The sequence below is a fragment of the Aulostomus chinensis genome, chromosome 8, assembly GCF_037954235.1.
Source record: "Aulostomus chinensis isolate RoL2024-O1b breed Wild chromosome 8, RoL_Achi_v1.0, whole genome shotgun sequence".
In the NCBI taxonomy this organism is placed as follows: domain Eukaryota; kingdom Metazoa; phylum Chordata; class Actinopteri; order Syngnathiformes; family Aulostomidae; genus Aulostomus; species Aulostomus chinensis.
The window spans coordinates 25116417-25256475 of record NC_141327.1 but is presented as its reverse complement, the minus strand read 5'-3'; the positions used below and the strand labels follow the sequence as shown (position 1 = coordinate 25256475).

The 140059-nt window shown below is 43.8% G+C and overlaps 9 protein-coding genes across 33 annotated transcripts in view; 3 read left to right on the top strand and 6 right to left on the bottom strand.

The window, feature by feature from the left end:
• mnd1 (meiotic nuclear divisions 1 homolog (S. cerevisiae)) overlaps positions 1-6291 on the bottom strand; it is a 15337-nt gene extending 9046 nt beyond the window's left edge. The window contains exons 1-6 of the mRNA XM_086210251.1: positions 6133-6291; positions 5220-5285; positions 4021-4078; positions 1851-1999; positions 1012-1086; positions 760-874 (exon numbers count right to left, since the gene is read on the bottom strand). Of these exons, the coding sequence (XP_086066377.1) occupies positions 760-874; positions 1012-1086; positions 1851-1999; positions 4021-4078; positions 5220-5285; positions 6133-6135 (466 nt within the window). The 5' untranslated portion in view covers positions 6136-6291. The remainder of the gene's footprint in view (positions 1-759; positions 875-1011; positions 1087-1850; positions 2000-4020; positions 4079-5219; positions 5286-6132) is intronic.
• A 744-nt stretch (positions 6292-7035) lies between these two features.
• Positions 7036-34765, bottom strand: LOC147257760 (tripartite motif-containing protein 2). Of its 5 annotated transcripts, none has more exons than XM_086211919.1 (12): positions 34563-34765; positions 17529-17707; positions 15956-16193; positions 14905-15056; positions 14183-14363; positions 11611-12334; positions 11209-11312; positions 10903-11070; positions 10348-10528; positions 9917-9987; positions 9348-9488; positions 7036-8552 (listed from the first exon to the last, which is right to left on the bottom strand). In XM_086211919.1, the coding sequence occupies exons 2-12, from the start codon at positions 17660-17662 to the stop codon at positions 8400-8402; spliced, it is 2247 nt and encodes a 748-aa protein (XP_086068045.1). In that variant the 5' UTR covers positions 17663-17707; positions 34563-34765; the 3' UTR covers positions 7036-8399. The 5 variants fall into 5 exon arrangements, with proteins under 5 accessions (XP_086068045.1, XP_086068043.1, XP_086068044.1 ...); XM_086211917.1 differs by lacking the exon at positions 34563-34765 and adding an exon at positions 24252-24406; XM_086211918.1 differs by lacking the exon at positions 34563-34765 and adding an exon at positions 20228-20663.
• Positions 27265-31162, top strand: LOC147257761 (uncharacterized). Of its 3 annotated transcripts, none has more exons than XM_086211922.1 (6): positions 27265-27425; positions 27552-27620; positions 27728-27886; positions 27965-28090; positions 28171-28279; positions 28536-31162. In XM_086211922.1, the coding sequence occupies exons 2-6, from the start codon at positions 27570-27572 to the stop codon at positions 29873-29875; spliced, it is 1785 nt and encodes a 594-aa protein (XP_086068048.1). In that variant the 5' UTR covers positions 27265-27425; positions 27552-27569; the 3' UTR covers positions 29876-31162. The 3 variants fall into 3 exon arrangements, with proteins under 3 accessions (XP_086068048.1, XP_086068046.1, XP_086068047.1); XM_086211920.1 differs by having other exon boundaries at positions 27962-28090; XM_086211921.1 differs by having other exon boundaries at positions 27265-27620; positions 27962-28090.
• On the top strand, positions 33394-44969 carry LOC147257759 (uncharacterized). Of its 7 annotated transcripts, none has more exons than XM_086211923.1 (6): positions 40909-41334; positions 41461-41529; positions 41637-41795; positions 41871-41999; positions 42080-42188; positions 42435-44967. In XM_086211923.1, exons 2-6 carry the CDS (start codon positions 41479-41481, stop codon positions 43748-43750), a joined length of 1764 nt encoding a protein of 587 aa, XP_086068049.1. In that variant the 5' UTR covers positions 40909-41334; positions 41461-41478; the 3' UTR covers positions 43751-44967. The 7 variants fall into 7 exon arrangements, with proteins under 7 accessions (XP_086068053.1, XP_086068052.1, XP_086068055.1 ...); XM_086211924.1 differs by having other exon boundaries at positions 40912-41334; positions 41874-41999; positions 42435-44966; XM_086211927.1 differs by lacking the exons at positions 40909-41334; positions 41461-41529; positions 41637-41795; positions 41871-41999; positions 42080-42188 and adding exons at positions 33394-34832; positions 35826-36445; positions 36531-36821 and having other exon boundaries at positions 42435-44969.
• A 7011-nt stretch (positions 44970-51980) lies between these two features.
• fhdc1 (FH2 domain containing 1) lies at positions 51981-79593 on the bottom strand. 6 transcript variants are annotated; one of them, XM_086211910.1, is made up of 13 exons: positions 79398-79593; positions 79168-79261; positions 63917-64751; positions 62581-62642; positions 60472-60574; positions 60306-60391; positions 59680-59780; positions 58269-58339; positions 58035-58142; positions 57321-57391; positions 55871-55988; positions 55539-55703; positions 51981-55090 (listed from the first exon to the last, which is right to left on the bottom strand). In XM_086211910.1, exons 3-13 carry the CDS (start codon positions 64418-64420, stop codon positions 52970-52972), a joined length of 3510 nt encoding a protein of 1169 aa, XP_086068036.1. In that variant the 5' UTR covers positions 64421-64751; positions 79168-79261; positions 79398-79593; the 3' UTR covers positions 51981-52969. The 6 variants fall into 6 exon arrangements, with proteins under 6 accessions (XP_086068036.1, XP_086068035.1, XP_086068038.1 ...); XM_086211909.1 differs by lacking the exon at positions 79168-79261; XM_086211912.1 differs by lacking the exons at positions 79168-79261; positions 79398-79593 and adding an exon at positions 71376-71536.
• A 1072-nt stretch (positions 79594-80665) lies between these two features.
• On the bottom strand, positions 80666-95259 carry arfip1 (ADP-ribosylation factor interacting protein 1 (arfaptin 1)). 3 transcript variants are annotated; one of them, XM_086211906.1, is made up of 10 exons: positions 94814-95259; positions 92392-92786; positions 87478-87579; positions 87017-87125; positions 86378-86479; positions 84528-84640; positions 83979-84200; positions 83162-83319; positions 82860-83034; positions 80666-82762 (listed from the first exon to the last, which is right to left on the bottom strand). In XM_086211906.1, the coding sequence occupies exons 2-10, from the start codon at positions 92782-92784 to the stop codon at positions 82607-82609; spliced, it is 1530 nt and encodes a 509-aa protein (XP_086068032.1). In that variant the 5' UTR covers positions 92785-92786; positions 94814-95259; the 3' UTR covers positions 80666-82606. The 3 variants fall into 3 exon arrangements, with proteins under 3 accessions (XP_086068032.1, XP_086068033.1, XP_086068034.1); XM_086211907.1 differs by lacking the exon at positions 86378-86479; XM_086211908.1 differs by lacking the exon at positions 92392-92786 and having other exon boundaries at positions 94814-95252.
• Positions 95260-95346: 87 nt separating this feature from the next.
• On the top strand, positions 95347-112904 carry fam193a (family with sequence similarity 193 member A). Of its 5 annotated transcripts, none has more exons than XM_086211901.1 (24): positions 95347-95791; positions 97087-97161; positions 98378-98620; positions 101331-101506; positions 101592-101759; positions 102280-102526; positions 102636-102760; positions 103185-103332; positions 103754-103828; positions 103917-103991; positions 104080-104192; positions 104580-104822; positions 105060-105216; positions 105382-105528; positions 105987-106256; positions 106536-106758; positions 106850-107194; positions 107689-107971; positions 108052-108238; positions 108472-108711; positions 108785-109670; positions 109769-109918; positions 111383-111464; positions 111893-112904. In XM_086211901.1, the coding sequence occupies exons 1-24, from the start codon at positions 95570-95572 to the stop codon at positions 111984-111986; spliced, it is 4974 nt and encodes a 1657-aa protein (XP_086068027.1). In that variant the 5' UTR covers positions 95347-95569; the 3' UTR covers positions 111987-112904. The 5 variants fall into 5 exon arrangements, with proteins under 5 accessions (XP_086068027.1, XP_086068029.1, XP_086068031.1 ...); XM_086211902.1 differs by having other exon boundaries at positions 95348-95791; positions 106850-107146; XM_086211903.1 differs by lacking the exon at positions 103754-103828.
• A 4948-nt stretch (positions 112905-117852) lies between these two features.
• On the bottom strand, positions 117853-126205 carry tnip2 (TNFAIP3 interacting protein 2). Of its 2 annotated transcripts, XM_086211898.1 has the most exons (7): positions 126125-126205; positions 121450-121766; positions 120577-120876; positions 120300-120389; positions 119941-120204; positions 119274-119390; positions 117853-118955 (listed from the first exon to the last, which is right to left on the bottom strand). In XM_086211898.1, the coding sequence occupies exons 2-7, from the start codon at positions 121762-121764 to the stop codon at positions 118659-118661; spliced, it is 1383 nt and encodes a 460-aa protein (XP_086068024.1). In that variant the 5' UTR covers positions 121765-121766; positions 126125-126205; the 3' UTR covers positions 117853-118658. The 2 variants fall into 2 exon arrangements, with proteins under 2 accessions (XP_086068024.1, XP_086068025.1); XM_086211899.1 differs by lacking the exon at positions 126125-126205 and having other exon boundaries at positions 117855-118952; positions 121450-122182.
• Positions 126206-127481: 1276 nt separating this feature from the next.
• On the bottom strand, positions 127482-128936 carry sfrp2 (secreted frizzled-related protein 2). The gene is made up of 3 exons (XM_086211900.1): positions 128331-128936; positions 128049-128129; positions 127482-127786 (listed from the first exon to the last, which is right to left on the bottom strand). The coding sequence occupies exons 1-3, from the start codon at positions 128854-128856 to the stop codon at positions 127482-127484; spliced, it is 912 nt and encodes a 303-aa protein (XP_086068026.1). The 5' UTR covers positions 128857-128936.
• Positions 128937-140059: the final 11123 nt, after the last annotated feature.

Genomic DNA, 140059 nt, shown 5'->3' with positions numbered 1-140059 from the left:
TCTGCAGAATATCCACTGTCGATGCAATTCACATGGCTTTTGCACCCACCTCTCCATTTATACCTTCAGTAAACCATGTTTACATACATGCCTTTCCCTCGACTTTGTAAGTCTGTGTATTGTAAACTGCTTGTTACATTGTTTTTATTTTTTTTTTCTCTCTGCACTGCAAAGCCTGCACCTAACTTTTCGTTGTACTTGTTACAATGACAATAAAGTGAACCTGAATCTGCTGAACTGACGTTAAAAATGACTTTAACTTTGACTTTGAAAAAGAATAAAAAGCAACTTGGAAAAAAAGTCCAAATAGGCTGCTGTAGCACATGGGGTTCTGGAAGGGTCCGCCGAATCAGTAACACACAGATGTCAGATGAACGCCCACCAAACGAGTCCATGTCAAACGTAGAGAACCCACATGGGTGAGAAGGAGGCTGCAGGTGTGTCAGGCAAGGTTCTTTCGTGTGCTCACTAAACCACAATGTGATTCCGACACTTGGCAGACGACAAGAAGCAAACTTTGATCTGAATCTTCTGGTGAGAAAACGCCTTCACTTAAGACACTGTCTTCCACTGCTGTTTGTGGTGGTATAAAAGTCCCCAGTCGACGAAGAAAGTAAGTTTACGGGGGTGAAATACAATTTGGATGTTTTGCTCCATGATTTAGTTGAATATTCACTGCGATATAGAATCACATTTGACCACTTCACCGATGGTGATACTCTTAAACCCGTCCTTTTCAGGATTTGTGTCTGTACTCACTCATCGCCTCCACAACCTCTGGGTCACACTCTCCGTACTTCTCCACCTCGGCCTGCAGCTGAGTTCGCTGCTCTCTCAGCGCCTGCAGCTCCTTCGTCATAGACCTCCTCTCTTTCTACAGACAAACAGTTCATTTGCCCATCATTGACTTGATGCGGCACGGCAACACTGGACATTTTATTGAAGTTTTATTTTGAAAAGAGACATGCTGGATTTCCCTATGATGAGACAGGCAGGAGAACATTTTCTCACCGTATCTTGACGTCCTACTTGCGCTTTCCCAATCGCCGTTTGCAGAGACACTTTCCGCTGTTTTGCTTCTGAAATCTTGGAAGTATAAAAACAGTATGGCGTTAGGCAGCTGAGACACCAAACTGGTCATAAGGTAAACGCAGAACATATCAATTTTCCTTTTTTGCATTTATGCATTTTGATGTCTCACCAGAGCGGAATCAGTTGCAGGTATTAATCATTAATTATAGTGTTGTTAATTGTGTCCAGTGAACATTTTGGAGCCCCTTTTTTTTTTTCTAGTTTCCAGCCCTGAAATGTAGATGCGCCGGTACTTTTGACAGGACTATAAATGGCCATTATTATGTGACAGATTGTTGATTTACAACATTTCCCTTGTGTCTCTGAAATCTGGTTCCCTTTAATAGTCGCCACCGACACCATCTGCATCATCTTCCCCATCTGTCCGTCTGTTTTTCAAGAAAAATCTCTGAACTAATCTGTTTATTTTGAATGATGACAAAATATGAAAATCCAGTCTTTCCACAAAAAAATAATAATAGTAATCCTGCAAGCTGCCGGCAATTAAACAGACATGTTTAAAACTTGAACTTGAAGCTTGTTTGTGTTTTATCTCTGTGTTTTAATTACTTTAAATCCACATTTTCTGAGCTGAGCTCTGCTTCGCTGCAAATTCCAGAAATACGTGAAGGCAGGAATTGTGGGGGGAGAACTGTTCCTCAACTGAAATACAGGATTTTTAGTTTCTTCTGTTGCAGTATATCATGCACTACTTAGTGTTTAGTAATATCTGCACATTTCTAAATGTGAGTTCATTGTGGTTAGCCCAGCGCCGTCACCTGTTTTTGTAGTTCCTCAAGTTTGTGGCTGCGAGCATGTAAGGCCTTGCTGGGGAAAGCCCAGTAGTAGTTGGATGTACCAACTCTTTCACAGTCCACCATGTTGTCATCCACAAGACTCTGCAGCACTTCTTTCACAGACATGGGAGCTTCAAGAGAGAGGAGAGCACACCTTCCACATCAGCCTTCCCTGCGGAGCTCGTGCTATTTATGGCTTCTTCATTTGATTTTGTGGTCAACACGGCACGGTGGTGGAGAGAGCGTACATGCTTCACATCAATTAAGCAGTATAACATATGTGTTCCATGCAAAAAATATAATACAGCATTCTTCTGCAGATTCAGAATCAGCTCTCCGCCTCATTTTGCAAAGAGTGCTTCTCAAATGTCCACAAAACCAAACCCACACATCTGCAGCCGTTTTATCTGAGAGAACATTGCATGAGAGGATGTAATAGAGCAAGAGTTACATCTTGAACAGTGTCAGCGGTGAAATGTGATACTCCCACACGCCGGACCGCTGTGAAAATGAAAGCGCTCATCTGCTGTGTAAGGGGCTGAGCTGAACTGAATCTGCCGAACAGCATCGAAAAATAAATACGGGGGTCACAAAAGAGCATTCTGTAAGGATTATTAACCAATCTCTCCTTCAGCTCGACATCACAGCAGTTCTCTTTCCTCTTCACATTGCTTCAAAACACTCCTCGACCCCCGTTCTCTCAATTTCTCTCCCTTTCTAGAGGAAAACATGTCCAGGGTCTGCTGTTTCACCCCTTCCCCCATCACTCAGTAACCACATCATGCCCAAGTAAAGGGTCAAAAACATGTGCTTTTAATCAGCTTGGAGCAACACGATCCAGGTCCTCTGGATTAATGTTATGTCCACTTTAAAAACAAGTCCCTCCTTAGTCCACCCAAACACACCACAGATCTGTTCCTGAGCTGGGTCGTGCACATTTAACGCCATACCCGCATGAACAATTATGTAGAGCTCCATGTTTACACTGAGGGAATGTTTCTTTTCTTATAAAAACCAAAACAAAACAAAAACTTGCAACCGTAATCTGCAGTGTGAGATTACCGTCCCTGACAGGAGTGGTGCTGCTCATACACGCCCAGCACTATTAAAATCTCTCCAGGTGGTTGCCATGGAAATTTTTCAAGTGTGCATGAGTGCGTGATGACCGACGGTGCATTTCCAAGCAATCAACATAATCTAATCACACAAAATAATTGCTATTTAGTCATTTAGCTACATTTCTACCAAACTGCTGCTATTAAGAGAGATGCTGCACGATTAACCAGATCAGCCGCTGCAATTGCATAATCACAACAAAACACAATTATTATTTTGAACAGCGCTGCATCACAAACGGTTTTAGTGATGTACCTTTTTTATTACTATGCATCTTAGAAAAACACTGCATAGCTAACAATGTTGCACAAGTTTGTTTTGGACACTTTTCAACGCCAGTTTGTGTTTATACGTCAGAGTTGAGAAGCACGTGCTTCAAAATGATCAGGAATTTGAGTGTATTTTTACTTGACAATCTAACCAGCTGTTTATTATATCACAAAATGAGTTCTCACCCTGTTGTGGAGTACTTATTTAGTTTATATGATCATACATTCATCTGGTAAAGGAAGAAAACCTAAATTCATGTCTGGTTTTACAAAGAACTGATGTTTTAAAGTAGTTAAAAAAAGAACAGTTATTCATCAAGAATCTTTTTCTTAAAAAGAGTCAAGTATTCTTTTGTTTTCTGAAGAGAGATGCATTATGGGGCAGTTGTCCATTGAGCTCATGACATTAACTTACATTCCTGTTCATCTAGTTCCTCACAACACACAAAATCCATTTACTACGCAGCTGGAACGCACCACATACTCAGTTTGATGCCAGGCATGTCACAGCTAATGGCTCTGGACTGAACATTTTATAACTGTTGCGCTGAGTAGTATTGACAAACACCTACTGCACCTAAATCCTACATAATTTCATTGGTGTTTTCTTCATATTAATCAATAATTATCAAGGGTGAACGCAGACTGAATCCAGTATTACATCTCTTATCCATACAGTCTCTGCTACTGAGAGACAGCAGTTTTCCCACAGGGATGAAAAGAGCAGGACCAACATTTCAAGCCGAAGCTGAAGTTTCTTTACTCACTTATTCCCTTCGACTTTGGGGCGATCCTCTCAATGTCCTTCAGCTGAAACACGTCTTTCTAGAAAATAAAAGAGCAGAGCAGCAGCTTAAAGGGAAAGCTATCACTGATCAGAGCACCACAATATGTTTGTGATTATTCAACTAAGCATGTAAACGTACAAGATTCACTTCACTCATGGATGAAAACAACCAGCATGACTGGACACTTGTTAGACATCTTTATTTAAAAAAAAAAAAAAAAAAAAAACACCCAACAATTCTGCCCTTTTTAAGAATTTCTATTCAATGTTCTCTTATTTTTACTAACTCAAAATTACTTTAGGGCTGCGCGGTGGTGCAGTGGTCAGCACTGTCGTCTCACAGCAAGAATGTTCCGGGTTTGAGCCCCAGCTCCAGCACAGGATCTTTCTGTGTGGAGTCTCCATGTTCTCCCTGTTCCTGTGTGGGTTCTCTCTGGTACTCCAGCTTCCTCCCACAGTCCAAAGACATCAAGAGAGGACGAGGCTGATTGATACTCTAAATTGACTGTAGGTGTGACTGTGAGTGTGAATGGTTGTTCGTCTCTCTGACTGGTGACCTGTCCAGGGTGAACCCTGCCTCTCGCCCGTTGACGCTGGGATAGGCTCCAGCCCCCCCCCCCCCCCCCCCGCGACCCTTAATAGGAATAAGTGGAAGATGACGATGGATGGAAAATTACTTTTGTCGCAACATTATCTCAAATTATAAAACATTCAGGCTGGGTATTTCAAAAATTTGGATTTCTTGTTTGTAGTAACTAATCGGTGTTTTGGTGGTTGATTCATTTTGTGCACACAATGTGTATGAGTAGGGAGAGAAAGAGAGTGAGGAAGTGACGCTTACTTGAGAGCAACTCTGGCAATTTTTTTTTTAAAAATAGTGCACCAACCCGTGTGATGAGTTGAGTATGTAGTCTTTAAATGTGCATCGTCATAAAAGGAAGGCAGCAATATCAATAATGAAAGCATTAACTCATTAATCTGTTTTAGATGGTGTTGAAATGATCCAAGTCAACAGTGTTGCACACTCGGTTTGATGATCGCCAATCTTGACTTGTTGATCCTAAAGAAAGGCCTGAGAGCAGAAACATCATCACAATAACAAGATGTGTACCGACGGAGCCAGAGGGCCCAAGTCTGTGTCCAGGGAATAGCACCATAGCGTGGCTAACTGCAACTTACTGTTTCAAAGAAAATCTCCATCATACGGCTTCTCTTCTCCTCCAAACTTAATCCTTTCTTCTTCGACTGCAACACAACGGTTGAAATGTGTCAGGCTTGGAAAAACAACATGACAAATGGGGCAGTCGCTCACATTCAGGAGAAAGATAAAAGCATAGAAAAAAAAATAGATATGTCATATATTTGCATCACTACACTTATCCTGAGGAAAACCGGTGTAAATAACCTGTAAGAGAAATTGGCCTCTTATAAATATGTATAAGTGTAAATTGTTGATATATAGTAAATACACAGTAAAAAAAAAAAAAAGTAAAAATAAAAAAATATACAAGTACGTTCAACAGTAAGCTCTTTAGTAGGTAATAAAATGGTAGGACAAATGTGTCATAACATTTCAGTCTCACAAACTTCAGCATCTTCACAGCCTCTTCCAGCGGAAGTGATGTTCTAAAATGTGACACTTTCACTTCCGGTGGAAAGAAAAGAGTAACATCTACCGGGTCTTGGACGGGAGCCAGGAGGCTGTTCTTGTTAAAACTTTGCTTTCATAACAAATGCACAAAATCTGATGACGTTCAACTTCTTAACAACCGGTTAGCATCTTCTTTGTCACGAATGGGTAACTTTGATAGCGACAACCGGAAGTGTTGCGGCAGAGAACTGATACCATTGGCTCAAGAGTGAAACATGTGAACAGAGAGTAAATACAGTTTCTGATTTAATTCCTCAAATTTACAGAGTCCAACCGAGCTAAATGTTTTTTTTTCACACTCAAAGCTCGCCATTTAGTGTCGATGAAAAAAAGACAGTGGTATGTTACGTTACCATTAAAAACTAGCTCAACATTTGAGATGAGAGGTATTCAAGTTACCTCAATCCTCGCAATAGCACTGTAACAAAAACTGCAGCTTACCATTTTGCTTGGTAGACAGCCTGACAACACCGGCTAACATTAAAGTTTTGTAAAATCTTGTAAATAAGGGCCGTTTTTCTGTTTGTAGCCGAAACACAAGTGCTGTCGTCGTTGACCACTGAATTTCCCGCGTATGTCCGTCGAGGGGTAACGATGCGTTCAAGACCCTCGTAAATCCAGTTATCACCGTATGAACGAACTGTACAATCACCAATAATTAATCAAATTGTTTCAATCAGCTCTAGTCTTTGACAGAAAAAATCGTGCTCGTATTTTTTTGTAACATAGACTGTTAGACGGTTTGTGTATATTATTAGAATGTCATAAAAACGCGCCCCAGAAATTCATTTCAGCGTATTTAGCGTGTATTGCTTCATCTTGTTAATTATTATATCTGTTATCAATTAATAGTATCACTTCTGTATTGAATAGTAGCCCTGAAATTTACAGAATACCGTCAAATGTGCCGCTGTTTTGGTACGCTTGACCAGTTTCCGACTGAACCAGAAGGCAGCATTGCGCTAAGTGGGAGGAGTTTGTCGTCAGACTTCCTGAAGATTTTCTGGCGCCCTCTGCTGTTTATCAAAGACAGGAAGACATTCCTCATAAAAGTATTGCGTGAACTGAGCAGAGCTGAACAAGAATGGTCTTGACAGACTTTAAAGTCTCTGTGGACAAAAATACTTCTTTAAAATACATAAATGGTTACACGCCGACTTGTTTTCTTCTATAATGACAGAGGAAATACTGTGAACATAAGTCCATACTTATGTTAAGGTCATACCAGGAATATGTTTTGGCAGGATTGTTCATAATAAAACATGGTATTTAGCAGTGTGTGTGTGTGTGTGTGTGTGGTTATGATATGCACTCAACAAAAGAAAACACCAACACATTATTTCCTATGGGCACTTTAATTCAATTTGGCATTACAGGTATAAAACAAGACAATGGAAAACAAATAATTTAACAAGACTGTGTAGAAAATGGATAGCCAAATTCCTCTTCATGAAAACTGAGTACTTAAATACAGTTTTTTTAACCATGGCTTTCTAATGGATATTTTAACAACACTGTGGAGCTATATCTTTTTGGTGATGATCGACAAACTATTGTACTAAATTATTACGTTAGTAGAAGTTCTATTGACTTTTAAAGGTGTAAGGGCACATAGACAGGAGTGACGGTGATCACGGATCTACAACCTGTGCTGCAGCAAGGTAAATGAAACTTTTAAACGAGGATTACTGCGATTTACTCTTTTTTTTGTTGTTGTTGTTACATTCAAATTCTTCAACCAATTTAAAAGGAAGGAAGAAAAAAAAAACAATGTTAACACATTAACACAGCAGATTTATGTCAAATGTCAGGTTGCTTCATACACACCCAAACACACAAGTGCGTCAACACACAGCAGATTTCTCGCGGCTGATGTCTGGCACCTTAATAGATCACACGCGTCATAAAAACCAATTCAGAGGACGTTATCGTTGTGGTGTAATAAGACTGTGTTCATTTTGACGTGATGACATACAACACTGACAACTGTCATTTTCACATATCGACAGGAACGAGACGGCGCCTCTCTTCTTTTAGTGACGTTGTTAGGTATCAGACTGCATCAGATTATTGAGTTTAGTTGTGCAGAGCTGGTCTGATGTTTATTAGTAAAAACACATGCACTAGGATGCCTAAGCATGCTCAGAAATACCTGCTACCTACATCGGTGCATTACTTTTCTTTTACATTAAACAGGCAAAACGTGAGGACTCTTAAGTGCATTTCAACAGATGCTTCAATTATGTTACCATAAAACGAATTCCCATTATTTCTGAGTCGCTTAAGTACATCTCTACTTTACCACCTGCATTTTCAGAAACAATTTCAACAGCTTTATTCTCCAGGTTTCATGTCCTTGCATCAAATGTCACACCGATCAAAAGTCTAACATATCTACAAAAAGTTATCTTGTTCTTAATTTAATCAGACTCGTCCAGATGGAACGTGAACAATTGTTTTTGAGTGAAATCAGCAGCGGCTGTCTGTGAGCGTCATGGCTCTTCTCGCTACAATCACAGCACAGATTCTCTCTGTTGGTTCATCAGGATCAAACAGGACACCAAAGACGTTTACAGCAGTCAAACACATGGCACGGTGACGGCATGAGTCAAGGATGAATGGGTGAGTGGATGAGTGCAAATCTGCCAGTCCTTCCATACTAGTTTAAATGCTAACATGTACAGTATATACACACTGTGGACTGAGGGCTACTGCAAGTAGCGGTAGACTTTGAAACAGTGATTTCCAGAGTCTGCAACCACAACGTGTCCATCAGAGGTGAGGGCCAGACCCTGGGGGCCGTACAGAGGGTCAGCTGATGTGTTGATGTAGGAGAGGAACGATCCGCTGCCATCAAACACCTGAGGAAGACAGAGAGAGGCACAAATACAAAAATAGATCCCAAAATGTGTAAAAAATGATCCAGAAAGACAACTATGATCCCAGCGGTGGAAGAAAAGTGTACTTGTGTTTTCTTTAGACTTTTTTTTTTAGGTTTCCATTCAGGCAAGTCTCACCACTTTGCAGTTATTTCAGGAAGTAAATGAATGGAAAGAGTTCTAACTGCACTTTCTGCGGTCACTGAGACATAAAAAGTTATGCAAAGGCGCACCAGTCAAATCTGATTAAAAAAAAAACAATACAAAAAAACAAAAACACCATCTAAAAGATTTGATGACTTTGCCCCAAAACTAGATTAAAACTTCCTCTACTACTACGGAGGTTTAACTTCTTCAACACATCTGCGAGGTTTCTGCGAGGACCTGAGTCTCACAACTGTAATGGAATTTTTCTAATTGATTCCCTCAAGTGGTTTTTCTCGGGCTATAATCAGAGATGCGCCAAATTATCTGCTCAACGTCAGCGGATATGGCAGCGGCCTGTCAGCACACGAGGTGGCATCGACCAGCGCCAGTGGGATGGTTGCACTGGGTACATGCACTCCCCTGCACCGTCCACCTGCGGCTGCAGCCATCTGAGACAAAGATCAGCGACTTGACCTCTTCACGCTACAGTTCCAGTGGTATTTGAAGTGCAAAAGTATTAAATATAAGTCTTGGCTATCAGCCTAATTGTATTTTAAATATCGATATCAGCCCACAATTCCCACATCGACGCAGCCCCAGCTATGACGTCTCCGGCGGCGCTGCACTGACCTGTATCCTGCTGTTTCCCCAGTCCGCCACAATGATGTTTCCATTGACGTCCACAGCCACTCCGGTGGGCGCGTTGAACTGGCCGTTGCCTTCGCCGTTTGACCCAAACTTCAACAAGAATTCCCCTTCAGTGTTGAACACCTACATTTAGGATGTCAAGGAGCCGATGTGATCAAAACAGATTCCCAACAACTATTGCTAAGCTGGCGCAGTAAACAAAAGCAGTTACCCAGGACACAAGGACTTCATTATCTGAGGCTTACGGGGCGAAGAGAAGAAAAATGTACAACAAAAAGAGAGATTCCATCATACAAGCCACCAGTTAAAGCCCTAAAATATGTGCTTGACATTTGATTAAAAACACAGATTATTTGAAAAACACTGCAAAAAATGTCTCTCTTCTGCAAAGAGTTACAATGCTTGAGGCGGTCAATGAAGCAGGAGATTAACAGCAGTGGATGGAATCAATTCATAAATTCAGTTTGGTTTGGTTTTGTTTTTTGTTTTGTTGTTGTTTGAAATAACGACAGCATCAGATGGAACCTTCGCAGCTCTGATATTTCACTCACCTTGACTGAGTGGTTGTGGAAATCAGTCACAATGATTTCATTGTTGTTGTTGACGGCGGCAAAGTGGGGCCCTGAATAAACAGACAGGAAGAAATTAGATAAAGCGTCAGACCTGCGGTTCGCGAGATTTATTTCAGTTGCGGTTTATGACGGATGATTTTGGGAGACATGCAAATTAGCAGGTGACCAAAAGCATTTATGTCAAAAGCAAACATAAAACATCCAGATGTGTATGAAACAAAACAGTAGAGCTGATATCATGGCCCGTGGTACAACATGCTGCTCTAGGGTGGCGTGTCTCAGTTTTGTGGCTAAATGATTAAAAAAAATTTTAAAAAAAGGTCATTATGGCTCCTTGTCCACTCGTCCTCATTCCACATGCAGGTGTGAGCCGGCTGGAGAAAGACTGTAGGGGGCAGTGCACGTATTACCATTGAGTGTACCTGCAAACTGCCTGTCACCGTTGCCACGGTTACCAAACTTGGTGACCAGCTTGCCGTTGAGCTGAAAAATGAAGACGCAGCAGGCCTTGTTGTCGACGACGATGACGTGGCCGTTCCTATCCACCGACACGCCTTTGGGCCCCATCAGCTTCCCTGAGCCGATCTTGTTCTAGAGCAGGAGACGTTTATCAGCTCAGTCACACAGCAGCTGTTCTACACGTTCTTCATCGTGTTCCACGTGCAGCCAGAGTACTTATTGCACAGACAGAGGGTTTTTGAAGTAGATACTGATATGACAGTTTAAACTGTTCAGTCAGTTGTGGTTTTGTTCTTTTTTAAACTAGGGATGTTACAGGAACCGTCACTCTGAGAACATGACGATGCCATGAGCGCTAAAGCATGAGTCTAAGCAGCAGCTGCTGCCACTTTCAGTCTTATTTATTCAAAAGGAAATGCAGGAAGTGTCAAAAGGTGTATTTTGTTTAAAAAAAATTAACATGGCGGTTAGATGTGCACTTTTGACACAAAACTCCTCTATCTCACCTTAAACTTGCCGTCACTGGAAAAGATGCTGACCCATTTGTTGTCATAGTCAGCGATGATGATGTCGCCGCTGGGGTGGACGGCCACACCCGTCGGCCTCTGCAGCTGACCTGGAGTCCGGCCCCGCACACCGAAACGACTTTTGAACTGGCCGTCATTGGAGAAAATCTGTAAAAGATGTTAAAAAAACCAAAACAAAACAAGACTTAAAATGTGACGTAAATATGTTACCATGGAGACTGAAGTGCAGAGGCTGTATTCTTCACGGTAACTCGATAATCTCACTGCACAGGAAGCTGTTTTTACCTGAACACACTGGTTGTTGCTGTCTGCTATCAGCACTTTTCCCTGAGAGGAGGCGGCGACTCCCTGTAGATTAGTGAACTCCCCTTTGTTTCTTCCTTTTGTCCCTGTAGAAGGTGAAATACGGCCATATTTATATCAACAAAAGACCTGTTCTGTGTTGTGGTTGGTTTAGATTAAGTTCTTACATTTTTCAGTTCAAGAAAAATTAAACCGAGTTTAACTTTGACTTCATGTTGCGGTGAAAAAAATTATGAGAACATAATGCAGACATTAAAAGTGTCTGAAAAATCCACTAAACGCTCTAAGAACCAGTTGCAAATGTTCTTTTTTGATGGGTGCACGTTTGACGTTAGGAACATCGGCAGAGATAAGCAGGAGCTAACAGAGCAGCAGATGTCTAACCAATTCTGAAGATAAGGTCGTCCTCGATGGGGTTCTCTTTCCTCCTTCCTGTGCTGTACATACTGGCCGGCCTCTTGATGGCCCTCTGCTTGACGTGTCCGCTGCCCGGTGACTTCAGCCTCTTCTTGATGCCGTCTGAGGTCGGCGATATATCTAAGGACTTGGTGGCCTTTGTCTTAAAGGGGCTTCCTTTAATATGTTGGTCATAGAGGCGCAGGGACAAATTAAAGGTCCCCTCCTTAGGAGCTGTGAACAGGTACTCGTAAGTGCCGTTCTTGTTGTCCAGTATCTCTCCGTCACCTTTGCTGCCATCAGTTGAGGTGAGTTCAGCAGTTATGACGGCGTTGCCCATTTTACAAAGCTCTCCGTCTTTGTCCTTAGTGGTTATGGTGATGGAGGTGGGCACGCCCACCACGCAGTGCCGCAGCCCTTCACCGGTCGCCACAGTCTCAGATGCCACAGCATTGGTCGTCACTATGGTGCCCAGGTTGTGGATGGACTTCTTTAAGCCCTCCGTCTCCACCAGGAAGTCCAGCTGATCGTTTTCTCCAGGCAGCAGAGGAAGCTCCTGGCCGGCCAGCTCCAGGAGACGCTCGCTCATCTGCTTCTTCACCAGCAGCACCTCGGCCTCGGTGCCGTGGCTCAGGGCCTGCTCGGTGAAGTTACAGCTGCTGTTGATGCCCTCCTGGCCCTGCAGCAGGGTATCCAGCTGGGCCTGGAGCACCTGCAGGGGGCAGCACTGCGGTTAGATGGACATCTCAGCCTGTGACTCCTCAAAAAGACCCCCTCATAGTATCTACAAGTTATCAGCATTTCACCCAAAGAATAATTTTTCAGTTTTTGTTACGATCATCTTTTGAAAACATTGTCGAGACTGGAGGAGGTGAAATTCTGTGAATGCTCGTACCTTGATCTCCTATCTCTCTGTGTGCGAGTTCAGGTGCATCTCTACTTGTGTTTTCATGCTCTTTTATGTCTTCCTTATTTTGCACCTTTCATACTGAATCACTGCCTATTCATAAACGCATTTATTCTTCTAGCATAAATTTACTGTTAATACCGTACACTCCTTAGCTCTGCATATCCTGCGCATATTTTATATACAATGTGCATCCATTACACTGCACTTCACTGCCTCTTTGCACTCTGGTCAGATGCTGAACTCCATTTTGTTTGTACTCTGTACCTGCAATCTCTGCTATGACAATAAAATGAGACTAAACTAATTTACAATTGTTATTCCGGCAACTTGCAGGAGAAGTCCAAACACTGGAGGAAAATGTGATGATATCATTGTTCAACAAAACATGATATGTTATTTTTGATCCATTTCACCATCCCAAAGCTTTATTTAGGGTTCCGATCCCCTGGTTGGAAAATGCTGACGGATCCAAATAAAACTCAACCACTGTTGAAATGTACTGAGAAATCAGTGTCTGTGTGAAAATGATGCATTAAAAAAAAAAAAAAATCAGCTGTTTCCACTGAGTACACGATGAGTAAAAACATTTTCTTCCAAACTAACAGAAGTTCGATCTTTTGGACAGAAGCAGCGACAAACTTACTCCGGTAACAAATCATGAAAATAACATAAAGGGCTACATCAGTTGTCCTACTGCATTCTGTTAGTCATGTGCGGCCTGTTACAGCCACCGCAGTGATCCATAAAACACATTCTCATGTGATCATGTTTTCATCTCAAATCTGACTTTGACTGTGAAACGTCTCAGTACGACAGAGGCCAAGTGTTGCTTTGAAACATTTAAAGAGTTCTTCATGTCCCATTTAACCGTTGTCTAAATCATCACCACACCCTTGAAGAGACCAAAACAGACTCACCCGGATCTGCCCATCACACTCCTCCTGTTCTCCAACAGACGCCATTGCAGCATCTATCTCAAACTAGAGTTCCACCTAAACGCCTCCTAGCCTCCAAAACACACTCTGAACCTCTAGTACTCCGTCCAGCCATGCCAGAGAAGCAGCAGCTGTGTGTGCAGCATGAAAGCTGTGCTGTACTGCCTCACTGCACATGACACACCCAAAGTAACCCAAGTGTACATCCAGTGCGCTGGCTCCATCTAGCTACGAGCACCAACACAGCTCCAGCTGTCACATCTGACTTCCCTCTGGGCTCCAGTGTTTTGACTGTGTCAGCGCAGCAGCCAGTCAATTGTGAATCATTAACAACGCATGTGATGAAGCTCCTGAGGGGGCAGCAGCAGGCTCTTAACCACACTGGCTGATTGGTTGTCTGGATTGGGATGGTGCACCAGCCCCCACTTTCTCCCTCTTAATCCTATCAGACAATCTGAGCTTCTGCATATCAGCAGAAACGGCCTAATGTGATAGGCTACCCTCCAAAAAAATTGTGTTAGGTGCATTGTAACATTATTTCCTTTTATTTAACAGACAATAGGAGTTTCATGAAAAACTCCCAAATCAAGAAAAGATCTGAGCCTTTCGTCAATGTCATAAAAGGTAGATAATAAACACAAAGGTAGATGATAAAGAAGAAGTCTGCCAGTTGAGACCAAAGCGGAGACAGAGCAAACATCTAGAATTGCTTCACCTTCTGCTTGAGACCGTAGTTGACCTCCAGCTCCATCAGCAAAACGCTTTTGCGGACATTGAGGGTTTTCTGAAGCTCATCAAAGGTCGTATGGATGTCGTCCTCAATGGAGCTCTTCTGATTGGTCAGTTGCTGCAGGATCTCTGACAGCGTCTGCAGGGCTGAGTCGATCTCTGGTAACCTGGGAGCACAGAGCGAATAATGTAATCACATTACAATCATCTGTGTTGTGTTCCTAAATTCAGGACTTACGTCTCATATATCACTCAATTATCTGCAGAATGGACAGACAGGAAAAAAAAATCCAATATGGGAGCTGAACTCATACATCTGAGCCTTTTTCGGCCACATTATTCGGCGAGTTTATGGCAGTAAAGCGCATAAAATAAAGGTTGTATGATTGTCATTATTAGGATATGAAGGAAATATGCAGCAGCAAAAGTCCTGCAATGAGTCGTGCAAAAATAGTGCTGCACAATGAACTGAATCAGTTATTCACCTCTACATAACTATTATGCAGGAGAATCTCAGTAGGGGGTTTTCACCAAATCATGAAGAACTTGTGTGTTATTACTTTCCACAGGGAGTAAATAATTAAACTAAAGTAGTTGGTAGGTATCAACACTGGCTATCATAGAAGACAGAGCTTGTATTTGATTCATATGCGTGGAGTCTGCAGAGCTACAGATGACGTAATGCTGCTGCTCCTCCTGCTGCCGTACCTCCTCTTGACAGCATCAAGCTGGTCCTGTAATGAGGCCTTGTGTTGTTCCACTACATCTTTAAGAGGCACAGTTGGATGCTCTCCGTGTTCTCCACTTGTGCACTCCTGACACATGGCTGTTTCACAGGGAGGACAGTAAAACTCCATGACCTGAAAAAAAAAAAAAGAGTGGAAGTAGAGAAAAAAATGTGTTGACTTTTGTTACCACACTGCTTTTTTCAGTGTTGTTCTAGGGATGATGATGTAAAATCCTCCAACTTGTGTAAAATATGTCAATATTTCGAATGGACTGCTGTAGATGTTAAGCTCTTCCCTGGTGTCATCATCTGATGAGCATGTGACACAAAGGAGGGGAACATGTCAACACTGACATGCAGATGTTAGCATGTAGCTCCAAGTATCACTGTGCCTTTGTGCAACCTTCCGGTGTTGCAAATGTAGTGGTAGCTAGCAGCACAAGGTAGCACGGCTGTGCTTGAATGATGAAAAAATCACTGCCAGACACCATAACAGACGAGCTGTGACAGATGCTACTGCCTGCGGGGTTAGCCTCCTAGCTAGCACAGTCCTTCACTGATCTTGATCTCACAGCATGGAGGGCAAGCGTGTTAACACAAAGGCTAAGAACTGCATTCATGGCCGGCCTGACTCTTCAGGTGTTTGGAAGTGTGGCTATAAATGTCAACATGACTGCAGACTTGTTTAAGTTCTCTGTGATAAGAAAAAAAATGTTATTTTTGGTTATTAAAATGTTTTTTTCAACAATGACTGGCTGTGAAACTTTTCCATGAATCATCAAAGTAAATGTGGTACCACTGTGCTTGACAGATTTGTTGGATAACGATTGCCCGTGATCAATGCTGCCCACGAGGAAATGCTGCGCCAGAGTGTTTAAACTGAATCAATGAGGAAGCAGAATAATTCATGTTCTCCTGGAAGCCTTTAAACTAGATGAACCAAGGAAAAATGGAGCAGTGCAATGTACTTGGGAAGACCTAATCTTTTTCTGTGTGAGACAGGGAGAGAGGAGGCGAGAGTTTGTCTCCTACGTTGCCTCCATGGTTGGGACAGGAGAGCAGCTGGCCAGCAGCCACTGTGGCGATGTTGTTGAGAGCGGCCGCCTCCTGGCTGCAGCTGCCCGGCGTACGTTGCAACACGTCCATTAAGTTGGTGATGAAGAAGTTATTCTGTAACGCCGCCACACCCTTCTCCGGCAGGATCGAGGTCTGGCGGCACACAGGGCACGACAGGGTGAGGCTGTGGGCTGGGATGTAGTTCTGCAGGCACCTGTGGCAGGAGAGCAAGGGGTTAACAAAGAGTGGCTTTAAAAAGCGTGAATTAAAGCGTCGGGCTGAATTGATTGAGAGTTCAGACTATTAATATAGTATTATTAATTTGAATTGATCCATCTCTTGTATGGACCGGGCTTAAAAGGCAGAACTGCTTAATAACGAGGTCCGTTTTTACACAAATGCTCTTTAAGCCTACAATGATTAAAAAGATTCACGATCTAATCTACTTTAATCATCCATATCATTAACGTTCACTTGACCCTCTTTGCTGCCATCTAGTGGCTGACATTTTAACATTCAGTGTAACATACAGATCAACTGAACCATTGCAGCAGCAGCACAACAACCAGCAGTGGATCACATGGTTGTTGTACTTTACCACAACTAAATAACACGACAGGTAGGCTACGCAAAATGTCTCATGATGTGTAATGTCCGCATTTCATTTTCACCAGAAAAATGCTCCTAGAATTTCCATTTTGCAATACTGGGATCTCTACATTAATAATAATTAATATTTCCTCAAAAAGAAAGCAAAGTACAAAAATGCTAAAATAAACGACATAAAGTTCCTCAGCTCTTGCTGGTGCTCGAGGTGTTTGACTGCGGCCGATTCTACAGACGCACGTGATAAAATAATGACACTCATCAAAGCAGACGTCTGACCTCAGCAGGCATCATGTGATCACACAACGAGTGGGTGGGGGGGGGGGGGTCACTGCATTGATGCCTTTTACCCTGCAAAGGGTTTAGGGGCTAATTACACTTTAAACATTTATTCAGTTCCTCCTTCACAAACTGTAAATTGCTGTTAATTTCACCTGACAAAAGGAAGACATGGAAACATAAAGCCCAGGTCAGAGGATGGAGGAATTTAAGTTCGCACATCAAAACTTACCAGATCAAATAAAACAAAAAACAAAAAACAGTATCACTACTATTTTCTTTTCATCAACAGTAAAATAGCATATCACATTTAACAATATTTCAAAGAAAAAAAAACAAAACAAAAAAATCCAATATTATAAAGCTGAATGATGTATTTAGATATATTTCCCAGCCCTCAAAGAGAAACCATGAGAGAAAATCACTACATTGTGAAATGTGACAGTGCAGTGACTCTCCAGAAGCAACCAGACTGAAGGGAGTCCACAGTCTCTCTTTTGTTTCAGAAACAAAAGCTGACAGAGGCGATGAGGCCATCGCGCTGACCGGTGGTGATGGCAGCACCGTCTCTTATGAGACAACGCTCATTTTTACAAAAATGTAACGCAGGCGAAGATGAATGTGAAGATGTCTCAGCAAACACACCCACAAACCTTGAACTCACCTCTCACAGAAGGTGTGCAAGCAGGGCAGAACCTTGGGGTTTTCGTAGCGGTCCAGACATATACTGCAGATCAAGAACTGCTTGTCAATCTGGCGGACCACAGGACTGGGAATATTGGAGCCTTCACTGGCCATCCTAAAACTCTGACATAGGAGTCCCTCTTCCTCTGACCCTGCACCCTGCAGAGGGACACAGACGGAGGATATAAGGAGGGATAAAACGACAAAACATGATCAAACACACAGTGACCACCCACAGGAAGTGAGCGGAGATGATAAACGCCCAGATAGAAAAACCAATCGGCTTCAGTGTCAGCATAAAGATTAAAAACCTGTAGCATAAACATCCTCCCAGACAGGAAATCCCTCCTTTTGCTCAGCGAGATAAAAGAATTAACATAGAATTGCTTTTTCTAATCATTAACGAACATCTCGGGAGCAGATACCGGATCTTTCAGGCTGTGAAGGAGGTGATGGCCTCAGCATCAAATGTTTGTTCTGGTGCTCACAAACCTTTTGTCTCCAGGGCTCAATCAATTATTCAATTAGTCAACTCAATGTTCAACACTTTATTTATTAATGACATTGCCTAGTCAAGGAAAATTGTCAAATATTGGCTGCTACTAACGAATGGGAGGATCTTTGAGTTTTGGACTTCTGAGGAAGTGATTTTAGACATGAAGAACCTTAGAATGACAGGTTTCTTTTACAAATACCTTTCATTTCTCAGAGTAAATCCAAGCAAAAGATGCATTTTAATCAACTGAATATGCTGCTTTTTGATCATTTCCATTTTTGATCATTGTAACTCGGCAGGTTTAAGGGTCATGATTTATGTATTTTTATGTGAGAGCCAGCGCTCAGTCAGCCTGTTCTTGACAAGTAAAGCGAGGAATCTCTGTCCGTATGTCTTTCACTGTTCATCTGTCAACATCAGACTTGGCACATGTGCTGCTGGTGCATAAACAAAGTACGGCGCTGATATCAAAGACTCCTTTCTGTCTGCAAAATGTTTGGGTTTTTTTTGTGTTCATTCACAACATGTTATCTTTAATATTTCAATATCTTTTACCACAATCATACATTCTACCTTTTTTGTATTTGCATTTAATAATGGATGACAGAGGATTGTGTTTGTTTGTGTTGCACAGCTCTCAAGACCACAAGCTCAGAGGACCTGAGGCCGATGGGGTCCATTCACAAAGGGTTTTATTGTAGTACTTTCCATTTATAATGACACTGCAATATAAATGACAGTATCAGGAGAGAGTATCAATCTCGACTACAAACCATAGAAATATTGACTGATTCATACGGCCACAAATATTACTGTTAAGCTTTAGTGACAGAAAATGCGGTGAAGTTTACAACAAAATCAATTCCTACTCTAGTGAAGAAACGGTCATGAATCAAGTTGCCTTTACATTCTGGGATGTCTGAAGAAATAAATCACCCAAAAGCCAGACACAATGAAAACTAGTCCTCCTCATATTTATCTCGCCTCCCCTCGAGTGGCCCCCGACCCCCAGGTTGGGAGCAGAAGCCTGTGAGAGGAGGCTGGAACGCACACTGCTGCTCTGCTGGATGTTCGTCATAAAAAGCACTTTCAGTGATAAATATTTGATTATAGACTGAAAGCCAGGCACTCTTGAGAGAGAGAGGGAAGGCTGAACCCACCGAAGTAGCTCATGAACGCCATAATAACCAATAGTGGTTCTATATAATCCAACACGCCGCTGATTAAATCTGAAGCAGGATTGTGCTGCGTCCTCCCTGGCTCTGCTCGAACGTTATCTGGCAGCTAACTTAGACAGGGAAAGTGTGTCAGTGCTTTTATTGTCTCTTCACATTCAAGACAGGCGCAGAAACAGGCCACCTCTGCTGCTGGGAGAGAGCCCTCAGGGATCATTCTTCATTTTATGGTGCTCGCTCTCTTTATCCACGTTGCCACCATTCTATTTTCAATGTGATCTCTCTCTTAAACTCATCTCCTCCTCTCCTTTCTTCTCTGAGGGCAGCCTGGACTACGCTGTGGTGATTTGTGAAGCCCGAGGAGAAGACAAAGATGCAATTATGCTATCACAATTTCCAACATGTTAGATGGCTGGTAATGTTTTCAGCACCATGTGTGGGACAGGTCAATCCAAATACCACAAGTTACAGCAGAATAATCTCCAACAAGCTGTGAACCATCTGATCCAACATCTGACAGCTCAAACCTGCTTCCTCCATCTGTGAAATATCCATCAACATGCAAACAAAATGTAAAAGAAGAGCAATCAGTGACATTTGAGCCAGCCAGCACAGTCGTGCACAAACACAGACCCTCTAATCATTAACAGTTTTCATCATTTACCTGCATCGCACAGCAGATATCAAGCAGATGAGCCCAGCATCAAATATGGCACTGATGACGAACCTTGAAATCCTGCAGACTGCCAAAAAAGCAGCACAACAGAAGCCCTGTGCTGACAGTGCACAAGGTCGCAGCAGCCACACAACTCTCCACACTCTTACATAATCATATCCGCAGCAGCTAAGCGGAATAATTCCTGCTGGATTGAACTGTCATCTCGCACACAGTGGAAGAAAGTACATGAGAAATGTAAGAGGAGTGCGTGCTTTACATAAGCGTGCTTGTGAGGACTCCACGAGACAACATGTCTAAGAAAACACACGTATGTCATCATGAGTACTTACAGCGCTACATCAACGGGCCAATCAACAGGCGTCATCCACTCCAGCCCAAAACACCAGCTTCCCGTGAGTCAAACAGGCAGCATCTTCATGCTAAAATCCCCCTAAATCACTGACACGAAATGATGCTTCCCTCCAGGTAGCGACAATACGTCAAAGGATGTGTGTGCGTGTGTGTGTGCGAGTGTGTGGGAGAGAGTGTGGGAGAGAGAGAGAGAGACAGAGAGAGAGAGTGTGTTTTTGTGTGCACACACGTGAGCAAAGTTGAGGAGGGGCAATTTCGCCAGCTTGTGTTCCAGTTTTTACATCATCGCTCCCTCCCTTCTCTCTCCCTCTCTTGACTTCCTCTCCTCGCATCACTTGCAGTCTTAGCTCAGTCAGTCTCATCCACTCATCTCCTTTGTCTCTCTCCCTCTCTCTCTCTCTCCCTCTTCCTCTCTCTCCCTCTCAAGTAAATGCTGGCTCACTGCGGTGCTGAGTACATGTGCAGCATCCAGAGAAAGTGAACAAGTATTGGCTGACAACTAGTGATCTAACGAGTGGGGGAAAACAGGGACAGCTGATACGAGTCGCCTCCGTGGCCACAATAGTCGAAGCCAAACAGGATCTGTGTGTGTGTGTGTGTGTGTGTGTGTGTGTGTGTGTGTGTGTGTGGGTGGGTGTGTGTGTGTGTGTGTGTGTGTGTGTGTGTGTGTGTGTGTGTGTGTGCTGCTGCTGCTGCTGACTCACTGTACATACAGGGGCGGATGAAAAACTAACAGAAGACAGAGTTCCTCATGTCTGCCAAAACCAGACAAGCTCGTACAGCCACATACTCTTTTTTTTAATAGAAAACGTTTGTAATAATTCAAACATGAAGGCCTTCAGGCGGGTAGACGGATCTCTAAAGCATCAGAATAGTGGAAGGAGAGGACGTGCTGGATGTTACATATTTGTTGGTGTGCTGGTTGAGTGAATGTTGAAACAACTCTTGATGAAGTAGGGTTTCCATGCATGTTTTGATAGAATGGTCCAAAAAAAAAACTCACAACAAATAAAACCACTGAATGACTGGCAGTCGTTTAGGAGGAAAGGTCCTTGTAGAGGTCAGAGGTCAGAGAGGAACCCAGCTAGCGGGCGATGTTCCTAGTACAAGTTTGAGAGTGTTCAATCTAATCTATAAGTTCCAATGAGGTCAAACATTTACGAAGATAAAACTTGAATGTTAATTCACCTTAAGGAGGAACATTCTGGGGAAAAATTTAAAACTTCCCAGATAATAACAAATAATAAATTCTATGAAGATTTTTAGACCTAAATTGTCCCGTCGGGGAATGACATGACCTGTAACAAAAGGCAACAGTCTCAAATATCTAATCGTTACAACCAAAGAATGCAGAAGAACACTGTGCAGGCACATCACACTAAACCCTGAAGCAGATGGGCTGCAGCAGCAGGAGACCGCGCGAATATTTCGGCTCCAAACAGGACACTGAGGCTCCTGTGGTCAGGCACTAAGCAAAATGAGAGAGCGGGAAAATTGTAAAAACACTGCTCGGTCTGATGAGTCTTGATTTCTGCTGTAACCGTTAGAACGAGGGGTCAGCAGTCACCAGTTCAGGCTGCTGGAGGTGTGACGTTGATATTTTTTCAGCACAACTGAGCGTCAGTGAAACTGCTAACCGTGACCCTCCCTTTGTGACCACAGTGTGTCCATCTTCTAGTGACACTTAACGTCAGGTGACTGGTTTCTTTTGCATGACAATGAGCTCAAATGGCCTCTAGAGTCATCGGGTCTCAATCAAATGCAGATTTTATCATGCCAATATAGAACAAACTCTCCGAGGCAGCAGCTTGTTAAATCTACACGTAAACAATACATCATCGAGTGACGCGACGCTACACTGAACTTAACGCAAAGGTGAAATCTGAAATCTGATCTGTGTTTCTCAGTGTCTGTTTGGGCCAATCAAAACACTGGAGTGGGAACTGATCAATAGTCCGTAGCTGATAATAGTGTGTGTCAGTCTGCAGAAGAGCAAACATAAAGAGGAGACATCAACAGCCCAGAGACACAACACACACACACACACACACACACACACACACACACACACATACAGTTAGTCACATCAATTCACCTGTTGTTGTTCACAACATCACCCATGATGCATTTAGACACTTCAATGACAACTCTAACAAAATAAACTGCATTTCTAGACCTTGCATGGCAGCTCTGGTGGTCTGACTTCCTCTAGACTTGCATTTCTAGTCTTCATTCATGAAATGTGATTGTTTTTTTTGTTTTTTTCTTACACTCGATAAAATGTATTAGCCCACGCTTTAGTCTTGCAGGCAAGAAGAAAACCCTGATGACTACATCTGACTCCTTGTCTTGTCTTGTGCGTAAGAACGTTTCATGAATGGGACGCAGCTTAAGCCAAACCACCTCCCGATGTGGTCAAGCAGATCCAATCATGGCGCTTACATTAATATGCCTTAACAGACAACAGATTGGGTTTTAATACCAGGTGTAAATGGGTCAGGGGATCCACATGCCTTCAATGGAAATGATGCTTAAGCCCCACCCCCTGAATTATGAGATCACTCTCATGCTAATCTAAAGCATCCACAGTGGGTTGGATAATGAGAGATTACAGCATCAGAACACGCCACCTCCCCCCCACCCCCACCCCCCCTTGAAGTCCACACCACCAAACCATAGATTAAAGTGTTCTGGTTGATTTTAAAGCTTAAAAGTGAAACAGCACCTTAAAAACAGAAATATTTGCATCACAAAAGGTGTGTTAATGACTCTGCCTGTCCTGATTCCTGAGGGACAATGATTTTTCTCCTGTTCTTGAGGGCTTCTCTGATCATACTTACATGCTTCGGAGAGGATGAAACAAAACCAAAAAAAAGAAAAGAGGCGCTATTCTTTGGTGAAAACAGAAATGTCATGTCAATGTGTCACAGCAGCTTTATATCTGCCAAGTATGCAGCCTGGGGAGGGCAGATAAGACGTCTCCGTCTGTCTGAGTGCAGAGCAGCGCATGTAGGACTGACCTTAAATTAAAGCCTGTGAACGTGCTAACGTGTTGGGCCTTTGGAAACTGCCCAAGCTGCACATCTGTCAACAGAATTAAATGGAAACATTGTGGCTCTGCCTGTGTAGTAAAACACTAACAACAGCATGTGTTAATCCTTAATCTTCCTGCATGGCATTTCACATCTGCGACATATTTTTACTATTAGATGTCGATGCACATGAATCGTCATCACTGTCAGTGTGTCAGCCAGAATGCTCAGACATTTTTATACAGTATGTTGCAATTCCTGGAATTTGAACATGCAGAAGAGGTTTAAATATTCTCATTTCCAGCTGGGAACTACGTCCTAGGCTGCTTGTAGTGTTTCCTGGCGGAGTGATACACCGGTGAAAAAGAAGGGATGTGTTTGTGGTCCAAGTTCTTTGGAGATGAATGAAGAAGTTGTAATGAAGCCACTTTTGTCCACTAAAAAGCTGTAATGCACAAACCAGTTTCCATTAAAGGGATGTGATAAGTGTAACAGAGGGATTACCCGGAAATTATGCTTGTAAAAGTCATACTTCACCTCCACACAACTAGACTTGCACTTTTAAGCTCTCACTCTTCAACAAGTGCTTTCAATCCAAATCGAGGCTCTAGAAAACAAACTCAAACACAAATGTTACTCAACAAAGACACTGAATGTGACTTGAAAACAGAGGATATTCAGACAAGGGAACAAAGTAAATGTTCTCGAGAGCATGAACCTGACCAGAAAAGCCCCCCACAGCACATCTACTGTGAGTAAACACCATGTAATTGACTGTTAAACCCTGAGAACCTGTCTTTCTAGTAGCGAGACTTCCAGGGTAATAACAGAGGCATGTTTTATTCTCTCCCCTCTGACACAAAGTTACACCTGCGAGTTACAGTGTCTCACTTCTACTGTTACAACCAGCCATCACACACTTTTTTTTTTTTTTTTTAAACTTCTTCTCCATCTTTACACCCCCACTTACCTCGACTCCATGGCTACTCCCGTCTCTCTCGCCTCTCTGTCTGGGGTGAAAATAACGCCGTCACCTAATCCTTCTCATCTCAGTGAGGAAAACAGGGGAGCGCATGTGAGCTGCTGTTACAATCCCCAAAACAGACTGACAGGGAGCCACTGGGTGAGCAGATGCAGGGGGAGGGACCGCAGCTGGGAGAGAAGGACGGCACGGACCAATGAGGCCACTGGTGGGTGGGGGGTTTAAAGCTTGTGTTGCTCTTTAACCTCAGACACACAAACAGTGAGATGCAAGTGATGGAGGATCTGATAGAGAAAGACAATAAAGGGGAACACGCTAACTGCAGCTGGATTATTCTAACACCTGATAGTAATGGTAGGAACACTCTGTACATTTGTAGCTTTTCTAGGTCCTCCCAGGTACATGACTGCAACAGGTAAATGTCTGTCTACCCCTGAATTCCATGCTGTTCTTCAGTGGGTAAAAATTTAACCACGCTCTGTGCAGAAATTAATCTCCATTTCCCAGAAAGGCCGTCCTCTCAGCGAGATGACGTAATTTGGGGAGGACATAAGTCCAAACTGTCTGGCCCCAAAGTCATAATGCCTCAGGCTTTACACATCTGCACGAAACAAAGGTTTTCAAACGAGCAGCCATTCCTAAAAATCCTCAACTTCATCTGTCAGATATAACAGAGACAACACCATAGCTATGACAACAGTAACCACATGCGAATCACTGATCACACTGCAGTCTTCTACCAGCTAACAGCACTGGCATGATCCTACCTGCCCTGGTTGCCCCCCCTGTCCTGGTCCCTGCCCCCCCCCCCCCCGGGGGGGGGGAACTGAAGCAGCGCTGGTAAACAAGGCAGAGATGATGCAAGAAAACAACCCAGGAGAGACAGGAGGAGAAGAGCTTCACCCATAAATACAAGGATGTTCAGGCTGGTTTGTGTTTGAATAAAAACCTGAGTTCAATCAAGACCACTTTTTGCGAATTACAGAAACTGAGGCAAAGATACTTGAACAATTGCCTTTAGCATAATGGCCCATATTTAACTCCCCAGCAGCAGACATAAAAAGAGTGAACAGATGTGAACAACCAACACATCCAAGAAAACCTAAAACAACCTAAAAACACTGACACTGTTCACAACAGAGGGGAACAATACAGATCTAAAATCGTATCTGGATTTTTTTTTTTTGGGGGTGCTTTCCAGATAATAATATGAATGGAGATATGACTGTGAAACACTTTAGAACAAGCCATCAGTCAAATAGCATATAGTCTTGAAAGCTGAGCAAAAAATAGCATTGCTCCGAAAAAGTAACATAAAAAAAAAAAGTGACTGTATGAAATCCCAAATAAAACAATTTAGGGTTGCAGCAGCTCAGCAAGTCCATGGTTGACAGCAACGCCTGTATTACAGAAGTGAAAATGTTCAAATTGTTTACAAAATGGATGCCTCTTAACCTTGGTACAAGTCTGCAAAAGCCATAAAAACCGATGGCCATCCTCCTCTGATTTAATCACAATCGATCCTCATTTCTTTCCACATTTCCTTGCTTCTTGTTAAATGTTCTTCTGTCTTGTTATTCCCTGTCCAGCTGCGAAACATGTTCTGACAGACACACAAACACACAACTCAGAGATGTGCGTCTCTGGAGAGTTTCCTCATCTCTTGAAATCTTTAATCTAATTGGTGGGCCTGTTTGTATTAATTGCCCAAATGCATGTGTTTCCCCCTCTGCACATCCATCCCCACTTAACTGGATTACTTACATCATGGAAAATGGCTCCATACGGAAACGGAGACACCATCTTCCTGTTATTTTCCTTCTTAGCTGTATTTAATGTGACGCTGCAGTGTGTAGAGCCAAGTAAAGGACAATCGGCCGGTTTGGGTACAATTTAAAAGACTTTATGGTCAAAAAAACAAAAATAACAAAAAAAAATGTGTACAATTGATGTGACTGACACTGATAGAGTTGACAACTCGCAAGAAAATCTGTGTATCTGTTGTGACACACAAACAACAGCAAGTAAGGAGGAGGAGCGAGGTGAAGGACATGTTGATGTGCTCTATTAGCACACACGTGCAACAGCTTTGCTTATACAGACAGTAATTACCAGTTTGGCTCTGTTCAAAAGTAATAAAAAAAAGGCAGAAAAGTCTTTAACTGTGGCAAACAAAGAAAGATGAGACACGTCCGTCTGACACAAGAATACCAAGTTCCAAGCAAATCGCAAAACAGAAGGGAGACGTAGATGTTTAACGTGAAATGCGAAAAGTCAACCTGAGGGTTAGTGACGTCACAAAGAGTGAGACGTGCAGTACAGTAGATGCAAGTTCTGGAGATATTTTGTGGCTGATAACAACCACAAAATGGCAAATACATCAAGATGCTGTCAAATTTGCCAAAAACAAACTAAAAATATTGGCGGCATGGTGGTGCAGTCACCTCACAGCAAGAAGGTTCCGGGTTTGCGTTTCAGCAGGTGTACCATGGTGTACACGAGCACCATATCTTTTGCAAGACACATCACGACTGCATCCGTGACAGCTGATCCACTCTATCACCGCGGTGCGAGGGTGAAGACGTCTCTGTCCTCACTGAGGAATCATGGAAGACCTAAGAAGTAAAGTGCATTCATGCCAAGAGTGAAAAAATGTTTGTTGTTGATGGAACTGAGAGTGTTGGGAGGTATGAAGACTTCTTCAATGACAAATTTTTCAAGGAGATTTTTGAGACCTTGAGCAACCGAGGTCTCTGCCACCGAACAGCACTGGGTGGGACGTGTCCATTAAAACAAGAAACACTGCAAAGGTAAAGAGGTGGGCTGTGGAGCAACAACCACAAACCAAAGTCAGGGATTAGAGTGCAAGACCCCAGGGTCAACATCAGATTTGAAAGATTAGAGTCACAGATCAGAGTCACAGATCAGAGTCACAGATCAGCAGCCAAAGGACTCAGTGATATCAGGGGTCTTCACAGCAACATCACTCAACCTCAGCATCAGTGTTCATACAGTCATGTCTGCTAAGATGACATGTTAGGTCCCGAGCGGTCGAGTAGTAAAAGAACACATTCAGCTTCATCAAGAGTAACGTTTCAAACTCATTCCTGAGACATCGCCAGGACAACCTTGAAACACTCACTGTTCTCGAGAGCTTGATTGGTAAGTTCCACCAAAATGGATCATGGACAATGGATTCCTTTTCTGTTCTGTATGTCAATGATTTGTGACAGCTCTGATTTGTATCCATTTTCCCAACTATTTTCCTCTTTCCTCTGAAACTTTTAGACCAACTTGAAGAGCAAAATGCCTGCCAGAAAGAAGCAGCAGGCGCTTGAACGTCAGGCTAGACACAAGGTAAGACTCTGAGCCTTAGTTGACATTGACATGAGGTGAGTATCTGGCTCGATCCATGTTTGAGCTCGATTATGCAGTGTTTAACAATGAAACTCTGTCATTTGTAGGAGAAGTTGAATCCAGGCTCCATCTCAGCTGTACAGCAGGTGGTGCAGCACGTGCAGGTGGAGCAGCAGGTGGAGCAGCACGTGCCATCCAAAAAGGCAGAGAGGCAGAGAAAGAAGATGAACAGAAAGGAAGAGCGACTGGCACGGAAGGCAAAGGAGGTAACAGATCGGTGCCTGGTTATCACCAACACGTCCGTCTGACATGATGAAACTGACACCAACTCTTCTTCTCAGCAGATTGAGGAGCCGAGGCAGCCTGAGCAGGCCACACGGGTGGAGCTGCAGGAGCCCCATGATGGAAAGAAGGAGGAGCCACAGATTAAATATCAAACTGTGGCAGAAGCATTGGCTCCTTATGAGAAGGTGAGATGAGAAAGTCCCTCCAGAGCCTCTGCTGACACGACTGCAGCCGTCTTTTCAAACACGCTTTTCTGTCCTTACAGGAGGAATTTAGGCGAATGATGAAGGAGAGAAAGAAGCAGCGCAAGGAGGAAAAGCGCAGCCAGAGGGAGGAGGAGGCTCATCGAGTCGCAGAGGAGCAGCTCAAGAAAGGTACGTGGTTTCTGCTCGACGGGAACAAAAACCAGTGGGAGCCAACCAGTCAAGATGGAGGGATTTTATGATGCCCATGTCTTTCCTTTTGGCCCGTGACCCTCCCTTTAGTTTTAGTTTTGGTTCTCAAGGGGGAAAAAAATTGGGCCTCCTGAACAAGAGACCAGAGGTGTACCAGTTCTTCTCTCACTCCTCTTTGTTTTATTTGAAACAAACACATTTCTTGATTCTTTTGTTTCTTTTGACTTTGCAACAGAGCGAGAGGAGGTTGAGAGGAAGCAGGAGATGGAGAGAAAGCAAGAGATGGAGAGGAAGCAAGAGATGGAGAGAAAGCAAGAGATGCAGAGGAAGCAGGAGAGGGAGAGGAAGCAGGAGATGGAGAAGAAGCGGGAGATGGAGAGGAAGCAGGAGATGGAGAGAAAGCAAGAGATGCAGAGGAAGCAAGAGATGCAGAGGAAGCAGGACAGGGAGAGGAAGCAGGAGATGGAGAGGAAGCAGGAGATGGAGAGGAAGCAAGAGATGGAGAGAAACCAAGAGATGCAGAGGAAGCAGGACAGGGAGAGGAAGCAGGAGAGGGAGAGGAAGCAGGAGATGGAGAGGAAGCAGGAGATGGAGAAGCAGCAAAGAGCCATGCATGCTCGCCAGCAAGAAACGGCACGACATGGCGAACGCCGTGAGGGCACGTGGGAGGGAGGCCCTCAGAAGAATGAGCACAACTGGTGTTGGCGAGCAGAAGAGGAACAAAACAGAGAGGACATGGGGGGCCGTGGCCCTCTTGGATATGACTGCCGTGGCCGACACCAAAATTGCCTGAGCTGGCGCGGGGGTCCTCCAGATCAGAGGAGGGCCTATGATGAAGGGCAACAAATTGTGAGGGACGAGAGCCCTCCCACAAATGGCCTTGCTTGGCGTCGGTGGCCTGAAGCCGAGGAGAGAACTTTCTCTCCAGAAATCATTAGAGAGGACATGGGGGGTCATAGGCCTCCCACCAATATTCAAAGCTGGCGCCGGAGGCCTCAAGCCGAGGAGAGGACTTTCCAGCCTGAAGTTTTTGGAGAGGACATGGGGGGGCGTAGACGTCCCACCAATATTCCAAGCTGGCGTCGGAGGCCTCAAGCTGAGGAAAGGACTTTCCAGCCTGAAGTTTTTGGAGAGGACATGGGGGGGCGTAGGCCTCCCACCAATATTCCGAGCTGGCGTCAGAGGCCTCAAGCCGAGGAGAGGACTTTCCGGCCTGAAATTTTCGGAGAGGACAGGGGGGGGCCTAGGCCTCCCACCAATATTCCAAGCTGGCATCGGAGGCCTCAAGCCGAGGAGAGGACTTTCCGGCCTGAAATTTTCGGAGAGGACAGGGGGGGGCCTAGGCCTCCCACCAATATTCCAAGCTGGCATCGGAGGCCTCAAGCCGAAGAGAGGACTTTCCGGCCTGAAATTTTCGGAGAGGACATGGGGGGGCGTAGACGTCCCACCAATATTCCAAGCTGGTGTCGGAGGCCTCAAGCTGATGAGAGGACTTTCCGGTCTGAAATTTTTGGAGAGGACATGGGGGGGCGTAGACGTCCCACCAATGTACTGACCTGGCGTCGGCGGCCTTGACGTGAGGGGAGAAGCTCAGGTGGAGCCAGCTTTAGAACCTCAAATGCAGCGCGTGTGGATGTCAGAGGACCGGCTTGGATTCATCCTACTGAATTCCAGAATTCCATGTTGCAGAAGGGAAGGGTCTGTCTCAGTCTCTCTGACCAAAACAGGGAGTACATAGGGAGCGTGAACGGACCCCACGAACCGTGACTCGTCAGGACGCCAGTGCTGATCCACACTTTCACCGCGGGGCGAGGGTGAAGACGTCTCTGTCCTCACTGAGGAATCATGTTGACAACTGCTCTGCAGGACGGAAGCTGACATGAGGGGAGGGTTGAGCCAGCAGGAGGACAGTTTCTGTCCGCTCTTGATTTTTTCATGGAAAACTGTTTTGATGTTAATGAAACGTATGTCCATGTGTTGCACTTCACAAGTAAAAACTAAAGACAAACGACAAACTGTTGTGATTTATGCTTGTGAGTTTGTTGTTGTGTGTCTGAGAAGCCCAACGAATTGTGTTGCACTTTAAAAGTAAAAACTAAAGATAAATGAAGACTCGTGGTTGTGATTGGTGCTAGCAGGTTTGTTGTGTGTTTTTTTAATGTGAGAAAAAAACAATTGAATAATTAGTTTTGCTCTCTGAGTCATTGTCTCATGATATCAAGGATATGTCCCATCCTCAAAATATGTTGGCATTAAAGACATTTAAAGCAAGAACGATCTTTCTCAGCTTCCATAACTTCAACCAATGAAGCACAGCAGAGACGTGTTTATTGTGCCCCTGGACAAGGAAGATTATACTGGACAATGAGCTTGAGTTGTAACTGGAAGTCTTAAATACGTGTGAGATTTTATATTCTTTTTTTATATTCTTCTTGAAATTATTCTTTCAAGCTCTGCCATCGCAAATGTTTTAATATTTTTGCTGTCATCACTCTTTACAATGAGGGAAAATCCTGACAATTTAACAACTGATTCTATTTCCTATCACTGGTAAGAAGGGCTTATTTAAATGTCCCGAAAATACTGCGTTCAATTGTCATGTAATATACAATGGAGATATACATTTGTTTATATTGTGGTTTGAATCACTGCCAAGAGAGGACCGATGCCACCATCTTGTAAGAAAGCGATGCAGTTACAACCAGCCGCTGATTCCAAGGTGATATTAGTGTACTAGCTTAGTTTAGCTTAGCTTAGCCTGGTTTACGTTAGCTTAGTTTAGCTTAATTTAGCATAAATTGAAAGCGAATTGCAAATGTAGAATAGCTGGAAATCTGCCCAACAGCACATCCAAACCTCTATCATAATGTCCATAATTTATTTAAGTCAATTTTCTGTAGATTTATAAGTACTAAATGTGAACTAAATAGACTTTGATGACTGTAACTTGACTACGGTTTAAAATAGTTTACGAGCCTACTTCTAGGCCAGTGTGAAATTTCTCAATCATCAATCAACTCCACACACACACACACACACACACACACACACACACACACACACACACACACACACACACACACACGTGCACGGGCACACACAAACGTTATATAGCACTTTGAGGCAAAATGAAGAGCATTCATGATAAATTAATTGTAAAATTTATGTTACAAAAAATGATGTTCAAATGAATCATGAATGAAAACAATGCCTGTTTTACAGGTGTAACAGCGCAGCTCAACTTCCTTCATTCAACTGATGATAAGCGTGGCTGCTTGTTTGAATCCCATATTTTAATGAGTGAAAAGTAGACTCTTTTTGTGGAAGGAAGGAAGACGTTGATTATACTTATAAGTTTTCTTTATAAGGTTTTACTGTTGTTTGACGTAATTTAAGAGGTTTGCTATTAGCTTCAAGCTGAATATATGAAGGAAAACAAACGGAAGGCAAAGAGAAGACGTTTAATGTGAAACGCAATCAGTCGACCTGAAGGTTAGTGAGGTCACAAAAAAACAAGACATGCAGTTCAGTACATTCAAGTTCTGGAGATATTTTGTGGCCCATAACAGCCACAGAATGAGACACATCAATATGCCATTAAATGTTCCAAAAATAAACCAGAATTACAAGTCAGTCCTGCTGTTTTGTTGTTTTTTAAAAGCGTTCAGCTCAACACCACTTGCTCTCTCACGAGTGGCCAGCAGGTGGCCAAGCTGGGAAGGACAAGTTCTCCACGTTTCCACATGTGAGAGCTGAACACTGGGCCGCGATTGGCTCCTGATCCGACTCGCTGTGATGTCACAAACGCTTCAAAGTCAAATTCAGCGAGAGCACAGCCACGCGTCAGCAGGTGAATGTGATAACAGGCTTCTGGCGTCAGACTCATCATCCTGCACAGCTCAAACATCCAGATGAGCTCATCATGAGAACGCTGGGACGGAGGAGGATTGATCTGTCGATGTCCCAACTTCACGCTGTCACCGGCACAGGAAGCAGGCTCTGTGACGGACGCCCCGTCCTCAGGTAACTCTTGTAAAACTTTACTTTAACAGTAAACTTCTTCAGGTCCTTTACACTCTGTGCTATTAGAGTTACTACTTGGCCAGAGTCCAGTAGGAATCAATTAGCTTTAACAGACAGACGTTGCTGTGTTGAAGCTCCGTGCAGAGGACCAGGCCCATTGATCCCGCCAGGTCAAAAGGTCACAGGGCGACTGTTCCAAATATTAAGCCTTCAGGGCCTCAGGTCCTAGTGTTGAAAAATCATTCCTGCTGTACCTCACACACCAACAACCGTCATGGAAAAAAGAAGTTTATCTGGGGCGTCAGTGGAATATTGAATATTGTCTGAATAGAAGCAGCTGCACAAGTACAATAAAATACCTTCTGAGAAGAGAAATGCCAGCAGTTAGCTGACGTCTCTCTCTGCCGCTAACAATTGGAGGGGATGCTGAGCCGAAACGTTTCCGAGAAGTTATATCAATAAACCAATAATACCCTGCATTGTTTACATTGACAAAACACACTGCAAACACAAAAATGATACAACTGACACTGAAAGTAAAGTACGATTGCAAAGAGATCTTCACTTTTAAAAGAGGACCATTTTTCTTCAAATCAGATTTTTGGAGACATCTGCAGTACGGATGTCGACTGAATTATTTTCTGGTGATCAACCTGTGTAACCTTGCGTGTGAGAGGAGGCAGACCTCCAAAATCCAGCAGCTCCCAACAAAACAATCCACAGGGATGAACGGCACCGTGGTCAAAAGGAATTTTTTTTAATTATTTTTTTAATTTGGGGTGAACTCTGCCTTTCATTTGCACAAGCGTAGCAGACAAACGGAGGATTCGGTGTATTTATATCGTCTCCCGCCAGTGACGGCAACCGCAGTTTTCACCTCGCTGAGTTGCCTTGATGAACGACGTGTTTCAGTGGGACAAACCAGCTTGTTTTTACTCCCATACGTTACCGCATCTTATCTAACCTGTGGAATTATTGTTTTTTGTTTCTGGCTGGAGCATAAAAATACTCCAGTGCACCGCTGCAGCTGCAGAGCACTGCAGAGCAGGGCAGCCTTCCCTGCATCACCCTGAAGCGGCTGTTCTTATAATCACTCCCTGCTCTCGAGCTCCTCTCTGGTGACGCTGGGAAAAAAAACAACTGCTGGAGAACAACGACACGTCAAATATAACATCAGATACCACGTAGCATACTACATCAGGTACCACATAGGATACTACGTCAGGTACCACGTAGGATACTACGTCAGGTACCACGTAGGATACTACGTCAGACACTACCTCAGATACTGCATCAGATGCCACGTCAGTTTCTGCATCAGACACCACGTCAGATACCTCAGACGCTCCTCAAAAAACACCAGAGACCACAGAGAGGGAAACAGTAAGTTCAGTTTTGAGTTGAGCAGTAAAAACACTGACGTGCAACTCCAGCGGGACCTCTGACATGACACATCTGCATCTGATACACTGGCAGCTGATCACATAAAACCTCCACTGTAACCATTTAAGCTCCATCTTTCTCCCACAGACGTCCATGCACCCACGGATTCTGGTGTCACTGCAGAGCTGCAGCGAGTTTCGGTTTGCTTCATTCTGTCTGCGTAGCCGTGCCGCTTCTAAATCTCAGTTCAAACAGAAATATCCTTGTTAGCGTGACAGCAACATCGTTCTGAAAATGGTTTCACGACACAAATGCTTCCTTGTCACAGGCGTGAAAGCACCAGTGGAGCTCAGTCTACAATCAGAGATGCTGCTCCGTTAAGCAGAACGTCAGTCAGACACTGAAAGGGTTTGTTTCATCCAGTTACTGAATTCACTCGCTCAGAAAATTGATTAAAATTGAAAAAAAACAAAACTCTCGGTTTATTAGAATGAAGTGAATTGAAGTGCAGCTGCAGCGTCTGACTGCATCAGACACTGCAACCCTGAATATTCATTCATCTGCTGTCCATCCATAAGAAAAGTTATCAGATCCATTTTTCAGTGGTTTGATTCATCATGCAACATTCAGAAGCTGAAGACATACTGCAGTGCTTCATACTCGTGAGTACCCACAGGCTCCAGATGCAGTATTTCTGCACGCACCTCAACTCCGATTATGCGTGTTGAGTTTCGTATCAGCGCAAATCAACATCGCATCAAAGCACCGATGCATCAAGCAAAACTCTCAAAATAAGCAAATGCAAAACAAGAAGAAGAAAGTGAGTAACTGACTCGCGGGTTTGAGGTTAACTCACCCTAAAGGTCGCGCCGGTGCACAAACTTAAATGTCGTCATAAAACCACAATCTGATCCCTGACGCTGACGTCATGTAATGAGAAACCGATCCTGACTGGACTTTTCCCTGTTAAACTGGCCTGGAAGTCGCTCTTGCATCCTTCCACCGTCCAGTCCGTCGCCTGCTGCTCAGCCCGGACCAGCTCCTGCTGAGCCGCTCAGTCCACTTCCACCTCACTGGCCACGACAGGGACCCGCGCCGACCAATTAAAACCAGGAAAGGGACATCGGTAGGAAGCAGTTTGGACCAATCAGCTCCCAAGAAATTGTTAATTTCATAAAAAGATGATCATTTTGAGATTTTCAGAGACTTTATCGACGACATTTGTCCCACACCGGTGCGTTAAAACTTCACCTTCTACCAAGTAGTTTTGCCCACAAAAAAAGGAAAATGTGGAAGTTACGAGCAAATTAACACAGTCCATTTCTAATTTTATCAATAGTTGTCATATATATATATATATAAATATTATATTATATATATATAAAAAACGGAGATGTGTCTATATTAAATTATGTCAAAACAGTCGCAACATCGCCACCTACTGACGGGCTGGCTCAACAGAGGAGAGAGGCTCTTGGTTTGACTCGGATTGTCCCGAGTCCAACCCATGCCATTGCTGTGTTGTAGAAGTTGTTTTTTTGTTTGTTTGTTTGCTGAGCCGAGCACAGAGGATGGAGGATTGAGAAGTGAACCCCTTGTAATCCACCTGACTGTCGTTTGTCATGAATGAAGCCACAGTCGTGTGGAGCTGCATTTTCAGAGAAGAGTGACCTGTCACATATTATATACATACATATATATATATATATATATATATATATATATATATATATATATATATATTTTTTTTTTTCCCCTCATTAAATTTTGTGGGCTTATAAATTACCTGTGAGACTTTAAATATTCAGCTTTGAATTCTTAAAAATTCTTCTTTCATATGCTGCCATGGTTAATATTTTTAATATTTCTGCAGTCGTTACTCTTTGCAACGAGGGAAAATCCTGAAAATTTAACAAGTGATTATATTTCCGAATTTATAGCTATTTGCATCATGACAATGAAATTACAGCCAGTAGCTGATTCAGAGCAAAGCTTATCTTAGCTTGGTTCACGTTAGCTTGGTTCACGTTAGCTTAGCTGAGCTCACATTAGCTTGGTTTGTTAGCTTGGCTTTGTTTAGTGTAGCATAAATATAAAGTAAATTAAAAATGTCCAATAGGCTGAAGTCTCCCAAGACTAAGCAGATGATTTGGAGAAGAGGCCAGAGAGGGAGAAGAAGCATCCAAGGGATTGTTAACAAAAACGTTGGGGACCGTGCCCCTCTTATTCATGGATATAGCTGCCATGGTTGACCGTCATACGGGCTCAGCTGGGGACCTCAAAAGGAGAGGAGGACCTCTAACGAGGGGAGACACAAAGACTCCCTGAGGGGTGATAGCCCTCACAAAAAAAGACCTGAGCTGCCCAAGAGGACCTCAGCACAGGAGGAGGACTTCTGGCAAAGGGAGAGAAAAACAAGACAAGTGTGTGAGGGACAATCACACTCCTACAAATGTCCTCTCTTGGCGTAGGTGACCTCAAGAATTCATTCAAAATTTGTTTTAGAGAGGACTTGGGGAGCTGTGCCCCCTTGCCATGGTTGCCCCACAAACGGCCTGAGCTGGCGCAGGAGACCTCCAGACAAGCAGAGGACCTCTGACAAAGAGAGGAAGACTGTAACAGTGCATGCAGGAGCAGAAGGTCCAGCAGGTGGTGCAGCACGTACCATCAACATAAGCAGAGAGACAGAGGAAGAAACATGATAGACACCAAGAGCCACTAGCAAGGGAGGCAAAGGAGGTAACAGATCGGTGCCTCGTTATCACCAACACGTCCGTCGCATGTCTGACATGATGAAACTGACGCCAACTCTTCTTCTCAGCAGATTGAGGAGCCGAGGCAGCCTGAGCAGGCCACACACATCGAACTGCAGGAGCTCCATGATGGAGAGAAGGAGGAGCCACAGATTAAATATCAAACTGTGGCAGAAGCAATGGCTCCTTATGAGAAGGTGAGATGAGAAAGTCCCTCCAGAGCTTTTTCAATCACGCTTTTCTGTCTTTAAAGGAGGAAGTCAGGAGACTGATGAAGGAGAGAAAGAAGCAGCGCAAGGAGGAAAAGCGCAGCCAGAGGGAGGAGGAGGCTCATCGAGTCGCAGAGGAGCAGCTCAAGAAAGGTACGTGGTTTCTGCTCTACGGGAACAAAAACCAGTGGGAGCCAACCAGTCAAGATGGAGGGATTTTATGATGCCCATGTCTTTCCTTTTGGCCCGTGACCCTCCCTTTAGTTTTAGTTCTCCAGGGGGAAAAAATTGGGCCTCTTGAGCAAGAGACTTGAGGTGTACCAGTTCTTCTCTCACTCCTCTTTGTTTTATTTGAAACAAACACATTTCTTGATTCTTTTGTTTCTTTTTATTTTGCAACAGAGCGAGAGGAGGTGGAGAGGAAGCAGGAGATGGAGAGGAAGCAGGAGAGGGAGAGGAAGCAGGAGAGGGAGCAGAAGCAGGAGATGAAGAGGAAGCAGGAGAGGGAGCGTGTGCTGAAAGTGGAAGAGCAGCAGAGAGTCATGCGCGCTCACCAGCAGAAGCCAGAAGTAAAACGAAGTGAAGACTCGCTCAGTACCCGTCAGTGAGAGAGAGGGCAAAACAGTTCAGTCGTTGTTTATTCTCTAAAGATAACTTTATTATTGGCTATCTTGGCATCCAAGGTCGTTATAGACTCCAAGTTAAACTATTTGATGGCTATTGTTGTAAATAAACTTCAGCTTATTGCTGCTTTGCATGCATTCGTTGTTGTGTTATCTGTTACCTTTGCATTTTGCACATGATGGTTGGTTTGTTTCAACGACCGCAAAAGTAGAATTCATATATATATCGAAGTGGTGAGTTGGGGTTGTTTAGCAACGACGGTCACGTGAAGCAGGTACTTTCTAAAAGTTTGTCACAAATTTAACAACAGTGACTTATCTGTGCGTGAACTGAATGGTTTCCTTTTCTGTTCACATAGTCGGGTTCGTGGTCTGTGGGAGTTTTGACATGGATATGCGTCCCGTCCACACAGCCTGTCACGCTTGGGAACCCAGCTATCCAAAAAAAAAAAAAAAAAAAACACTTGGCGAACGTCGTTTAGTTTTGGCTCTGAAGGGGCAACGTAGGTATCAAGATGCTGACACAGAGACACTGCCACAGCTCCAACCACTCTACACATGGCGGGCTTGTGAACATGCACGGAATCACCAACCAGAGCTTGAAATGATCCGGTGCATGGATGGAAGGACCTGGAGCACAGTTTCTCTCTGTGTTATGCTGCAGGTCGTTGGCAAGAAGATTGGTTCTTCTGTTGGCAAAACCAAAATCCACATCTTCGTCGTGATAAAACGGCACATGCCGCGTTCAAACTCCCCAAAAGAGCCTTTTTTTAAACGTATTTAACGGTCTGTTTAGGAGGTAACGGAACTCACACCAACTAGTAGGGATGTGTAAAATCTCAATTTAACTTTACGTTAAACTTATCTGCTTGGTGCAACTGTTGGAATATCAAACTGTGGCAGAAGCATTGGCTCCTTATGAGAAGGTGAGATGAGAAAGTCCCTCCAGAGCCTCTGCTGACACGACTGCAGCCGTCTTTTCAAACACGGTTTTCTGTCCTTAAATGAGGAATTTAGGCGAATGATGAAGGAGAGAAAGAAGCAGCGCAAGGAGGAAAAGCGCAGCCAGAGGGAGGAGGAGGCTCATCGAGTTGCAGAGGAGCAGCTTAAGAAAGGTACGTGGTTTCTGCTCTACGGGAACAAAAACCAGTGGGAGCCAACCAGTCAAGATGGAGGGATTTTATGATGCCCATGTCTTTCCTTTTGGCCCGTGACCCTCCCTTTAGTTTTAGTTTTGGTTCTCCAGGGGGAAAAAATTGGGCCTCCTGAACAAGAGACCAGAGGTGTACCAGTTCTTCTCTCACTCCTCTTTGTTTTATTTGAAACAAACACATTTCTTGATTCTTTTGTTTCTTTTTATTTTGCAACAGAGCGAGAGGAGGTGGAGAGGAAGCAGGAGATGGAGAGAAAGCAAGAGATGGAGAGGAAGCAAGAGATGGAGAGGAAGCAGGAGATGGAGAGGAAGCAGGAGATGGAGAGGAAGCAGGAGATGGAGAGGAAGCAGGAGATGGAGCATGTGCTAAAAGCGGAGGAGCAGGAGAGAGTCATGCGTGCTCACTAGCAGGAGATGGCATGACATGGCGAACGCCATGAGGGCACGTGGGAGGGAGGCCCTCAGAAGAAAGAGCACAACTGGTGTTGGCGAGGAGAAGAGGGACGAAACAGAGAGGACATGGGGGGCCGTAGCCGTCTTGTATATGACTGCCGTGGCCGAAACTGAAATTGCCTGAGCTGGCGCGGGGGTCCTCCAGATCAGAGGAGGGCCTATGATGAAGGGCGACGGTTTGTGAGGGACGAGAGCCCTCCCACAAATGGCCTTGCTTGGCGTCGGAGGCCTCAAGCCGAGGAGAGGACTTTCCTTCCGGAAATTTTTCGAGAGGCCATGGGGGGCCGTAGACGTCCCACCAATGCACTGACCTGGCGTCAGCGGCCTTGACGTGAGGGGAGAAGCTCAGGTGGAGCCAGCTTTAGCACGTCAAATGCAGCGCGTGTGGATGTCAGAGGACCGGCTTGGATTCATCCTACTGAATTCCAGAATTCCATGTTGCAGAAGGGTAGGGTCTGTCTCCGTCTCTCTGACCAAAACAGGGAGTACATAGGGAGCGTGAACGGACCCCACGAACCGTGACTCGTCAGGACGCCAGTGCTGATCCACACTATCACCGCGGGGCGAGGGTGAAGACGTCTCTGTCCTCACTGAGGAATCATGTTGACAACTGCTCTGCAGGACGGAAGCTGACATGAGGGGAGAGTGGAGCCAGCAGGAGGACAGTTTTTGTCCGTTCTTGATTCTTTTTTTAATGGAAAACTGTTGATGTTCATGAAATGTATGTCCATGTGTTGCACTTTACAAGTAAAAACTAAAGATAAACGAAGTCTTGTGGTTGTAATTGGTGCTGGCAGGTTTGTTGTGTGTGGGTTTTTTTTAACGTGAGAAAAAACAGCCTCAACTTGAGCGGTTTGCGATTAACTTTGAGCTGAATATATGAGTCAAAAGAGCAGAATGAAAGAGAAAATGTTTAATGTGAAACGTAAACCGTCAACCTGAAGATTTGTGAAGTTATAAAAAAACAAGACATGCAATTCAGTCGGTTCAAGTTCTGGAGATATTTTGTGGCCCATAACAGCCACTAAATGAGACACATCAATATGCCATTAAATGTTCCAAAAATAAACCAGAATTACAAGTCAGTCCTGCTGTTTTGTTGTTTCTTAAAAAGTGTCCTATGAGAGAAAGAAGAGATACGATACAGAGACCATCCTGCTCCTGACACCCTGTAGCTATGAAACATAACTATGGTACATCTCAGGGAAAATCTGCATCTCTCAACATAAAACAACCTCAAATGTGACAAACTGACATTTCGGCATCCACTTTTATGTGGCTTTCAACGGAATTTTCTCTATATACGCATTTCTACTGTCTACCAAGTATTTTTTGCTCAAAAATGTGGAACTAACTAGCCAACACACTCTTATTTAACTAACTGTTATTTCATAATTTAAAAAAATAATAATTTTCCATTCATTTTTGTAGGTTCCTTAAATACCTGTGAGATTTTATATGTCCAGCTTTGACTTCTTGAAATTGTTCTTACAAGCTCTGCCATAGCAAATGTTTTAATATTTTTGCTGTCATCACTCTTTACAATGAGGGAAAATCCTGAAAATTTAACAACTGATTCAATTTCCTATCACTGGTAAGAAGGGTTTATTTAAATGTCCTGAAAATATTGCATTCTATTGTCATGTAATATACAATGGAGATATACATTTGTTTATATTGTGGTTTGAATCACTGCCAAGAGAGGACCGATGCCACCATCTTGTAAGAAAGCGATGCAGTTACAACCAGCCGCTGATTCCAAGGTGATATTAGTGTACTAGCTTAGTTTAGCTTCGCTTAGCCTGGTTTACGTTAGCTTAGTTTAGCTTAATTTAGCATAAATTGAAAGCGACTTGCAAATGTAGAATAGCTGGAAATCTGCCCAACAGCACATCCAAACCTCGAACGTAATATTCATAATTTCTACAAATCACATTTCTACAGACTTTTAAGTGCTAAATGTGAACAAAATAGACTTCGAGGACTGTTACTTGACTATGGTTTGAAATAGTTTCCGAGGCTTCCTCTAGGCCAGTGTGAAATTTCTCAATCGTCAATCAACTCCACACACACGCGCGCGCGCGCGCACACACACACACACACACACACACACACAGACCGAAAAAAGTAAAAGAGGGATGAAGACCCCAAAGTCAACATCAGATTTGAAAGATTAGAGTCACAGATCAAAGTCGCAGATCAAAGTCACAGATCAGCAGCCAAAGGACTCAGTGATATCAGGGGTCTTCACAGCAACATCACTCAACCTCAGCATCAGTGTTCATACAGTCATGTCTGCTAAGATGACATGTTAGGTCCCGAGCGGTCGAGTAGTAAAAGAACACATTCAGCTTCATCAAGAGTAACGTTTCAAACTCATTCCTGAGACATCGCCAGGACAACCTTGAAACACTCACTGTTCTCGAGAGCTTGATTGGTAAGTTCCACCAAAATGGATCATGGACAATGGATTCCTTTTCCGCTCTGTATGTCAGTGATTTGTGACAGCTCTGATTTGTATCCATTTTCCCAACTATTTTCCTCTTTCCTCTGAAACTTTTAGACCAACTTGAAGAGCAAAATGCCTGCCAGAAAGAAGCAGCAGGCGCTTGAACGTCAGGCTAGACACAAGGTAAGACTCTGAGCCTTAGTTGACATTGACATGAGGTGAGTATCTGGCTCGATCCATGTTTGAGCTCGATTATGCAGTGTTTAACAGTGAAACTCTGTCATTTGTAGGAGAAGTTGAATCCAGGCTCCATCTCAGCTGTACAGAAGGTGGAGCAGCACGTGCAGGTGGAGCAGCAGGTGGAGCAGCACGTGCCATCCAAAAAGGCAGAGAGGCAGAGAAAGAAGATGAACAGAAAGGAAGAGCGACTGGCACGGAAGGCAAAGGAGGTAACAGATCGGTGCCTGGTTATCACCAACACGTCCGTCTGACATGATGAAACTGACACCAACTCTTCTTCTCAGCAGATTGAGGAGCCGAGGCAGCCTGAGCAGGCCACACAGGTGGAGCTGCAGGAGCCCCATGATGGAAAGAAGGAGGAGCCACAGATTAAATATCAAACTGTGGCAGAAGCATTGGCTCCTTATGAGAAGGTGAGATGAGAAAGTCCCTCCAGAGCCTCTGCTGACACGACTGCAGCCGTCTTTTCAAACACGCTTTTCTGTCCTTACAGGAGGAATTTAGGCGAATGATGAAGGAGAGAAAGAAGCAGCGCAAGGAGGAAAAGCGCAGCCAGAGGGAGGAGGAGGCTCATCGAGTTGCAGAGGAGCAGCTCAAGAAAGGTACGTGGTTTCTGCTCTACGGGAACAAAAACCAGTGGGAGCCAGATGGAGGGATTTTATGATGCCCATGTCTTTCCTTTTGGCCCGTGACCCTCCCTTTAGTTTTAGTTTTGGTTCTCCAGGGGGAAACAATGGGGCCTCCTGAACAAGAGACCAGAGGTGTACCAGTTCTTCTCTCACTCCTCTTTGTTTTATTTGAAACAGACACATTTCTTGATTCTTTTGTTTCTTTTGACTTTGCAACAGAGCGAGAGGAGGTTGAGAGGAAGCAGGAGATGGAGAGAAAGCAAGAGATGGAGAGAAAGCAGGAGATGGAGAAGAAGCAGGAGATGGAGAAGAAGCAGGAGATGGAGAGAAAGCAAGAGATGGAGAGAAAGCAGGAGATGGAGAAGAAGCAGGAGATGGAGAGGAAGCAGGAGATGGAGAGGCAGCAGGAGATGGAGAGGAAGCAGGAGATGGAGAGGAAGCAAGAGATGCAGAGGAAGCAAGAGATGCAGAGGAAGCAGGAGAGGGAGAGGAAGCAAGAGATGCAGAAGAAGCAGGAGATGGAGAGGAAGCAGGAGATGGAGAGGAAGCAAGAGATGGAGAGAAAGCAAGAGATGCAGAGGAAGCAAGAGATGGAGAGAAAGCAGGAGAGGGAGAGGAAGCAGGAGATGGAGAGGAAGCAGGAGATGGAGAGGCAGCAGAGAGCCATGCATGCTCGCCAGCAAGAAACGGCACGACATGGCGAACGCCGTGAGGGCACGTGGGAGGGAGGCCCTCAGAAGAATGAGCACAACTGGTGTTGGCGAGCAGAAGAGGAACAAAACAGAGAGGACATGGGGGGCCGTGGCCCTCTTGGATATGACTGCCGTGGCCGACACCAAAATTGCCTGAGCTGGCGCGGGGGTCCTCCAGATCAGAGGAGGGCCTATGATGAAGGGCAACAAATTGTGAGGGACGAGAGACCTCCCACAAATGGCCTTGCTTGGCGTCGGTGGCCTGAAGCCGAGGAGAGGACTTTCTCTCCAGAAATCATTGGAGAGGACATGGGGGGTCATAGACCTCCCACCAATATTCAAAGCTGGCGCCGGAGGCCTCAAGCCAAGGAGAGGACTTTCCCGCCTGAAATTTTTGGAGAGGACATGGGACGGCGTAGGCCTCCCACCAATATTCCGAGCTGGCGTCAGAGGCCTCAAACCGAGGAGAGGACTTTCCGGCCTGAAATTTTCGGAGAGGACAGGGGGGAGCCGAGGCCTCCCACCAATATTCCGAGCTGGCGTCAGAGGCCTCAAGCCGAGGAGAGGACTTTCCGGCCTGAAATTTTTGGAGAGGACAGGGGGGGGCCTAGGCCTCCCACCAATATTCCGAGCTGGCGTCGGAGGCCTCAAGCTCAGGAGAGGACTTTCCGGCCTGAAATTTTTGGAGAGGACATGGGGGGGCGTAGACCTCCCACCAATATTCCGAGCTGGCGTCGGAGGCCTCAAGCTGATGAGAGGACTTTCCAGCATGAAATTTTTGGAGAGGGCATGGGGGGGCGTAGACGTCCCACCAGTGCACTGACCTGGCGTCGGCGGCCTTGACGTGAGGGGAGAAGCTCAGGTGGAGCCAGCTTTAGAACCTCAAATGCAGCGCGTGTGGATGTCAGAGGACCCAGCTTGGATTCAACCTACTGAATTCCAGAATTCCATGTTGCAGAAGGGAAGGGTCTGTCTCAGTCTCTCTGACCAAAACAGGGAGTACATAGGGAGCGTGAACGGACCCCACGAACCGTGACTCGTCAGGACGCCAGTGCTGATCCACACTTTCACCGCGGGGCGAGGGTGAAGACGTCTCTGTCCTCACTGAGGAATCATGTTGACAACTGCTCTGCAGGATGGAAGCTGACATGAGGGGAGGGTGGAGCCAGCAGGAGGACAGTTTCTGTCCGCTCTTGATTTTTTCATGGAAAACTGTTTTGATGTTAATGAAACGTATGTCCATGTGTTGCACTTCACAAGTAAAAACTAAAGACAAACGACAAACTGTTGTGATTTATGCTTGTGAGTTTGTTGTTGTGTGTCTGAGAAGCCCAGGGAATTGTGTGTTACAGCACTTTGAGACAAAATGAAGAGCATTCATGATAAATTAATTGTACAATTTATGTTATTGTGACCAAATTAAAGACAGCAGTTGAACTTCCTGAACTCAGCTGATGATGAGAGCGGTTGCTGGTTTGAATCCCACATTTTGATGAATGAACGGCTGGATAGGGAAGATGTGGATAGCACTGGGAGAGGACCACGAGTGGCAAACACAGGTTCTTCTACAGTTCTACTGTTGTTGGATCTAAGTTGAGAGGTTCACTATCCGCTTCATTTATGTGTCTGGAACTTTTTGACCTCTGGAGACACGTAGGGAAAAAAAATGCTGCAAAAGGGAGAAGAAAAAAAACGTCTTCATGACTTTTTGATACTAATTCAAGTGAGGGTTGGCAAAAAAAGACAGATGATTTCCCAAAAACCTTGGAACATCCAGTTAAGATGAGAGGATGAGACGTGGATTTCAAGTGGACACAGCCAGCCGTGTTTAAGTGTCCAGGAACTCCAAGAACAGATAAATTGCGTGTCACCATCAAAAAAGTTAACCGCCCCACGCTGAGAGCTTCAAACAGGATTCTTTTTTTTCTTTTTTTTAATTATTTTTAGGATTTTTCAGGAAAACCAGGCCTACTTCTGGTGGGACATCCCAGCAGCAGTTGTAACTGAGGCTTCCAGGCTAACCCCTCCCATCTTATGAGGGAAGCTGTCACCATGGCAACCCTACATTATGCAGCAGCCCATGAAAGAGTCTTTTCAGAATTAAAAAAAAAGAAAGAAAGAATGAAAGACAGAAACAAGTTATTTGCATTCCGTTTCCATTAATGATTTTGTGTGATAGAGTGAAAGGCGGTATGAGGTTTATTGTTGGTGTGTGTGTGTGTGTGTGTGTGTGTGTGTGTGTGTGTGTGTTTGTGTGTGTGTGTGTGTGTGTGTGTGTGTGTGTGTCTCGGAGCTGGGGGAAGGGAATGATCTTGATGAAGGGCTTGCAACTATTTTAGAAAACTAATGCAGTGTGTGTGTGTGTGTGTGAGTGTGTGTGTGTGTGTCACTGTTGAAAGGGTACCTGCTTAGCATGCAGTCCATACACACACGCCCACCGCAGTGATTTGTGTTCATTATTACATCTGAATTTTGTTTCTCGATAACGAAAAAAAAAAAAAATCCAGTAATCACAAAAAAAAAATCCACAACAGAGTTGGACTTTTGATAAATCAACACAACAGAATAATTAAAACCCACTCAGCCACTGCTAAACTTTAAATATCAAGCGCCAACCCCCCCCCCCCCCCAGAAAAAAAGAAAGGAAATAAAAAGAAAGCTGCGTCTCTTTACAAAACCCCATTTTATGGTCAGAAACAGAACATGCAGAGCAGAATTATGCCATCTTTCATCTGCCTGCACCTGCTGCAGTCGTTAGTTCAGTCGAGCATGGCGGGATCAGCACAGAGGACCCCTGAATGGCCGCTGAATAATTGACCGGCCTCTTTTGTCTCTTTCATTTGGTTTAGCATATGCTGACGACGGACACGCCATGAAAATTTGATGTGAAAATGTACATCATGAAGTTGTTTTTTTTTTGTTTGTTTGTTTGTTTGTTTTTCTGTTGCTGACTCTGACGCGTGATCTACGTCAGAGCACCGTGGCGGGATGTGATATTCACTGGTGCTGATGGAGAGTTCGTCTTTTGCTAAACTGTTTTAAACAAAAGCAAAACTTCTCAGCTGTCAAATTGATATTTGTAGTTTTTGGACTGTTGATCGGTCAAAATTAGGCATTCAAAGATGCTCCCCTGAGCTCTGAAGTCTTGATTGAGTTTTGTCGAGATTCATCCGCACACAACACAAGATGAGCGGACGTTGTTTATCTGACACGGGTATGTTGAAAAATATTCATTTAATAGATGAGGAGCCTAAAAGAGGCCTTTCGCTTGAATGCAGGGTGTCAAAAACAAGCCTCACCCCATGGCTGCTCCTGCTGTCTTCTCTCTCTCCAGGGTCCGCAGCGTCTCTGGTGTTTGACCCTCACAGCGTCTTCATCGAAACCTAGAAACAGAAGGAGGAAGGGGAGGTCAGAGTTACTCCCGACAGCCGCACGTCTAACAGCTCCTGAGCGGTTCCGTTCATTTAGCCTCACAGATAACGTGGACTCTTGCCTGTAGGCTGTGTTTACATGCTAATCCCAGTGTGTTCCTCCATTGATCTCTCACCCATAATCCCTGTCAGTGTAGTAGGGGGAGTGCCTGCATGTTCTAAACGTGGTTGTACGCGGTTTCAAAAATTCACCTGCTTGTTAAAGGTCAAAGTAGAGCGGGGAAAAGAATCAGGAGTGACACTGCGTCCTTTGACAGGAGGAAGGTCATCGCGGGGACAAGAACGCTACAGGTGTTCCAAAGCTGGGGTGAATCTACAAGGTGAAAGTTTTATATATGAGGATTATCCTGTACATCGATACTGAGAGGGTGAGGATATGAAAATCCCAGAGTTCCCACAAACCAACAAGAAAACAGAACTCACTCTTTCTAGGGATGATGGCTACAGCCTTCTTCCCCCTGAAGAAACAGTCGCCATCTGCCTGAAACCGGTGAAAAAACACTGCATTTATCCACCAGAAGTCACAGAAGAAGAAGTAGTAGCCGCAGAGGAGTACTACAACCCGCAGCAGTACCCGAGTGAAAGTAAAGGATCCTACTCTTGAGGTTGAGCTGCAGGATAAGGAGGATTGAGAGGAGCATAATCCCTCGCACATGGCTACAGCAACTTTGATCTACAGATAAACGTGTCGGGTCACCAGCCATTTGACATCTCATGTGTACTACCGCTCATAAACAGTAGTACACATACTACTGCAGTAGTCCATACTCACACCAGTCCGTGCCAGCATCAACAGTGGAATATAACGGAGTGTATTTCGGGTTCTGTTTTGTTTGTTTTTCCAGACATTTGTCCTCAGCTACATCTCAGAGGGGCGTGTACTTTTACTTCACGACTTCATTCTGACAGCCAAAGTTAGTAGCTACTTTACACACGAGTCTTTTTTTAAACCAAGTATTACAGTTACTGGGCTGCACGGTGGTGCAGTGGTCAGCACTGTGGCCTCACAGCAAGAAGGTTCCGGGTTCGAGTCCCGGCTTGGGCACGGGACAGTGACAGTAAAGCGGTGTCTCAGAGCTTTGTACAAATTAGAAAAAGGCCACTCTGAGTTCTGATACCACAAGACAGCGGAGGTATCAGAACTCAGAGTGGCCTTTTTCTAATTTGTACAAAGCTCTGAGACACCGCTTTACTGTCACTGTTACTGTAGACAAACAAAATGTTATCCTGACACCGCAAAGAGAAATAAAGTGAAAGTATTGACTTAAGCTAAGTCCAGGTAAAGATGAATGCCCACAAACCAAACGTACTCTGCTGCCCTCTGGTGGTTCAGAGGGAGAACACTCCAACCAGCCTGTCAGGTGTGCTCACTTCTGTCTCACTTCTTCAAGGCATTCTCACCACAAATGTATCGCCAAAGTATCCAAACCAACCTATTTTTTTTTGGGGGGGGGGGGTAATCTGGTCTCTCTGCTTGATGATGTAATATAATTGACAAGATTACATCATTGTGTCAGCAGCATGTTTCTGTGGGCGGAGCTAGATTAACTACAGGAAGAAGGAAGAAAAGTTCTGATAAACAAATCAGTTTTTATTGAATCTTTGATTTTTTTAGAGACAACCCCCCCCCCCCCAGCATTTATTGAAATGAATCTATGAGAGGGTGAAATCACCACATTATGACTTACACACTTGAATGGCCAAGTAGAGGTATTTTTGTGGGCAAAGAGATTGTTTTTATTATTAAGAAGTGGCGATACAACTTGTTCCCCTCAATCTAACAAGATAGAACTCATACAAAAATGTTTATGAAAACTGAAGGGAATAACTTACATCTTATGACTTAAAAAATACCTAAACTGAACAGAACTAAACTAAACTCAGTATCTCTCTTCATGGCAACTCCAGGGCTCGGCACTCTAGGGCGTATAAACGAGGATGCTGATTATACACCCTGCTTTTCTAAGGCATGAGAAGTCAAAGATTTAAGAGGCCATGAGTTTAAACTTCCCAAATATGCTGTATTTTAAAAACGTCATTGAAAATCTTCCTGTTAAGTTGAAGAAAAGTTGTTAAAATAAATGTATTGGAGTAGCAGGTACAATCACCATCCGTCTCAAATGTAGTGGAATGGAATCATAAGTTAGCGCGAAGTAGAGATACTCTAGTACCGTGCAAGTACCTCAAAATCGTACTTCAGTCTGTGGCATCAAACTGCAAAGTAAACTTTCAATATTGACAGTAAAAGTGACTGAAGTAATGTGACGGATCAGTGAAAAAAACAACAACAACAACAAAAACACCCAACAAGTCATCGGGTTACACAGCAAACGTGGTTTTATTTGATTTTTGACGTCGTCATCAGAAAATATAACCTGCATTGGAGTAACATCACAATTTTGCAGTGCTGTGGTCTAGTGATCATCATCATCATCACCATCACCATCATCACTTCCTCAGTGGTCGTCCTGCCTGCTGCAGGATCGCACCGCTATCTGTCCTCTCCAGTGTACAAAAGACTTCCTGGGGAAACGAAGGCTGAAGCAAGACACTTAAAAACAGATTCATAGAGTACGAGCAGTACTGCACAATCAGCATTTATGCACGATTTTAAAAAGCCGAAACACCCTCAACAGTTCAGTTTCACGATTTGCAAGCAGATTCGGTGATTTCGGATGATGCAGTTGACGTTTTTGGGAGGAGGACCGTAAACTTTGACAAATAAATGTAACCTTCTGTAACTGCAGGGTCCTCAGTCACTAATTCTAATTGGTGTTTGGACGTTGTTTCTACGGTAACCATCCTGGGACAAGGAAGTGGTGAAAAGGATTGTGCAAATTCCACAGCAGCTCTAACTGCTGTAAGCCAGACAGATAAAACGTAAAGGGCACCTATTGTGGAGCCCGGGGCTGTTAAAAGGTGTCAGCAGGGGGCATTGTGGGATACACAAAGGGTGAGACAAAAGACAGCAGGGAGAACCGCTGAGCTACAGCTCTGCAAGTTGCCAAATTCATCACACAAATGTACACAAAGTAGATTCCCACAAATAAATTTAGAAGGGACATTTTCACGGTTACGAGCGATTTATGCAAAAGCACGTATGTTAAAAGATTTGGAGGGATTGTTATTTTTTTCGTCAAGATGTACAAAAGGATGCACGTCAACAAAGTCAGCAGGAACGGACTCAGGTTAAATCTTTGCTCTGGCCGAGTGGCAGTGGGCGCTGATGAGGTGAGTCATTCAATTAGAGATGAAACAATTAATTCGTTAATTAGAAAAATAGCAACACTTATAATTAGAATATAATACACACGTCATCTTTTGGACTAAAAAGAAAAAAAAGACACATTTTCTGCTTTGTACACGTTAATTTAGAGGCTAAGATCGGGGATGTGGCGTATGAGTTTCACTGCTATTTGACCACTTCTCGGTTCCCTGAGTGGGATCAGGGGAACCGCTGGGGGTCCTCAACTAAAGTAATAACTTCATTTCCCTTTGACTGAAAAATCAGACAAATTACTTCTCAGACTTTTTAAATGTTTAGTGTCAAATTTACAGACCCCCCCCCCCCCCCCCAACTTTCAACATTTTCAGGGAATTTCTTTGTGTATTGAGATGGTAGTAATTTACTGCAGATTCTAATTAATATAATCAAGGCCTGAATTTCTGGGGTATGCAGAGAAAATCCACAACAAACTCTTAATCATTTCAAATCAAAAACTAATCATCCTGATTATGACTGATGTAATGATCAAAATACCACAAAACGATACAAAGTCGTCGATCAGTAAAACGTATTTATAATATCGAGGGATCTTTTTGAGGGTCGCATCTGTGACGCTGAGTCAGCTTTCTTGTGTTTGCATGGGTTTGAAATATCTCTCCAGATATAAATATTTGACAGAAAGATCCACATCGAGCAAAATCACCTCATTTGGGGGTCCCTGGCTTCTCAGGGGCTTCTGTTAAAAAAACGAAGACCACGATTAAAGGTTAAACCGTGAGAATGACCATTACTTGGAAGCCTGACCGTACATGACGTGATATTTGGTGTTTAAATTTGGCTACGCGCAGGTCACACAGTGTCACGCCGGCTCTTTTGCGTCATCAGCTTGATTTGCATCGCAGAGGAAAAGGAGAAAGCCGACAGCACGTCAACACGCTGCAGGCCGGGGGCTCTAAAATATCCGGTATAGAATATGGACGCTTTTACCGTTCTAAAATATCTGTGCTCACCTCTCCGTCACTCTCTCACCCTTCATGTTGACTGCTATATAAACATCTTGATAGTCAGAAAAATACTATGTCTTTACATTATTTACAATGCGAGTCACTCACCAGTTGAGACACTGCTCCAGCTCGGTGTGGTGGAATGATTTCTACTCTTCTATACAATCGAGGAGTTTCTACTGGTGATGGATCGGCTACATTAAGCTTTAAGGCAATGCTCACTTATGTGTGTTTTTGCCATCCACGTAATGGCACATAGAAGATTGAAAGGCAAGTGGTGTGAAATAGTTTGTGACTTTCATGTCTCGATGTCACGTTTAAGTCACAGATTTAAGCATCGGATTTGAAAAAAAAGAAATGCCTGATGATCTTTGAGAAGCACGAAACTGACTTTACCTCTGACCTCAGTGTTTTACTTCACTCCTCTAACCATCTGGATACATAAATATTCTTTAAAACAATAAAAAAAAAAAATACTACAAACATTTTAACTCATTCTGTGTGACCGCAGAAAAGGTGATGATTTTTTTTTAAGGTTCGTAAATGATAGATTAAAACGAGAAAAATAATGACAAATGTGACAAAATTCATAAAAAAAAAAAAATTCTGATTCATGTAATACAAGTCGAGGACAAATGTTTCCGGCGACCATGTTGTTTTGTTGGTCTTTTTTTTTTTTTTAAATTTGAATAATAAAAATGATTTTCTGTCTTCATGAGCGGGCAGAATATTTTTCTTGTCATCCAGATAGTTTGAGAACTTTGATGATTCAGGAAAAAAAACAAAACAAAACAAAACAAAACGCTCTGATCCCGTTCTGAGTTTTACAAAGATCACCATGTGACAGTATTTCACAAAACCGGTGCTGAGCTCTGTGACTTCTGTGTAAGAAATACAGCACGAGAGCCACAAACTGGGCAGGCCTGAAGATAAGATGAGGTGACAACATTCACAGTAGAAAAATAACTGTCAAAATAATCACACGAAGACCTGTGATATTCTCAGTGTTTCCGATGCGTTCGATGCTTTTCTTTCACAGCACTAGCGTTGACTAGACTACAGGAAACATTTCCGACATGCACGTTCTTCTCCATGACAGTACGGAGGAGTTCTAAAAGATTTACAACCTACGGACACAGACATACACAAAGTACCGGAGGTTCCACACTGGCGTATAATCGGTGACATATTGTAATATTCATATACCAGGGGGTTTGTAAAAAAGTGACACTGTCATCATTTTAAACGTGGAGATGCTGTTTACATCTTTATCATGCAGAACCAAATGCTAGTAAAAGGCCACTGCTATTTTTCTGAGGTATCAAGCAAAAGAACTGGAAAGGAAACAGAGCAGCACTCGACACTACGCATGTAACCAGAAGACACTACGACGGTGACAACAGCCCTGAATGAAAACGACACTGAAACCAAGTCTCAAGTAGAGCTAAATAGCAGCATTACACAGTCAGTAGTGAACATTAACATCATCACACACACCGGCAAGTAGAGGAGGCAGATTTCTACCACAGGAACTCACAGGTTGTTTCAGGCGGACCTTTCAGGGTGTGCGGACCTCTCTCGGGGAGGAATATTTCCGCATCTACATTCTTATTTGCTGATGTTGGTCTTTTTTTTAATTATTATTAATTGGTATAAATTTTGCTCATCATCTTATCAATAAAAGATGAAGAAACAAAGCAGGTTTTTAGATCACAAGGCTGAAATGTGATTTTGTGTGTGTGTGTGTGTGTGTGTGTGCGTGCGTGTGCGTGTAAAAAAATGTCAGATCATATCGTCATCTGCATTCATTGACTACTGGCTCTAATGCCGATCTTTCTACGCATCCCCGCACCCCCCGGGGTCGGTACTTCTCAGTAGCCCTGAGAAACTGCCAGGTGGGACTCCAAGCTGATTGATGCACAAGTTAACGTCATAATTTGTAGTTCATGTTAAACTCACATCGCTCCAGTTCCAACATTGCCACAGTTCCAACACTGCCACGACCAAATATGGTGTGGTTCCTGTAAATTTCCGGCGAATCCCTGCAGTGGAGAACTGCCTTTTGATAACTACGCAGGCAAAAAAAGCTTCTGTGTAAAAACACCAATTTGCCATTTGTCAGTTTCCTTAATGCCCCATCTCAGAAAAAAAACAACAACAACTGTGAAGACAAGAAATTCATTGTATGAACAAAACTGAAACACATGGAGCAAATCATTGCATCTTGCTCTTCGCAATTCATAACCCTGATAAAAAGTCAGCTACTGGAGGAATCTTACAAGGTGAGATAGCTTGAGTTCTGTCAGATCCCAGATTGCATGGTATGATAGGAGTTTTAAGGTTTGAAGTCTGCATCGTTAATGGGGACCTATCAGTCATGGTACATCGAACACATCTCCCCTCACTTCCAGCTTGGCTTCGAGCTTCTACTGGACGTAACCGAATCTCGAGACTGGACAGACTTTTCAGAGAAGCAACTGGTCTTACGAACATCATCCCGTGTTGGAGGTGGAGGGGGAGTCTCGCTGCGGTAGGCGCTACGGCTGGTTGCCTTCACGCTTTGCACCCGTCGCAGGTTTGTGGCCTGCGGCCGCTCTTCACTCGCATTAACTGTGGGTGATAACCTGCTCTGCCTCATGGAGCTTTGTCGACCTAAGAATGACGGGCTACGGGATGGAGTGGAGGGCACAGATGGGGGGCCCAGGTCTTTCTTGGTCCTGGAAGATGAAGCAACAGTGTTACGGGCAAAGCTGGGAACATCGGAGGTGTTCTTGGCACCTGGAGTGTGTGTGGTGTTGCTCTCAGGGGCAGTTCCACACTGTGCCAAGGCTCTCAACGTGGAGCGGCACATCTTCTCCTCAGGAGGTGGCTTGGGGATGTTTCTCAGTGGTTTAGCGCTGGGCTTGTGGATGGAGGCTTTTCTCGGGGTGGAATCACGCGCCCACCTAGAAAGGCTGCCAGCGATGCTGCCGCCCCTCTGTGCTTTTGACTCATCTGGAGGCAGACTAGAGTGGCGTGGAGGTCTTGTTGTCTTCTCACTGCGTCCTCTGGCTGGTGTGCTCTGGTCACGGAGAGGTCGATAGGAATCTCCACCGTCCTGCACCAAAGGTCTCTCTGCTCGCTTCCTGCTTCCTGCCCTGTTAAGCTTGTTAATCGGCACAACTTTCCGCATGCCCTGGTTCTCGCTGTTGGTCAACGTTCGCACACCTGCGCTGCTCTTATTCGCTTTTACAGTTTTGCCTTTTGTGTGCACAACGTTTCTGCTGCTTCTCTGCGCATCTTTGTCCACACTGTGTTTTCCCTCAGCAGTGTCACAGCTTTCCGTTTCCCACTCTTCTGTTGTAGCAGACGGCGTCATACATGCTGCGTCTGCAGATCTTGGCACTGAGAGCTCATTGGTTGAAACCGACTGGTCGGTAGAAGACGGAGAACTTGGATTGTGCTGGTCCTCCTGATCTTTGCTGCTGTCACGTGTTCTGAGACCAAGTCCATCTTTTGTTAAAGATGAGCTTTCAACTTCAGAGTAATCAAAGGTAACAGAGCAGTCTGTTTCTGTGCAGTCCAGAATGTAAAACATTGGCTTCTTATTCGATACGGAGGTATCTAGCGGGAGCGGCGTGTCACAGGTCGTCGATGAAACTGTGCTATTCGCTTCCTCCTCCTTCTCTCTCTCGGGACTGCCCTCGGTCTGTGTTGGAGAAGCTATTTTCTCTTGCCACACTTCCTGCGGATCTGCCCTTCTTTCTAAAACTTTACCTACTGGGGGGTCATCCAGAATTTTGGGAGATGTTTTTTTTTCCAAATCAGTCAACACAACATCCCCCTGGTTGACAAAGTGCATATGATTACTGTTATTGTTTGGACTAGGAAGGTCAAAAGCTTGAGGACCTCGTACTAAAGTATGTTTCTCCACACTGACATTCATGTGGGCGCTGACTGCTGGGTTGGACTTCTGAAAGACAAAAAAGGAACGAGGCAGAACACTCCCCTCTGACAAAGATGAGTAGTTATTGTTGTTGTATCGGTCCTCACAAGTGTTCAGCCCAGAAGAAGAAAACCTGGCAAGCGGGCTAATTGGTTCAGTATTTGCGTGAGGAGATGTCACCTGTCTGTCGCACCCCAGCTCTCGGTTGTTGTCCTGCGCTAAAATCCAAGGAGCTGTCTTACGCTGGAGTGCGCGACCCGACCGAGGTAGGCTGTTAAACTTGGAATAGTCGGCGGGATTCCCAGTGCCGCCAAATAGCTCAAGGTATCCTTGGAGTTCACGGTCTGCAATGGAGGTCATGGTGTGGCGGTGGCGGCGAGCACTTGCAGAACGTGCCAGTGGGCTGTGCGGACTCTGGGACCTCTGCTGGAAGAAGTCCAGAAGGCCTTCCTTGGTGAGCATCTCCACATCGTTCTCACTGCTGCTCCGACCGAACCCCCCGCTCTGATCCGCACCGCACCACGCAAAACGCTTTTCCTCCAACTCCCTCAGCCGACGCTGCCTCGCCGCCTCCTTTAGCTCACGATCCGTGTTGTCCTGAGAGAAAGAGGAAGAAATGTTGACAGGATTTGAGCCAGCTACAAAGTCGTCGCTGAAAATTTGGTATTACAGGGAAATCTGATGAAAAAATATAGACCGGAGATCAGGCAGGTTGTAAACGGAGCAACAATTAACCAGATAATCAAAACAGCTTTAGTTGGGGGTAAAAAAAAACCTACATAGTAGTGAGTAAAGAAGGTCAAAGCATGAGTCTGACAGAGGTTTGCAACACAAGAAACATTTCCATCAACCTTTATTTTCTCTGTAATAAGGAAAAGTGCTGTTGTTTTAACCTGCAAACGTGTCGGACATCTAGTGATCGACGTGTTCCCTGATCTCATGGACTGTGATTGGACGTGATGAGAATGAGAATTCAGTGGTATTATTTCTGCTGAATACGGTCAAAAAGAAAAGGTTTCAATAAGCTGAATTATCCTCTCCTTACCTTAACAGCTTTCTTGAACTTGATGCAGAAGTCTTGAAAGATGCGGAAGCATTCGTCCAGCTTAAACGTGTCTTTGTCCTCGCAAAAGAAATCAATGAGCGCGCTGCCCTCTTTGCGCAGGTCGAGCCTGCGTCTCTTCAGGTCCTGAAGTGTCCGCGCTGAACTCTGGGACAGGCCATCAAACACAAAAATATTTCTCTTTTAGAATTTTAAATATTGTTATTGCGGACACTCAGGTTAGCAGCTGGGGAGCTGCACAGCGGCCTCGCTTCAACTTTGTATGTGTGACTGTATACACAGAATAATGTTGAATGCACGTCCAGCTGCCCCACCTGCAGGAAGGGCTCCAGCTGCTGCAGTAGCTCCGGGTCTCCTTGAACTTTTTCCTCAAGGGATTTGATCCGAACATATAAGGAAGAGAACTCCACCTCAATGTTCTCCACAGAGATTCTACATGAGAAAAATGTTAGCACAATGATCAATACATAATAACCACATTGCAGGCCGCAGTTTTTCTGTTTAGTTTGCCCTGAGTGACAATTTCTTTGACTCATTATGCTGAGTGCGTCGTCACTGTCACCCAGAAAAGGTGAAGACCAGACTGCAGTGATGCATTCACGTATCCTGAGGGAGAGAGGGAGGGAGGAGTAATCTTGGCTCGGTGGTGCAGGAGGTGCACTGACGCCACACACAGTTGACCTTGTGAAGCTGACGAAGCCAGACAGCCACCAGCATTCTCAAAGTACTGCGCTCAAGTTTGGTGGCAGTTTTTAGGAATAAACTCCAAGTTTTCAATTTAAAAACACGAAAACATTTAACCATTTCTGTGTTGAGAGAGATTCCTCATTGGTCATAGACCTGGAATTAGTCTGCTAACCAGTCCAGCCCGAGTATGCATCCATGTTTGTTCCGACTCATAAATACTATATGTAGTACTGCAGAGTAATATTTTGCCAAAACATTATGATGTCACATCTAACTGGGCTTAAACCTTTTGGATATACACTGACTGCACTCAATTTTCCATTCGTAATAAATCGTTTTTCTGTCATTCATTCATTTTAAATGACAAAATAATGACTACACAGTTTACATGGCTATGACGCGAATCATCCCGTTGATACACGTCGACGCAAATTCTGAACTAGAGGAACTAAAGGATGTCGTCGTTGTTGTTGTTTCCATCATGTCCAGTTAAATGATTACATTTAGGCACTGTTAAGCGTTATTCTGCTGTTTTCTTACTTCATTTCGACACGGTCAACAATTAAGAAGAGCAACAGGAAGCTAGTGTATGTGAATGTATAAGGCAAGAAGGCCGCAAACTGATGAGCAAACCCCAACTCAACACGCGTATTTCAACTGTGCTGTGCACGTGTCAGGGAACGCCCCTAAAACCTACCAAATATCAGCACTTCTCATGTCCAGATGGGAAAATGCCCGATTTGGAAAAAAGCCAAATACCAAAACTAGGAACCAGAACATTCTGTTTACACTTCGTTATCAAATTTAGAGGTTTGACATTTTCAGACTGTAGCCTCATCGTTTCATGCTATTCAGACATCTGTGTGAACCAATTAGTGCGTGAATATTCATTTTATGCCGTCATAACGACCTTGACCCTTGACCACCAGAATCATCACCACCAAATCAGTTCATCCTTGATCCAAAATACAAAATGTTTCAGTTCGAGCGTGTGAAAGAACTCAGTTGTCAAAGTTACTGGGAAGAATCTCACTGTTTCGTCTTTATCTGAGGGAAGGAAAGACTTTGTCTGATTACCTGGCGGCGCTCTGGACGTCCTGGAGTTTTTCTGGAAACTTCAGCAGGTTTTCATCTTTTTTTTTGGCCTCCTACATGGAGAAACACACAGTATTTGTCAGGCTATAAGAAAAAGCAGCATCATTGTTGTGCGAAGGACTTGACATTGTTCGGTTATACAAATTCTTGGCCAGCCGCACTTGGCTCTTTTCTGTTTCCTGTCACCATCTGCTGTCCACCTGCCCTCTTATAATCTTGGTGTTTGGATACTCGAGCCGCACTGCGGTGAAGGATTTCAAACGTAATACACAGAAAACAAAAGTGCAATAGAAGTCTTTTTATCAAAGGGCTTGTTACTGTATTAAATATGTAATTATCCAATGCAGAGCTTCTCCAAGTTCTTCATGTTCAGGACCCCCTGGTCCAGTATATCTACAGGGATTCTGGTTGAGGTTTTGATGCCTTTGAAGGACTTTGTTTGATGCCTTTCACACATAAAATCAGATGCAGCATCACCGATCCTCAAAAATATATTTTCAAATGTGTGTAAATCATCAAAAATATACTTTTTGGGTACAAATTTAAATTGAAGTCTTTTTTTTTTTGTCTTGTTGCCAAATGCATTTGTCTATTTTTTAAATTTCCCTTAAAAAAAGGAGTTTTGATTAAAAAAAAAAGAAGATAGTAAAGGTTTTTGTCAACTACCATGGGACCATGTGAAACTGAGTCAGTTACCATGGCGACAAAGTGCAGCAGGTTCATTCCTGGCTTGTTGGCCTTGGTGTCAGCCAGTGAGAGGAGGGATGACAGTTTGAAGCCCACAGCGTTGCCTGCATAGCCTCCCTGAGGACCCAGAGGAGGAGTTAATGACAGCATAGCAGGATTTTAGGGAAATTCTCTACAATTTCCTCATTGTCTATGAGAATAAATCTTATTACACTACTGCAGCTAACTAACTTGCAGACTTACAGCGTTCATGATGTTTCCAGCCTGCAGCACAAGATGCAAAATGGCATGAAGCTCCTCGCAGCTCATCAGCTCTATAAAACGGATCAAATACTAACTCGGTTAGTAGAATCCAGCAACCGTTTACACACGAATGCAATTTCACTTCATCAAACGCCAAAATCAGCACTACCGATAACTTTCTGTTCCCAGTGCACAGGAAGTTTAACTTCTTCCTGCCTTCTTCCTGGCCATCTGTCCTTTTAGTGCTAATTGTAAGAGCAAATGTTAAATACTGCAGATAGTTTTAATTAAATGGTGTCATTAAGTTATACTTAATTTGTCCCCTGCAGGCTTTGGCTGATAGCCCTGCAATGCAGTGAAAAGTTCACGGTGTTATATGGGGGGGGGTTAGGGAAGATCTAACAGAGGCAAGACAGTGTGACTCAGCGAAAATGTCAGAGGTTCCAAAGTTGTCAGAAGGCACATTTATTTTTCTAACACGGTCTTGATGGGTTCATAATCTCCAGAGTGTGTGTCTGTGTGTGTGTGTGTGTCGTCGTAGTAGTACTTAACTGAAAAATTACAAATTCAGCAGCACATCCCATTTTTGCCTTACCAGCAGCAAGGCTCTAAAGAGTCCGCCACTTTGGTTCAGAGTGAAATACCTTGACCACTGTCATGAAATTCATGTCCCCTTTAGGATGTTTTTTTTTTAAATTTTTATTATGAACTCATTATTTTATTCCAGTGATAAAACTAATGCTCTTCCCAACAGCCCCGGCTGTTCTTTGAGGTGGATCTGATGCCGCTCTGGTGGAGCTGATTCTTGCGAGAAGTGGTTGAGTGAACAAAATCCTACTTTGTGCTTTGAAAACAATGAGACGACCTCTGCGGTGAGAATATCGAATCAATAGACGAGTGAAAGATGACACGATGACGTGGAGAGACAAAAAATAAATAAACAAACACTGGAGTTGTGAACCTCTGGTGAACAGAAATGTTAGAATGCTGCGATCGTGACTGTAGACTCCTTAGTTCAGGTTTAATGTAATTTCACACATATACATATATTGGTGTTTTTAGTAGGCTGCAAACGATCCACAAGACTGATTCCCGTTCCTGACATTAAACAAAGCCATGACAAAATGGCGAGTGTTTTCTTGGCCTACGCAAAAAACTTCCATTAAGTTGTGTGACAACGCTCCAACTACTTATTGTGTAATCTTGCTAATGGTCACACCAACCGATGTGCAGCAGACGCAGATGCAAATATAACCTCCTAGGCGGAGCTCAAAGTGTATCCTTGTAAATATGTGATAAATGTCAAAGGATTTTTATAGTCTTTACATTTTGTCTGCATGATCTAAACTTCCCAACAATCCGCCCGATACAGCTCGTACGTGTGATGGAAGCAGAGACCACGTGTCATCACCTTTCGTGGCGACGCGGACGACATCAATCTCGTGGCTCATCACAGCACAAGACGGGAAGAACTCCTCGCGGAGGACCATGGCCTCGATCCGAACCTCGAACCTGTCACGGGTACAGAGCGAGAGCAGATACATGTGTGATCGACGATGGACAGGATTCTCATTTTGTTCTGGAGGTTGTGAGGAGACACAAAACTGTTGAAAAAGTCTGCAGTTAGACTGCGGTTGTAGTCGTGTTCAGGTTTACGCTACCCACCGCTGCACTCTGCTTAAATGTGTCGGAGGAGAAAACCGTGAATATCTAAGGGAACTAAAATTAGTTAAAACATAAAACGGATTTCCTACAAGTAATTAAATACTTCTGACCATCATACTATTGCATATTCTATGAAAAAGTGTTGCTAAAACAATATAGACAGGGACTGTTGGAAATCAGACAATCTTGGCTGTGTATGAGCACTGCCTGAGAAAAACCTTCAGATATAAGACTTCTATATAAACGTGTGAAACAGCACAGCAGCTCAAGTTCTTTGGAAAGCTTTAAAAAAAAAAAGATGCAAATCCATCCCCTTTTACTGACTGTCACTCCATTGTTGACACTTCATGCGTTGCACTGAATTCAACCCACCGTGGCACCTGGATCAGAAGGTACATAAAGGAATCGACGAGCGCCAGCTTGTCTGGGTCACCTTTAAACGCCCGCAGCTTCTTGATCTGATGAGAAGACAGTTCAGTGGGCTCGACTGGCTTTAATTCATTAAAATCACACAGACGTGCAGAAACACACACATTACCTCCTCTGAGTCGGGCAGGAGCTTTAGCAGGTCTTTGAGCAGCTCTGCTCCATAAATCTTCCCGTCTCCTTGTCGTATGTCTTCCACAATGGAGCGGTTGGACCTGGAAGAGAATAAATAGCGCAGGTGCTCTTTTAAAATGTTGTGTGTTTACAAAGGGCCTTTGTCCAACTCTTCCGCTTCGAGAGAGACAGCGGGGCTTTATGAACATGTACCACAGGCTGGAAATACTGGCACCAGTACCTGGAGGACTCACTATGTTCAAACTCACCTGTTCAAGCCTTTTTTTTTTTTTTTTTTTTACACTTACAGTACTACACCCATCCAACAAGTATTTTGAATCATGTGACTAATGACGATTCCCTTAACTAGGGACCATGGACCGACGGGGGACATCTTCCAGCAAAGATAAACCAGATTTTTGTTTTTCACTCTTACTCCTCCTGCTCCTCTGATTTGCTTTGACCCTGATCCATCTCACTCCACACACCTGAAGGCACCAAGTACTCGCCAATCAGAGGCTCAATCGGGCCGCTGAGGACGCAAACCCAGTCAGGCCTTCATCCATTTCCTCCTGGGTCAGAAAAAATAAGGCCCCTATGACTGGAGTGTATTACTAGCTAATGTAATTAAATGGCCAGTGAGCGTAAACATATAAAGGATGGAAGATGTCGCCAGAGCACACAAAGATCAGATCATGCTGCCTGTCATGAGTGCATCATTGTTCTTAGAGCAGTCAAATGTCATGAAAATGCAGCGAGCAGCCATGCAAATAGACAGCTAACACACTTTTTGTACTCTGCCCCAGACTACTTGTGTAACGTGCTGTATCAGGCCGAGTCTGTCTGGTCGAACACAACGTGAGATGGAATTAATCATAAACAATGGTGCACTGAGAAAGCTTCTTAGAATAATAGACGAGGCAGATTTTGACCCTAATCTCTCAGTTATCAAGCTGCCGATTGATTTTCATTCTGTTCAACCCTCAAACTGAAACTGTTGTGGCTCCGACGGCCAGCGCTCAACGGGGTTGCCACAAAAGTTCAGAGGCGTAGCTTCTGGATGCCTCTGTGGAGCAGCTAGCTGACATTCATTCTCCTTCCCTCTACATTCTCCTTCCCACTCCTCTTTCTGGATGTTACCACGCGAGCAGAGCCCAATCTTTGTCGAAATGGATTTCCTCGGCCTTTGACCTTCATTTCTTAAAATAGCAGAGCAGGCTCTGTTGATATTAAATGATACAAAAATTTATGACAGGAGCAGCAGTGCGGCCCAGTGAGCCTGTCCACCCTCCCTGCTCTCCTCTGCAACCTCGTGTCTTCCTGCGTGAGCTGAAGAACTTCCTCCCTCTCTCTCTCTCTTTCTCCCTCTCTCTCTCTCATACAAGGATCTAAATCCAAGGACGAAGACACTCACTGTCAGCCCTGATTGATCCGTGATCGATCTCATCTGAAAGCTGCAAAAACATCATGTGAAATGCACGTCAGAGATTTAGAGAATCGATGAGTGAAGTTAAGCTGCTGCGCCTCGTTGGTGCTGTAAAAGCACACAGTGTCTCTTGTTGGCAGGGGGAGGGGAAGGGGGGGGGGGTGTCACTGCAGCGTCAGAGACAACTTGATGCACCATAATGCAGTTTGGCATCAAACCACGGGGGATACCAGTGGTTTGTTAGGTGCTAATCTGCATTTTGTTGAAACAGGTTAAGAAGCATAAAAGTTAACCTGTTAACCTCGAGTACCGGATTTGTTAGGAAATGACAGCTGACGGCGGGTGGGAAGCGTTTAGTACTGAGCCCAAAACAGGCCCAAGCAGATTCAATAAACGATGTCATTCAGTTGGTAATGTGGGTTTAATAGAAATCCAAAGTGACGTGTGGCTTAGTTGATGACATGAATGGACTGATCCACTATGATTTATTACATTTATTGAGGTTGGGTGCCAATGCAGGTGCTGCTATGAAGGTTACTGGGTGTCACTTAAAGACTTTGGAGGATGACGGTGATGTACGTGAAGCCAGCAAGGTGAACACCAAGGGGACAGCCGGTCTTTTAATGTGTCCCCCGGACTTTTCTCACTTCCCTCAGATAGAGAGGCAGGTGGGAGACTTACTTTTTGAACTGCTTGAGGAAAATTCCCACATTCATTCCCCTTTTGGAATCCAGGATGCTGATCTGAAAGAAAAAAGGAAAGGAAAGAAAAGAAAATCCCTCCGTCATTTTTCAAGATGGATCAAAAAGGAAATTGAACCGATCAAATAACCTCCTTGGTGAAGGTAATTAGATAATTGTAACTCTTTGACAGAAATGAGATAAATCTGTGGTTAAAAACAGTCAATGCAGATGAGGAAAATAAGAGTTTCTAGCATGTCAGTTTTATTTCCACATACTGAATTTTCACTGGTTCCTGACAGTCTTTCCTCTTCTGTCTCGGCCAGGTTTTACTTTACAGTTCATGTCAGATGCTTTCCAGGAGACCATCATGACGCAATCCTTCTTTTGTTACTCGGTTTACACAAGCATGTCGAGTTATGTTCTAAGGCTTTGTATGTTCTCAATCTAGGACGTTCTATTCAGGACTCAAGGAAACCAACAAATCTTGTATGTGTGTGTTCGTGAGCACCATGTTTTCAACACGGGGGGACGGCATGGCTTGGAGGTAGAGTGGTCGTCTAGCAACGGAGGGGTCACTGGTTCGATCCTCACTTCCCCCCGTGACAATGTCCAAGTATCCTTGAGCAAGATACTGCACCCCTAATTGCTCCTGATGGCTCTGCGACGGACTGGTGACCCATCCAGGGTGAACCCCGCCTCTCACCTAACGCCAGCTGGAATAGCTACCCCCCCCCCCCCGCAACCCTTAACAGATAAGAGGTAAAGAAAATGGATGGATGGATGTTTTCAACACCATTTTTCCTGAATTTAAGCTTCGTACTGAGATCAGCGTTCTATTCACTTTCAGGCCTTTGACGTGTGGGACGGGTCGCCAGTCCATCACAGGGCCAACACATACAGACAGACAACCATTCACACTCACAGCCACGCCTACGGTCAATTTAGAGTATCAATCAGCCTCGTCCCCTCTTGATGTCTTTGGATTGTGGGAGGAAGCTGGAGTACCAGAGAGAACCCATGCAGGAACAGGGAGAACATGGAGACTCCTCACAGAAAGATCCCGTGCTGGAGCCGGGGCTCGAACCTGGAACCTTCTTGCTGTGAGGCCACAGTGCTGACCACTGCACCACCGTGCCGCCCCTATATTTTGCACTGATTTGTGTGTGTGTGTGTGTGTGTGTGTGTGTGTGTGGGGGGGGGGGGCGTGTCATCATGTGCGTGGTTTATTTCCTCTGAGAAGAATACATACCAGCGGAGTTAAGAGAATGGTTTCATGTGCAAGTCAAGATCTGTTGAACTCTTTACTGCACCACAATTAGCCATCAACCACTCACCTCATCCTTGCTGCCCTCTTTGAAGGACCGCGAACGGGACACACGAGCTGCTACTCCAGTGGGGGGTGTCGCCCCACGTACGCCCATCGCAGCCTCCTCCTGCTGCCCAAACAGCTCCTCCACGGACCGGACGTCAATCTGATACTGCTGCTGCCGCACCGCCAGCGTCCAGATGTTGGGCTTCCCACGGACTTTCTCCTCCGGGATTGGCTTCCAGAAGAAGCTACGTACGCGGCGTTTCTTCCTCAGGTTGTGGTTGGTTGTGGTGGTCATCGGGGGAGGTGGGGGTGGGGGAGCCCCGGGAGGCGGGGGAGGTAATGGGGGAGGAGGGGGAGCATCGTGCTGGGCGTTAGAGGTGTCACTGAGGGAAGGTAAAGTGTGTCCAGACATAGAGGAAGGGTCGGAGGCGGTGATGGAGGAAGGGGTGGTGGCGCTGCTGCTGCTGCCCTCGCTGCTGCAGCTCTCTGCCTCATTGGTTGAAGACGGACAACTCATAACAAGCATCACACGGACAAAATGTCAGCTTAGGAGCTTTATGCTGAACACAAAAACTGAATCTGATGATCAGCTGTTTTCCTCTTCTTTTTTTTTTTTTCTTTTCCAAAATTATTTCCTAAACACTGCTTTAAGGTGCATCAAATCACCAAATGCCGCATAGTACATCCCCCTTGCTGTCAGAGGAAGTTAGATTTCCCCTCCACGAGTCAGAACGAAGGCAGCTCGTCCTCTGATTCTGTCCACCTCCATCGCTCAGCTGGTCATCCATCCAGCCGAGCAGAGCCTTTGAAGGTTACCTCCCAGGGGAAGAGGGCGGGGGTCGGCGATGTCCATGGAGCTGCAGAGGCAACAAAAACAACATAGGACAGGATTACACAGAGGTACTCATGCATGTTTTCATGGACAATCTGAAATTAGGGGAAATTAAGGGGTTCGGCAGATCAAAAGGGAAGGGGAGGGGGGAGCCAGTCAAAGGGGCTCACAATAAAGGAAATGGCAAATCCCATTTTTTTTTCGATTTTTCAAGGGCTTTGAAGTCGGGCTCTGAGGGGTAAAATGTTCAGCGACATTACACACAAAAACCTCCTGTTACTACACAACAGCTCTCATGTAGGAAAAGACAGATAAGTGAAGTCATAGCAGGTTGAGGCAATAACGTCACCTCTAACAAATAATTGGTTTGATTAGAGCCATGTGGTACGGTGGAGTGAATGCTCGATTTGACCTCAAAGTGGAAAAGACTCGCGTGACTTGCGGGCAAAGTGACGAGTGAAAGGAAAAAACTGAATCCCTGAGCATTTACGAGAGGTTTCAGACTGACGGGTCTGGCAGTTTGTCATTTTTTTCCATATTGGTGGTACAGTTTGGCCACCGTTTTACTCAGTAATGTACCATGGGGGGGGGGGGCACTTACATTTTATTCTAAGTAAAGTCAAATTTAATTCAGGAATTTATTTCTTCATTCAGTTCAGTTAAAGCCTGCTGGGAACTTAAAACAAGTTTATTTTATTCATTTTTTTTTCTTTAATTCATTTTAATGCTTCAGTATGTTTAATGTTTACATTTTATGTACATGTTAATTTAAATGCAGCCTTGTATCAGGGGGTTGCATAGTTGTACGATTCAACATGGAACTTGTACATTTGCTGCAACTGACTATCGGCTGCCAGTCGGTTCTATCGTCCTCCTTGACTTAGTAATAATTAGCGAATGCCATGGAAACGCACCAGCCGTGAGAGTTTCTTGAGGAGGAAAGATTCATCCTTCCAGCAGAGCTCCAGAGACTTGCAGAATCTATGTCAGGGCATATTGAAGCTGTTCTGGTCTCAATGCCTTTACGAAAACACTTTATATTGATTTTCCCTTCAATTTGTCACCTTTATCTGAGATGTATCCATGTTTTAAATAAAGCTCCAGGATGAACCGCAGTGCAACGCGAGCAACAATTACTTGAATTCGAAACAGATTTCAGATAAAGGTGTCCAATTAGCCTCCGATATTGACACTGGCTGTATGGAAAACAACCTGCGGTCTCTTATGTACTTGAATCAGCATCATTGGTTACCATAGAGAAGAGCCTGTTGTGAAGCAACGCTCTCAACAAAGCAAGAGAGAACGACAGACAAAAAAAAAGAAAAAACAAGACAAGACCAGGAAATACTGTCAGGAAGCTGCAGGGTCATCCAGCTGAGGCGTTTCCTATGTGGTAGGAAATCTTGACATGGAAGCTGTATGAACTTTAAATGAACTCAAATACAGCCATTTTAAGGGAAAACCTGTCAAGTGCATTAAAGCACCTCGAAAATTCATCCGACAGCTCACAGGAGAGGACCGGCGTGAGTCTCTGGGCTGACAGGAGCCTCCTACAGCGACGCGCACCGGCGGACAACTGCTACCGCTAAATTTAGACGAAGACAATAAATAACTCAACTAAAACCTTCAATAAGCACCACAAAACAAAACAAAAACGTGTCACTGCTTTTTCAAACATGTTTTTGCTGGCACGGTTATTGACCAGTACAACTGGCTGGTAACTGCTGGTAGGTAGCAGTTTTTAATGGCATCATCGGTGCGGTTCGGGTTTAATGGAGTACTCCACCAACTAAGTAGTATGAATTAAAGTACAGTAGTTTTGTGCTGGAGGAGGAGGTTTCTGGCGTGATTCCACAAAAACCAGCAGCTTCCCCAGGTAGAGCGTTGCCATCATATATTCTAGTAGCAAGTCCAACAAGCCAGGTTTTATGATGTCACATTACCGCAAAAGCAGCAGCGGTAAAAGGTACGACGAGCACATCAAGAAAGAAGAGTATGGAAGATAAAACATGTCAAATTTAATGTGTCTCCAACATTCAAATCACTCGAGAAGGAAAAGCGTTTCAGAGGAGACTCTCCTGGATAAGGGAAGTGGCTACTGATGGTGAGGTAAATGAGTATGGGGAAACTTAGCCCACCTCATTGACCGGGGTGGGCTCTCAATCAGAGAGAACCCGATCCTGTTTCAGCACAACACATCCCTCACTGTCAAAGTTGGCGTGGCTAAAGTGAGCTGATACTCTTCTTAGTTTAACCCTCACCCCCCCCCCCCCCCCCAAAAAAATGAATAGAAGTTTTGACAAGAACAGAAGACAAAACAACGGTGTGGTGAGGACAGGGGTAATAGTACAAGGCTTTCAGCACCTTCATGGGCCTTTTTTTAACTTCGGGATTTAATTAACAAATAATTACATTAGGTATCAAACATGATGGAAGTGGCCACTTTCTGGCGATCTACTTTCAGCCTCTAATGGAGCATTTCCTCTCCCATCTTAGTTGTAATCTTCCATTAGGCCACAGCTTAGTCTACTTGATACTCAGGCATCTTTATTAATTAATAACGCGGACGTCACAAATGGCGTCATGTTGCCAGCATCAGCAGGAACACCGGGCCATCCTGTCCTCTGCGCTAGACCACACCAACACCTCATGTCTAATTCATGAGACTGTAAGAACGTCTGACCTCACAGCAAGTCATCCCTCTTCTTTAGTGCTAAAAGGTGGCTAAAATAAAGGACGCTATGGAGAACAGAGAGAGATAACCTGTACGCCATCTCTCGATTCTCTTGTTCACTGTGATGTCAGAAGCCATAAAGGAGTTCAACATTTTGTGTTTGTTGCTTGTCAGCTAGGCGCTTACTAGAAGAGACCGTTAGCTTAGCATAGAGACCGGAGGCAGCTAACGTTGGGGCAAAAGTGGCATCATCACTTAAGTATTGAGTTGTGAATGATTCAAAAAAAAAAAAATCAACAAAAGTGGTAAGAAAAGACTGAAGACTTTTTGACAGTGTCAAAGGCGTAAGACCAAAGTTTGTATATTTCACTTTTCTCGACAACCATCAGCCTTGTCTCACAAACTGACAGATCTGAAGCAAAGAAGAAGAAGAAAAAAGGACTTTCTAGGGACATAATACATCCCTGAAGGGCCGCCAGTCTAAACTGCTGCACGGGTTCAAACAGAATTCTTCCTAAAAGAAGCAGGCAACTGAAAACACCTCACACAAATGAAACTGATGATTTACCTCAGCACAAAGCTGCATGAGGAAGGACGGTTCACCTCCAGTTCACAAAAATACGCTTGAGTAAATAAACCAAATACAGCGTAGACCGCTGGTGTGTAGTTTATTAATGTACTGGTACACAGGGTGACTTGTTTGCAGTTCACGTGCGACTGTATGAGCAAAGGAAACATCTCCTGGCTCTACGTAATTAGCTCAGAGTGGTTTAGCTCCTCTCATCCGACTCTCAGGAGGAGCATAAATTAAAGCGAACAAACACCTGAAGATACCCGACGGTTTAACTGTTTGCACTCTCCCTTTAGTAAGACAAACATCTGGACACGGTGCTAGGAACATGTGCTCCTGCCTCTCTGAAACAATTAAGAACATTAAACGAAGAGAACTGCCTCAGAGCTCTTTCCTTTAATGGATGATGGGACGTTTTTATGAAATGACATTGAACATTGTATGCTGGCAACACTGCAAGTTTAAACAAATGTGGATTGCAATGTTGTAATCGCTACTGGTGCCCAACTGAGCCGGACATCCGCTAGCCAGCATTAATAGCATAACTTTAAACAGATTAAATGTACAGTACATAGCGCTAATCTATCATTAGAGTGTTTTATAGTTTCCTACTTCACCAACACACACACACACACACACACACACACACACACACACACACACACACACACACACACACACGTTGCAGTACCATGCAAGGTCCAAACTTACTCATCAGGAGCATTAGGGAGTTTTGATATCGATTTATACATCAATAATAAAAGACATCTATTATTATCTCTTCTTCCTGAGCTACGCCAACCATGTCTAGCGTATTCTTTCTTTGTTAAACAAAATATATTAAAAAAAAAAAAAAAAAGCTGTATAAACAGATGTAGAATCACTCGTATTCTCCTTACAAGGACGACATTATTGGCGGAACATGATTAGCAGCCGAGGAAGCACCTGACAGTAACACGATGCTGGCCAGCCCCGAGGGCCAGAAAGCAGAAACTGTTTCCAGGTTCCACACATCCACCTGCCGCCGTGAATGAACGCAGTCAGATTGTGGATCTCTTTCTAAAGGTTCCACCTGTTGTCGGACCCCCCAGGCATTTCCACTCCCGTCAGCTTGTTGGGAGACAAGGAACGACCCCACCCTTGATCATTCGTCTCTGATGGATGTGGCAGCAAAGGTCAATAAAGGTCAAGCGAAGAAAGAAATGGGTTCCTCCCTAAGAGTGAAAGATAGTCTGGGGGTGTTTGAATGTTGGGCTGGTCTAAAAACTAATCTAGTTGGATCTGGTTCCATTCCGCATCAACGGGGCTGAAGTCTGAATACCTGAGTGGATGTGTGCTCTCTGACCACACTCTACATAATAATCGTGGTTGTTTTTTGTTGTCGTTGTTGTCGTTGTTGTTTTAGCTGTCAAGTCCAGGAAAAATGGAGGTTTGTTTGCAGAACCGAGGAAGGAGTTGAAAGAAAATGAAAAAGCAGAACACGAGGAGGTCGAAACAAAATAGATCCTCCCTAACCTTCCTATTTCAGCCCAGTTCCGACTGTCCTCAGGTCCCTTTCAGGATCATTTATTCATCCAAGTCGTGGTTCCACTTCTATATTTCCCACAGAGTGACCAGAATTTTAATCTGGATATCTCACTGAATAGAATTTTTGGGATCAAGAGGTCGGGGATGAATTCAGCCGAGACACTGATCACGTTAAGGGCGAACCAGTGATATGTTAACCAATGTGATCAATCAAGTCTTGAGCTTCAATAATTAATCAATGAACTGATTGAAAAAAAACGATGAAACCGCTTACAATCAATTACATTAATAATCAATAGAAATAAACAACACAGTTTTCAAGAAGAAAATCTGCTGCTTTTCTGTCGTTGACAGAAAATGAGGATTATTTGGATTTTGTACAGTTTGAACACATCAGTTTGGGCCCAGATTAATGATGATCAGCAGACTGCAAAATACACAATAAACCAATAAATTGTTAAAATAATCTGCAGATTAATTGATGATGATCATTAATTGCGACCCTGATCAAACCAGACCTTTGGAAAAAAAGCCCAAAGCGGCATCAACTAAGTCCAGGCGTTATTCACTCCATCTTTTATCAACCATGGTCCCAAGTAAGGTCTACTTTATTTCGTTGGGTTCACATCTGGAGATGAAGTGCAGGGAGAAGAAATGGCGACTATCTATTGAGGGAAACATACAGGTGACACATTTGCGGAATTAAATATACGTTGAAAGCTAATTATGGAGGCTTCCTGGCAGAGAACAGAGGTGTGGCTGATGACGATGAGTTTCAAAATGATGTGAAAGGCAGGCTACAGCCTTCACGCAACACAGCGACACTTCAGACCTCTTGACTGCGTGAGGGAGACTTTATATCTCATTCCTGTTCAATAAAAACATCCACTCACATAACTGAACCATTTTTAGTGACCGTCAACAGGAACCCTGTTAGCCACCGGGACCAAAACAAATAAAATCCCCTCTCCATCACAGCTTCGTTCTGCCGAGGGTCGAGGCGCCACTGCCTGCTATAACAATCCCCTGTTGCTAACTTCCAGTTCAATTTCCTGAGGGTCAGCGAGCCCCCACGGAGCCGGGGTCTTTCACTCACACCGTAGGGGCAAAGAGGCGCGTTCACAGGAGGATTTGTCCGATCCTGCTCCGTCATCATTACCATGGGAACGCTCGTTAGCACCGAGCAGTTTTGCCTAAAGCTCAGTGGGACGTCGCTGTCAGACCTGTTTGTTTCTGATCCCTCCGACCACCTTGATCTCTACTTGTCCAAACGGGGGCCAGAGGGCAGGTGGTGATGGGACTGCAGTGGCACTGGAGTTTCCTCCTACTTTTAACTCACTAATTTAACTATTCCTCCAAACTAGAGCTGCAACAAATGACCATTTCACTGCTGATTAATGCGTCTTGACTCGATTTTATTTAGAGACCGAATGATGAATCTCTATTGGGAGGGTTGCTCGATGTTATATTATAACTGGTAATGCCAATCATATTCCAATAGGCCTCTATCTGTGGTTATAATGCGCCAAAATGTTAGCATTGATATTTACATGTAAAAACGCTTTACGGTTGGACCACCAAAGGAATGTCTGAGGAATTGATACTTTGGTACCAAGTAAAAAAAAAACGTGACGGCGATTAGCCCCGGAGCGAGCGATAACACCAGGTGGACCCAGGTGGACCAGCAGTTAGGCAGCCATGTTTGGTTTGTCTTCAACGGGGTAAAAACCAGCCAAGACGAAACAAATCATTGCCATATAAAGGAGGGATTCATTTTGCCAACATCAGATATTTGATTAGGTCAACGCCCCACGTCAGTATCATTTGTATGTGGACAAATTTTCATGGCGTTTACATTTGGTTAATCATACATTTACCACATTATCCTCTTATCAGCTGCAGCTAAGAAGAGGAGACTTGAGCAAAACCAGGCCGGTATGAGATATATTGTAGGAAATAACCAATATCTGCTGATACGAACAATGCCCTGGTTATTATCAGGCATCAATGATATAAACCAAACGGGGAAGGACTGAGCTTAATGTTGCTTCTGGTTTCTGCCAGTTGAAGTTACTCGGTTGCTGGTTTCCTGGTTTGACAGCTCCCTGTGTTTCCAGGGACCAGCTGATACAGAATGTGTGTGTGTTCTCTCTGTTGACAGTGCCGGATTATCACAGCAATTTCCATGTCTTGTTTGCAGAGGAGAGGGGACACACACACACACACACACACACACACACACACACACACACAGACAAAGCAGCAGCAGCAGAGGGGCTGCAGATCATCATCCAGACGTGGCAGAAGGTGACAGACTGCTGCAGCATCGCTAATGTATTCAAGCCATATACATCTGGTCTGCCTCACAAACCCCACCGAGCCTTCATCCCCCTCATCCTCAAACCAAAAAATCTACCTCAAAACTCACAGATGAAGTATTTGGAAGGCCTTTCTCGTTAACTGTCACAGTGTATACACAACCAAACATGCCACGAACCGATGGCGGTTTATCACGTCAACACTGGTCGGATAACACAAATTAACCACGGGGGACAAAGAACAAGAAAACTATTATTCAAGAAACCCTGGATTTTTCCAGTTTATTTTCTATTGAATGAGCACTTTTATAACGGTATCTTCTGAGTGAACCACCCCACAGAGTAAATTATTCAGGACCCTGTGGCTAAAGTAACCTCTCCGAACCCTAAAGTAACCTCTCCAAACCAACGGCTGCGGACCTCAACGGACTCACCTGTGCCATCTTGGGGGTTTTATGAAATATTCACAAGGCACAAAAGCAAGATGAATGGACAAACTCAATCCAACCTCACCACCAGGAGTCATTATTACAGGACTTCATTTAAAAGATGAGAACAATATTCAACCCGTGACTTCAAAATAACGCTGAGTCAGGCTACGTCAAGATTTCAAGAGCAGCGGGCGGAGAAAACGTCAAGAGCAAACATCCGCGTGTCATCAGTAGGTTTTGCACCTCAGATTAGCCCGACTCATACAGACCTCAGCAGTTCCGTCGCTCTTAAATCTGTCAAATCGGGTTGGAGGAGATTATTACATGGTGTTATTTGTCTCGAGTGAGGAATGAATTCCTCATGAGGCCAGGGTACCCGTGTTAACGCCTCCAGCACCAACCCAAGGTCATGGATCCTGCCGTCACGGGTTCATCTTACAACATCTGCTTATGCAACATCCACACTGATTTACATTTTCTTGCATTTTACAACCGTATTTGTTACAGGTGGCAGAGACTTTGGGGGTTTTCATCGCAGCAGCTCGATTCACCTCATAGTCTCAGTGCTGCCCTGCCGAGATGCTCAACTGCCCACAATTCATGAATGTCACTATAAATAGACGCCGCGGTCTCTCAGCATCAAAGTCCCACTCAGTGTGAGAGGAAAGCTGTCAGTTGGAGGTGACACTAATTTATTCTTACATTATAAACTTGAAGAGCCGCTAGATTGCTGTCATGTTTTACTCTGTGTATGACCACTAAATCCGCAGAATGATTTTCTTTCTTTTTTTATTTTGTATTTCTTTTTTGGGGGGGGGGGGGGGGGGGGGCTAAGTATGAGATTGCATCCGGATGGAAGAGAGCACAGATTCATCCAAAAGCACTTAAAACCCAAATGTGGGTTTGTGGGTTATGTCGTTCAGTCTAGGGAGAACAAAACACTTAACAGGATATTTGGGGCATTAAAATTCTGATTAGTGACCACGTGGAATGATTATGCGCTTGTGTTCCACTGCTCGGGTCTGGTTAATGACTCGTGACAATCATTCGCTCGCTGATCAGACTAGAGCACTGCGCGCTACGAGTCCGTATGACTGGGAATTTAAATTATTCACAGCAACTCTATCACAACAGACATTAGAACACTCAATTAAAACCCAGGTTTGGTTATTAGGTCACTAAACGCTGGGAATGAGGTTCCCTTGAAAGGTTGAGGTTCCCCCTGAAACCGGAGAAAATTTGAATTGTCTGCAGTTAAACCGTTGTGTTTTTAAAGTTGTGACACCACTGCTAGCATCTGCTTCGCACTCAGCGCTGGCTGGCATCTTATTCTCGTTGCCGAGAGCTGAAACGTGCATGACGTCGTGTAAAACGTTGCGCCCGTCGAGGTCTCGTTAAACCCAGCCGTCCAATCACAGTGGAAAAGACTTGGGATAAAAACCGCAAAGACAAATGTTCACGTCCTGCTTGTACGAATGTTAAAAAAACAAACAAACAAACAATGATGGTGCGATTTAATACAGCATTTAATTCAGCATCCGATTGCAGTTCATTACCAGACTAGACTTGAGATGAGCTGCAGAGTTGGATTAATCCCAACTACCAACCCTAGTTATAGTACACGTAGCCTGATTAAACTGGTAATACGGAGGTATTTGGGCTGCAACTGGTCCTGAGCACTAAAACGAGAGAGGCCGACGCCTGCGCGTTAGCACAGAGGTTTGGAAAACGTTTCGTTTTAATAAATCAAATGCCAACCTCAATCAAAGCGCTAAAGTAATACCCAGTAACAAGACCCCAGCGTGCTCCCTCCCCGAAACCAACAACACCTCTTGGTCCTGAGACACACCAACAATCAGTCATTTAACAGACGTGTTGCTCCGTGACACCATCGACATGTGACACAACACACATAGCGAGAGAAAATTAGCGTGGACAGCGGACTGTCATTTGGTTTTTGACTCTTTTTTTTTTTTTTTTAATCTGATCTGTACTCCAGCAGCGTTGTGTGTCAACTGTACAGGTCAACTGCCCAAAATTGACTTAAACACCTCAGCGGCTCCCACCCTCAGTCACCCTGGTACGAAAACCTATCAGGATCATTCTTTTGGATTCACACCTGATCTTCTAAGTTAACAAATTCAAATTTGTATGTATTCTCTAACCCCACAGAGCAAAACCCAGCTGGACAACAAAGTATCGCCTCCTGACGCGCTCGCGGGTGTAAGGACGATGTAATGTACACAGGGATGAAAATATGAGAATCTCATGTCTCAATCAGTTCAAACACATCAAGTCAAAACCCCTCTGCTCTCCTTGCATAGCACAGAGAAACATCCAGCGAGGGAGGAATCGTGTTCGCTGTCAGTAACCTTCTGACAGCGTGAGGGCTTTATTGATGACTCGGAACATATTGGAATTAAAAGCTGAAGATCGCCAACACACAGGGTGCGAATCATCTCTAAATCATAGGGCGGGAGAGCGAGGACAGCACCACGTCATAAATACTGTTCTTCTCACAAGGTCAACAACTGCCTGCACAGCAATCTGGTATAAATGAAGCTCCACAACACTACAAACGTCAAACACCTCAGAACTGTGTCGTGCGGTAATCTGTTCGCCCCCGTGCAACACCCGCAGAGTCAGGAAAACTGAGGAGTCTGTAAAGGCTGTGCCCCGAGCGCAGCATATCCGCCAAGCTTAGCATAAACCTGCTAATAACAGCCTGTGTCTGCAACGAGGTTTTCAGATGTTGGAGATGAAAGCGGCCAGTTAGCGGAGCGTGCGAGCCTCCTCCGTCAATGACTGTTTGAACAAGCTTCAGATGGGACCAGCTAAGACTCATGTGGTTACATCAGACCTGTCAGCTAACCCGTAACTGAGGAGGGAATTCGTCGGATCACATGACCCACAGTTAAACCTTTGCAAATCTGATTCAAACAAACAGGGACTCTTGGTTTATCCTCTTAGCAGCTGACGAGGCAGAAACTGTTGCAAACAACGTGCGCATTAGCAGATGTTTGTGAGCAACACATCATTTACGCAATTATGAGAAATTATCTTTCACCGCCGAGACGTTGAACTGCTCAGCTGTCAAATGAGGCTGTTCGAAAACAATGGCCGGCATGTTGGCAAGAGCTGAGCCAAAACCAAACGCTGCCAAACATACAGAACATCACCACTCAAGTCAGTGCGAGTGTCCAGTGGTCCGGCACGTCCAGATAGGTTGCCACCCAGATTCTGTGCCCATGTGGCGAGCCTCGGGATGTCTCGACACCCCTTTTTCAACCGTGAAACAAATATTCCACTGTACTTCCTACTTCCACATAGAAATACATGCAATCTGACTCAATGATGCAACACCTGACATGAACCACCCACCTGTACCCCTTCGGTCTTCTTCTACAGTAAAATCACTGTTTTTTTTAAAGGGAGTAAATGACATGAAGCGTCTGTTTGAAACCTTCGCAGGGAAGTCTGCAGAGAGCTGTGCTGATCTGCAGGGTTTTCTGATGACAGCTGCATTATGTTTGTTTTGGTTTTTTTTTTATTATTCAAACTCATATATACAAATACATATACAAACTCCCGATGGTTGCAGATTAGCTGCACGCCTCCGAAAGACATCATACAGAACAGTTTGCGCCGATTCCTTTGGAAAGAGCAGCACCCAATTGGAAACTCCGACACTCAACTGCCACACCCCAGTGACGTAACTTGATCCCTCAATTACTCAGCGACAAACCAGTTTCTAGTCCAAACACAGACATTATTCCCCGGTTATTCTATCCAAGAGAAATTTCCTCCCTGACTTTCCAAAAACTTGTGTAATATTTTATGTCTTTAATAACCCACTTTTAAAAAGGAGCAATATCATCCTATGCAGTACACACTGAATCTCACACTGAATCTCCTTATGAAAAATACAAAGAGAGGAGTTATCCAGGTGAAACGAAACCCACCCAGGTGAAGTAATGACATGACGGAGAAGGGACAGGCTACACCGTCTGTGAGGCTACGGATCAAAACAAAGCTGTGAATCTTCTCATGTTTGTTCTTTTGTCAACAGGTGATCCATGTCTGGCCTGCAGCAAACCACTGCGGCGGTGCCACCTCTGGCTCTGGACTCCAATTGTTGCTTCAGCAATCCGAGCCTGGTGCCAAGATTAGCTCGGGGCTAATCTCTCCGTACCTCTCCACAGTCTCGCCTTGTGTGGCTTTTAAACCAGCATTTGCCACAGAAGCTTACAGATTAAATCCATCATGTTCAGAATCATGAGTGGGATGCAGGTCATTATGATATTAACAGGTGATAAATGGCGCAGGTGTTCAGGTCGCTATGGAGACGACAGCAGGGAACATGGGGGGAATGCAAACATGTTTACATGGCGGTGGGGAGAGGTGTTTTCCCAAGGGCACAGAGACACTGCAGGCTTGATTAGAATACACTGTAACCTGAAAAACACTACTTAAAACAAGTACACGGATCACAATACACACTCAACACGCAGTATCCACTCAGCAATGTCAATATGTCCCCAAAACAATATTTAACTAGATGCCACTTGGAGAACACAAACCTCCACCAAGGCAAACAGAGCCAAACCCCATGTAAAAAAATACAAATTTTCACTACCTTAGATGGATCCACCCAAAAACTGAGTGAGTTCTTCCTGGGCCGATGGTACATCCCTCCACTGAGTTTGTTCAAATTCGGCTGCAGCGTTCGCGCATAATCCTGCTAACTAACAAAGAAAAGCCGCTCAAAATATCACCTTCTGAGCTGGAGGCAACGATGGGTGTGCTGTTGTTTTACTTTTTTGTAAAAGTAATGATTGATTGAGATGTTGTCATACTTAACAAGGTGCTACAACAACACACATTTCTAAAGTAGAATGTGTATGACAGGGGTACTGTATTAGAACGGAGTCAGAATACGCATATGTGGCAGTTTATGAGTTATTCATGCAGCAGGGGGGGGGGGTGGTGTCTGTGACATGCCTGTTTAAGAAATTGTGTAATAACATTTCACATTTTTAATGTAATGTAAAATACAATCTGTTCCACTCATCTCTGCAGGTATTGAATTGACTCAAAACTTCAATTTGACGTTGATTCATGAGAGCACGAATCGAAACTAAAGTTCCTTGCATACAAAGCAGTCGTATCTTAGGGTGGAGTAAAACAGTCACGGCATTTATTTTTCCACAAAACCAACCTCAGGTGTCCCCACTTATTTCCCAAATGTTTCAAGATATCCGCCCGTGTTTTCGTGAGTGTTTCGTGGGCCTTTTCTTTTGAGAGACAGTTTGCAGCAGTGGGATGTGGGCGGTAACAGAGGTGGGAGTTTGAGGGGTGACAGACGGAAAAGACGCATCCGAGGACACTTTAATTTCCTTCCTCCTTTCTTTCTTCCTTTTGTCACTTTTAATTTTGAGACTTTTTTTTCCCCCCACCGCAAACCAAAATTGTATTTATAAGACGGGGGCTGATTTTTCAGCAATAAAGAACACTTGAGTTGACTCAAGTTGGCAGCAACTATTCAGCCCCTCCCTGCTCCCACATGAATAAATCAAGCCCCCCAATATCTTCCTCCGTGGGATGACGTCAGAGAATTGAGGTTTCCATGTTACTCTCAGCCTCCACAGCAACCGGGGCGACACCACCCTCCCCCTTGACCTGACCTGCGGAGAAAGTCTTTTTTTCCGCGGGGGTATTGTTCCCAACACTTGAATGGATTGCCCTCTAATTCATCTCAGCGCGCATAATAGCGTAGAAAAGCCGAGGAAGCCGAGGTCTGAGGTCCGGGACAAAACCCACTGGGACGCAGCTATAAAGCCACACGGGTGAAACCGAAGAGTTGCAGATGAGACGTTAAGTTGTGTTAGAGACCCACAACAACGCGCACGACGTCACAACTGTCGCCTCGCTGCGGAAATCGCTTACGGGAGAACACAATTCATCAAAAAAGAAAAACAAGCTCAATACTTTGCAGGCTGCACCTCTAGTAAAAACTGCTGAACGTCAGTATCAAATAAGTCAGAGTTACAGATTTCACGTACATTTTCCCCGCTGCTTCAATCTTCATCTGCCCAAGAACTTCTGCTATTCATGGGGGAACAAAGTCAACAGGTATTAGAATAAATTAGGACATGACTGGACTGGAATTTATACTGGAGCGAACCACTTAGCAATAGCACAGCCTGATCAATGCATCAGCTGGCTGATCAAATCCACCCATACTGGCCTTTCAAACATCTACATATCCATCCTTGGGTTTTGGTGGTTGTGCGCCACTATGAAAACTTTTCAGATCCAAATTTGACGTGTAAAATGCATCATCAGTTGGAAAACCTATCAATATGGATGTGGTTGTGTAACAGGATTGAAATTAGTTCAAATATGACATAAAAATGCAGCTCACGTGTACATGTTAATGAATATTTCATAATATATGTATTAAAACACTCTAAAATGGTCAGAATTGCATGAATGGCGGAAGAACATTGCTTAAAGTGCTACGAAATCAAGAATTTCTGATTTTCTTTGCTTTGCACACATATATTGGCATCAACCGCCTCAAAAAAATGAAAGTGTTAAGTCATAACCAGCCTAAACCAGTTTGTCTGAATCCTGCAAGAAGATAAATCACCAGCTGTCTTTGGATTACACGAATAAATTACAAAAAAAAAAAGAAAAGAAATATAAATTGTTAAAAAAAATAAACACAGAAGTTGCTAACGTGACGCGTCAGCGGGTGTGATAACTCGCTCATGTGTCATGATGTGCTTTTGCAGCTCTCGACGGGAGAAGTTCAACAATGGACCGTTGAAAACAAAAGAACAATTCCAATGTTTCCATGGTGTTTACACTGCTAACACACAACACGGCAACAGATTCGGGCCTCAAACTGTACGAACCCTCCACAATGATGTAACTGCACTGCAGGAGACCTTCTGCTGTCACCTGAAGCAGCACAACCAGCAGGGAAAACAGGACTTTCTTTTTTCTTCTCTAAAATAAAACAAATAAACTCAGTGACTTTTCACAGTACAGTTACAGTAGGTAATTAACATATTGCACATTCACACACACACACACACACACACGCACGCACATGTAGCATGATGCAGCGTCCTGCCTCACTTACCGGACGGATGAGCGGGCTCGTCGGGACTCGTAATCCGCTCCGACGCCGTCGGAGTGAGGAGGGAATACTTTTCAGAGGAGAAAATGTGTGTTGTCAGGTAAGCGGGAGAGCTGTGACCGAGCCGCAGCACCAACCGTGCGGAGGAGACACACACAAACACACACGTACACACGCACGCACACACAAACACACAGGCATGCACACACCAGCAGCAGCAGCAGCAGTAGACGGCGCCCGAGAGTGTTGTCAGCTTCCTGCTACGTGATTGGTCCAGGTGGAAAAGGCGCGCTCACGCACGCCTGCGTGTGGCGCGCACACACACGCAGGCGTGTCGCCGCTGGTGCAATCACGCTGGCTGCGAGCGGCCGTGATGTAGCGCAGGTTAATCAGGTTACAGTGCGTTCATTGTTCGGGATTAATAACTTTTACTGCGCCAGGCTACAGGGGGAAGTACTGGACTTTATAATTTGCTTTCATCTCATGCTTGTCCAACGCAGGTTATCCTCAGGAGGAATTTTATGAATAAAAAAATCGCCTTGTTGCAGGTTTATGCTTTCTTATTGAATTTTTAGGAGACTCAGATATTAATTTTTATGTCCATTTCCTTATTATTTATCCCAATTGCCAGTTTACACAGGTCATGCGGTCCAACGACTATGCAATTAACAGAACTATTTACAATTAAAAAGTACAATGTCTCAATTTTACCCCCCCCCCCAAAAAAAGTAGCCAAAAAGAATCAGCTGTAATTGTAAACATGTCACAATATCTCTCGATAATTCACTGCTGCAACAGGACAGAGTGATAAAAATGAACCTGCTTTGTCATCTCACAACCAGAGATACACAACTATCTCTTAAAGATGGACTCAAATGCAACAAAAATGCACAACTGCGGTGGGTATGTGGTTATAAAACACGCCGCTGGCTGGTGCGGTGAGTGTTCAACTACCAAAAACTTACAAACAGAATTAAACAGCAGCGGCAATTGAGACGTAAAATGTCCCGCAGCACAGAAAATCTCAATGTAAACAGAATCCAAGAAGCAATTCAATAAACTGCTGATGCCTACCTTCAAAGGCACAAGTTCAAAAACCAAAACCAGGATGAGGCACTGGTTAGATACCACCTTTCTTTAGCTGTAGCTCTTTTGTTAGCAACGACAGTTTGGAGTTTTTTTTGTTTTTTTTTACTTGCCTCCTGTTTCTTAGTTGGCCCTCTTGGTGGGGCCTTTTCACACAACTCAGACAAAGAAATGTCTGGAGACGCTTAAAGGAAAGAAACATTTATTTTCCCAAAGAAGTTACATGACATTCAGGATCTTTCAACTCAACATTTGTTAATGTTGCATTGTTACAAAGGTAGAGACACTAGTACATGTTAGCACTAGCGTATCATTCTGTAGGTCTTCAGCAAAGAAGCCAATGGCAGCATTGGTCACGGACTACAGGGTGAAATAGGGAAAGTTACAAATATATATCCATCTATTTCAAGAAAACACACTTTATAGTCGGCCATAAGAAAACTACAAGTCAACAAACAGAGGACGTGACCACTAGTTATAAATACCAGAGTCTAGAACGCCCTCTTTGAAAAATATACCTTTTATAGCCCAAAGAAACAAGCTGTAAGCAGCTCAAGCAGGAGATGCTGGTCTTTCAAATTTACAAAAAAAAGTTTTTAAAGTAATCACATTTTGGTTTATACCACAAATATATCCTTTTTTTTCTTCAAATTCTTCTCAAATGCATACATGTGCATAAATATCTCATTCAACTGCATGTCTCAAATAGTTTATTTTTTTGTGTGGTGTCGCGTTACAACTTCCTCTGGGAGTATGTGAGAATGTTGCGCGTTTGGTCCGTTTCTCCCTGCTTCAAGAGTTGATCCCAAAAATGCAGTGAGAGAGAGAGTGAGACAGGGAGGAAGAGAGCATCTTTTTCATGGTAAAAAAGACCAGATAGTGTGGAGAGAAAGGAAAAAAAAAGGTCAAAGCAAGGCACATTTAGTTACACAAGGCTGGTCCTTCATCTTCTCTGAATTTAAGAGAATCGATCGACACACGTCACATTGTATTCAGACACAAGCCATGAAAGTTGACAAGATGCTGAAACAGTAATAATGATTAAAAGTAGCATCGGGTGAACATAATTGTATTGGGATTATTTTGTCATTATTTAGATTTTTTGACATTTATATTCTTTCCCTGAGCAAGATGAGAAAATGTACATCTCTCTTGTGTTTGTTCAATATGAAGCTGGCGCTAGTTAGCTTTGCTTACTTAGCTTAGCTTCCTGTGAAAAGCCCTTTTCCAAAAGGCTGAACAACAGCGAGCACCACCCAACATCTGGTTTTTCTCCAAAGCCAAAAGTTCAGCCAGTCGGCGTTTGTTTTTTTTCAGCATGTTAAAAGAAAAATCCTGCCCATGTGTCTGGTGGAAAGAGTATTAGAGACAGCTAGCCAGGCTGCTAGGTAGAATTCATTCATTCAGACAGGCTAGGCTAGTCATCTCTAGTCTTAATGCTACGCTAACATGCTCAGGGAAGCCTTATATTTGATGAACAGACAGAAGAGTGATATCGGTGGTCTCATCAAACTCTCAGCAAGGACTCAAATTAGCATTTTCTTTATCCAACTCCTTTACTCAGAGGTTGCAGAAAAAACTGACCAACTACCACATTCAACGAATCTGTTTTTGCCCTGTTTATCGCCACAAGCGTCAAGTCAACATGATGAGAGAATTGTGTGGAATGTTCGTGGCTGGTCAGACTTCTGGAAGGCGCACATCCCAAACTGAATCAACAGCACACAGTATCAAGAGAGAAAACAGCGGTCGTTTTGATCCCATCATCGCCCTTAGAGAGCCAACATGTCTGCCATGCTGGGATACAACATTCATACGCTGGAGTAAAAAAAGGCCATTTACAGTCTCCACGTGTGTTAGCTGCAGTAACTCCTGTCAAACAGATTTGTCAAACAGTATAAAAGTGCATTTCCTATGACTGATGCCAACACAAAAAGACAATGTATGAGATTGTGTTTTTTTTCTTTCCTCATTGTGTTTTTTCCTTATAAAATTTACCATTCTGAGAGTCTGTGTGTGACAGTACAGTTGATGGGGGGGGGGGGGGGGGTGTCCTGTAGTTTCAGTATAATTTGACTTGTCAAAACTCCAAACTGAGCCTGCAGGGCTCCAAAGAGAAGAACTGATTAGTGCTCTTCAAGCCAAGATGGACTCTCCCCACCTGGCATTTTCAACTTGATGTGGAACTGCTTGAGTGTCTGCTCCAGCTGCTGTTGGTTTCCAGCGTAGTACGCCGCTATGGCATTGTGGAACAGGATGAGCTGGTTATGTAAAACCTTCACCTTTTTGGGAGCAAAGGAGAGAAAACACAAGAGAGCCAATGGGCACAACTGAACAGACAGACATGACAGGATGTCAGCACTGCTGCGTCGAGCAAACCTTGTTCTCTTCCAGGAACTTCAGCTTGACAGAGACGCCATTTCGCATCCTCTCGTATTTCTCGCGGTGAATCTGGAACTGCTGCTGGGACTGCTCGATCTTGGGCATGGTGGTGGTGTCTCGTGGTCCCAGATTCAGTTCCTCTAAATCTGTACGGTACGCGTCGTACTCGATCCTTGGAGAGTGTTAATAGTAAAGCAGCATCACAGGTAAGTAGGGAAGTTTTCTTTTTCCCTATTGATCGTTTCACGAGCATAGTGTACTTAAAGTTGGAATACAAAGAAAGTATTTGTGGGCTTTACCTGGCGATTTCATACTGTCTGATGTTCATCATGGTGTCCTCGATCGTTTTGTCTACTAGCGTGTTCACACTAGCAATGAAGAAGTTGATAGCGCCCAGCAGCGTCTCCCCATTTTTGGACAAAAGCTTTTGGGTGTCAGCGTTATAACCAAACTCCTCCTAAAGAAAAGAGTTAAAACACATTTGCGTTTCCTTGCCACATTTCGTTGGACAGAATCACGGCTTCCCATCAACAGGAGATGTGTCTGGGACAAACAGGGATCTTCCTCAGAGATAAATACAGGTTGTTTTTTTTAATGTATTCATGTTTAAACTATTGATGATGAACCATAAATGCGCCATAACAGGTCTTCAGTCACGGCGCTTCTTCGTACAGTTTGAGGAAAAGGGATTTATCCGAGTTTAACAATTACAATTTTCTCCATTACTTAAAAAAGGACATGCAACGAAGATGTGAATGGCAGACAGGCACTACCTAATGATGTGTGAAAGGTATAAAATCTAACATTTATTTCAAAATCCCAACTTCCCGCTCCACTTGGTTCCTCACTCAGAGAAATAACAGCTGCTGGACACTTGAAGCATGCAGCTGAGCATATAAATCACATAATACAACTGGAGTATTCAGAGGAAGTCGCTGCTTTAATAATACATAATGCAGCTCTAAACTTCCTAGCTGCGCTGTAATGTGATGCTTCGATAAAACGGCCTAATGGCAATAAAGAGCAGAGTCTGGCAGGTGGTGCAGAAGTCCACACATAACCAGAACATTCCGATCCAATCCGATGAGACTGGTTAATCGAAGTACGCGGACTCACGTGAAGTTCTGGTGACTTCAGACTGAGGTCAGCAAAGGCGTCACCTAGTTGCCTCTGAGTCTGCATCATCTGGGACAGCTGACTGGCCAGCGTCTGAGCCAGCCGGATCACATTCTGGTACTTTCTCTTGTTGTCGCGGAGGACTTCGATTTGGGCTTCCAGCTCCAGGTCCACGGTTCTTGAGCCCCGACCCAGCTTCTCAGACAAAATCTGCCGGGTGCACTGCAGAGGACAGCCAATTCAATGAAGGTGCATGCTGATGAGATCTAAGAGCAGTTTAAAATCAAGATGCTGACAGAGGGGGGTTTCTACTGAAGTCAGTAGGAGGGAAAGGAAAGTGAATTTGTTAGGGACAATGAGAAAGATAGAGTGGAGCCAAAATACAAAGTCTAAGGAACAATATATGATTCTGGATGTCAGTTTGGGGTATAATTCTCTTTCTTCCAATATCCTTATTAAGTGTGAGAAGATACAGGATGAGACTAAGGCTCAGAGCAGTAGCAGAGTAGAGGAGGGAATTAAAAATAAATCAAGGACAGAGAGGATTACTTTATATGTGTTGATGCTCCACTTTCTCACTAGGTCCAGTTTTTCCATGGCTGGGTTCTTTAAGTCATCTGAAAGGACCAACGCTCCACTCTTTGGCTGTGCTTTCATAGCGCCTGGACAATTAAAAGTTGACTTAGTGATTTAGTTATTGGATTCACAGGCTACAAAGCTGTGGTGAGACTTAGGGCGGGACAAGCGTGGAATATTTAGCAAACAGTGTGATACTCGAGATTAAAAACACACCAAGTTGAGGGTAAAAACAATTAAAAAAAAAAAGATTATTTAAATTAAAATGAGTATTACAATACAACAAGCCATGAGGTACCAGTCACAGAAACAGTAATGAGAAGAGCTGCGTTGTGTTTTGAGCATAGAGGGGAATGCTGAAAGATTTGGAACCCTGAGACTGACAAAAAAAAAAAAGTAGATAAAAGTTAAACAAGCCATAAAAAACACAGCTGAGGACGTGAGTAAACTAGGACTCTGCAAGAGTTTGTCAATTTGGGGGGTCAGTGTGCTCAACGAGGATCAGCAATTACCAGACAGCTACGCAATAAAGTAGAGAAACCAGGGAACCACCAGGGAACCACCAGGGAACCACCAGGGAACCGCCAGCCCCCCCCCCCCCCCCCAAAGTACACCTGACATTAGTCCTCAGCAACAACAGTGAGGAACCCCCTTAAATTCTCTGATTAGCAATGCATAAGAGAATGAAACCACCCAAAGGAGCGCCACAAGCGTGGGGATATGTGGGGTGGTGACTGGTCAGGTTGGCCACTAGGGGGGCCCTTGGTATACCCAGAAACCCCCCAGCCTCCTGACCCACGCCTCTCCATGTACTGAATTACCGTAACTTTTTGACACTTCCTTTTTGTAATAGGAGGGCTTTCCATCCATCCATCGTCATCTTCCGCTTATTCCTACACATAAAGGGGCGCGGGGGGGCTGGAGCCTATCCCAGCATCACGGGCGAGAGGCGGGGTTCACCCTGGACAGGTCGCCAGTCCATCGCAGGGCCAACATAGAGAGACGAACAACCATTCACACTCACGGTCAATTTTAGAGAATCCAATCAGCCTCGTCCACAATTGCATGTTTTTGGACTGTGGGAAGAAGCCGGAGTACCCGGAGAGAACCCACGCAGGCACGGGGAGAACATGGAGACTCCACACAGAAAGATCCCATGCCCGAGCCGGGACTCGAACCCGGAACCTTCTTGCTGTGAGGCCACAGTGCTAACCACTGCACCAGTAATAGGAGGGCTTTGATAAACAAAAAACATCTGAAAATACGAGCAAGTTTTGTTCCTAAAATTGAACGTACAACCTCTCAGGGTTTTTCTGCTTCAGAAAACAGAACACGGACTATCAGGGAACACACTTGACAGTTCTGGCTACAAACCTTTTGTCACTATTCAGGCTCAAGCCACATACGGGATTTTAGCGAGTCTTGTTGACTTGTCTGTTTATCCGTTACCACATTTTCTCAGTTTCAAAGCTCCATTGAGAGACTAGGGGTACCACTGTTTGCCAGGACAAAGTTTGCAAGCAGGAAAACCCACTGACATGGAAGCAGTTTTCTTTTGAAGCCCCAGATAATGCTTAAGCATCAAGCAGTCTAGAAGATCATGAAATCTTGAGATCTAGTTCTAGAGGAAAGGACCCTATGGAGTAAACGCCCATTTTCAGCCATTGCAAAGCAGGGAACTACTTCAACAAGCCCAGGATTGTGCGAAGGGAAGGAGAGGAAGAGAGATTTGATTGTGAACGGAGCAGCACAGCCCGTGGGGACAGGTGTGTTAGTGTTGACCACTCCGCATCATCTTGGTCATATTCCATCGCTCTTGGTACCTTTCTCAGCCTGACTATCACTGGAAGAGCGTGCCAGGCGGCTAGCAACAGCCAAGTTGGGAGCTACAGGTGCCACAGGGGACGTGGGAAGGCTGGTTGACCCTGGGAGATATTCACAGTTATGATTCAGTAGCATGTCAGCATCCTGCCTACAAAAATGAAAGGGGAATTTTCTTATGGATGTTTGTTCCCGCTGTGTGAGTGTGTGTGTGCTTTCTTTTTAATAGTAGCAGCTCTCTGCAAGACTGCGTTACTCAACAAATGCCCACCACAAAACCACAGTAAATAACATGGAAATTAACCATGGCAACGTCGGCTCGCCCCATCCACGGAGAGATTTTTATTTGCATTTCTATCAAGGGCCTGATGATGAAAAGAAAAGGCGGACTACCAGGAAGAGATCAGAGGAAGCTCATTAAATTTAAATAGATGTCTACCTTTACAAATTCAAATGTCTACCTTTCAAATATCACAGAGATTGAAATGTGGAGCTGTGAGAGTACACGGAGAGAAACGCACATTCTTAACACAATGGGACATAAAGCGATGAAATAATGCACAAAAGCAAGACAAAGTTAGTTTTCAAGGTCTCGGTATGTTTCTGACAAGAGGCTTCATCGGTTTAACGGGAGATTTTACCTTTGTATGGTCCTGACTCGATGATGCCTTCTGTGGTTGCAGCAAAGTTACTGGAGGTGATGCAAGACTCGGACAGGTTCAGAGCGCCAGGTCCACTGGGATACGAGTCCTACGAAACAATTACAACAGTGACTTCTCTTGCAGGTTGAGTGGTAGCTAACAGACGGACGGAGTGACCTTTGCTGTGTTTAAGGTTTGAAGAAAACTCATCAGGAACCCAAATTATCTATACCAAGAATAACATGAACCTCTGAAAAAATAAGAAAAGAAAGAAGTAGATTGATACCAGTTTGAATTTATCTAATTTACTCCAGTGACTATCAAGGTCAACCTGTAGGTCAGGTCTCAGGGATGGGATTTTTGTCGTGGAAGGTTGAGGACTTCTTCTAAATATCTCCAAAAATTACACACCTTTCAATCAGACAGACTCTCATCTGAAAAGCCTGTGGGGGTGCCCTTACCCTGCAGAATACTGTCTCAGGGCTCTGATCCAGGTCGCCATTGCTGGTGACCGGGATCTCAGCGGCTGAGCTTCTATGGGACTCCTCAGCCATCGTGGTCTCCTGTAACGATGAAGGTGAAATCAAGAGGGTTATTACTGAACGCTTCCCTTGACGTCTTCACAGAGACATCACAATGAAGAGAGAAGACTGCACGTATGGGACACAGTAGCTGTGGGCTGCCATCTTGTGGACGCTGCGACATGGTGTGCACTACTGACCCTGGATCAGTGGCTGCTAATAATAGCTGTTCAGTGGAAAATGTCACATCATAGCTGACAGGCATCAGTCACAAATATTTGCCATGATAAACATGATTTTGATTGTAATGTACAAAGCGTATTTTAAAATAAGAGTTATTCACCCCACAAGTCCAATTCCTGCAAAAAATATGACTCAGTACAGGTCAGTCCACATTCCTTCCATGATCTATTTTGTCATTTATTTCCTGGACGGGACAGTGAGCTGTGGCGAACTAGAAGTCAGTTAAGTTGCAGCATCACAGCCATTGGGCAACGCATTTTCAACACTCCTGTTGAGCAGAACTGTCTCACAACACAATCAAATCGGAGGGTTACACTCCACTCACTCGCACACCTTTAAATTGCACCTGTCTTGGACTGTGCCACTGAGTTGAAGTGCTTCGTGCCTCATCCCTTAATTTGTGCAAAAAAACAGGGGCATCTAACATTCTCCAGGGCAGCTCCTTACACAGACTGTTGTCACAGAGCCACCGCCATCTTTTGGTTTGTGTTTCCTAGGAAATTCAGGTTTATTAGAAATAATTCCAACCGCATTGAACCCTTTGTGACACGAGTTATTTTTGGCCATTTTGTGGGACGATGAGGAGCATGTCTGGAATTTCCTTTAACCTAAAACGCATCTGCACTGAAAAGAGTTACAATTTTTTTTTTTATATGAAAAATGCGAATGATCTGGCCTCCTCACGTTGTGTGTATGAATTCACGTGACACAGCGGCTTGCGCAGCTGCACACTGACAGCACATGTTGGCTCAAAGTGAGCAACAGGGTGGAGAGGACATTTAGTGGCAGCATCACTTCTGCTCAGGCTATAATAAAGTGGCTGCCTGTAGCTGCAGACTGGATATATTTGTGCTTGTTTTTGCGGCCTATTCACTGTGGACTTGGGAACTAGGACACTTACCCGACTATAATAAAACTCTGCACAGCAGCTCTCAGAGACAAGAGTCAGGTTGGTATGTACGCCATGAATGAAAATATCATGAATAAAATCTACGAATCTGAATGTGTCCATTTGAACTGGGACATCCTTCAGACAATGAGGTTGGCTTGGTTCTAAATTATGCAAATGTCTACCAGATCACCAGGTAACAAGATCTGGGTCAGGCCTAATCTGACAGGCAAGTTTCACTCAGTGAACAAAAAAACAAAACAAAAAAAAAATGTGAGCGTAAATAAAACATATCAAAGACTAGCCAGTGTTTACGTCTGCAAACCAAGCGCAATCCAGGAGTACTGAGAAGATGTACTTGATAAAGGAAGAAAGGAAAGCAGGAAGTAATGTTGGTAGATTTAAAATCCCACCAACATGAAGAGAACAGGAAACCTAAATCAAAATGTGAGGACTGCAGCTGAGGCCACCGCTGATCGCAAAGAACCTCAAGAACATTATCGTACATGGGTCATTTAGAAAAAAACAAATGGTTAATCAATGAAGTATCAAAAATAACCAAATCCCTTCATTACTCCTGGAGTTAACGATCATCCTCTGATACAACAGAAACATGGGATTTTTCTCCCCATAACATTAATAATATTGTGCAACTACATAAAGAAAACATGGTTTTGGGTTTTGCCATGATTCCAACGCTACATCTGATATCCTAAGAGTGTTTATTAGGGGGTGTAAAACGTTACAAACATGGTCAACGATGTTTCCTGTACACCCAACCTGAATACGAGACCATAAAGAAGTCCAAAGTCAATCGCGCCGCACAGAACTGAATCTATTTCCGTGACATATCCACGGCCCTCAGGCAAAATTTAAAGAGCGATTCTCTGATATGTCTGGCAGAGTCAAATAAGATTACAAATCCATGTCTAAATTAGGGACGAGCCCTGGGGCTTCACACAAAATACGCATTTATTGTTTGTCAATTCAGAGGAACTGGAATAGAGTTTTCTCACATACACAAGTATTCCTGAAGCACATTCACATGACGTGACTAAAAAAAGTTTTTGACTAATTTTTTCCAACATTTCAAGCCTGGAAATGGCCGTTTTTAATTTCATCACTGCATAAAATGATTAAAAAGATGCACGTGAGACACATACTTTTGTGCGGCATGTCATGTGACCAACAGATGAATAATTAAAGGACACATGACACCTGAGTGCAATCAGGCAGTTGAAACACTTGAAAGACCTGTCGAACCGCCTCTGGCAGATAAGCATGACAATAAATTGGGGAACAAAGTTTAAATGTGTGGTCTGGCAACGCAGGTTGAGGTCTTTCATTATGTGTGTCAGTAAAAAAAAGAGAGCGGCTGGGAAAAAAACAACACCCCGGATCAGCAGTGTTTATTTGTTTTTTTTCTCTTTGGATTCGCTGCAGTTGTGCCAGAACTACCACTGCATCTCTATCAAATAGTCCTCACATGCTGTTAAATTCATACTGGGACAAACAAAGCAGTGGAGGAAGAAATGTAAGCGTGATCAAAGTTGTCCCAACTGCCATCCATCTGCAAACACTGCGTTAAAAATACTGTCAGCCTACCGAGAGTTATAGTGTAGGGAGGGTACGTCAGAGTTGGCCATTCCCATCACTTCAGTACACAGGATAAGAGGCTAACATGATGGGAACAATGGGTTCATTTAGCTGCGCTAGACTGAAGGAAAGAACCACATCATGATTATCTTGCCTCTGAAACATGGAGGAACATGACATACTCTCCTGCAGAATGTCGCAGTTGAGCTTCAAATAATGGAAACTGCCTCTTACGGGAAGACCTACAAAATTCTGCATGGCATTTTTTTAGTCTTTGGGGTCGAATCGTGAAGAGGGTTTAAAAAAAAAAAAAAAAAGGAGCAAAAATTCTTGGAATCTGACGTGTAATACTGGCAGACGACCCAAGATAGAATGTAAATCAACAGCCTAAGGAGTCAGAAATTTGGGACTGCCTGAGAAAGTGCAGTCAGGAGTCCAAATCCATCTCACTTACCCGGCCACGTGACTGACAGCGTGGAGACCTCAGTGTGTTCACTCACTTACGTTGATGGGAACATTGTGAGAAAACCTCACACACTCTTTTTTTTACTTACACAAGTTCGGTTCCTGCTCGACAAGGAATATGTGTGTGTAGAGTAAAGCACTTATTGACAAGAGGGAGAAGCACGTCATCGTATATTATGTAACGAAAGACACCAAAGTCAAACCCCTCTCAACAGTCAGTTCCAGATCATCTGGTATTAATAGAGAGCAGACTTGATCATCCCAAACCGATCAGGGACACCACAGAGTAGAGCTGCACCATATGACCGCAATCCTCATTGGTCATTTCATATCCAGATGTCACGGCCAGGGATGTACAATATATGCTGGTATTTTACAGCTAATGTAGCCGCTATTTACAAATGTCAACATTATCTGTGTGAAAGCAAGTTTATACGTTTACTGACACACTGAAAAACACATGTAAACACTGGGAATGTGACAAAATAATGTTTTACGTCCAAAACATTTGGGAAAAGCCCATACATCATTGAGCAGTTGTTGCTTCTTCATCACCGACGATGATGATGAGCTAAGAGGAGGAGGTCCGAGTCGCGCTGGGCAGCAGGGCTGCAGGATTTTGAAGAAATATCTAACTGCTGACAACTGACTTGTTGACAACTCTGCAGCAACAGCATATTTACATTAAAATGGTAATTTGGAGCCCCCCCAAAAAATAGCAAATATTGGGCCTTCTTGTGTTTAAAAATGCATTTTGTCATAATATTGTGATTTGTTATTAATTGTATTTATGTTGTTATTATTTGTTATTAATTTGGATAAAATGTGCAGCCATCAGCCGTGTTGCCCAGCAGTCCAACACTGATAGATTGTAAAAATGATCAATTTCTACCAAAGATGAATCAATATTATTCTGCATTCCTATTTTATATATATATATATATATATTTATATCACTATATAGATAGCACATTTTTGGTAAATTTACTCAATATTTTATATAAAATGATTACATATGCTTATGTCAATCTTGAATAGGTATATTATCAGCAAAAAGTGCTTTGCTTGCTTTTATGTTTTTACTTTTATCTAATTAATTGATGCAATCTTTAACTCAAACATGAAAGAAAATATAAAATATGTAAATACAAGATATATCAAAAAGTTGTGGGTCAACATCTATACCGCATGGAGAAACTACACACATCCCCGAAATAACAAAAGTACTGCCATAAAGACCAGGATTGACACAAATTGGAATAAAAAATATGATAAAAATGCTCGTTATCGTCATATGGCACAGCTCTACAAGAGGAACACACCTGTGACAAGCAAGAATGCCACGAATGCACCTAGAGCCACACTTCCACCAGCTCTACTTCTAAAACATCTAGCAAAGCTGGAACTAAAAACAAAAAGGAGAAACAATCAGCGGACAGCCGCGTCCTGAGTTCATGTTGTTGATCATATCAAGCAAAGCTTCGCAAGAAAACTCAATCAGTCAAGAAAATTATTGTGTAATGGTAGGAAAGAGGGCGGCGCCGCCACCACCACCACCATAGGCCACAGCAAGTCAAGATCAAAACAGCAACATGAACAGGAGCGCAAAAGGAAAAGCACGAGGAGAGAGGTCAGGCAGCCCAAGTGAAGGTAAATATCACCTTTGGTTGAGTGGTAGAATCTCCACCTTCCTCGGATGTTTCAGGGGTTTCAATGTGGCGTTTTGTCTCGTGCTCCTCATTGTCTACACTGCCAGGCCTGCGTGCAGCGTCACCATCCCTACCCGCCAGCCCCCTCTCCTTAGGAGTGCCCTCATCTTCCTCCAGAACATCCACCTCATGGTTTTCTGAATTTTCTTCTGCACTGTCAATCTCAATGTCATACAGCACATCATCCCTGATCACACTGTGGCCTACATCCCCATCCTCCTCCTCCTCTTCCATACCCTCACTCAAACTCTCCTCTGCTTCTTCAGCCTCCTTACAATCCATCTGAGGGTCCTCAGCTGAGGTCTTCCCCGATTCAGCCTCAAGACTACCTTGAGTGTCAGACATACCTGAAAACAAACAGACAGGAGAATATGAATAGGTCCGACAAAAGCTGGCTGGCTGCTCGTAGTTCGCGACCGAGCGCGCCTCACTGAATGTGTCTCATGAAGTACCAGAGCTGAAACACAGAACCATGCATCCGTTTTGCAGGCGATGTTTAAAATGCCTTCTGCTTTTTAAGATTTGAATAGAGCTACAAATAACCGTGTGTGTGTGTGTGTGTGTGTGTGTGTGTGTGTAGGGAAATATGCTCCTTCTCCATCCTCCCTGAAGCCAAACAAGAAGACAGATACCTCTTTCCTTTCTTTGTTTGGGAGATCAGACCCACAGACACTGGCTGAACGCTAGTTAGCTTAGCCCAATGAATTGTACATAGTGGGAAGTGTTAGCGTACCTCAGTCAAACATCGTCAAAAGAAATAATAATGATTACTTCTGGACAGCCCAAGACAGTGGACATTGTGTGTCTGAGCCAGAGGTCAGAGAGGAGAACCGACAGGTTTGCAAAGCAGAGGTATGCTAACCCACCCATCCAGTGCCATTCATTATGCAACGCTAACTAGCAGTAACTCTGCTAGTAGCATATCTATATTCTTGTCCGGTTCTGGGGAAGATTGCAAATAAGAGTATTAATGAAAAAGTTGAGGTGTTCTCTTGATATGTATTCTGCCGAGGTTTTTTTCTCCTAATCTTTTGGTTCATGAAAAGTAAGGATATCATGACAAATGTCACAAAATATAAGATGACATGACATAAAATCCAGAATCCAGTGAGATTCACAATTCAATAAAGCAAATAAAAGCTATAAACCCAACTTTAGATGCTATGTGTCATCACTCTAGTCAGGCTGAATCGCGGAAAGCGCTACAATTTTTTTTTTTTTGCAGCAGCAGTTGTAATTTGCAGTAACGCCCATTAGGAAGATCATAACAAGACTTTAAAATGATGCGGCATAAAAAGACAGGTCGACTAAAAACATCAGCTCTTATCTCGCTGGAGCAATTATTGCTTTATATGCATCTGTTGGCGAGGGAATGTCTCACGCACTCCCAAGGTTTTCATCCCAGCAGGGAATTAAAACCCATTAAGTTTTGGCTTCCCGGTGCCAGTTCTACTGAACTTTGGAAGAGATAATTGAATGTAACTTTATCAGCAGATCATTTTGTTTCCCTCTTGTGCATTCTGTTGACATTATTTTCTTTTATTTTGTTGCAGCATCCAGAGTCAGACCACCGAGGCCACAATTTAAGGTCACCGGGGGTGAGATGCTAAGGGATGATACGTTGTGATGGGATGATGTCAGTGGGGACAGAAACCCAAATGAGATGGCAAACATAAATGTAGACACAAGACATTAGAGGTGTGGAGTCAGATGGGTCAAGGGCCTGAGATGATGCTGTGTGACATCACCTGAATGTCATGGATCAAACAGAACTTAAGGTCAGATCAGATTCAGAGCCCTTTGACCAAAGTCAGACATTTTTTCATTGAAGATGTGTGTGTGTGTGTGTGTGTGTGTGTGTGTGTGTGTGTGTGTGTGTGTGTGTGTTCGTTGGCGCCCCACAAAAATCACAATAAACTTGTAATCAGCTGCCCGTCAGCCGGCGGACACCTTATGTTTAACAAAGTTACCTGTTGCATTGGTCTCGAAGGTGGTCACGTACCAGCGGTTTTAAAGCCAGAAGAATGAAAAAAAAGACACATTCATGTGATGCTTAAACCGGGGGGGGGGGGGGGGGGCAGTTGCAAAGTATTATTACTGCAGCGTTGAGATCTTAACAAAACTCATCCCTGCGGTCAGTCAGTTAGCATACGACTGTCCACTACTCGGGTTGACGTGAACGCATCGATTGTTGACGTGTTTGTTAGCTTAACTGCAGGTATCGTATCTGAGCTAACGTCACCCCCAAACTGAGAACCTCACTCGAGGCACACCAAACGGTTCATGTTACTAAACTATTTTTTTGTTTTTTGCTATGAACATAACTCAAAGCCAAAGGAAGAGAAAAAAAGGGTCGCTATCAAAACTATTTTACCTGTCTGTGGCCGTGGCTAACTATTTAGCTGCTAGCCGCTGAAGGAGTGAAGTGAATTCCTTGGTGTGGTGCCTGGCCAGGCGCCAGGCGTCTTCTTGAGAGGCGATGTGGCGATAGTTGCCGTTAATGCAAATGCTGCATATGAACAACAGGTATCAATTTAGCATCGGCGTCCAGCGACTCCAATAAGCCTCCTAGAACTGGCTGCTTGAATCCCGGAAAGACCGACTCTCAATGCGGGCCCACGGCTGTCAGCTGGTAGAGATATCATTGGTTAGATGCGCTCTCCCCCTGCTGTTAAAACTTTCCATCTGCACTTTGTGTCCGAAAACTAAAATGTGTAATAAAAAAAACCCTCTCTTAAAATGGAAAAAAAAAAAACATGCAAACACATTTAAGGTAAAATGTTCTAGTCTTGCCATATAGTGCCACTGTTGCTCGCCGCATTCCACAACTTTGTCCCTTTAATTTGCTGCGGTCCGGTATAACACAACGAAATCAATTTCCCAGAAGCCCCTGGGCGTGGGACGCATGGTTACGTTGCAACGCAAGCTGAAGCCAGGCTAGGCAGCACAGCCAGTGGCCATATTGGAATCCATCAAGTCGGCTTGCACTTTCATGGAACTGAGGTTCTGTCGTTTTGTGAGTCATTAAAACGCTATCCCGGATTTATTCCCGAGTGATTGCCCCTGGCATTCCACCTGAGACCCTGCCAAGTCTGGACGGCAAGTTGTCTCGCTCCTGGCGTGGAAAAAAATGAGTCCAACCGATGCTAAACGAGGGGCTAAACGCAGGAAGAACAAGCGGGGCGGTGGCAGTAGCTGCAGTGCTGTCTGCAATACCAGTGGTGGCAAGGCCGGTGTTGCCTCGGCCCTTGGCTGTGCGGGAACAGCAACACCTGCCTCTGTCGTCAGCTTTTTAACACCTGGCAGTTCAGGCAACGGGAATATAGGGTCCATAACGGGCATTAATGGAGAGGTAAGAGTGACGCACAACGTTAACTAGGGGATGTCAAAACGGGGACGGCAAGCTAGCTGTGTTATCAACGACACAAATCTGATCTGGGCCCGAAACTGATGCGAGAAGGCAGCTAGCTAACTAACCTATCGAGCGTATCTAGAAATAAACTGGTTTAAATGGAGCTAATGCACGCTGCTCTTCTTTGTGGAAAACCTTGACAGCTAGCAAGCTCCGTAGCTGTGTGGTTTAGCCGGCCTTGTGATGTTACAAACTGCCGTAAACACTGGGCTACTTGTGTCCTGGCCGAACGATGAGACTACCACCGTTAGCTTAAGTTAAGGGATCGTTGCTAAATCGACAAAAAACTTAGACACCACGAAGCATTATTTTTGAACTAATACATTGTAGGCAGGTGTAGAAAACACCGGCATAACCAAGATTATTCAGAAGCACAGGGGAGCCAAAATGACTGCTATTTTAAAAGATAAACACTCATGCTAGCTAATGCTAACAGGTAAGAGAACCAACAACTTCACTCCCGTCGGGCCTTGAATGTTTGTTTAAAAAAAAAAAAACAAAACAAGCTCACCTCTCAGTCTTCACTGCTTTTTAAGTTTATTCCAAGTTTAAATTATCATTTGTTTTAGCAAAAACATGAAACTCTAGTTAGCTATCCATGTTAGCGTCATTACACCTTGCACGGGCAGTCACAATACTGTGAGGTTTACATTGACCAGAGAAGGAGAAAAGGTAGTTTCTATACACCTGACCTCTGTTTAATGGTCCAACATTTGAATATTTATTATATGTTTCCTATGCCTCTCTATTGCAGTACTATGTTCAGTGTTATGTGTAATGTACACTTGCAGGCACAAAGTTACTCCTTCACCTGTACTACCTTTCATCCAGATACATTTTGCACCAAGTATAACTTTTGTTTAGCTCTTGAGTTCAAATGATCTGTTATGACTGATTAAAAGACCAGACAGCAAACTAAACCTGATCTGTCTGCATGCAATTAGAAGCAAATTTTATGTTTTATAAATGGTTGAACTTATCATAAAAATGATTTACCTGTTGTGCGCTAACCTAAAACAGAGCTCTACTTGACCAAGCAATGTTTTGAAATGTGATACTGTATGTAGTTTGCCAAGTTTATCAACCATCTTTGCCAAAATTATGAATTCTTTGAAGGGGTTGACTAGTAAGGGCTATTTTAAGAACATCTTTTTCAGAATCTAACTGTAATTAATCAAGTAAATCGTTAAAGATATAATCTTGAATGTAAACTGTGCGTTGTTTTCATTCTTCAGGTTAAAGTGAACAACTGTGTTACCCCACAGTTTACAGAAGGTCCAGTGAATGCTGACTTCTCCGGAGTCCTTCAGGTACATTTAAATGAAATGTTTCTAGAAGTTCATGTTGAATATTTTCCCTCTGAAGCCACGTCGCATTTGCCAAGTGTAATTTACACTTTGATGCGAGGAAACAAGTGCTGAAAACGAGACGGCATAGCCCACGATGACTTTATTTGGTCATTTCTTTGCAGCCTTTAAAAACTAAAATCAAACACTTAAAATATCAAAAAATGACAGTGTGGGCAGGTTTTTATTCAGACCACACAGTGGAAACAGGATGTCAATCAGTCCAGTCCTTTCTTGCACTCCACCTAAGGTATACAGTTACACTTATTTCAATTTGGTACCCATTTTCTTTTTGCGCCAACATCATCGTGCTGACACCTCAGAAGAAGCTTTCTGCTGGCATTTATCCATTATTCAGAGGGCTTTAAACAAAGATCTTCCTAAAAAGAAACCTCTGCAATGAAATGCAAAAATGTGTGTGTGTGTGTGTGTGTGTGTGTGTGTGCGTACGCACGCATGCGAGCGCACATGTGAGTGCTAGTGATTTGGGTCACTGATGACCAGACAAACTGCTCCCAGCATCAAGACAATTTATGTCATCACATGTTAAACTGAAGTGAGGTGTCTTTGGTTTGCGTTATTATGTTAAAGTGAGTTTTATATGAATGTAGACCTCACTGCTTAATGCAGCATGCATCTTTCCATTTCTTACCATGTTATGGTAGCATTAGACCATTTCTCTGAATGAAAGTAACCACTCATGCTGTGTTTAAAATCATAAATGTTGTACATTTTAAATAATCAATGGGGCTGTAACATTGCCTTTTTTGTATGTTGTTCAGACTAAAATAGAATCATTTGATTCTGTATATATGGTAGATAAATCAGTCCACCCAGGCGTGGTCCAAATGTGGCTATTAAGCTTCGTCAACTCGTGCCTTTGTTTCCATTGAGTGTAGTAAACTGTAACTTAACATGGAGCATGTTCATAAGCTGTTAATGGTTATTAATACACATTAGATCTTTACATCATACGGTATTGAATGAAATGATCATGTTCAGTGCTAACAGTCGATGATTGTTAAACGCTTAGCATCATTACTGTCCTGCTTTTAAGTTCAGACAGAACCCACCACTGCTGAAGCGATGGGGGATGATGGGTAACCTACTGTACTCAGACTGAAATGACTTCTTCTTTTCTTTCTTCTGCCTCCTAAAAAAAAAAACCCACAAACCACAGACCCCATTCACATTTGGTTTGAACCAGCGGGCTCCTTACACGGCCGGTGATCGCTGCCTCTTATGCCGATGCGAGCGCAAAGAAAGTAGTCTGCCTTCAGACGCAGGAGTGTCTGATCAGAATGGTACCACACAACCCTCCAAGACACCCAGTGCCCTCCAGCTGCCTCTGTGGGTGTGCTCCGACTGCAGACGCACAGTGGAGAAAGAGGACCGGCACACTGCTCTGGAGCAGTCATTGGGGGTGAGTTACCTGGGTATGCATGACATCACCGTTATGCTGGTTTAATGCTGTGCTGCTCACAGTCAGGTTTGTCTCCTGATGTTGTTTGTGTGTGTCAGTGTTGTTTCAGAAAGAGAGACCGATGGGGGGGGGGGGGGGACTTTTTTTTTTTTTAAATGGTTTAAAAAAATATCAAATGTCAATTTTAGGCTGGATGCGACTGTCCAGCCAAAGACTTAGATGAAGCACTTTGCTGTCTTTGTGGACATAACGTGCCAACTGATCAGCTGTCCAACGCTATTTTCAGCCCATACATTGAACAGCAACCGTTAATAACGGCGTGATTGTCATTTAATCACTGCTGTTTGTAAAATACTGGTCTGAAACCGGTGCGAGAAGAATGTGCCGAACGTGGCCTGATTCCAACCGACAGTCCCTATGTGTAATGAAAGCTGATGGCCCATCAATGTGAAAGTATAGTGTTACTGATGATAAAATAGACGTTAAACACTGCAAATATAGTGAAGGTGTTGTCTTACCAATTTTTCTGTTCTTTGCAAAAAAATCCTATCTACCTCAGCGCTGATATGAGCAGTTTAACTCACGCAGCTGTGATCATTCTTTCTTTCACTGTATATCGTAGCAGGTTGTGTTTACTGAGCGCTTGCTTCTTTCTCTCTCTTTCTTTTTTTAAAATTTGCCAGAAAGGCTAACACCATTCTAGTGGCTCGTAGCAGCAGCTGATGCTAAACTGAAAAAGCTGTGAATTAAAATGATTGCGTATTTTTGAACTTGGACTCAAATTTAAATGATGGCTGGTTAAGGTCACTAGCAGTGGGCCTTACTTGTTCAATGTTCCTACACACAAATTTGTTGGGTTTTTTTTTGCCCCCAATTTTGTCTTGCAGACAGAAAGCAAAGCCTGATGACTGCTTGTAACTCCTTGCTCCTGACACCTATTGTGTACCTCTTGTAACGTATAGTCTTTGTAAAGCTGGCCTGGGTGATAGCCAGTAACAAGACGTACACAATGGAGACACAAACAGATGACAGGCTTTGCTTCTCGTCTGTAAGACTGAATCAAGAGAAGACAAACGGTTCTTCTAGTATGTGGGAACTTTTCATGAATTTCATCTACATTTATTAAATCAACATAATATTCAAGACTGCTGTAATACTAATGAGTTGCCTGTTGTTGATAGATACAGCTCTATTAATGAAACTATATTGGATAATCTTACTGGTACTCATCTCAAATTTTGCACTGGAGTGCAGTGGATCAAATGACCATCCCTTGCTCAACCCTAAACCCTACATGCTAGGCTAATACTGTCTCCTGTAAAGAGGCTTTACATGGTAGACGTTATAAATGGCTAATGCTATGTGCTCATCTTGTATCTTTGTTAGGGCAAAAAAAAGTAATTTAGCAGTAGATAAATCTTGTGACCCAACCCAGCTTGTTTTCAGGAGAATACAATGTTACTTTTCTTCCTCTGAGTTGTTTAGAGGCGTATGAACTTTATTGGTTATATTGGCTATTGACTATTAAAAACTGTTGACCGGATATTTTAAAATGCCCTTTTTTTAATTTAAGGGGATTTTTTTCTAACGTCTGCTTTGCTTGAGGACAAGCAAAAATGTGAATGTTATTTGTTGTCCAAGAACAATTGGTTTAGTCTTCTGCCATACCGGTTCAAACCCATTTAATGCAAAATGTCAATTCTATGTCCATCAGATTCTGTTACAGTGCTGATTTTTTTTGCTACATTTTGTGTGTGCAACATTCACTAAAAGTAAACTATAACTGAACGCTGTTATGTGTGTCTATGTGCATACTTGCACATACGCATACCATATGTATAGATAAGTTTACTCCTTCAAAATTTCGACAGTATGTATGTTGTTAAAATTCCTTTCATTTCATTTTACATGCGTAAAAGTTCACAGGCAATTGAATCCAAATGACTGGCGATTTACTGGCATGGTTTTCTCTATTTTTTAAAACCTCCTTGATGATTGCTGTTGTATGATGTCATCCGCCCTGTGCAAGGCTGCGTGCGTATTTACTGCCCGAAATGTAACTTATAGCTAATGTTTTTAGCCACTCCAAAACGTACTGTGAAGCAGCTGCAGAAATGGTTAGGTTACCAGTCGGGTCTGATCCTCAGAGGTGGGTGTTTTTATTGATGTACTTGATGTATCGCGCCTTGCTTTTTTTTTTCATGTCTGTATGCAGGGTACATATTGTCACCCAGATGAGCCAGGATTTTAAAGATATTCAAATCATGAGGAAATGATGAAATAACTGAACAATTATGGCCATCTTTGAATACTGTTAGAATAGTTCCCAGTCGTGTTTCTTGAAATCCACGTCACTACCTGTCATGTCGTGTTTTTTTTTTTTTAAGCTGACAGCAGTACACTCGCTGTAACCCTCCAGTTCTTTTGCTGACTCCTAAGAAACCAAAATTAGTTCAAAAAACAAACTCTTACAATGTATATGTAAGAATGTAATTGAATTAGAGTTTAACAGGTGGACGACTGCTCCACATTGACTTTGTAGCACTGGTGATAAGACGAGCGGTTGCATCTTTTAGACTTTAAACATCCAAAACATTTTGTAAATGTTCAATTTATGTTTGTGATTCAGCAAACAACTCAATAATTGAGAGCTTGTATCTCTAGAGGAGCGTAATCTGTATCTGTTGTGTGTTCTCTTCATGTCCTACAGAGCCAGGACTTTCTTTTGCACATGCCTGTAAGTAATGGAAACTTGGGCCAGGAAGCAGCCACTGGGGACGGACTGACCACTGCGGCGCCTACACTACCCATGCTCCCCGCCCCAGACCTCAGCGCACCAATGCCTGCTGATACAGTGTGCAGCTGTGAAGCCTGCAGTGAGAGGAGGTCAGAGCATAACAAGTGAAGTGAATTTAGTTTTATGGTTTTAAAGTCAATGTGACCTCTCTGAATTATAATTCTTGACTCGCAGAGAGATCTCCGCTGAGTCAGAGAGGGAATCTCAACAGCTGCAGAACCACTGGTCGGAGGTTCGCTACCTGGTGCGGTGCATCTACCGTCAGACAGGAACACCACTGGCAGATGACCATGACCAACCCTTAGAGAGGGACAAGGAGGGGATGAAGGAGCTGGTGGACAGGTACTGACAAAGCTTCATTTCACTGATTTTGTCATAACGTTCTTTTTGAGTTTGTCCACTAGGTGTCTCTAGTGAACTGTTAATGTCTCTGGATGAGGGAGGGAAGCTCCTGTAAAGCAATCATTGATCAGCTGAGACGCCCCTTGTTTCCTTCTAATGATGAGTCTGACTTCATGCTGCCTAGAAGAAGAGTGGCATTTGGTAGGAGAGTCTGTTCATTTTCTGTCCAGTCTAAACTACAGGTGGGATATCGGATTAGAATTTCAGGATCCGATGCCGATACTGACGTTATTCACAGATCAGCTGATAGAATGATGGTGCTCATCTAAGTACAGATCCGTATTCTATGTCATAGTTTGTGCAGGACCATGAACGTGCTGTAGCGTAGCGTGAGGCATGTTTCTGGCAGGTCCAATATTTGGCTTTGGAATGAGGCAACGCTCTAAAGTCCTTTGAGTACTGCATTGATATGGCACTAAATAAATACAGTCCATTTAAATGATCAATTTCCTTTTCTCAGACTGTGTGAGAAGGACCCCTACCAGCTGTACCAGCGGTTGGAGCAGCAGGCCCGTGAATATGTCTTGGAAATGAAGGTGCGGCTACTGAAGCACCTTTCGGCAGGCTCCAAGTCTACAGGACCAGTGGGTATGGTGGCTGCAGCTCAGGGTCCCCCTCAAGCCCACCAGTTCATCTCCTTGCTCCTGGAGGAGTACAACGCCCTCTGTCAAGCTGCACGCACCATCAGCAGCTTCCTGCTCACCCTGGTCAGTTTGCTCCCTGTGAAGTTAGAAGTATTCCTTCAGCTGGTCTGTACGTGGTGACATGCATCAACTGGAATCCTGTGGGATTTTTGTTTGTTTGTTTGTTCCTCAGGAGAATGAGCACCTCCAGAAATTCCAGGTGACGTGGGAGCTGCACAACAAGCACCTTTTTGAGAATCTGGTGTTCTCGGAACCCATCTTGCACAGCAGTTTACCTGCACTGGTTGCACAGCTGAAGTAAGATATTCTTTTACAAGTGTAAATACACAAAGAACTTGGTCACCCATCCGTATCGTTTGTTTTCTCCTTTAGACCCCGACACAGCATGCTTTAATTTTTTATTTTTTTATTTTTTAACCATGGCTGAATTGGTCTTTTGTGCTATCACTGTGGTCCAGAAATATCTCAATTACTGGACATATTTTTTTTCCAGCATAACCACCAGATAGAATCTTTCAATTTTCCCCTTTGTTGGTTTTGGACCAAATATGTACAAAACTAATGACCCATCCTCAGTGAACGAGCAAACTAAAATGTGGTTGCTTAATTTACTGCCGTGCCAAAATAAAATGTCTAAGAGCTGCTGGCATTGAATTGTGTTCTTGTTTTGTCTGAACCTTTCAGCAAGTTGAACAATAACATGTGTAATCCCTCATTTCAGGCATGGCACAGCCTCCCATGATTCATACAATGAAGATATGTACAGGACCTTGTTAGAGAGCTACCAGCACCTGCAGCAGGAAATGGCTTCAGTGGCTGCTGAGTGGCAGGAGTGTGAGAAGAGGATTGATGACTATGTAGATGAACAGGTAAACGTGGATTTGCTTCACAAGCTAATGCTATATTTATATAAAGCTGGGAAGGACAGGACAAAGTTTTCTGTCACAGAAAAATGTAACTTCATATCACAGTAACAGTACAGACATTGTTCCACAAACACGTGATTATTTTATTCTGAACTTCCATCCTAACAAAACCACTGCCTTGCAGGAACTTGAGTTTGAAACAAGATAAAAACGTGTGACAGTGAAATGTCACGACGGTAAAATTCTTTAAAAATGGAAAATTTTTACTTTCCAAATCCTGTAAATCCCCTAAACTGGAAACGGTCTTAATCTCCATGGCTGGACACATTTCTACTGTTGCATGTTATCACATCGGCCAACCCTAAAAGCTGACGCCGGTCAAAGATAATTGAGGGTTTAAGTACTATATACGGTTCTTTTGCAGCTGCTTTTTAAGGTGGAGGGTCAGAGTCTCACCAACCAAAGAACAGAGCCACACAAGTCCTTGATAAGCAAAAATGTAAGATTCTAAAATTATATCTGAACACAGTGGAGGTTTTTTTCTGTTGATTTATGTTTATGTTCTTTCATTGTCTGAAAACTTCCAGACTTTGAAGTCCAAACAGCGAATGCTGAAGGAGGACTGGGAGTTCTTTAAGCAGAGAAGATACATAGAGGAGCAGGTAGAATACAAGTTCATTAAACCCTCAAGGTAGATGATAATGTGTATCTCTTTAAATCTGGGACGCTTCTTAAATTTGTTCTCCTCAGTTGCCTAACAGTAAGAAGTTGCCCAGTGGAGATAACAACTTCACAGACACGATGAGGATGCTCTCGTCTCGCCTGAGTATTCCCGACTGTCCAAACTGCAACTATCGAAGAAGGTGAGCTCTGAGGATTTACTCCTGCGTGCTTATTATCTTGCGCGGCGACAAAATACTTAGTGTAAATATGAAACCTCCAAAGTCCCCGCACTTTGCTATTTTACAATGTTCTCCAGTCATTTCATGTAAAAAGGGAATTTCTTCAGATTTGGCCTTACCGCTCACTGGGACTCTTTGTACCTTTTGATGGTGCAAATTGACTGACAAGAAATGACTCCTAAAAAAAAAACAACAACACATTTTTGCTGACATTTTTAAAGGGAATAAAGGGACATTTTAGCCAAAACAACAAAAACATTTCCAGTAAAACACTTAATGAAACAGAGTTAAACATGGCTTTTAAGGGATGATCATCGCAGCATTAACTCTCCGTGTCCCTGCCAACAGGTGCACATGTGACGACTGTAGTCTCTCCCACATCCTGACATGTGGCATCATGGACTCTCCCATTGCTGAAGACCTCCACATCAAGCTGCCTCTTCAAGGTGAACCTTCCAGAGACTATCTGGCAGAGGTGCACCCCCCCAGTCTCTCCTCGGGCAGCTCAGCATCCGGCTCCAACTCCAGTTCTCCCATTACCATTCAGCAACATCCACGACTTATTCTGCCTGAGGGGGATACCAACACTTTGTAAGTCGACTACTTATTCCCATCAAGGTGCTGTTAAGGGTTTGCAATGCATCTTTTGGCACATGTATAAATATGGAAATACTCTGTTTGCACCCTCTAAAGTTTAACATTTCAGTTTTAAATCAAAACTAAAAATAATTTGTCTGTATTGGACAAACATAATGACCTCTTCCAAGAAACAACGTTTCCCCTTTTTTCATTTTCCCCCTAACCTGACCACTACTTTCTGTCTTCCAGTATTAGTGATGATGACGAAGTGCCTCCACTGTCCAGTAAGTTTGGGGATATCTACCCTATGAGTGGCTATGAGGACAATGGTGTCGTGAGCGCAGCCGTGAACGGCCTTCACAATGACATCAACAGGGAAGGTGAAAACATGGCACTGAAGGCCGGGGTGAGTCCTTCCCTCTCTTGTTTTACTTGCCTAATTAGCTGTGAATTCCCCCCAGAGAGTTTCTGTATGATGAAACCAAAGTTCGCTATGAGTGATTTGATGTTCTGCTCCTTACACATTTCCCAATTCTCTCTTCTTTGTTCTATTTACACATTTCTGCCTCAGTCTCCTCACATTACCAGCAGCAGTAGCTCATCAGAGGGGGATGAAGAGGAAGCTGATGGTGAGGTTGGTGGAGATCCCCGGGAGCAGCAGGAGGAGCTCTCCTCAGGGAAGACTAACAGTCCTCCACCTTCTTACAGCCACCCGCAGGTATTGCCAGACTTTAATAAGACATCTTTGCCATAATTAACCAGGAATGCTTGGAATGAGCATCAGCATTTACTAGGAGCGTTTTGATCAGCAATGTGTGTGTGAAGAGATTTTTCTCTCTTTTCAATCGGCATCTTACCTTACATGTTTTGTTTTTGGCACTGCCAGCAAAGGAAAAAAAAAAGATTTAATTGACAGAATCAAATCTATCAAATTAGTTTTGTTACATTGAACTAAAAAGAAAATAAAACAAAGCCTGTTTAATGTGTACAGGCATGTGTTTTTCTTCAATGAAAGGAACAAAAGAATATTTGTCATCAGTATTTGAATCATACCAGCAATATTAAAAAACAATAGGCAAAAATAGATACAATGTAAGGAAAAATGTCTCATGATGAGTACAGCACAGTCCAGAATAAAAATAGGCAACATGTTTTGAATTTGTGTTACCACCTAAGGTAGAACAGGCCCAGCATGCCTGCGAGTGCCACGTGTGCAACCAGGACCCCAGCTCCTCCACCCTGGGCCCCGCCACATGCCTGCCCCCTAGTCGACTCCATGCTGCGCCTCCCCCTGCTGTTGGACACCAGTTCTTCACAGACAGCAAGACTCCCCCCGCCTTCCACATCTACCCCCAAATCCCTGGCCACCTACCCCTACACAATTTCCCCCGGCCCCTACTGCACCCTACACTGTACCCTCCCAGTCCTCCTCTCACACACAACAAGGTGAGGATCATTCTTGACCCCACATCTCCACATAGACCCACCGAGTTCAGTTTTTTATTCATTTCCTCAGCACTGAAGAATGTTTAAGGTTCCAGAAAGAAGTTGAGCTGTAATCTAGTTTGGCTTTTCACTGTGAATGTTACTGTCAGTCACATTGGGTCAGAGTGTGTCCCATCCAGAGCATGATCACAAAACTGAAATGTATGTTAACGTCACATTTGCAAGCTAGAAACACATTTTCTCGTGCACCTTAACTCAACCTGTCTGTTCTTTTTCAAGCCCATGCCCCCAGCCCCCACATCGAACCACTCAGTGGCCAAGCAGCCAGCCTTCAGCCCATCATTACCAGAACATGTCTACCAGAATTGCTTTGGTGGTGCAGGTGGAGCAGGGGACTGGAACAGCTCACTGCAGTGCCTCTCGCTCAAGTTTGAGAACCTGTGGGATGCTGCTGTGATGAAGAGCTGGAATCCATCAGTGCTGCTGCCTGAGTCGCTGCCAGGTGAACCTCTCAGGATGAGCACGAAGGACCAAAAACTGTTTTCTGAGTGGGAAAAAAAAAATCCAATTACCTTCTCTTACATTATTACCAGGTGACATGCTTGGACCACCCCTCGCTGATGTCCCACTCCCCCCAACATCTATCGGCCCCCAAGGGGAACACTCTTCACTACCTACTCCTGTACCCCCTTCCTCCTCATCATCATTATCCTCGTCATCATCCTCATCTTCATGCTCCTCTTCAGAAGCCAAAGAGCAGAAGAAGAGTGGCGCCAAAAAGAAGTGTCTCTACAATTTCCAGGATGCCTTCATGGAGACCAACCGAGTGGTGATGGCCACCTCGGCCTCCATGTCCTCAGTGTCCTGCACTGCCACCACTGTCCAGTCAAGTAATAACCCACCTATCCACCTAGCATCTAAAAGTCCCAACTCTTTAGGTAATATATGAGGTAGGAGTGGTAAGGTTAGTAGGGCTGTCAAAACTCCCCTTGAATGACGTTTGATTCCATTTTTTCTGTATGAAGAAAGATTTCTTCTGCCTTTTTAAGTATAGTCTGATGATACTGGAGCGACTGGATTGTATTGGTGTTATATCTCCCCCACCGCCCCTAGTTTCAAAATTCATCAGACTCGAGTTATTTTGAGTGGTTCCTTAAACCACAGCTAACAGCACTGGGCTTCCCCAGGATTAAATTTGCTATATTACATTAGCTGCATTAGCTGTTTTGATAATGGACTCTGAAAACCCCAAACTCTCGTTAGCAATGACGTTAGTCTAACATTCATTTTATCTTTGATTCTGACCCGCAGTAATTGGCATAAATGTCAGATTGTGTCTAAGTTTCTTTCTTTTTCTTTCGTTCTTTTGTAGTAATGGGTTCCATTTTATTGAGCTAAACAATGATCTTATCCACTGTGTTTGTCACCCTAGATGATGTATTTCACAATCTTGGTAAAGAAGACCATAGGCAACCTACTCCAGCCCTTCCAAGAAACGGCTCAACAGGGCTGACCTCCCTCCCTCCGCTCTCTGGACCCTCCCTGCCCCCAGCGCCCACTACACACCTTCCTACAATGGGATCACAGCCCTTTCCAAAGATGGCTGCTCCAGCCCCAGACTTTGTGGAAGCCCACCAGAGTCTGTGCCTCCCGCCTGCTGAGCCTCCAGCCTCCTCAGCAGACGGTCCCATCAGTGCCCCGCCCAGTGTCTGCAGGTAAGCTCTCAAACTCCTTCAACAGGAAGGATGACTGTGTTGATTGTTTAAGATTCCGTTAAACGTATCATCTCTTTCAGTGACCCTGACTGTGAAGGTCATCGCTGTGAGGGGAACGGGGCATACGAGCATCAGCCGTATGATGGAGAGGAGAGTCAGGACGAGGACAGCTGCTCCGAGCACAGCTCCTCCACCTCCACATCCACCAACCAGAAAGAAGGAAAGTACTGTGACTGCTGCTACTGTGAATTCTTCGGGCATGGCGGGGTAGGCAACACAATTATTGCTCACTGATGTTAACCTGTTCACCTCACAAGAATGTGTAACCACTGAAATCATGACCATTAATTTAAAATTAAGTCTGGATCTTCATTTATTTCTCTAGTTAGTTTTTGTTTTATTACACATAAAGCAAAGGAAAAACAGGAATTGGCACACGTCGCCTAGCAGAAAATGTTGTTTACTGTCTTTATTGTTTGCATTATCTGTTTTATTCGCAGCCTCCTGCAGCTCCCACTAGTCGAAACTATGCAGAGATGCGGGAGAAGCTGCGCTTGCGTCTGACAAAACGTAAGGAGGAGCAGCCGAAGCGTGAAGAACAGCAGCCAGTGATAGAAAGAGATGGAGGGGTGGAGGACCACAGGCGCGTAGAGGACCTGCTACAGTTTATCAATAGTGCAGACAATAAACCTGCCTCTAGTTCCAAAGCAGCCAAACGGGCGAGGCATAAACAGAAGAAGGTATTTGTCTTTTTAATGTTTGGTTGCTCTCATGTGTTGTTCATCACATTGAAAGTGCATCTGTTTGCCTCAGATGGAGGAGAAGGCCCGTCTGGAGGCAGAGGCCCGTGACAGAGAGGAGCAGCAGCTGTTAGAGGAGCAGCAACGACGACAGCGGCAGGAGGAGGAAGAGGCTGCGCTTCAGAAGGAACTGCTCCGACTGCAGGAGCTGCAGCAACATCGCGCTGCCAAGAAGAAAAAGAAAGAGAAAGCAAAGGAAAACACAGCTCCCCCTCAAAATAACCCACAGCCCCTTAAACAGACAGCTCAGAACGTGCTAGATAATCTTCAGAATGGAAAGTCGCAGCTGCTTCAAAGCCTCATCCTCCTCCCTGACCAGAAGGAGTCTAGATTTGACTCGGCACCACAGCCCAACACACAGCACAGCCCAAAACGCACTAGTGAGAAGGGATTTTCTACTGAGGCCAACATCCCCAACACTCCGGTCACCCTCACCAATAACACCGCATCTCAGCTTGACGTCAATGGTAAAGTTAAGGTCAAGCAGTCGAAGGTGTGCGAGGCCCTCAAGAAAGACCCAGAGTTACCCAAGAGCTCCGAAATCCCAGCAAAGCTAGCTAATGGCATCACGCCCCCTGCTACCACAGAGACCAAAGCGACGCGATTCAGGCCTGTAGAGGCCCCGGCTCCTCCTCAAGCTACTGAAGCCAGGAGGGAGGAAAGGAACAACAGAAGTGCCAGTGGGAAAAGGCAGCAGCAACCCTCGACCCAAGTGAAGGAAGACAGGAGAAGCCCACCTGTCTCAAATCCCTCGCCGTCTCCCCCTCCATCCTCCCAGCCAGAGCAGCCGGAGCAGACTGAGCAGAACAGTAAACCTCCCACTGCAGAGTCCCCACAGCCCAAAGGCAAACCCAAGAAGAACAAGAAGAAGAAGGGGGACAAGATGAACAGCTCAATAGGTTTGTGATAACTGATGTTTTAAGTATTTGATTTTGTGAGGTGAAGAAAAACTAGTTCCTTTTCTTAATCTCACTTTAATCTCACTTTCACGAATTAGGCTCCTCCTCCTCCACCTACCTCACCAGCCATGCTAACGCCTCCACAGGTGTCAAACTACGGACGAAATTAGCCTCCAACCCCAGGCTGATGAGCAGACGTGCGGCACACTCCGGCATATCTTTTACGAAATTACAGACATCTGACGCCTGTACGTGTAAACGAGGCACAAGTGAGAAATCCATACCAGTCTTAGGTGGAGGAAATACCAACTACGTCCTAACCAGAGAACTCTTACCTGGAACAGCTTGCTCTGCCAACCTCACACCTGTTCCCTCCCTGGTCTGTTGGGTATTCCCAGGGATAAACCCAGTGTCGCAGTGCGGTTAGTGAATCTGTGCAGGCGGCTGCTCTCCTGTGCTGCTTTCCTATGCAGTTACAAATCTTTATTTGGCATCGCAGCGATGCCATTAGCATTGGAGGCCTTGTCTCAAAAGTGTTCAACACTGATCTCAGGTGGTTGAACCGTGCTGGTCATGCCATTGGGAATAATGCAATTGTCTGTAGCACACTTGCAGTTTTTCAAGGCACTTGGCAGTGTAAGTTGTGTAGTCCCAGACTGACTCCATCAGAACACCTTTTCATATAAATGTGGTGTCAGCTTGATTGTCGCTTCGGGGTTTTTCTTGACTGAATGCGTTTCCGCTGCTCTGCCTGACCTGTGTCTTTGTGGTTGTGCAGCTGGAAACACCTGGCGACACTGACATTTATGCATGAACTTGTTTCTAGTTGCTGTGTTCACTCTTAACTAGCAAGTTGTATTTTTGGATGAAACTGTCACCTCTTCAGCATTGAGACCTTTTAAAACGGCCGTTCCTCACCCAGCTGTTTCAGTTCATGATTTACTTCATGAGCATATCTGTCGTAACATTACACCTAGAATGCCACAGAAACGGTGTATTTTTGCTGGCCAACCTGGCACAAGTATGTGTCCATGGAAGTCCAGAAGCCAATGGGATTATTACACTGGATTTCTTTTATTATGGCTGGAAATAAGCTTTGTTTAATATTTTGTTTCGACAGGACAATCTTGACACATCAACACCATGTGTATTTCTTTGCGAGCATCGATGAAAATGTTTCAACTCGGTCTGTTTGATATCCACGACACCCTCTGTAGTCTCACCAAGCCTCTTGTTAGCAACCGCTGTTTTTAAGACGCATTAATCGCTTTGAAATGAACTCGTGTCATATTTACTGAGGTATTTGATGCCGTTAAACAAAATATTAAACTTGTATCCACAGGCAATATTTCAGAATTAACCAAAAAACACACTGGTTTTGAGAAGGGGGAAGTGGAGGTTTGCTTACATCCAGGTTTTAGGACTCATTCCTGCTTTTGTCTTGTTTCCAAATTGCTCAAGATTTCTTTTTGCCCGGAAAGTGCTCTGCTACTTGAATGGTTTACTAATATCTAATTAAAATAGTTCACGGTTAGCAAAATTAATGCACAACTATTTACATCATCAGCACTGTGCATTGTGCTGCGACTGACTGGAACAAGTGTTGTTGAAGCTTTGACTAGTTTCAGAGAGGCTGTCTGTGGAAGAAAACACGTACTAATTTAACTTTAGTAGGAGCCAACATGACATTTGGCTTTCCCCCCTATTTTTAGATGATGTATTCCTGCCCAAAGACATCGATCTGGATAGCACTGAAATGGATGAGACGGAGCGGGAGGTGGAGTATTTCAAAAGGTGAGTGCGAGGGTGTGTTTGCCATCAGACGTCAACCTGAAGCCCGAAGTCGGTCACATTAAATATGCAATAAGATTATAAACGAGGGGTCGATTGGAAAAATAACTTACTGGATTAGGAGGAATTAAAATTCAAATTCGAAGTCTTTATAAATTTTTTTTTTTTTTTTAAATTGTCAGATTTTAAAAAGCCTCTGGTTCCCAAGCTGATACTTTAAAAAATACCATCTTTTTAGGAAGCTTTTGTGTCTGATAGTTCACCCTTTGAAAGAAAGTTCTTATTACGTCACTTGTAAATTGTGTGTTCTTAGATTTAAAATACATGGAGTACATGTATCCGCAGTGGTTTTACTCATTAATGAAGTTGTCCAATCTCCATCAAGCACAAACGATCATTTATTCATTTTTGTCTGTTTGCGGCCTCCACAGGTTTTGCTTGGATTCCGCCCGGCAGACGCGTCAACGGCTTTCCATCAACTGGTCAAACTTTAGCTTGAAGAAAGCTACGTTTGCTGCACATTGAAGTTGTTGTTGTTGTCGAGAGACTGTCAGGACACAATCAATACCTTCACGGCGATACCAACCCTCACGTTTGCCCCAGCCCCCACCCCATCCTCCGCCCAACTGTTGTCATCCCTCAAGAACTTCTCTCCTGCTGTGCCCAAATCACACCCACGCTGCCTTGCTTTGTTCTCGTCGCTGTGTGGTTCCAACACAGACCCATCTGGACCTGCAGAACTCAAATATGAAATGAAAAAGAATCACAAAATGCTACGTTACTTCTGATTAATTCTCCTCGCGTGCTTGTGTGCTTTTAGTCTGAGTTGGGCATTTCTCTTGACTGAAGAAGCCATGGTCTGAGATTATTTTCTTATACTGGCTTACCTGTAGTCAAAAGATGCTTACTATGTCTGGATGGTTTCCTTCCAAAAAAGAAAAAAAAAATACACAGTGGAAACACAAAAAAAAAAGAAAAATGTAATGAATTAAAAGCTGTATTTGAGATATTGTGGCTTACTATCCCATCGTTTCCCGCCCTCCTAGCACGGCATCCACATGATTGACAATGGGGCTTGGTCAGCTGGTCTCCACTCCCTGCTCCCCCACCCCCACCCCCACCCTCCAAACCTCCCTCCACCCCATTTCACGAAAAAGGAGGAAGGCGAAATACTTGACAATGTTCTTTTTTGGATTTTAGGTTCTGTTTAACAAACTGTTGAGTAAATGTGTACCAGTTACAGTTTTTGTTTTCTTTCTTTTTTTGACCTGTAGCCAGCTTGTATCAGAATACTTTCAGAATGAAATTGAAAAAAGAACAATACTCACACTATCAGTCTGTCATAGAGTGTATATTGTATTAACACTGAAGCCAAACTGGCTACTTTTAACATATTGTTAAGTAATATTAAATCTTGTCTTTCTTTTTGAAAGATGGAATGCAGTAGTATGGCAGGATTATGTGTCTTGTGTCACATCTTATTTCCTACATGCAGTGGAAATCAACAATGAAGGACATGGACACTTAAAACTACACAGATTTTTAAAGGCGCGTAGGGGGAAGGTGGGGGGGGGGGGTAATGACTCTAGGATGCCGCTCCAGCTGAGTCACATCCATCCAGAGGCTCAAATTAGCTTCTGACTTGTAGTCATCATAAAAGCTGCTGCCGCTGCCACTTAACTTAGTTCCTCAAAGCTTTAGTCCGTATTCGCTCATCACAGTGGAGGGAAAATGAATTGAAGGCGGTGATGAAATCAAGTCCGTTCCCACACGGTAAAGTCACCGTGAGATTAGGTCACGCTCCGCTCGTCTAGACGCATGAGTTATTTCATACAAGCCACTGAACACAACCCTCAGTGAATGAGCTGCCCTTTGAGATCCTGGTTGGGGTTTTTATGAATTAATTTAAGTCTAAGGGCTACATGAACATTCCAAGTCATTTTTGACTGGAGTCAGGTTCTTAACGAGGTTCGTCTGCTGGTCATTACTTTTGAGTTGGCCCTTACATATAATCATGTAAAAAAAAAAAAAAAAAAGTGTACTTTTAGTGTAATTTCCCCCTTTTGACGTAAAAATTGTTTCTGACATAAATAGCTGCACTGCTCCCAGGTTAGCCGCAGATTGACAAAACTGTGGCCACAAGATATAAATTGTTCCCACACGTTTGTTTGGGGGTGGTTTTTGGATTAATTTTTGGCTGCAAGCCACACTTTGAACCAAATCACGTGAACAAGTTACATCCCATGACCACAAATTCATCAAAACGTGGAAACAAAGTCATCTTGTTTTGGTACGGCTCGTAGTCTATATTTAGGGACATGTTATATCCTGGTAATCAAACCCTTAGGTAAAATAACATCTTTTGACCTTTAAAGTGTAGAAACTAGCGATCTTGTGAAGGGGGGGGGGGCTACCTTTTTTTTGTCACAAAATAATGCTAAAATATGTCTCTAGGCCACAACCTACTTGGGAACAATTTTCCTGACTATCAGGAGGTCACAGATAATTTCAGTCCTATCGTGACTGCCTACTTTATGTAATGTGTGACTGACTTTTTCTTTTTTCTTTGTTCGTTATCAGTAAAGTTAGAGGAGACAAAAGAAAACTCAACCATTCAGAAAGTGGAAGAGTTGCCCGGCATTAACCGTAGTTCGTCTTCAACTTTCCACCTTGGTACACTGTACTCTGTGCATCTTCCCTCAGCCACCATGTGGGTAATATGGAGAGGAAGTGAGCTCGACAGTTCAGTCAGCCCAGGTGACCACTTCCTCTTACTTTTTCCAAGAGAGAAAAATTCTTCAAACCGAGGGATTTCACAATCAAAAACTACCGCTCTTTTATTGGATGAATGAGAGTAGTAAAGTGCACGTCATGCAGGGGATACAAAAAAAAAAAAAAAAAAAAAAAAAGGTTCTGGTTTGTGAGAGTCAGCCGGGCAGATATGAGTCACCGTTTATTTCTGGTATGAATGAGCGTCTGGTTGTTTGAAGGGTGCGCTCACCCTCCCGTCAGCGGTGATGCAAAGCGCAGGTAAATGTCACACAAATCTATGCAAATATAGACGCGTTCAAAGGGGGCTTGACCTCATTTCTAAATATTTAAATGATACGGTGCCGCTCAGCCTTGGCCGTTCAATGGAAGCCACGCGTTCTTGCACTGAACTCCTCGGATTCAGCCTGAGCAGGGAGGCGCCCTTCACGACGGAAGCACAATGGCTGTAAGGACACGCAACAGTCTAATGACAAGGGCGCGCGTCACAGCAGGATCATTAAAGGGGATGGGAGTTGTCCTCCACCTTATAATCAGAACACACTTTATTTTAGTGTGCTTCCAAATAGGGATTCCCCACCGTGACAATCTGCCACAGCGCTCTAACTGATACAACCAGTCAGCACTAATGCCAAGTACCTCAACCCACACAGGTGAAAAATGTTAAAATTAAAAAAAAGGTTCAGGTTGACAGCACTCAATTTTCAATTAAACTTCCCTGCTATTTTGGGAATTCCCTCGTAATGGCGGGAAATTCCCATTCTTTTAGGATATACATGAGATTAAAGGCTGAATGTCTGCATTTGTGTGGATAAGTGTCAGGCTGAAGTTTTCCACACGAGTTAAATGTCAGCCACACCAGGATGTCCTGGTGCTTTGAAACCAACAGGAACGGATCCACCGCTGTCAACCGACTCCTTTTTTTAATGCTTTGTGTCTAATTCAAGATTACGGTTGGGGGTGGGTGGGTGTGTGTGTGTGTGGGGGGGGGGGGGCGGTGGCGGTGGGACTTCTGACCTATTTTCTTCCACTCTCAGGCTGGTGGGTTGAGCAATTGAATGTGAGGAAGTTCAGTCGCTTACGCAACCTGAAGGAGCGTAGGTGTGTGCTGGCGGGGGACAACCCCGAGTAGACGCGCTGGAGCTTTTTTAGGGCTGTTGTGTCTTTTTTTTTTTTTAACCAGTCCAGGCTGGCAGCAGAGATGCTGATGTTGCCCTTAAGAGTCAAGATCGAACCAACCACTCGTGGGTTCTCATACCGGAGCGAGGCGGGCGCGTTATGCAAATGAAATGCTGTTAGAAACGAATTTAGTCACGAATGCGTCTCCCCAATGAGCTGGTGACTGAACTGATGCTGCGTTTCTCTAACACTGACAGTTCAAATCTTTTACATTTGCTCACCACCTTTGAATTATATTCAAATAATTTACTCTGAAGGGAAAAACAACAGGTTTAAAGAAAAGAAATGAAAGGAATAACTGGGATGGCAAAATAGATTCCAAGCACAAGCTCTTAGAGAAGTTGAAACATTTCATCTTCATGTTCATCTTTAGACATCTTTTTTTTTTTTCATCATCATTTTGTTTTATGTACAAACACACATATCCAACTGAAATTTATGACACAGGCAGGTACAGCAGGCTCCAGGAGCCAGGAACCCACGCAGGCACAGGGTGAACATGCAGACTCCACACAGAAGGACCTTCTTGCTGTGAGGCCACAGTGCTGACCACTGCACCACCGCGCAGCCCGCATCCGTACAAGTATGAAAATAATACAATACTAGACAAGGAAAGCTGGTCAACTGCAACACATACAAACGTTTGGTTTGGTCTGACGCTACCAAAACTGAGGATTACGGTGTTTGACTTTGTGCAGGCTCAGTGGGCTCCTCCCACAGCAGCCATTTTGACCGACGGATGGCAAACGCAGGTGTATTCAGGAACAGCAATTATGGCCCTGTTGTATTTAAGCGGGCTTGGGTTCTTAGTCACTTACTAGAATGGGAACATAAGCAATTCAACTTGTGTTCTCTCTGCATTTACATGTTTAGATGACATTTTACAGCCGTTGAGTCGTTTCTGAGTTTGATTATTTGACGCACGTGCTTCCAGTTGTCCCTATTGTGAACTCAGTTAGTTCTGAATCCCTCAGGTGGCCATGTGGAGCAGAGCACAATGGTGCTAAAACCTCACCTGTGCTCAGAGATCATTCTTGATAAACTGACATTAATATTTTACGTTGTCACATTTGGTCTGCCATTGTAAAAAAATAAATAAATGAAAAAAATTAGGAGAACTGAACTTCTGATCCCCCTTTGAGGGGGCGGCACAGGTAGAGTGGCCGTCTAGCAACCGAAGGATCGCTTGTTCGATCCTCGCTTCCCCCGGTGACCATGTCCAAGTATCCTTGAGCAAGCTACTGAATTGCTCCAGATGACCCTGCCAGGGACTGGTGACCCGTCCAGGGTGAACCCCGCCTCTCGCACAGCGGCAGCAGGGATAGGCCCCAGCCCCCCCAACAATTAATGGATAAACGTTAATGGTCGGGGGAAAGGTTCAACAAAGATGGATGGATGTTCTTCCTTTGCTGTAACAATCAAATAAATGTTTCATCTCAGCTGCTAAAATCATCGTAATTCAACAGGGCAGGAAGTGCTTTTAGAGGTATTTAGTCTTAAGTGACAGATATTTGTACTAATTGTCTTTATTGATCACAATACTGTCACTGAGAGTAGAAGGTACCCTCCACGCGGTTGTCAGTTAGCTTAGCTTAGCATAAACTTGCCATTGCTTCTACCTGTAGTAAATCTTTGCTTGGTGTTATCCGGGCTTTGCACTGAGCTAAGCTAAGCTAAGCTAGCCGCTCCTGCAAAGCTGCCACATCAAACTCTAAATCTTGCACAGCCGAGGAAGATACAGAGCAGTGGAGGATGGAATGAGGAATCCGTTGACTGCAGCAACACGAGCAACATGTTTACTGGTTAGAGTGTCATTTTTTTAGTTGAGGGAATCTTCTTATGTTAGTAAAACTCCGTCACTTTAAATGTGCAATTATGGTAAAGCAAGAATAGTCCGTGTTTCTTCACACATACAGTAAGTGGCTTCATTTTTTTTTTTTTTTTAGCGCACTGCTGTGGCCTACTTCCTTTTTTAAACAGGGGATATCCAACTTCCTGGTCTTACTACACCAAACTCATGACATCTGATGCACCAAATTACACTGTTGGCCTGTTTGTGTCAAAATGAGACTCCGGGGTGACTGACTACAGAATGTTTTAGTCACTGACTGATCTGCAGGCAGTTGTTGAGGTTTTGGATGTAACTCAAGCTGCCATCCCCGCTGGTCTCCTCAGTGCCGCGGTACTATTTGCTCCAGCCACACAACAGCTGGGAATCTGGCTGTCACAGGACAGCATGCCCATTCAGGCAACACTGGGAAGGGGTTTTCCACCGTGAGCGCGCACAAACTCACACACACGGCACTGAGGGACACACACACACACACACACACACACACACACACACGAGAAGACATGCGTACGTTAGGTAGCGTCAACAGTATTTGTGGTTTGGCTATGATCTGTAGTTACAGCTTGAGGCATGCAGTAATGAGACATCTTTAAAGTTATATAAATCACCATGAGATAACGTGTGGGTAAACAATATTTTATTACAAAAATAATGTGCCAGCTCCAAGAAAAACAGCACCATATTAAAAAAAACAAAAAGAAAAAAGAAAAGTTGTCAGTCTAGATGCAGTCTTTGTGTACACCGTTCAAAAACTTTTTATTCCTCCCAGTTGTAATGTGTTTAACATCTTTGACTCTCAAGAGTGTCGTGGCTTTGGCAAGAAGAAAAAGGCACATTTTTGTTGTTTTTTTAATCTGTACTAAAATAATTAGCCTTTTCCCATTATTTAGCATGAGAATAAATATAATTAATTATATATCTTAAATATGTTGAATATATATGAATACATCATTTACAGAACAGAAATGTATCCAAAATAAACATATAGCACCGCATTATCAACTACACGTAAAGATTCAAAATAAGAAGCTTATGAGCCACAATTTATTTTTGTTTTGGCTAAATTTCAAGAAAGTGCAACAGGTTTGTAATTTGCTGAGGTATATATTGATAAATTGCACTGACATTCACTTCCCTACCACAATAACCCGCTTTTACTGGACAAGACTCAGAACCTGACACTGATTTTTACATGCAGACTTAAGCAGGTTTGATGAACTAATTTCTCTTGCGACAGGGAAACTCTGGTTTGTTCAGTTTTGCTTCACCACGGACTAAACATCCTGTGTGGAGCCTTGCAGAATTGGTAACGCGGGTGATTTGCTGTTGTGTAGTGCTGCTCTTCAGTGTTCAGTAACTCTCGACAGGAGGCAACTGTCTTTGCAAAACGAGTCCGTTTATAGTGTGGCACACTCCTCACAATGGTTCAGGTACTCCACTGCATCCGTGTCATTGAACGTGGCGAGGCAACGCGGGCACTGCAACTCTGACATGCCGGGCCCTTCGTTCCAGCCGGGGTTCTGTGTTGTTGTAGCTGCTGCTGCTGCTGCTGCTGCTGCAGGTTGTTGCTGTGTCTCAGTGTTTGTCCTCAGGATGTGCTCTGCAGTGTCCCTGTGTCGCCTCGAGGAGATCCGGTGTCCGATGTGTACACGACACATGGGAACCACCTCTCTGGTTTCTCTGCTAGAGCCCTGCTGAAGATAGAGGTATAAATACCCCACTCTCAGACCGGTGCTGACCTCCACCATGCCAAACGTGACATTTTTAAAATGTGCAACTCTGCAATTTGAATTATAAGTCTGGAAATATTTCCCCAAAATTGAAAAAATGCTAGAATTCCTTCCCCAAGGCCCACATGATATTTCTGAGGAAGTTAATGAGAAATGTCCACTTTAATAAAAAACTTGAAATGTTACAGACGTTGAATCAGGATCCAGCTGGTTTTTGTGTGCTCCTGACAGCAATCACAAAACCTAACTGTGAGGAAGTAAGAGAAGTTAGTGAATGCCTACCTGTTTGTGTAGCTGCTGCTTCAGCTGATAAATCTGCTCTTTCAGGTCCTGAATGTGACCCTGCGCTCGCTCTCTGTCGGCTCGCTCTGACTTAAAATCCTCAGTGTAGATGAGGACCTGAGGAAGGAAGAGGTAACAGTCTGTATTTTTGTTTTGTTTTTTTGGTAGTTTAATCTAAATCAGTGGTTCGCAAACTTTCTTTCACGTGCGGGGAAAATGTTCATGAATTTGAACTTGTTTGGCGTCGGGCACTGCTGTTTCCGTGCACGCGGTTGCTATGCGACCGAGACACGCCAGTAGGTCTTAAAATCACGCGCATCGGAAAATCTCTCACTGTCGATGAGAAGAAAGCGTTGGCTCCTGCGACTCTGCGGTGGACAGTTGTGTTCATCCTCAGGAGCGCACAGGTTTCACAGATTCACCGCTGAGAACGTCTCCTCACACCACACACCGGGGCCTCTTGGCTCTTCCTCAGTCCAGCTGAATCCACATTCTAGGTAACTCGGGTCACATCTCCTCACCGTCGTGCGCCGTTTGTTGCTAACATTAGCAGGAGCGGGCGTATTGAGCTCCAACACTTGAGGGAGCTCGTACCGCGGTTTGAGAGTCATTGATCTAAACGATATGCGGGGCACGTGGGACACGCCGCCCTCCATGTAGCACCAACCTGTTGCTCCAGTGTCTGGATGCGCTCACGGCCTTGACGCCCCAACTCCTCCACTTCTCTTCCCAGTCTGGCACACTCGGCTATTTTGTCGTCCAGTAAACTGTTGAGTCTGGAAATCTCCTGATGAAGCAACCCGGTGCTGACGGAGCTCATCCTGGGCAACAAACCCTGCCCTGTGGTGTCCTTCAGCCGCTGGCACAAGCCTCGGATATAGTCTTCCCTGCTGGAATCGTACGTCTGCCATTGGGAATTCAGACCTTGAACCTAAAAGGAACGAGAATAATAAAAGGTCAGACCCTCTCCAGTTGGTTTCAGTTTCTCAAGAAAACACACCTGTTACGACGAGTGCGAACACTTACATAGGCCACCCGCTGCTTCAACTGTCGATTCTCCTCCTGAAGTTGACAAATTTGGCTGTTCACACTACTCCTGTCACGAGAATCAGTCACCTGAGGAAAGCAGAGGAAGGTAACTTACAACCATGCCTGCAAAAGTAGAAAAAAACACAACAAAACAACAAAAAACAGAGTAAACCCTGCCTTTATGAGAGTGACATCTAAACTGTTCAGGGTGTCTTGAGCACAAGCGAGGAATCATTCACTCTCTGGACCACAAACCATCCACCAGAACACACACCTCATTTGCCTCCTGCGGTACCTCCTCGTCCTCTCCTCCCTCAGTCTCCTTCTTCTTCTCCAGCCTGGCCAGCAGCTCCTGGCACACCTTCACAGTCGCGCCCAGCTGACCACGCAGCTGGTCAGCCTCCTCGGCCAGGGAGGTACAGAGGACTGCCCTGGTAGCCTCTGACCGCTCCCTCGCCTCAAGGGCCAAATGGAGCCTCTGGATCTCCTGGTCCTTCTTGTGGTCTGGCTGACACCTGACGTTCTCCAGCTCCAGCTCCTTCTCTTGGAGCTGCACATTCAGCCTCTGGATCTCCTGAGAGGGAGATGAAAGACACAACCTCATTAACCGTTTAGTTTGATTTTATATTCATGTGCAGTCATGTAAAGCAATGCTTGCTGCAGTCTTTTCATTAGGTCACATAACACCATTTATTGTGCACTACCGAGTTTAGTTCATTCAAAAGTAGTATAAATACTTCAAGGTAACAGGGATGCACAATCATATCACCAGGATACCTGCAGGTATTGGTCATTTTAAGAAGATTCCTGCCTATTTTTGTTTCCGTCTCCTCCTTTGCTTAATGGAGAGGGAACAATGCAGTAATTACATTTATTTATGATCCTTTTCAAAATTAAAAAAAAGTATTTTTCCACATTTAAATGTATAAAAACATCACATATGTTTGTTTTAGTACAACTAATTTCAACATTCTATCAGCTACATCAGGTTTAAAGTATCAGGATATTGGATATCGCGCAGGAAGAAAAAAATATACATATATCAGACATGCTTCCTGACGATGACAAGAGTATTAAAACACATATCTATCATTAGAATGCAGTTGTTTAAATGCTTATTGTTTCTGGGGGAATATTAAAAACATACCTCCGCCTGTCTGGACGCCTTGAACTCAGTTTCCTTTTCCTTCTGTTTCAGTTTGCAGATTTCTTTGCACAAACTCTCCAGCAAAGACTTGGAGGGGCCGACGACCACAGACTCGTTACCTCCTCCGGTCAAGCAGATCCTCTCGTACCGGGCCAACCTGGCTTTTAGATCTGTGATAATGTTGTCCTTCAAGAAAATCTGCTTGTTCAGAAGTTCCACCTCCTGTCTCGTCTCATGGTACAGAGTATTAAGCGTAGCGTAACTCCTCATTTTGTCTCTCAGCACGTCGTCGTCCGTGTTAAAACTGTTATCCATCGCTTAAGTGTATAACACAAAAAAGGAGAAAAAAAAAAAGAACAAGCCGTTTAATTGTCCAGCATTTGACAAGTCTACTTCTACCCTCGAGCCTCCAGGAGTGGACCAGTAAGCTCGCTCGTGGAGGGGTTTGGCAATACCCCCCAGCGCGACGCAGGGGAATTTCCTAGGGAACTTCCCCGCGGAATTTTTTGAGATTCGTCAAACTGAGCCTCTGTCTGCTTTCAATGATACACCGTCGATCATCGCCGCCGAAAGGTAAAGGGTTCTACAGCCTGTTGGCATAAATAATTTAAAAAACAACAAAAAAAAACAAACACACAACTTCTAAAAGTTAGCTTTAGGATAAAACATCAACAACACCAAATAGATTTAAGCTAGCTCCCACCAACGGCTAACACAGAAAACAGCGGTGATGCGTTGAGGGCCAACAGTAATATCAAGCTTCAAGAGAGAAAAGCAAACGTTACTACAATACAGTAATATAAAGTAGTATGACTCTGAAATGATTTTATCACATCAACGCTCATAAATTATCCAGGTTGGCACAACAAAAGTATAGCAATGTTTGCTATAGTACTATTTAGCCGTGCCCCCCCCCCCCCAAAAAAAAAGAAAAACAGTAATTTTGTGCTGGTTGTCCCGTAAACGACAAACTGCAAAATCCCCATACTTTACTGTCAATGTGTTCCTCCCGATTTTAATACATTCCCACAGTACCCGAACGTGTCATAGCTTTTCAATATTATGTAATTTAAACATTCGACAGCCAATATTGCGCAGTTATGGTCAGACCAAAATGTGTGTGGCTTTTTTTTTGTGTGTTTGTGTGTTTTATTTACAGTTATTATCCGTGATTCATTCATGTCTGAGCATTTTATTGGACAGACTTTCCCATGGGGTCTTTCTGCTCTCTGACATTGTGGAAACAGCAGAGTTGCATATTGAAACATTTAGTTGAAAAAAAAAATAGGCCTGTCACTTTGTCATTAGTGGAGTCGTAAGATTAGTTGACTTGTTAAGCAGTTAATATTCTATTAAAATAAAAAAAAAAAGATTAAATGAACAGAAATGTCAAAGTTTTGATGGTTCCAGTTTCTCCAGCGTGACGTTTCGGTGCCATCCCTTGTCTTTGTTTAGAATAAATTAAATGTTTTTTTTAAGTGTTTGTTGGACAAAACTATAGATTTGATTTACATCCTCTTGGGCTTTATAAAAAGACAATGTGATGTTTTTTTTGGGGGGGGGGGTTGTTTTGTTGTTTTCAAAGTTAAATTTTCACCTTAGGCTATCCGTGCTCATGGGGGAATTTGCTTGGACACCACAATACTTCCAGGTTACGCGAGTGTACACCACTGATGAACAACAACACACATCAAACCTGTGACACACATCATGACCCACTAACATGAAAAGTCAGAACAAAGTGGATTAGTGGATAGTGGATTAATCAATTGGAGTCGTTTTTCAAGGAAAAAGTCGAATTCCAGCTTATCAAATGGCAGTGTTTTCTGGTTTTGTAATCCCTCTTATGACTGTAAACTGAATATATTTAGAAAAAAGTGCTATTTAAGGATGTCTTTTTTTGGCTTGGTATTTTCCTTGCATTTGATAACCAAAACAATTAGTCAGTTGTGTAAAAAAAAAAAAAAAAGAACAAATAAGACACAGAAAAAAACTGACAAAAATAATCATTAATTGCAGTGATAAACAGAATGCAAGTCAGAATGGTAAAAAAAAAAAAAAAGAAAAGAAAAGAGAGAAAGTAAAACCAACATGGAACACGCAGCAGAAAGCCCTGTGAAAACCTGCCTGGCCTTTTTAACGTTGACGTCATTGCAGTTGATTTGTTCAGGCATTCACAGAGGAGACGCTTCATGTTTCTCCCACATTTGGGAGTAAGTGACCGATCCAGGTGGCCATATCCTGCGCTGCATCTCGTCTGACCTATCTGGCAGCAGAAATGCCAAAGCTGGAAGTCAGAAAGTGGGGCGGTGACGGTGAGTGGAGCGTCGGAGAGAGCCAAAGTTCTAGAGGGGTTGGAAAGGTGACGCTGGATCATTTACCGAGCCCCCATCAACGGTAGCACTGCATGTTCCGAGTGCTACTAGATCACCTGACAGTGGTTAAAGCTCAAATGTATGACCCATGGCCTGATACTGCAGTAATGCGCTGTACCTGTACCTGTACCTCCATGGTGAAGTATAGCCAGTCATAAATAGAGATTTGTTGACTTCTGCATCAGGTGTGACTTCCTGTTACTGCAAGCAGGAAATTAGCATTCTAGCTGATTTTGCAGATTTTAATTCTGCTGTTTCATTTGGCTTTTGTTCAAAGCGACACACGACACAAGCAAGATTTTAGTCTGGAGGGAAAAAGCAAGTACAACAAAGTGCTTCAAGTTTGATTGGCCGCAGGTGCTGCCATCTAGTGGCAGAAGAAGTGCCAGTTTTTGTTTTGTTTTGTTCATAGAATTTAACCAAAACTGACCACAACCACTAATTCAATATCAACAATATCTTTCAACATTCAACACATTCAGTATTCACTAAGAGCTGGGTCTTAAACCCTCTGACTCGTTCTACGCCTGAGGACAAAGAGGAGACGGGTCAGATTTAAGGGCCTCGGTGTTCCCTGAACAGTCGAGATTTCAGATGTCTCTTAAAAGTAGAAAGGGGCTCTGGGCATCGTGTGGAGTCGGGTTGTTCATTCCACCATTTGGGAACAACAGAGGAGAAGACTCTAGCTAGACAGATACACGGTGTCCCCAAAGTTGACCAACCCACGCCTCGGAGGGAGCCCCGTGAGTCACGCCGTGCGTGATAACGTTGAGTGGAAGTTTTCATCAAGCAGGTATATTTGAACACTTTCAATCTGACGAATGAGTCCACACACACACACACACACACACACACACACGTCATATCCCTGAGAGTGTCTCGAATGTGTTTTTGATGTATGCTTAAGGTCAAAATTACAATACTGTTTAAACCGTAGGTGCAAAGTTTGTAAAAAAAAAACAGTCTGTCGGGCAAGAGTCCCAGGTGTCTTACTGGGCCAGTGACATCACTAAGTCACATGTGAGCTATGAATCATTAAAATCACACGACAGACTTGGAACTCTTGAGTCACATGCATCAAGGTGTGAAGTGGTGAAAAGGTGGCATTTTAAAAAGGAAGTAATACACTGTTTGATGGGTCCCTTTCACTTCCTTCAGAAGGCACCCAGTCAACTTCTGCTGATAACTTGTCAGAAGCTCATGTGACTCTTTGTGTTTGGCCCAGAAATGTGGAAATGCAGCTGGGACTTCCCACCATAAGCAAAACTCTCCCCCCAAAGAGGTGAAAGGTCGTATTCTCCGACAGCGTAGTTTTATTTTGATGAGACAGTGCATAAGCCTTCAACTGGATACATCAGAGCCAAGTGTTGCAACACTTAGACCTGGAAGCGGTTTATTTTTATGTCCCAATGAACAACAAATTACAGTCTAAATTTATCAAGCAAAAATATCATGTTCTTTCTCCAGCTCAAGTGTGACAAGACGCTGTGTACTTATGAGAAGTTTTTCTTCATTATTACTGACCACCAGTAGGTAGCGCTGTTGAGACATGGAAACGCGTGTTAAAACCTTAGAACATTGGTTTCCTTAAGTCAGACAAATTTGACTCTTTATTTCACTGATGTTGAAACAGTACAGAATCCTTTCAAAACAAGTTATTGGCAGCTTTTAATAGCTGAAAACTTAATACAAGAATAAAAGACAGGACTTCATATTTACAAAGCAATACTTCAAAGTAATACTCCAAAATACTTTATATTGCACATACACACAACCACGTGATTATCTGCATTTAGCTCACCAAATTAACACTACAGCGTTAATAACTAAAAGCCAGTAAATATTAAAGCAGGAAGCTGGAGATGCAAACCAAAACTTCACATAAAAGTTCAAATGTCTTATGAAACTCTGAAGTAGAAAAATAGTTTGTCATATTGTGGTAGAAAAGTATGCAAGTGGCTTAAGTAAAAAAAAAAAAAAAGACTACAGAGAATATACCAAATTAAAATGTTGAACAGGAAGAGAATATAGCCAGCTATTTCTCATTTTTGCTTGAGAAAACCACAGGAATACAAAAAAAACAAACACAAATATTGTTTTGGCTTTGAACTTTGACACGTCACAGCTTCACTCAATATGCACGAAACATGATTAATGCAGTTCTGTAATGGAAGTTTATGAACTGGGACCAAACTGTCTTATGGAGCTCTGTCTCAGGCTATGACAACTTTGTCTTCCTGTCATGTAATTTGCTGTAATGACAAACATATCTAATTATAACTGAACTTTTTTTTTTTTACCTTTGAGGCAAAGCAGCTCAGCGTTTACCGATCGCAGCAGAACAGCAGCCAGCCAGGAATCATTTGCCAAACACTTTTTAATCCCGGACTCAAAGCTGTGCGAGCGTTGTGCTTGAACCGTGTCATTAGTGGCTTCTCCACACCTGGGACACCAGCTGAGTGCAATTCCCTGCAATTAACGAGGTGACAGCGAGGACAGCTCCCCAGGGAAACACGCTCGACCTGAAAAATGGCCTTTTGGAGAAGTTCAGTTGGTGCCAAATCAACTCAGTCAAGGGATGAACTTGTCAAAAAATATCACATGACTGCAATACAAGAACTTGTCTGTCTAGATTTGCAGCCTGTGTGTAGAACAGCCTGTTCCACTGAAGACCACCTGAAGGACGGCTGGTCCCACCGGTCCACTGCAACAACAATAGGAACCCTCTTGAGTCTCCTGAATGGCCACGTACGCGAGCCTGCAACAGCACCTCCAGAAACCTCCTAAAGGGGGGGCCCCTCTACAACCAAAGCTTGCATTTCAGAGCAGTGACCTGCTGCCGATGCTGTGAAGCTTCTTTATCGTTCTGGTTGTAAAACACGGCTAGGATGTTGCCAGTGGCTTTGGTAAAGCAACACAATACTCAAAAAGTGTATTTCCTTTCCTTCCTGCATCGCTTCTTTGTGACTCCACGATGCAGGAGGAACCGGCCACTAACAGCGGAACAGGAACACTTCACAATCGACCCAAATTCAAAACCTCAAGCACATCGTCTGTTATAATCCAAGACTTCTTTACGCAGCTCCGTAATCCACAAACCCTTTGTCGTGAAGCAAATGCAAACAACTGATGAGCGAGCGCAGATGAGCGCGAGTTAGTTGAGCTTGAATGCAGCAGCTGGTTGTGCTTGGCGCTACCGAACAAGCGCCGCGGTTATAATTTGTTTGTGGTTCACTGACAGCTCAGACATGGATTATACCAGATGAGGCACTCTGGAGTTTGCTTTCTCTCTGGGACCCCCAAAGAACCTAGACAACGATCCTGATTGTGTTTCGTACTCAGAAGAACGTGGCCAATCAGTGTTTTTAGCTACTTAAAGCTACATTATTGAAAATAGCGGAAGAACACTGGGTTTGTGAAAGTCCCTTCAAACTGCAGTCAGGGTTTAAAATGTTGATCAAATAAATATATTTCTCCACTTCAGGGTTAGAAAGGCCACGTCCTGTCTAACCTATTTTAAGAATGGAAAATTGAGGTTTGTGTCTAATATCAGGAGAACATTATGTTGGAATCCGGAGACGAATCTATGCAAACTGAGTGAAAGTGTCAACAGAGGAAGGGCTCAACAGTCACACATGCATCTTTGGTTTCCTTTTCTTAGCACTGCAGCTTACGGATGCTGCGGGAAATCCTCTTAAACTCACGCTGTCCCTTCTGCCAACGCTTCAGGGAGGTTATGACCAAATTGCCGTCCATCTTCTGGCCCATGACCAGATAGGCAGCGTTGATGTCGTTCATCTCCTCACAGATGCACTGCAGGCCGTCCTTCAGCCACAGCACCGTCTTCCTCAGGTCACGCTCTGTCACGCCGTTCAGCTTGTAGATGGTCTTGCTCTTTGTCTCCGGCACTATCTTGGTGTCGCCGTTGATGTAGGAGATCTCCTTGACTTTGATTTTTAGAGCTTATCAGAGGAAGAGAAGGAAAGAGAGAATAAGGAATGGAAAAAATTATTCTGCATACAGACTTTCTGGTCCAAATTAAAGCCACATGAGAAGCTTATGTCGTATTTACATATGGTTTGATGCTAAAACTGAAGTGAGGAGAGAAATTCTGGTCACAATACTTTGATTATACTTTTTGGAGTTGCATCTCCCCTCATGCTGCCTTCCTGACCCCTCGGCTCACTTTGAAAACTACTGCTAAAATGAAACAGTCGGACTTACCGAAGTCGTTTTTACACAGGTTGTCTACAATTTCGTTGTCATTTTCATCTGTTTCCTTGCAGGCGTCGCACACTCTGGGCACTAAAGCAGAAAGAACACTCGGTTAACAAGCTGCAAAATGATTAAAACACACACACATACATACACACAAACACACACTCCTCACAAAGTAATGCATGCTTGCAATCAGGAATATAAAGCATATAAACGGCCCACGGTGCTAAAATTAATGTAAGTTTATGGGTAAATGTGCATCGAAAGTGCAGTTTAATGAAACGCTACCCTCTTTGGTGACTGGCACAAAGTTGTCCATGCCTACAGGTGGTATGCACAAGTCATTGTCGAGTGGAAATCGATCGCAGTCCAACATCTTTGGCCAAGGGAAACCGAACGCGGACATGAGGGGCGCGCAACCTTGTTTGACGCTTTCGCACAGCGACCTGCACGGCTGGATGGGCTCGTCCAGATCATCCAGACACACAGGGGCGAAGAGGGAGCACAGGAACTTTCTTGTATCGGGATGGCATTGCTTCTGCACCAGCGGGATCCAAGACGAAGCTTGCTGCAGAACTTCATTCATGGTTTCGTGTCCGAGCAGGTTCGGGAGCCGCATGTCCGTGTACTCTATATCGTGGCACAGGAGCAGGTTTGCAGGAATGGGCTTGCAGTTATTCTTTTTGTAGAATAATTCATGCTGGCCAAAATTGTACAATCCGTGGATGGCTTCCATGCAGGGTAATATTACCACCCATATCAGTGTCAGTGCTGAAGTGAAGGCTCTCATGTTGACTAAAGCGTGCGTAAACATGAATTCAGAGGGTTTGAAGCATCAGCCAGCCTGGATGGAGCCTCTGTCAGTGACAAGCTCCCTCTGAAACAAGAGGTTTTCTTCCTGGCATGTCTGGGAGGAGTCTCTACACTGTGCGTAAAAACCTCTCTTCTCCATTCAGCACCCTCCCTGTATCAGGTGAACACTGAGGACAGATTTTAGTCTAACCGTTCTTGCTTGTTGGCCCTCCAGGTCACTCATTTTTGATCTCTAATTTAACCCATAGTATTTTATCACCACAACAGTTTCCCTCATTTCCCTCCCCTTGAGGAAATCATAAAAAAAAGTAGTCTGACATGTCTTCATTACGCACAAATCAACAAAAATATATCCTGACTGAAGCATTAACTCAGACCCATGCTGGAAATAGTCTGGAAATGTCAGAGGGGGCATTTAACTCTGTTCAGTGGAGCGTTAATTTTCCATGATTAGGAGAGCTGTGGTGAAATCCTCTGGGCAGGTCTGCAGGTTCAAGGCACATGGTGAAATATTGTTCACCCCGTTGTGAGAAGCAGACCTTCCCTCAGCACACCCTGGGGTGAAACCAAATCTGCCCCCCACAACAGACCTGGCTCTTATCCGCTCCCTGACCCCCTTGAGATCCAGCCTAGTGTGCAGACAGCAGAGTGGTTCTTCTCAGGCTTGACCTTGCTCTTCCTCTCCTGGAAAATAAGGGAGCGCTTCATTCTGGAGGGTGATGTTTGTGGTATTTCATGCGAAAAGGATTTCGATGAAGAAGACTTAAACTCGCTTGTTAATTCATTGGGTACACACACACACACACACACACACACATCAACCAATACAATATTAAACAACAGTCCTGCAGTAAATTTCTCCCCCAGGGTTCTTATAATGCTCAGTTTTAATGTAATGTGTTTGAGAGGTGGTATTAACAGTGCAGGTCCACCGCATCACAAATGAAAAAGAGCTGTGAAGTAAATCATCTCCTCTCCCGATAAAAACGGAACATTTGAATCCCAGTGAAGGCTGCAGGGCTGTTGTATTACACTACATCACTTTTATCTAGGTGTGTCATCGAGACCCCATGAGTGAATTGCATCAGTGCATTCCAGAACTGACAACTGACTTTCGCGGTGAAAAATGGAATAAGAATGTTCGACGACTTCTTTGTCAGATTTCCTCTACTGAAATGAAGAATAACCAAACTGAGTGGAGGGAGGCTAAAACTCCCAGAGGTTTCATCAACCAAATTTAGAGGGAAAATCTGATGAAAACTAATAAGAATTTTACACAAAAGACAAAGAATGATCCTAAATCGAAAACCTGAAGAGACGCATCGAGGCCCACCACAGAAGTCCAGGTAAATTCTCTGACAAAAACAAGACTAAAAATAGCGCACATAGTTGAGAAATTAAATATAATGACAACAGGCAAGGATGTTTTGACACAGAACTGAGATTAAGAAAGAGCCGCCACAGTTTGATTCCCATACTGTCACTGTGAAGGTCTGTCAGAAGGTCCGACTGCACCGCTCCCCTTCAGCAGCCCCTTAAATCACCCAGAAAGGTTATGAGTCACTTGTTTTAAGCGGTGGGCCAGGAAAAGGGATTTGAATCGAAAACACAGTTCGTTTATTTGCTCTGAATTAAACCTGCCATTAAAGTTTATAGCTCGACACATGCAAAAAATTTTAGCAGAACCGAACAAAGAGGATATTTTGGCAAAATGTCCATTTTCACTTGTTTTTCTTTCCATGTGAAAACAAGACAGAACTTTTAAGAACTTTTGGTTAAACTGGCGCGTGAGCAGTGAATTATCCGTTTTACACATCACATCTTGTGAACGTGACATTGACGTATATCACATTTTTGAGGCGATATTTATGTGGAGGTGGTCGTTACCTCAGCGCCACATCACCTTCATCATGCTCAGGTAAGCAGGTGTCATATTTAGTTTTTCAGAAAGAGGAAAATAAAAACCTTGAGATTTTTAAGTCATATTTTAGAAATAGACGAGCAATGTGACCAAGGAACCAGCTCGACTGAAAATGATGAGTTTACAGAGGAATCCTGGTGGGTTTGTTATGAGCGTCTCATTTTTTTTTTACACGATACAGTGATTAAAAAAACGTAGCTGGAGCAGTTGAAAGAGCAAAAAACTTCATCCAAGCCTGAAAGAATGAACAGCATCCTCGGAACCGACCAGCCCTTCCCTCTGTGTTAGAGCAACTTTATTGCAGGATGTGTTCATTCTTTCCAGTCTCCCTAGAAACCCTTCTATAGCCCTTTAGACCCCCTATTCACCTGGAACTGGACTCCCTTTTACTCAGCAGCCTGTAAGAAGAGCTGCAGGTCAGCTGGCTGAACGCTACCTGTGGCGTGGCGGGTCACATGCTCACCCTCGCCAACTGAACATGATCAGCTGTTAACAGACTCCCCGTTTGGGGTACACATGGAGAAAAGTCAAAGCCGTCTGTCCCGCATCCTTCAGTTCACGGCGTAAATGATGGGAGCCTGCAGTCTCACGATTGACTACAAGGCTTCATAGACGGTTCAGATTTGGGACTTGGGAAAGGTGTAAGCTGATCCTAGGCCTGGGTTTAAAGGCACACCAGCGGGTTCTCATTACAACTCTGTTTGGAAATGAGACACAGCTTGTCCGACCTAGCGGCCCACTTGTAGCCCAGTAACCCCTCATTCTTTCTCTGTCTGCAACTCTCCACCCTTTTCCTTCCTCCATTTAAAAAAAAAAAAAAGAAGAAGAAGAGAAGAATCAGGGGGTTAGGCTCAAGTCACAATCAATTAGAGGATGTATGGTGCAGGTTCAAAAGAATGTCAAACGCCCCCCAGAAATGTCGGAGGAATCAATTTATTGGATGTTCACGAGGACAATAAAAACATTTAGGGCTGCTATTAAGGAAATCAAAGACTCTCTAAATATTCCTATTTACTCTTCCTTTTTGTTATTGTCGGCAGATTCTACGAAAACACCGAAATTGATGAATTGTATCAACCAGGACAGTGTGGCCAAGTTTCCTCTGCGCTATTTGACCTTATTGTTTTCCCAAACTGTTATTCTACATAAATGAGACTCGCTGGGGGAAATATTCCTTCAACAATGATGCCTTATTTCCTTTAAAGTCACCTCATTCTGTTCTGTAAATACACACCGGCGCACCAAGTACCCATTAATCCATGGACCACAATTGTCAAGAAGAAATTGACTTTTGTTTGAGACAACTATTTTGGGAAACCGATTTTAAATTCTAGGAATTTATTACTTGTAAACTAAAAGGATTTATGTCTGAGGAACAAATGTCCCTTGAGGCCGACACACAGATTTTGTTTTCAGCTTCAGATGGGTTTTTTTTTTTCCTTTGGTTGTTTTTTTTTTTTTTTTTTGTATTTTAGCAAGCAACTACAGTTCAGGTAGACTGAATATCTGTTTTTGAACGCACAACTGGTGCATGAGTAACCAATTTGGATCTGGGTACATTCCCTGAAGCGTGCATCTTTTTGAACCGCTGAAATGTGAATCGACTGACTTGTTCATGTCACGAAGTTAACAAGCTGTGCCGTCAGTTGAACAAACTCCAACGAGGGTCATATGTTTTTGCTTTTTTTTTGTGTTTTTTTTCATTTAGCTCAAATCAACAACACGTCCTTGTAACTTTGAATGCCAAGTGAGAGTTGAGGTTGATACTCAGAACGCCGTCCTGAAGAGCGCTACTGAGCTTTGTTAACATCGGTCACGCCCTCTACATTGATATTTAGGGAATTTAAAAAAAAAAAAAATCTAAGAGTCTCTGTAGGTCGTCAGAGCTCAGGCCTTTCTGGTGTCATCATCCAGGCCTGACGTACACGGTTAGCTTTACATGGCCACATGAACAACTTTTCTGGAGTAAGAGAATACAGTGACAGTCATACACATATTAGAGATGTATGCATTCTACCATAGAAGTGGACAAATATAGTCTGTAGTGGCTAAAAAGTCATCTGTGAATGCAATAATGAAGCAGGATTATCTCAGGTTAATGGGCCAGACGTGCACGTGTCGTTACGTGGCTGACAATAACTTGCGTACAGCGATGTTCAGCGTTTGAAGGCAGTTACGTATTTAGTTGACCTCAAAACGTTGCCGTTGTACTATAAAGCAAAGTGCAGAGCCGGGCAGTTTTAGGCTTGCAGGATTTCCGTGGATCAGTGTGACAAGCAGATCCTTCTGTAGGGGCGTTGCCCTTTGACCCCTGACCGATAGTGAAGCCAGAAGACTCACACTGTGAAGGGCTCTCAGAGATATTTTACAGCTCAGACCAAAGTACAGGCAGCTCTCCCGTCACAGAAGTGTTTTCTCAATGACCTGTACCTGATCTCCACCCCATGTGGATAGGGGCACCCCACAGTCCTGCCCCTCACCACCTTCACACATTCCTCACGCAAGGGATACTGCTGTTTTCTCCTCAGCGGCTACATGATGGTATACTAATTTGTGGAGGGCGAGACAAAAGTTAAAAAACAAACAAAACACAAAAGACACATTCGTGTGTTTTTTTTTTCTTTTTTGTCTCCTCTGATTGCAAATTGAAGATAAAACGGTTGATATTTCTTTTGTCGTTTATCACATTTATTTATTTCATTTATTTGTCTTTCACAGGATAGAGATGGTTTCCCGTCTTTGTCTGCAAGAACGCATCGTACTGCACTTTCAGATGATGATGTGCTGTTTGGCCTGGAGGAGGTTAATTAACTGAAACGTATTTCATCACGTAGCTCATTGTTCCTGACTATTTACTAAAGTTACATCAGGTTAATGTTTTCAGTGGCGTTTGTCTGTGTGTTTGTTAGCTGGATTCCATCATTTGGCGGAGGGGTGTAGTATCAGCAAACTCTGGAGCAGATCTACAGCGATAATCATGTTTATTTCTGTTGGGTTTGTCTGAGTTCGCCTTGGTGGAGGTGTGCGCCCTCTGTGTCCCTCCTTGGTGTTTATGTAGGTAGATGTCGGTTCTTTTCTGGAGAACTGATTTCCAATTCACGGTAACGTGATATTTAGAAACAAAAATTCCCTGACAGCGCCTCAAATTCATTCACTTCAAAAAAAATTTTTTTTTCAAAAATCCTTACCGCAACAAATTAACACTCTGGCAAAAGTCATGGCTCATTTGCCTTTTGACAGTTTGTGTTGTGAAACGTGATCTCACATCCCCTCATTATAAGAATCAGGGGGAGTTTGACGGCAAAAAAAAAGGACCCCCACCCCCCACCCACCACCCTCTTTAATTTTAGTGTAGCAGCGGGTAAGTAAGCGACCCACAATGACCTCTAGAATACCAGACGCTGGCTCAAGTGTAAATAAAGGTTTGGTATCCATTCACAGTTGTGACACCACAACAGGGACGCGTTTTGTTTAGAGGGAAACAAACTTTACACCGTGTCAGCACAAACTCTCAACGACCTCGGCTCGCTGGTTCAACTTTTTTAAACTTCACCAGCTTTTAAACATGAAACAGGATTCCACAGTAGTCGCTTGCAGTTTCAAGACACGACCAAACCATCAAAATATAATTATCTCAGACAAAACCTTGGGTTGTACAAAACACAGGGCTCCAGAAAAATCAGTTTTTCATTTCCACGCTGATGTTTTGTTTTTGTTTTTTTTTAATTCTTATTCGACAAATTGTTTGATTTTCAAGTGTGACCAACAACTCCAGTAAATGTAATTAAGAATAATTTTATCCAGATACCACTGACCTGCCAAAAACTGCAGACATGAACGTGTAGACGGAGTTCTCTAGGGAACCTGAATGTGCTGTGGAATGTCACTAGATAAGACAAGAGGGGAAAACCTGCATGAAAAATGTTGGTTTTATTTAAATACTTATTTACTTTATGTGTGTTTGCGCGATCATTTTTATTTTAACTGAATTTTAAGGACTAATCTTGAAAAGCAAACAGAGAAGCTAGTTATGCAACACCGGGTCAGTTAACCACAACAGTACAAGAATGACATTTTTGCTCTCTTAACTTTACAAAGGTGTATTTACATACAGCCTGGAATTACAACGTACAAGCTGAATTCATACTGGTGCTTTGAAAACCGCCATAACCGCCTCGAAGTTACTGCGTAGTATCATACATGCTCTCATGTATCGGTTAGGGTTGATAGCGGGAAGTATTTCTCCTGTCCTGTATTCAGCAATTGGGGAGTTTAACGGGTGTAACTAAAAAGCTGCTTTTGGTAGGTGGGCTGAAAACTTCCCCATCAAAAGGACAACAAGGACGAAGTAAAAAAAAAAACCCTGTTGTCTGCCATCAGATTTGACCTCCGTGCAACATCTCCCAGAAGCAGTAACCAAATATTTGAAGCGATATTTTCATCAAATCGTCTTGTTTGAATTTGTGATTTTTCTTCTTCTCTCTGCATGACTTCTCCCCATTTTTGGAAAAAAACGCGAGTCAAATGGAGATTGATGATGACCAACAGCCAAACTATCAAAGCACGTCCAGGATTATCTCGTGAAGGTACAAGTGTTCTTTATTCAGCTCTATGCTCAATACTGCACTTTTATTTGAGATAAAAACTGTTTATGTTCTACGCTTGATGTGACCGGCTGTGAGCCGCTATGCAGCTCAATGACCAGGACTCTGCTGCCTGGAATTCTGCTGCGCACCGTGTAAACATGCAGCGATGCAGTGATAACCAAATCAGACTTAGTTAGTCTGGGACACGATTACAGGACCTGCAAAGTTTAGGGAGCCTCAGTCATCCTGGCTAATAGATTTGTAGTGTTCTCAGTTTAATCTGTCCAAGAAACAAGGCTCTGAAATGTCAGAAACAACTTTTAAATCAGGCGGCACGGTGGTGCAGTGGTTAGCAAACACCAAGAAGGTTCAGGGTTCGAGTCCCAGCTCGGGCACAGGATCTTTCTGTGTGGAGCCTGCATGTTCTCCCTGTTCCTGTGTGGGTTCTCTCTGGTACTCCAGCTTCCTCCCACAGTCCAAAGACATCAAGAGGGGACGAGGCTGATTGATACTCTAAATTGACTGTAGGTGTGACTGTGAGTGTGAATGGCTGTCTGTCTCTATGTGTTGGCCCTGTGATGGACTGGTGACCTGTCCAGGGGGACACCCGCCTCTCGCCTGAAAGCCGCTGGGATAGGCTCCACCCCCCCCGCAACCCTGAACAGGAATAAGCGGAAGAAAATGGAATGGAACTTTTAAATTATTTCCCTGCTCTTTTTTTATTCTATATTCAGGACTTTCCATGCAGCCGAGTGCTAACATCAACAGATGTTATGGAGGAGCTCTTTCTACACTTATGGCTGAGCTACTTACTCATCAGTCAGACCAGCAGCTCTGCTAAAGTGTCCCACTCCCTTCAGCGCACAGGCCTGTTCATCTGTTTCATGCAGCTACTGAAGATGTTCTCAGTTCTGCGTCATGGTTTCATATACTGTCTGGGATTCTTATTTAATTGGGCTGTAAATTTATTTTATAGCTACTTTCCTAAAGTACACATTCTCCCCTCAGCAGAGTTAAATGCTTCTGTAAAGGTGCCAGCAGTGAGAAGCTTAATAGACCCACCAACATGTTATCATTGCTTTCCTGTTGTTTTCATATATGGAAGGAAACGTGCACTTAATCCACCGATCCGATGAAGGTTTGGAATTGACAGCCCATCACTATTTTCAAGACACACCCACGAGAGAACATGTTCCTACCGACTTAAGGCTGGTTTATGAATGCTCACCATTCTTAACATTTATAATACAATTACATCTCCACAACACTCGTCAGGTTTCTTGGCCACTTTGTTGAGTTTTGTTTTTTTTCCCCATCTACTTCAGACTGAGGTGATTATTTTGAAAAAAAAGTTACATTCGTTGAAATTTTGGCAAAAAAGAGCTCAGACATTGTCGGAGGTGGTGTAGGAAGCGGACCAGTCGGTTGTCAGTCCTTTACAGTACAGCATCTGTCCTTGTGTGTTTGTGTGGAGGCAGATGGAACAAGCCTGAGGCGTAGCACATTAAACCTGCGGAGTCCTGCTGAGAGGAGGAGGAAAAGACCCAGAGTTATCTTAAACTCATTCAGCAGACACGGCTCCGCACACTCACATAAAAACCTGGCTTCCCATTTACTAGATGATGGTTCCCCTTTTAACGCTGAGGGCTTCTCCAACCAAAAACATCCAACAAAACCACCTCCTCCCTCGTGCTTCTGCTGCAACCGTTTAGCATTCTGGTCGCATTTGTTGCAGGGAGATGAAACAGAAGCTGTTTCAGAGCATCATCCCTGCACCACAAGGCACTGTCGCACATGACCAGAAAGTAAACATAGACATGCTTATCGCTCACAGTGGTGCTTAATTCAATATTCTCCGAATCTTTTGCTTGACAGTTGTGGTAAAATTATGGTGATGACGCAAAACCAAGTTACTGTATTCCAGCTAAAACACCGTCCCGGCCCTGCCTCTTAGTGCCAGAAGTTACATATGCCCTATCAGATGACACATCCAGTGTATACAAGCTTAAACACTGAATTTATTCTAATCCATTCCATGCATAATGTCTGGGTTTTAAGGCTGCTCTTCCAACTGGATTTGTTAGCATGAAGAGACAAACTTGCTTAGCATCAAGATTATGAGACTGCTTTGTTTGGCTCATCTGTTGAAGGGACATTAAAGCCTCTGTTCTTCTGCCAAAGGAGTAGAATAATGACAGATACCACCGCTTAGAAGAAATGTTAAACCAAAATTTGGATTGTAAAAAGAAAGAGAAAAAAAGACAACTGATTTTGAATGGTTTTATAAAAAAGTGTTTTTGTGTTCCAAGTACTCAGCGATAGGTGTCTTGAGCTCAGACAGATATTTTTTATTTGTCCTCCTATACAACTTCTTTTTTGAGTTCAAAATACAGAAAGAACAGGCCACATATGAGACTAAGTAGAGGCTAATGGTGACGAATGGCTAACAGCCACAAAACAACCGTGCAACTGGCCAAAAAAATGTCAGTTTATAAGTTCCCAACTCGCATCGTCCGGTGTGATCGCTGACTTCCCCGTGCAGAAATATGCTATAAATAAAAGAAAATAGTCACCATTAGCTTCAAGCTAAATATACAAACCCTTTTCTTTCTTCTGGAGTCACAAGCAAGAAACGCAGGAGTAAAAAAGGAATTTGTGAGCTCAAGACACCCGTTCAAGAGCAACAACAACAACAACAACACCTTTTTGAATTAAGAATCACTTTAAAACCTCCCGGTGGACATGACAGCACCAATCTCACATCTCATCAATCAAGAGAGCAAGTATTTCACAAATGTGTGAAATGATTTCTTTGGACCATATTTCTTTCTGTGTGGGCCATCTTTACATTGAAATGTACATTTACCATCTTTGTGGAATCAGCAACTGAACTTGCTCGTGTTTCAGGGAAGAAGGTGAACAACCAGGCTACTAAACTCTCTCGTTCACCGTATGGAAGCAGTACAAGCAGCAAGTTTCTTCTCTTTGCTTCTCGGTTTGCCTCTGGTTCTCCGTGTATATAAAACATACTCAAAATGTCCCTCTTTCTATGTTTTTGAATTGCACTGCCACATTAAGAAACACTGACAGTCATATTTCTTGTGTATGCCAGTAAACTAAATAGTTTAAATGCTCTCATACTTTATGCTTCTTCACTATATTATCCTCAAAGAGAACAAATAAAATGAGCTCCACATGGGACGCTGAACTTAGGCCTGCACGACCACTTTCATAGGCAATGACACACACACACACACACACACACACACACACACACACACACACACACACACACACACACACACACACGCTCACAGTAGGCGTTTGCTTCTCTCTCCCACATCTGTGTCTATGACCCTAATTGTTTAATACCTCCCTCCAAGTCCGATGCAGATGATGCCCTGTTTGTGCATCATCTGCATCGGCAGGGCCATCAAAATCCGCCGCGGCCTCTCGACCCTGAGCTAACTTTGGTCAGTGGAGGAAGTTAAACTGTACTTCACATGGTTGTTGTTGTTTCTGAATTTTGTGTGTGCAAACAGAAATGCTAAAGCCTCTTCAGGCTGTGGAAAACTGGCAAATTTTTTAATGTTCTCTGTTTTGTTTTGTTTTTTTTTGCAGTTCTGTATTTAATCGTCTGTCTACAAAAGCGTTTCTTGTTTGTTGAGGAGGGCAAACACCAGTACTCAGAGCTGGCACCGATGGAAAGATCGACACTGGTGCTGGGGTCATTTTTAACCCATTGTGTTCAAAGTTTATCTTAATGACACACACTCAGGGACACCCCAGGGGAAAGAGGAAGAAAGGTTGGAAAAACTTGACCCTAAAGTTGTTTGATCCCCTTTAATCTTCAGATGTCCTCAAAGACAAAAATGGATGGACTCTTTTTGGACTAGAGGGGAGGAAAGCTGTCATTGCCACCTCATCTAGGCTTTGTCAGATGCAGCCATTTGAACCTGAGGTTGGGACATAAATCTCCACCGTAGGTCTGGTCTGGACATTCTGTTCCCAGATGGTGCCTCCCCTGCTGCGGACTGTGTCCCAAAGGGGCCTGGCATCTTAGTCAGACCGATCCATCACAGCAGCAAATCCAGCAACTTGTACTGGGACTGGAGGCCCCAGCGGGGGAGCACCTGCCCCCTTGTTTTCAGCCTGTGGCTAAAACAACCCCACCAACAGTCTTGAGCCCAATTCATCTGCTGGTGCTTTCCTGAAGGGGTTAGAGGTCATTGGAGGGTGTGAGACAGCTTTGCATGTTCAGAGACACTCTTTTAGAGTGTCATTCACACTTGAGTCTGTGGTGACATCTATTAGGCCGCATATGACAGAGGGGTCAAAGGTTGAGATATTGTAAATGTCAACAGAAGGCCACACAAGCTTCCCAAGAAACATGAAAACAATCAGTAATGTAAACAAACCAAGGCCATGACTTTTTCTTGCATACCGGTACTTCTTACAAGCTGCCAGTGTTCTGGAACTGCAGTACCCAGAGGCACTGATCATGACATCAGCTGAAATGAGTGTTGCAGCTCAAGGTCTTGAGTCAGACTTTAGTCTTCACTGGCGTTGTTGTTGACGTCGTACACTTAGCTGTGATAGCGGCGGGTGTTTAGCGGATGTTACACGGAAAGGCCCTCTTTGCTGGAGTGGCCCTAACGTTGGCCTGCTGGTCCTACACGTAGTTCTGGTTCTGGTTG

What these genes read in the sequence shown, in the direction of transcription:
- LOC147257760 (XM_086211915.1), bottom strand. An exon ending in GCAACAACCAGTGTGTTCAG is followed by an intron (nt 11,071 to 11,208) that starts GTAAAAACAGCT and finishes CATCTTTTACAG; the next exon opens with ATTTTCTCCAATGACGGCCA. An exon ending in CCAGTGACGGCAAGTTTAAG is followed by an intron (nt 10,529 to 10,902) that starts GTGAGATAGAGG and finishes CTCCTGCTCTAG; the next exon opens with AACAAGATCGGCTCAGGGAA.
- LOC147257761 (XM_086211920.1), top strand. Translation starts at nt 27,570, where the DNA reads ATGCCTGCCAGAAAGAAGCAGCAGGCGCTTGAACGTCAGGCTAGACAC. An exon ending in AACGTCAGGCTAGACACAAG is followed by an intron (nt 27,621 to 27,727) that starts GTAAGACTCTGA and finishes TGTCATTTGTAG; the next exon opens with GAGAAGTTGAATCCAGGCTC. An exon ending in TGGCACGGAAGGCAAAGGAG is followed by an intron (nt 27,887 to 27,961) that starts GTAACAGATCGG and finishes TCTTCTTCTCAG; the next exon opens with CAGATTGAGGAGCCGAGGCA.
- LOC147257759 (XM_086211923.1), top strand. Translation starts at nt 41,479, where the DNA reads ATGCCTGCCAGAAAGAAGCAGCAGGCGCTTGAACGTCAGGCTAGACAC. An exon ending in TGGCACGGAAGGCAAAGGAG is followed by an intron (nt 41,796 to 41,870) that starts GTAACAGATCGG and finishes TCTTCTTCTCAG; the next exon opens with CAGATTGAGGAGCCGAGGCA. An exon ending in CATTGGCTCCTTATGAGAAG is followed by an intron (nt 42,000 to 42,079) that starts GTGAGATGAGAA and finishes CTGTCCTTACAG; the next exon opens with GAGGAATTTAGGCGAATGAT.
- fhdc1 (XM_086211910.1), bottom strand. Translation starts at nt 64,420, where the DNA reads ATGCTTGTTATGAGTTGTCCGTCTTCAACCAATGAGGCAGAGAGCTGC. An exon ending in AAGAGGGCAGCAAGGATGAG is followed by an intron (nt 62,643 to 63,916) that starts GTGAGTGGTTGA and finishes TTTTTCTTTCAG; the next exon opens with ATCAGCATCCTGGATTCCAA. An exon ending in CTTCTGATCCAGGTGCCACG is followed by an intron (nt 59,781 to 60,305) that starts GTGGGTTGAATT and finishes TACCCGTGACAG; the next exon opens with GTTCGAGGTTCGGATCGAGG.
- arfip1 (XM_086211906.1), bottom strand. Translation starts at nt 92,784, where the DNA reads ATGTCTGACACTCAAGGTAGTCTTGAGGCTGAATCGGGGAAGACCTCA. An exon ending in TGATAGTCAGGCTGAGAAAG is followed by an intron (nt 84,641 to 86,377) that starts GTACCAAGAGCG and finishes TTAATTGTCCAG; the next exon opens with GCGCTATGAAAGCACAGCCA. An exon ending in AGACAGTATGAAATCGCCAG is followed by an intron (nt 83,035 to 83,161) that starts GTAAAGCCCACA and finishes ACACTCTCCAAG; the next exon opens with GATCGAGTACGACGCGTACC.
- fam193a (XM_086211901.1), top strand. Translation starts at nt 95,570, where the DNA reads ATGAGTCCAACCGATGCTAAACGAGGGGCTAAACGCAGGAAGAACAAG. An exon ending in TAAAAGTCCCAACTCTTTAG is followed by an intron (nt 107,195 to 107,688) that starts GTAATATATGAG and finishes TTGTCACCCTAG; the next exon opens with ATGATGTATTTCACAATCTT. An exon ending in GAGGTGGAGTATTTCAAAAG is followed by an intron (nt 111,465 to 111,892) that starts GTGAGTGCGAGG and finishes CGGCCTCCACAG; the next exon opens with GTTTTGCTTGGATTCCGCCC.
- tnip2 (XM_086211898.1), bottom strand. Translation starts at nt 121,764, where the DNA reads ATGGATAACAGTTTTAACACGGACGACGACGTGCTGAGAGACAAAATG. An exon ending in AGGCGTCCAGACAGGCGGAG is followed by an intron (nt 120,877 to 121,449) that starts GTATGTTTTTAA and finishes TCTCCCTCTCAG; the next exon opens with GAGATCCAGAGGCTGAATGT. An exon ending in TGAAGCAGCGGGTGGCCTAT is followed by an intron (nt 120,205 to 120,299) that starts GTAAGTGTTCGC and finishes CGTTCCTTTTAG; the next exon opens with GTTCAAGGTCTGAATTCCCA.
- sfrp2 (XM_086211900.1), bottom strand. Translation starts at nt 128,856, where the DNA reads ATGTTTACGCACGCTTTAGTCAACATGAGAGCCTTCACTTCAGCACTG. An exon ending in TGTGCCAGTCACCAAAGAGG is followed by an intron (nt 128,130 to 128,330) that starts GTAGCGTTTCAT and finishes TTTCTGCTTTAG; the next exon opens with TGCCCAGAGTGTGCGACGCC. An exon ending in CCTGTGTAAAAACGACTTCG is followed by an intron (nt 127,787 to 128,048) that starts GTAAGTCCGACT and finishes TCCTCTGATAAG; the next exon opens with CTCTAAAAATCAAAGTCAAG.